This window comes from Pongo pygmaeus, chromosome 18 (genome assembly GCF_028885625.2).
Source record: "Pongo pygmaeus isolate AG05252 chromosome 18, NHGRI_mPonPyg2-v2.0_pri, whole genome shotgun sequence".
NCBI lineage: Eukaryota > Metazoa > Chordata > Mammalia > Primates > Hominidae > Pongo > Pongo pygmaeus.
The window spans coordinates 20,186,550-20,330,728 of NC_072391.2; the positions used below are offsets into that span (position 1 = coordinate 20,186,550).

General features: G+C 41.0%; 2 long non-coding RNA genes across 2 annotated transcripts; both read right to left on the reverse strand.

Annotated features, from left to right (window-relative positions):
* Positions 1 to 17,564: 17,564 nt before the first annotated feature.
* Positions 17,565 to 62,564, reverse strand: LOC129015279 (uncharacterized). The gene is made up of 3 exons (XR_008494524.2): positions 58,126 to 62,564; positions 57,568 to 57,685; positions 17,565 to 17,776 (listed from the first exon to the last, which is right to left on the reverse strand). It is a non-coding gene; the product is annotated as an uncharacterized LOC129015279 (long non-coding RNA).
* Positions 62,565 to 134,179: 71,615 nt separating this feature from the next.
* On the reverse strand, positions 134,180 to 139,908 carry LOC134738608 (uncharacterized). Its single transcript, XR_010124470.1, has 3 exons — positions 139,769 to 139,908; positions 138,534 to 138,626; positions 134,180 to 134,475 (listed from the first exon to the last, which is right to left on the reverse strand). It is a non-coding gene; the product is annotated as an uncharacterized LOC134738608 (long non-coding RNA).
* Positions 139,909 to 144,179: the final 4,271 nt, after the last annotated feature.

Genomic DNA, 144,179 nt, shown 5'->3' on the forward strand with positions numbered 1-144,179 from the left:
TTCTAGTAGGAAAAACTTGAGATTTTAAAATATGAGACAGAGACGTCTGGATGGATGCTGCTGAGAATACAGATTCTGCAACACTTCCCTGCCTGCTCCACCTCCAGACTCTCTGGGTTTGCACAGGTAGCTGGTTCTTCCCTCGTAGGAGCTCCACTGTGCTGAAGGATGCTTTAGAAGCCTCTGCCTGGCAAGGCAACAGTTAATCCCTTCAAAAGCCTCCCTTACCTTCTCTCCTGGATACCAGGCCAGTAACTAGCGCTAAATCCCAGGAAAACCTGGCTGGAGACATGCTGGCCTGGTAAAAGAGAAAAGAGTCTATATATCTAAAGAATATAAAGAGTTATATAGCATGTGTAGGGCCATGTTGCTTCCCCAAGATTGCCCCCAGTCAATGTCCAAGCATGGCAGGGATCCCGAGACAGACTGGTTTCCTAGAAGACATTTAATTCCTGTGATTAATAAGAATATAGAGATTGAGATGCAGATACAGATAGAGACGGAAATGGAGAGAAATAATGTAAATTCAACCTTCTGTATAATTTACACTTATATGCGCACATACAAAAAAGTACAGGAATCCAAAAGAAATTACTGAAAATCCACAAAAGACATTTTTAAGAATGTTAGATTTTATTCATAATAGCTAAAAACTGAAAACAACTCAACATTCATCAATGGATAAGTAATAGTATAAAAGATAATGAAATACTATACGGCAATGAAAAAGACTATAGCTATATGCAAAAAGCTAGGTGAATCTTACAAATATAATGTTGAGTGAGAGAAGCCAGACCTACAGAGGATATTCTGTAGGAGTCCATCTATACTAAGTTTAAAAATCATCAAATCTATTGTGAGAAGAACCAGAATAATAGTACCTTGTACTATGAGGGAGGCAGGGAGGTGAGTATTGACTAGAAAAGAGCAGGAAGGAAGGAAATTTACTGGAAATGTTCATTATCTTCATCTAGGTGGTGGTTACATGGCGATATAGATAGAAATTCATTTTAAGTTGGATACTTAAAATTTGTGTACTTTATCACATTATTACACTTCAGAAGTTTAAAATGAAATAAAAAGAAGAAAATACACCAAAATGTTAACTGGCTATCTCTTGTTGATGGAATTATGGAGAACTTAAATTTCTTCATTGCAATTTTCTGCATTTTCCTAGTTTTCTGCAAAGAGGATATTTATCAGAAAGCAGAAACAATAAAAGTTACTCTTTAGAAGGGACATACATCATGAAATGATGTGCAAACTTCACTTGCTGTCAGCCGCCGGGTACTTTGCATGCAAAGCCAGTATCATAAAACATCTGGGCCACAGAAATATTACTCTATGTCCTGGTTTTGACCACTTCATCACAATCCTAAAGCAATAACAGCATTGACAATATCATTGAGTAACTCTCCCTACGGTAATATTCTCTAGAAATTAAAACTTGAGTCTGTAATTTGGAATCCAAAAGCCATGGTACTTTAAGTATTTAGCCCTACTCTATATTGTTTCTTGAAAATTCCCAACAATGTCTCAAATGAAACCACAATTATAGACCTGTAAATGTAAAGCCATTATTATGTCTGGGCAAATGCCTTGATTCCACTTGCATTTTAATAGTTGTTTTCTGATATTGAAGTTACTAATGCTTTTGTCACTCCTTAATGACTATTCTTAGCAAACAAATTTTGTGCCTTACAATTAGTGATTTTCTTCATAATTATGGCTTTTTACAATTTTCACATGAGATGACAAAAAATTCATGTTTTGCCCAAGAACTAGCTTATTAGTTAATGAAAATGTCTCTAATAGCAGCCTTTTAGATACCCTGCCAGAATCAAAAGCAGCATTCAGAGAAGAGAGAGGTTGCTTTCATATTAACATTCAAAATTAATTTCTGGGTAGGGGTTGGAAATGAGACGTAGGAGGCATAATTTCTTCCAAAAAGATGAAAATATCTATTCTTTCTGAAGTCCATGGAACTTGTTAAATCAATCAATCAATCAATCTCTCTCTCTCTCTCTCTTACTCTCTCTCTCTGTTTTTCCTTGTTGTGTGTCTTTTCCTTTGCCTCTGCTCTGTACCCATCCCCTGGGATTTAAACCGAAGAATAAGAAAGGACTAATCTCTGGAGTTAGTATCTCGTGATTTCAATATTTCTGTTAAATCAACCCTCAGGGTACCTAATTCTTCACCTAGAGTTCGACTATTTAAGTTCACTTCTACTCTCCACCACTCCTCCCCCAAACTGTCCTCCCAAGTGTATTTGGTAAGCTACTTTCGCTGGCAAGGACACGCTGACCTAAGACAACTCTCCTACCTGTTCTTTGATTTTTGAACCATAAATACGGCATGCTGGGAACAGAATCTAATATCATCCCACAAACAAGCGTCCCTATTTTCTCTGGCAGATGCAGTCTGGTTCACTTGGCTGGGTTTGTTAATAATATGAAAGGAAAGTGAACTTTATCAAAAAGTAGTAACTCATTTTTCTCATCCAGTAAAACCCATAAAAGATTTAGGCACAGCCCAAACAATTTACATATTAAATATTCATGCCCCAGTCCCAGCCCCAAAATGACATTTAAATTGTGTCTGGGGAATTTGTTGTGAGCTAACTGCCATGGCCCACTTTGGAGGGCTTCAAAGACTAGGAGAGAGAGAGACAGAGGAATATTCAGACCTGTTTTCCATTTCAGAGATTTACGAGGTAGCAAATGAAATTCGCTCCTGCTCTCAGATGATCCCCTGGGAAAAGATACATTCTCTGAATCTAGTAAATAAGGAGCTCAATATCAGCAAAGACTATGGTGGATGAAATTAATGTTCAAATCATCCTGGAGTTTCTCAGACAGGTTCTTTTGAGGCCAAGTTTCTCAATCTCAGTACTATCGGCGTTTGGGGCTGCATAATTCTTTATTGCAGGGGACTATTCTGTGCACTGTAGGATGTTTAGCAGCACCCCTGACCTCTACAAACTAGATGCCAGGAGTACCTTCTCCCTAGCTGCGACAACCATAAATGTCTCCAGAAATTGCCACGTGCCCCCTTGGTGGGGAGGGATAGGGGTGAGGAATTTCTTTGGTTGAGAACGAATATTTCAAAGGCAAATAAGTCTTATCTCTGTTTCATCCTAAACTTTAATGAGCTTATCTATTTTTTTTTTTTTTTGCTTTTGGACTTATTGACAAATAACATGCACACAGAAAAGTGCATGAATTATAAGTACACAGCTCAAGGAATTGTAATCTGGATATTCTTATACTACCAGAACCCAACTCAAGAAACAGAACATCGCCAGCTCTCCAGACACCCACTGTGAACCTCCTTCCCTCCTTCCACCTATGGGCACAGGTGAGAGGTTGGAGTGGGTGAGTGCAGATGCCAGAATGTGGGGAGATGAGATTATGGAGTCAGTGTGAATTCTCTTCTGGTTCCTTTATTTCTCTGAAAGAGCAAAGAAACATGGTCATCAGCTGAGAGTAAGAATGGGAATGAGATGGGGTTTGAGAAGAAAAGAGACATGTAAAATAGGTGTTGAAGAAAGTGAGAGATGCTATAGAAAACTTTATGGAGATTCCTTCTCCCTCAAAAAATTTGAGCTACCATACAATCCAGCAATCCCACTACTGAGTATTTATCCAAAAGAATTGAAATCAGGATCTCAAAGAGATATGAACACTCCAATGTATACTGCAGCCCTACTCGCAATAGCCAAGATGTGGAGACAACCTAAATGTCCCCTGATGTATGAATGGATAAAGAAAATGTGGTATATACATACACTTAAAAAATAAAAACAAACGGCCAGGCACGGTGGCTCACGCTTGTAACCGCAGCATTTTGGGAGGCCGAGGTGGGTGGATCACAATGTCAGGAGATCGAGACCATCCTGGCTAGCACAGTGAAACCCCATCTCTACTAAAAATATAAAAAATTAGCTGGGCATAGTGGTGGGCGCCTGTAGTCCCAGCTAGTCGGGAGGCTGAGGCAGGAGAATGGCATGAACCCGGGAGGTGGAGGTTGCAGTGAGCTGAGATCGCGCCACTGCACTCCAGCCTGGGTAGCAGAGCGAGACTCCATCTCAATAAATAAATAAATAAATAAATAAATACATACATACATACATACATACATACATACATACATACAAGGAAATTCTGCAATATCCAATGTGGATGAATCATAAGGATATTTTGCTTAGTGAAATAAGCCAGTCACAAAAAGACAAATATTGCATGACTGTAGGTGCAGATATATCATATTGTTTATGGCAGGAAATTAGAGTAGTCAAATGTATAGAGACATTAAGTAGAATGGTAGTTGCCAGGGGCTGGAGGAAGGGGGAAAGAGGAAGCTGCTAACCAATAAATTCTCAATCATGCAGGACAAATATGTTCTAGAGATCTGCTGAACATTGTGCCAATCATTAACAATGCTGTATTGTACATCTAGACATTTCCTAAGAGGGTAGATCTCGTGTTAAACATTCTCACCACAATAAAATAAATTTTTAAAGAAATGAAAAAGGAAGATGCAGAATGAATGGGCTAGGAAAGTGCAGTGTGATCTCCTGGCAGTGTTAAGGGCTCATTTGAGGCTCCTAGCAAGGTCAGAGTAGTTTTGTATGTTTCTCCAGCCATGTTCAGTTTCTCAAGGGCAGGTACAGAGTAGGCAGAGAGTTGAATTTAACCGGGATTGTGACCATGCCAAGCAAACAATGCAGGAGAGGGACACAGGAATCACGAGTGTGGACAAGGGGATGGTGATAGTAATTGGCAATGGCTTAGAGTCGGGAAAGGTGGTGAGAGAAGACATCAAGGGGGTGGATACAGGAGATCAATGGTTTAGAGCGCCACATAAGTAATCACAGGTGGAAAGAAGAGCATAAAGCTTAAACTCTTGGCTCCACCACTTCCAAGCTGCAGGGCTTTGGGCAAGCTATTAAACCTCCCTAATCCCTCACTTTTTAAAGCACCATCATAAAAGAACCTGCCTCCTAGAGTGATTTGGTAAGGACCAAATGAGATCACATTGTTCAGATGCTTAGAACAGTAGTTCTCCAAGCATGGTGCCTGGACCACCAGCATCAGCATCACCCCAAAATTTGTTAGAAAGACACATCCTCAGGCTCTTCCCCAGACATATTCTAAATCAGAAACTGTGGGGGTCTTATTATTTTAATTATCATTTTCATTATAACCATAATTATTGTGAAATAGCTCTCTAGTACAACTGTTGATTACAATAATAAATGACATTTATTATACTTAATAAGTTTTCAGGCAATAAACTAAGCATTTTGCATGCATTATTTCAGCTAATTCTATCAATAATCTCTGAGGCAGATTTTATTATTATTCCCAATATACAGATGATGAAACTGAGGTTCCTATAAATTGAGCACTTTGCTGAAGGTCACACAAGCAGTAAGCGGCAAGATTAAGATTCAAACTCAAGGTTTGCAGCAGCCCTGAAAAGTAATATTTCTCTTTCAAACTTGAGTGTTAGTCTTTTCAATCATGGGAAAAAAGTAAATTGTTAACAATAAAAAGAATGTCACTGAAAATTTTTTGAAAAAAATTTAAATGGCACTGAGCTTGATAACCAAGTACACTGGCATTTAGACAGCCCTATTATCTATTATAATAATATTAAGGCCTCCAATAAATCACCCAAGAACATAATTACAAGGTAACTTTCACAGTGTCTTACCTGGATACCAAAATCATACAATTTACAATTTTTTAAATAAAGTAACCAATCAAATTTAATATATATGAAAAGCCACTCAACTTCTGCAACAAATTAAAGCAATAAAGTTCAAAGCAACACATATCATTTTTCACTTAACAAAGATAAAATGCCAAAATAGCAGGAGTGGAGTTGTAGAAAACATTTCATTGGTTGGCTATTAGGCAAAATGTATCAAAATCCCTTGTCATGGTAATTTCAGTTCAAGACCAAAATTATAGAATTCTAGAACTTAAAGGGACTTCATTATCAATGTACAGATTAATTCTATCATTTTCTAAATGACAAAAACAGTGAGGCACAAGAAGCTACCCAAGATCACACAACCAAACATTGATAAATACTTTTCATTTTTTTCTCTAGATTTTCCCTATAATATATGGTTCAGGAACTCTAGTCCTGAATTTAAAATATCCTGTCTTCAGGAAGAGTCCAATATTCTTAATTCCTAAAGTTTTATGTAACATGTTTACCAACTTTTCATTATCCCAGGACTATTGAAGGAAATACTGATTCACCAATTGGGTTGACCAGGAGTATGATGTTGCCTTTAAAATCCATGACTTGTGCTCATTACTTTTAGGTAAAAAGTCATTTTCACATATAACAAGCTAAACGCACATGGTAAAATGTACATGGTACTTTTTTACAATGTACTAAACGCACATGGTAAAAGGTACATGGTACATGGTAAAATGTACATGGTAAAAGTACATGGTACTCTTTAGAGTATATATTTCTCTAAAATATAAGCTTCTGAGATCTGGTGATCCTATCTTGGTCTCTTCCTTCAGCACCTCGGACAGTGCTCACCACCTAGTAAGGGCTCAATGAATTCAATCATTAACTGAAAAGAAAAGAAATAAGCTAGCCACCCATTAGATCTATTGTTTCAAGAACAGTTAGAAATTTGAAATATTGTTTTAAAATTCATGAGAGTTACTCCATACATCAAAAGTATTCACGAAAGTCTGGGCATGGTGGCTCTCACCTGTAATCTCAGCACTTTGGGAGGCCAAGGTGGGCAGATCACCTAAGGCCAGGAGTTCGAGACCAGCCTGGCCAACACAGTAAAACCCAGTCTGTACTAAAAATACCAAAAAAAAAAGCTGGCCATGGTGGTGCGTGCCTGTAGTCCCAGATGCTCAGGAGGCTGAGGCACAAGAATCACTTGAGCCCAGGAGGCAGAAGTTGTAGTGAGCGGAGACAGCGCCACCACACTCCAGCCTGGGTGACAGAGAGAAACTCTGTCTCAAAAAAATTAAAAGAATAAAATAAAAAATTTAAAAGTATTCATGAAAAATAGGATGTAAGACAACACAGTTCACCTAAAGTGAATGTCAAGTGGCTCTAATCCCTGGGCTCTGGAAATTCACAACCTGGCTCACAGCATCTATTCCCTGAGCCACTCCCTCTTTCCACATATACCAGCCAGCTTTGCCTCTCTGTGGAGATGTCTTTGGGCTCAGTCCAGCTGCCCACCAAATCCCATGGCTCAAATTGAGAAGCCTATATATTTTGTCCTTTAGTAAGGAAGTCAACTTTTACCAAGGAAAGTTCATTCTACTCATGTGGGAAGTACCACTGGAAATCCACTTTGTTGTCTCCTAGGTATTAGGAGGAAGAAAATGGAAATAGATGTCTTTTTGATATTTTAGGAGATGGCCATACCCCAGCAGTCAGATTTTCCTTCTTAAGACAGGAAAGAACCAAGTCTCTGTTTCTAAAAGATCATAAGAACATAAATGAGCATAGCTCAATACACTGTTAGTAAAGGCACAACCATTTTCCCTTTGTTTCCAATCTGCTAGACCTCTCTCTTTATGATGCCCCTAGCACCAAAAATCTATTTCAGTCACATGCAAGCCATATAAGCATCATCTAAGAGAAGTTAAGGGCAGTCTAATGGAAATTCCCTTGAGCTGAGTCCCAGATATGCCTCTTACTAGCTGTGTGACCTTTAGCATATCACTTCACTTCTGTAAGCCTTCACTTCCTCTGTGGCAAAACAAAGATAATATGAGTACCCACCTTATAGGACTACGGTAAGACCTACGTGAGATAACATGTGCAAATGCTCAATAAATTGCCATTCTTATTGGCACACTCTAGTCAGTCAACTATGAACATTGTCCTCACTGCTCTTGTTCAACCCCATGCTGATGTATTTGATCACATTTTCCTCTTTTTCCTTGAGGACCTTCTTCTCCATAGCAACACACTGTTGGTAAAGGCACAACCATCACCCCTTTATTTCTAATCCGCTGATCCTCTCTCCTTATGATGCTTCCAGCACCAAAAAACTATTTCAGTCACATGCAGTCTATCCAAGCACCATCTAAGAGAAGTTAAGGGCAGTCTAGTAGAAGTTCCCTTGAGTTGAGTCCATGGCACATCGCTAACTCCATGGTTTCAAGCTTTACAGAATCCTTCTCTAACCACCTCAATGAATAATAAGAATGTCAGCTCATATTTACTAAGGGCTTACTATGTACATGGCACTTGCTAAACATGTGCTGTCTTAAATCCTCACACACCCCTGCAATGTACCTTCCATTGTGAACTCCATTTTATAGATGTAAACACCGATCCTCAGACGGTGAAGTGGTTTTCCCAAGATCACACCAGTAATAAGTGATGGAGCTATGATTCATACCCAGGCAGTCTGCCTCCAGAGCCTTATATCCAATCCAATCCTCTACAACCTTCTCTCTTCTTTCAGATATCTATATATAACACACCTGAGCCTCACTGTTTTCTAAGTTTCCATACAGGCCAATATTCAATCTTGAACTGAACTACTTAGTCCTTGAATGCAGAGTCATCTTTCCTGTCCTGGGGTCTAGCCTAGTACTAGTCTGATCCCACATACCTAGTAAGTCCTTCTTAAACAACTCAAACTACTTCATCTCGTCTTGCCAGCAGCCACAAGTTAAGCAAACTACAATCATTGAAGACGACCTCATTTCTCACCACTCTCCCGTGCTCTCTCTCTCTCTCTAGTCCCACCACACTTGGCCTTGTTGCTTTTCCTAAAACATACTGGAAATTCTCTACTTGCTGAGTTTGCTTCCCGTAATGTTCTTCCCACAGATATCTACATGGTTCACACTCTTGCCTCTTCAAGTCTTTGCTCAAAATTCTTCTGTTGCAGAAAGCCTTCTCTGATCTCCCTATTTTAAATAGAAACCTCCTCCATTTCTTCTCTGCTTTTGCTACCTCTTTCCTTTGCTTAATTTTCTTCATTAAACTTATCACCTTCCAATATACTATATACATTCCTCTTTTTGTTGTTTCTTAATGTCTATTTCTCCCCACTAGACTATAAACTAGTAAAAAGGCCATGTTTGGGACTTTTATTCCTGTACTTTTTCTGCAGACCATATTAAACACCTTATTCCTGGTTCCTCATGGCAGGGATTTTTGTCTGTTTTGTTCAGATATCTCCCCAGCACCCAGAATATGACCTGCAATATAGTAGATATTCAATACATATGTGTCAAGGATCTCTGTCTGTTGATCGGCTTTGCCTCTTTCCACAGCAGAAATTCTGCAAAGAAAGACATGATTTTTCTTTTGCTTTCTGGGTCCTTCAAGTAGCCCAAAGAAATAGCCCTTTCCTTCCACCAACCCAGAAGGTGCCATTTCATCTTGCCCAAAGCCTGGTCAAAATTCAGGCTTTCCACTGCTTACATAGGCCAAGAATAATATCTAACAGGGAGGCGGAGGCCAAGTGGTCTTCATCGAGGAAGATAGAGATCAGTGGGAAAAAAAAGAGCCAGGTTCAACCTGAATTACATAATTTGCTGTTGCAAGGTAGGAGCCCATTTCTCCAAAAGAAAAAGTCTGGAAAATGGCAGGACTATAGTCTGAGAAATATTATCCCAACAGGAGCAAGTCTCCATCAGCGATTACCTCTCCCAGCTTTACCAGCTGTTGAACAGGGACAAAAGACCAAAGCCTGCAGACCACACCTGACTGTACCTTGCACTTGGGCTTTCTAAGTTTAAAGCAGTGTGCTATATTTTTTTCAGACAACCATAAAAGTGCCTTTCATTTGCAGCATGGTGCCTATTTCACCTCTAAGTTGTCTAAAGCTTTAGAAACCTCTCCCTGCCATCAATGTCCCCAAGGTTCATGAAGGGTGAATGTAGTCTAACTCAAAAGGACATCTTTATCCTCATGAGAAAAGAGACTCTGATACCCAGTGACCTGCTGTAATTGATGTCTCCAGAGACTCTCCTTCACTCTCCACCCTGGCAGAATCAGGGCTTGGCATTCAACAGGGTATAGAAAAAAAAGGAAAACTGGAATGGGAGGCCCAGCCCTGGTTCTTTTACTACCTCGTCATTAGACCTTTGGCAAATCAACTCCTGAGCACTTATTATTGTGTAAGGAGAAAGAAATAGTGTCAGATAAAGACAGAACCAGAAGTCAAACCCTGCACTACAAGTCTGTGATCTTAACCTCTACATTACATTGCTTCCTCAATTCATCTTTATAGCCCATTTCTCCCTTTCCCCTCTAAAATGTTAGTTTTTCTTCTCTCAGAAACTTTTCTTTCCAAGTTACATGAATGATTTTGACAAAACAGCACATTTTCTTCTTTCATATCATCTGAAATACTCACAGTTTGCTACTGTGCATTATGCTTCTGATTAAAAAACAAAAGGCAAGTGTAAACATTATGTCTTCCAGAACTCAATTTATACAAATTACCTAGTAGACGAAGGCAATGCCCAAGAAGCCATTGTGTCTGGAGAAGAGTAAGATGATGTAAACATAAGAAAATACCCCAAGCACAGCGCAAAAAGCTCTAAAAACTGGGATGTAGCAACAAGGGGGTGGGTGGTGCACACTGTGAAACATTCTCCTCTTGTACAATGTCACTATTTTCTGGTTTAATTAGAATCAGATAGTGTGCAATATAATCACCTGATAACACAATTCCGTCAAACATGGAAGAGTAATATTCAAGTGACTGAAGCATGAACATAATTCACCTCAAGAAAGGGAGAGAAATTGTATTAGCAAATGCCGCCAGATCCACTAATTAATTTGCTATATTATGCATGACAGGAAACAGCGTAGAACAGAAAAAAGCTTGATTTTTCTGAGTTAGGGAGGTAGTGATGGACGTGCTTCCCCATGATTTATTTCTGCAATAGGTTCATTATTTGATCAAGGATTGGCTAAAAGGGATTCCACAGGGTAGAATGAAAGCACAGCAATGAGCTGGTGGAGTCAGTGTACTTATCTAGTTAGCAGATGTCAGAATCACTCTGCTTCACCACTTGCTATCTTCATTTAGAGAGCTTCTTTCTCCACTGAAGCGATCATCTGTACCCTGCTTTTCTACAAACCCAAGAAATGGGCAAATTAGCAGACATGTCCCTTGGCCAATTCATCAGTACAAATTGAGTCTTCAACTCGATTATCTTTCCTTGTCTCCCATTAATTACTGGATTTCTAATAAAGACAAATAATACCAGTTTTTTTAATTTTAATTAGTTAACTTTTCATTGACAAATAAAACTGTATATATTTATGATGTACAAGATAATGTTTTGAAATATATACACAGTGGAATGGCTAAATTGAGCTAATTATTATATGCATTACCTCACATACTCATTATTTTCTGTAGTGAAAACACTTAAAATCTAATCTCTTAGCAATTTTCAAGAATATAATATATTGTTATTAACTACAGTCACCATATTGTATAATGTATCTCTTTAACTCATTCATCTTGAGATTTTGTTTCCTTTGGCCAACATCTCCCCAACAGTCATCCCCTTGTAACTACCATTCTACTTTCTGCTTCTATAAATTCTACTTTTTAAGATTCCATATATAAGTAAGATCATGTTTTATTTGACTTTCTGTGCCTGGCTTCTATCACTTAACATAATGTCCTCCAGATTCATCTATGTTGTTCCAAATGGCAGCATTTTCTTCTTTAAGGTTGAGTAGTATTCCATTGTGTATACATAACCACATTTCCTTTATCTATTTATCTATTAATGGATACTTAGGTTGATTCCGTATCTTGGCTGTTGTGAATAATGCTGCAATGAACATGAGAGTGCAGATATCTCTTCAACATACTGATTTCATTTCCTCTGGGTATGAATCTCCCAGTAGGGAGATTGCTAGATCATATGGTAGTTCTATTTTTAATTTTTTTATGGAAACTCCACTCTGGTTTCTATAATGGCTGTACTAATTTATATTCCCACCAACAGCATACAAGGGTTCCAATGTCTCCACATCCTCACTAGCATGTGTTATCTGTCATCTTTTCAAAAATAGCCACTTTAAATAGATAATATCTAACAGGTAACAGGTTTGTGTTATCCTACCTTGAAGGCACAAACCCCTCACGAGGTTGAAAATGTAATTACATCCTTCAACTTACATATTGATAACAATTTGGATTAAGATCATTAATGTATGCCTTCAAATTATGTATCTATAGCCTGTCCACATAGTGATTAAGATGTTAAATTTCAAATTCAGATGGGCCTGGGCTCAAATCTCAGCTCTGCCACTGCATAATCTTGGTCAGATCACTTAGTCTCTCTGAGCTTCAATTTTCTCATCTGTACACTGGTGGTATAACGATTGTATCTACCATGTTAATGAGACAGTACTCATCAAGGGATTTGTTGAATAACTGGCCATTTTATCAGTCTGCCACATTGCTGTTTCTGCTGCTTGAGATATAGGTGGCAGTGCAATAGGCTGGGCATAGCTGACCTCTACTAGAGACCCCACTGGCACTGGCACTCTTCAGAATGGAATAACCTCTTCCCCTGTTTGCCACAGCTCAGCAGAGACCATTTGGGGAATCACAGAAGATTCAGATGTAACAAAAAGAAAGCACATCAATATTAATTCCCAACTAGTAAGATGTTGTATTTTAACCCAACGTTAATAATGATAATAAATGTAAATGGTCTAAATATACACATTAAAAGACAGAGATTGACAGACTGAATTTTAAAAAGCAAGACCCAACTATAGGCTGCCTACACGGAACCTACTTTAAATATAAAGATATAAATACATTAAAAGTAAAAGAATGAAACTACAAATACCATGGAAATGCTATCCAAAACCATATATTTATTTAAAATAATAGTTTCAAAACACAACAAAACAAAATCTGGAGTGGTTATATTAGTATCAAAGTAGACGTCAGAACAAGAAATATTACCAAAGGGACTTTATATAATGATAAAGGAATCAATTCACCAAAAAGACACAACCATTGAAAATACATATGTACATAATACAAGAGCTTCAAGACACATGAGGCAAAAAAGTTATGGAACTAAAAAATAGACATTTGCACTTGGAGACTTCACAGTTTGTCTCTTAGTAATTGACAGAAGAAATAGACAGAAAATCAGCAAGGATATACAACACTATGAACCAACTTTATCTAATTGACATTTACAGAATATTCCACTCAACAACAACAGAATACACATTCTATTCAAGTTCACATGAACCATTCAGCAAGATATCCTGGGCCATAAAACAACTTTAACAAATTTAAAATACTGAAATAATACAAAGTATATTCTGCGACCATGCGAAATTAAATTACAAACCAATAATATAAACATATCTAGAAAATATCAAAATACTTGGAAATTAAGCAACATAGTTCTAAACAACCCATGGATTAAATAGGGAGGTACAATGAAAATTAGGAAATATTCTGAATTTAATAAAAAAGAAATTTTGACATATCAAGTTTTGTGGAACACATATAAACAATGTTTACAGGGAATTCTGTATCATTAAATACTTAGGTCTGAAAATAAGAAAGGTCTCAAATCATAGCCTAAGCCTCCACCTTAAAAAACTAGGAAAAAAAAAAAGTAAAAGAAATAAAATCCAAGTCAGGCAAAAGAAAGTAAATAATAAAGATAAGAGTAGATCAATAAAGTTGAAAAGAGAAAAACACTTGAGAAAAAAAATGGTGCATTAAAAGATCAATTTTCCAGCTTCATCCATGTCCCTGCAAAGGACACGAACTCATTCTTTTTTACAGCTACATAGTACTCCATGGATATATGTGCCACATTTTCTTTATCTAGTTTATCATTGATGGGCATTTGGGTTGGTTCCAAGTCTTTGCTATTGTGAATTGTGCTGCAATAAACATATGTGCGCATATGTCTTTATAGAATGATTTATAATCCTTTGGGTATATACCCAGTAATGAAAACCATCATTGTCAGTAAACTAACACAGGAACAGAAAACCAAACACCGCATGTTCTCACTTGAAAGTGGGAGTTGAACAAGGAGAACACACGGACACAGGGAGGGGAACATCACACACCAGGGCCTGTCAGGGGTTGGGGGGCTAGGGGAGGGATAGCTTTAAGAGAAATACCTAATGTAGATGACGGGTTGATGGGTGCAGCAAACCACCATGGCATGTGTATACCTATGAAACAAACCTGCACGTTCTGCACTTGTATCCCAGAACTTAAAGTATAATTTAAAAAATCAATAATTTTAATAAGCCATTAGCCAGACTGATTAATGAGAGGAAACAAATTATCAATATCAAGAATTTAAGAGATGACACCACTATAGATAATGCAGACATTAAGACAGAACAAGAGCATATTATGAACAAGTTTATGCCAATAAATTCAACCACTTAGACAAATCATTTGAAAAACATAAGCTTCCAAAGCATACTCAAGAAGAAATAGAAAATCAATACACAAAAATCAATTGTATTCTCTACACCAGTAATGAACAATTGGAAAATGAAATTAAGAAGACAATTCTGTTCACAATAGCATCAAAAGGAATAAAATAGGAATAAATTTAACAAAAGAAGTGCAAGACTTGTACACTGAAAACTACAAAAATTACTGACAAAAATGTAAAAGGACCTAAATAAATTGATAGATATTCCATGTTCACGGATTGAAAAACTCAATATTATTTTTAGCAATTCTTCTCAAGTTGATCTATAGATTCAAGACCACTCCTATAAAAATCTCAGCAGGCTTTTTCCAGAAAGCTAATACTAAAATGTATGTAAAAAAGCAAAGAATCCAGAAATAGACAAAACAACTTCGAAAAAAAGAAAGCTGGAGGACTTACATTTCTAATTTTGAATTTACATTTGCAATAGCATCAAAAGACATGAAACGTTTAGAAAAAAATATGTGCAAGATCTGTGTGGTGAAAACTACAAAGACTGATAAAAGAAATTAAAGATGACCTAAATAGAAACCTATTATGTGTTCACGGACTGAAATATTCAATATTGTTAAGTTGCCAATTCTCCCTAATTCAATGCAATTCCATCAAACCCTCAGTAAGTTTTTTTTTGTAGAAACCAACAATCTGATTCTAAATTTTAAATAGAAAGGCAACAGAAATAGAATTCAAAAATAATTTTGAAAAAGATGAACAACGTTGAAGAACTCATACTACCTGATTTCAGGACTGGCTATAAAGCTACCGTAATTAGGACTACATAGTATAGATGAAGAGAAAAACCCATAGATCAAGGGAACAGAATAGAGTTCAGAAATAGACCCACACAAATATGGTCAGCTTATTTTTCACAAAGGTGCAAAAGCAATTCAATTATACTGAAATAATTATCGAACATCTTTCATAGTTTGTTTTATGCTGCTGTAACAGAATACCTGAGACTGAGTAGTTTATTTAAAAACAAGGCTTATTTCTCAGAGTTCTAGAAGCTGGGAAGTCTAAGATCAAGGGGCCTGCATCTGGCAGTGTCTTCCTGCTGCATCATCCTGTGGCCAAAGGCAGAAGGACAAAAGAGCAGGCAAAAAAAGGGAAGGAAAGGGGGCTAAACTCACCCTTTTATCAGGAACCCACTCCCACAATAACACACCCACTCTCACAATAACAGCATTAGTCCATTCATGAGAGCAGAGCCCACATGATCTGATCACCTTTTTTTTTTTTTCTTTAGAGACAGGGTCTCACTCTGTCACCCAGTTTGGAGTGTGGTGATGCAATTGCAGCTCCCTGCAGCCTACGATTCCTGGGCTCAAGAGATCGTCCTACTTCAGCTTCCTGAATAGCTAAGACTACAGGAGTACACCACCCTGTCTGGCAATTTTTGTTTTGTAGAGATGGGATCTTGAACTTCTGGCCTCAAGCTATTCACCACCTGGGCTTCTCAAAGCACTGGGATTACAGGTGTGAGCCACTACACCTAGCCTCTTAATGATCTTTTAAGTTCCCATCTCTCAACACTGTTGCATTAGGGATTTAGTTTTCAACACATGAACTCTGGGGGACACATTCAAATCACAGCAGCATCCATAAGCAAAATAATGAGCTTCAACCTATACATCACATAAGTTGCAATAATTACATCAAAAGGGATCATAGACCCAAATATAGACCTAAAGTTATAACATTTCTAGAAAAAAATGGAGAAAATCTTTCTAATCTTGGATTAAGCAAAGGTATTTTAGATATGACACATAATTCATGAATTTTTAAAAATTGATCAATTTGACTAGATCAAAATGTAAAATTTCTGCTCTTCAAAAGACATTGTTAAGAGAATGAAAAGGCAAGCCACAGACTGGGAAAAAATGTATTCAAAATACATACCTGATACCTGGACTTATATACAGCATATACAAAGGACACTTAAATTTCAATAGTAAGAAACAAGCAACTCAAAAAATGGACACACAATTTGAACACACACATTACCGAAGAAAATATATGAATTGCAAATTAGCACCCAAAAAGAAGCTCAGCACCATTAGTTATTAATAAAACCAGAATGAAACACCACTACTCACCTATCAGAATGGCCTCCTTAAAAACTGACAATATCGTATGCTGTTAAGAAGGTGAAGTAACCGTAACTCTCATGCGTGTGAATGGGAATGCAAAATGTCACAGCCACTTTAACATTCTGGCAATTTCTTTATACAGCCTAGCATACACTTACCATATGATTCAGCATCCTCACTCCCAGACATTTATCAAATGACATTAAAATGTATGTTTACACAAAATTTTGTATGCAAGTCTTTTGGCAGGTTTTTCACAATCACTCCAAACTTGGAAACAACCTAAATATCCTTTAGCTGGTGAATGGATAAACAAACAGCAGCATACCTAATACCACAGACTACTACTCAGTAATAAAAAGGAAGAAGCTATCCATATACACAACGATTTGTATGACTCTCAAATGCTAAGTGAAAGGAGGCCACATGCTGTATGATTCCTTTTAAATGACATTCTGCAAAAGGCAAACTATAGAGGCCAAAAAAAAAACAGATCAATGGTTGCCATAGGAAGGGAGAAGAGAAAGGAGTGGACTTCAAAGACACACAAGACAATTTAAGGGATAATTGAAATATTCTCTATCTTAATTGTGGTAGTGAGACACGATTATTTGTCAAATTTTACAAAAAAAAAAAAAAGTTGAAGGCCCAACACTTCCCAATTCCAAAATTTACTACCTCTACTATAGCACTAAAAAGTATAAAATATTACATGTCTTTAAAAGGTCTCATTTTACTGTATGTGAATTATATCTCAAAAAATGGGTGAAGTTTACTGTACGAAACTATACTTTGGTTTTTTTTAATGGAATGTCCATTTCTCATCTTATAAAGTAGTATATAGAACCATGTCTGGCTCCTGTTAGATGCTTAATAAATATTTGTGGAAGGGATAGTCATTCTTATTAGAACTGGTTTTTCATCATTGTAGCGGTTGTTATTTTTGTCTTCTAGGCACCTCACTTTTCCTTCCTCTGGGAGCAGATCCCACCTCCATAGCCACAGTGGACAGATCACTAATGAGCACATGACTCAATTCTGGACAATCTTTCCTCAGGTCTTTTTCTCCAACAGAACCTGGTGAGAAAAGTCCCTTTTTCCTTTCCGGACATAAAATGTGTGCCAGGTCAGTCTGATATAATGCCTCTTCTTTCTATGCAGAAAAGCTGGTCCCCAAGCCTGAAGCTAACATGAGAGAAGGAAGCAAAATGAGAAACAGCAAGAAACAATGGATGGTTTTGAGTCCATGGACGCAGTTGTCCTGAGACCAGATCTACCCTTACCCCTTCATAGATTTGTTTACATGAATCAGTAAATACCACCCCCTGCTTTTTTAAATAAAACTAGTTTCTAGTTTACTAGTTTCTGGTTTATCATCTAACAGGTGATAGTAACAATAGCAGTAATAATAATAGCCAACATTTATCAAACGTGTATTCTCTGCCAGGCACATTAATTACTTCATTTAATAATCCTCACCACAATCCTGTGAATTAGGCATTTCTTTTACCAAAATTGTATAGGTGAGAAAATTGAGGAAACATAAAGAGGTCAAGTAATTTGTCCAAGGTCACACAGTACGTTTATCTACACAGCACAGATACAGTCTCAATTCATGTTTTGTTGCTGTAACAGAATACCTGAGGCTGGGGAATTTATAAAGTAAAAAGGTTGTTTTGGCTCACAGCTCTGCAGGCTGGGAAGTTAAAGCATCATGGTGCCGGCATCTGCTTCTGGTGAGGGCTTTTGCACCACAACACAGTATGGCAGAAGGTGAAAAAGGAAACAGACACGTGCGAAGAGGGAAAACACGAGGGGTGTCCTTGCTTTATAACAATCCACACTCAAGGGAACTAATCCAGTCTCACCAAAGCCAGCCCCCACTCACTATTGCAGTACCAGCACCAAGCCATGCATGAAGGATCCACCCCATGACCCAAACACGTTCCACTAGGCCCCACCTCCCAATACCTCTACACTGGGAATCAAATTTCAACATGAGTTTCAGGGGGAAAAAAAATACACCCAGGCTGGGTGCGGTGGTTTACCGCTGTAATCCCAGCACTTTAGGAGGCCGAGGAAGGTGGATCACATGAGGTCAGGAGTTCGAGACCAGCCTGGCCAACATGGTGAAACTCTGTCTCTACTAAAATTACAAAAATTGTCCAGGTGTGGTGTTGCATGCCTGTAATCCCAGCTACTCAGGAGGCTGAGGCTGGAGAATCACTTGAACCCGGCAGGCGGAGGTTGCAGTGAGCCAAGATCGCGCCATTGCACTCCAGCCTAGGTGACAAATGGAGACCCTGTCTCAAAAAACAAACAAACAACGACAACAAACACATCCAAACCATAGCATACACCATTTATTTCCTATACTTTAAGCTGTTTATGGGGAAAATGCTGAACTCTAAAATTGGTTTAAAGAAGTGAATCTCAACTATGGCTGCACATCAGAATAACCCAGGACACTTTAAATAAAATCCCATTGGTCAGCCTGCACCCAGGACCAAGAAAATCAAAATATCTGGGTTAGGACCCAAGCGTCAGTACTTTTCTAACGCTCCCAAGTTGATTCCCATGTATGATCAGTGTTGACAACGCCTGATTCAAAGATGTAGATGTCATAACCACTGATGTCACCTCCTGCATCCTCCTATCCTCATCATAACAGAGAGTATAATAATGCACTTGGCCCTCCACAGACAATTTCCAGAATTAAATTGGTGTTTAAGTTAAAAACACTTTCAAGGCAGAAAAATAAGGCTTTTGTGCAGGCGTTTCTTAGGAGAAAAAAAAAGGAAGGTTTCCCATGTTGATTTTTATAGTGTTGTTTATTTGGGCCACAAAGGGAGTTAGTCAGAACAGGACAGCCCTAAACCTTATTAAGCCCCAGTGGTATATGCCTCTTGCCAATATAGCCAGCTATCAAAACAAGAGAGACACAGGAAGCATATTATGCTGAGCCTCAGTGGTACCGTAATTACCGCACACTTGGGTTTTAACACCTAAACCCTGGCTCTTACTTAACAGCAATAATAATAACAAATGTCACCCAGACAGTGGGGCATTCTGCTATGTTTTAATCCCATTTTCGGAGAGTGTCTATAAGGATAAAGGGTTTTTATTTGGGGCAGACTTGCAGAAAGATAAAATTTGGGGTCTGTCACTGCGTTTATCCATCAGTCTGTCATTGGGTTGTAAGGAACTAATTCATCACTCTAATATTGTTCCTTTGTCCCGCAAAGAGAGTTGCTTCTGAGGCTCTCAATGTGGCCCTTTAACGAAATAAAGCTATCCTTTTCCCAGCAAAGAGTTTTATTGTATTCTCTTGATGAGGCTGAGCTGTTTTGTATTCTAGCCCATATGACAGAAAGGATGGCAGAGCTGAAAACATTAGTTTGCACCTGCTGAAAGGTTTGGATTCATTCCACCAAGTAGATATGACTTTGTACTTATCCTTCTAGCTTTAGGACTCCAGGACCAATTCTAGCCCTTTTGAAGAAGCAGCCCCACCCCCAGGCCATGCTCTGTAAAGATCTTTTCATATGTTAAATTTTTGTGCATGGGTAGATGGATGTTAGCAATCCCACGTGGTGGTTAAGAAGATGAGATTTGAGCCCAGGTAGGCTTGGGTTCTGTGTTAGTCTGCTTGGAATGCCATAATAAAATTCCACAACTTGAGTGGCTTAAACAACAGAAATTAATTTTTTCACAGTTCTAGAGGCAAGAAGTGCAAGATCAAGGTGCTAGAAAATTAAGTTTGTAATGTGATCTCCCTTCCGGTCTTGCAGATGTCTGCCTTCTTGCTAAGTGTATGACCTTTTCTTTGTGTGTGCGAGGAAAGAGAGAGAACTCAGGTGTGTCTTCCTCTTCTTGTAAGGTCACCAGTCCTACTGGATTAGTACCCAACCATAATGGCCTCATTTAACCTTGATTAAGTCTATGAAGGTAATCTCTTCAAATACAGTTACATTGGGGGTTAGGGTTTTAACATATGAATTTTGGGGGAACATGATTCAGTCCAAAACAGGTTTCATCCCAGCTCCACCACTGACTGACTGTGTAACTCTGGCAAAGTCATTCAAAAAGAGTTAATAGTATCTCTTTCCTAGGGTGATTTAGATGACTGAATGAGATGATGCTTGCAAAGATATTAGTACAGTGCTTCCCATCTGGTAAGCACTAAAAAACAGCAATTTTTAGTTAGTTTAGAAACAGAAGTTCAAGCAACACTCAACTCAGTAAAGTGGTGAAGTGAATTAGGTTGTATTTCAAAGGCTGTTTGTTTCCTCTCCAGGTAACCTAGCTGTCCCAATCCCACTACCAAACCACTTGCAAGCCCAGGTGTATTAGTCCATTTTCATGCGGCTGATAAAGACATACCCAAGACTGGTAAGAAAAAGAGGTTTAACTGGACTTACAGTGGCACCTGGCTGGGAAGGCCTCAGAATCATGGCAGGAGGGGAAAGGCACTTCTTGTATAGTGGTGGCAAGAGAAAATGGGGAAGATGCAAAAGCAGAAACCCCTGATAAAACCATCAGATCGTGTGAGGCTTATTCCCTATCATGAGACTAGCAAGGGAAAGATGGGTCCCCATGATTCAATTACCTCTCCCTGGGCCCCTCCCACAACACATAGGAATTCTGGGAGATACAATTCAAGTTGAGATTTGGGTGGCGGCACAGCCAAACCATATCACCAGGTTTTCTTCTCCAGGCTGAAACTAATGTTGGCATCTACTCCATCCGTTCTTTTGCCACCAGAGCTCATATTTCCATGGAGACTTCATGGACTTGGAAGTCAGCAACACCTGAGTTCAAATCCCAGCTCTGCTGCTTATTAGCTGTGTGACATTACACGAGGCACTTATCCTGTCTTAGTCAATTCAAGATGCCATAACAAAATACCATAAGCTGTATGGCTTAAACATTAGACACTGATTTCTCAGTTATGGAGGCTGAAAATCTGAGATCAAGGTGCCAAAGTGAGCCTGGTGAGGGCTCTCTGTCTTACAAACAGCCACCTTATCACTGTGTCCTCACATGGTGTAGAGAGAAAGCTCTGGTCTCTTCCTCTTCCTATAAGGACACTAATCTCATTGTTTGGGCCTTACCCTCATGATATCATCTTAACCTAATTACTGCTGAAAAGCCCCACCTCCAAAAACCATGACACTGGGGGGCTAGGGCTTCAACGTATGAGTTTTTCAGGGACACTAACATTGATTCCTTAACACTCTGAGTCTGTCTTCATCAAGATTCTTTCAGTTACGAGTGACAGAATACCCAGATCAAAGATTGGATTAAGCATGAAACAGGACGTGTGGATCAACAAACTGAAAAGTCCAGGAATATTCTAGTGTTGGGCATGTCTGGATTCAGATGTTCACGTTGTAACAACTGAAACCACCCTTTCTTTTTCCACCTCTGTTTCCTTGGTGTTGGTTTTATTCTCACCTAGGCAAAGACAGCCCCTGTCTCCTCTAGGCTCATTCTGCTTTCTTAGCCCCGCTAAGTCAGAAAAGGCACATTCCTACATCTCCTACAAAAGTCCCAAGTCTGGCTCTCAGTGGCCTCATATGTCTACTCCTGAACCAATCCCAGTGGCCAGTGGGGTAGATTATTTAGATTAGTCAGTTCTCAGACACAAGAGCCAGGGAGGATCAGTCCCACATCAGCTGTATTAGTCCATCCTCACATTGCTATATTTAAAAAAAAAAAAATACCTGAGACTGGGTAATTTATAAGAAAAGAGGTTTAATTGGCTCACAGTTCTGCAGGTAGTACAGGAAGCATAACACACCAGCATCGACTTCTGGAGAGGCCTCAGGAAACTTCCAATCATGGCAGAGGGCAGAAAGGGGTCTTGAAGGTCACATGGCAAAAGGAGGAGCAAGAGAGGAAGGGGGAGGTGCTACACACTTAAACAACTAAATCTCACAAGAATTCACTATTGTGAGGACAGCACCAAGGGGATGGTGCTACACCATCATAAGACACCTGCCCCCATGTTCCAATCACCTCCCACCAGGCCCCACCTCCAACATTGGGGATTACGTTTCAATATGAGATTTGGGTAGGAACACAAATCCCAACTATATTGTGAGCTATATGCTAATAACAAAAGAAGGGGGAGGGAGAATGTTGGATAAGGGAAAACAGCAGAGCCCCAATACCCACTAAAGGGCCTCAATTTCTTCATCTGCAAAATGGGGAAATAATACTGAACTTTTAAGACTGCTGTGAAAACAGAAATAAATAATATGTGTTAATATACTGAATGGCACTACCTGGGACTAAACTATTTATTACACACACGCACATACACAAATACCCCTATGTTACAATATTCCAATTCCATAAGGATCTGTCCTTGACGATGGTTCCCCCTACTGTGGCAATCATACAGTGCCTGTGGTAACCCACTGTAGAACTGATCAGTAGAAAGCATTGTTCAGGCACGCTGGCCCTCCTGAGGCAAGATGTTAATTAGTGAGACCTCAGCAAGGATGAGTAACTCTTCCAAAGGGACATCTTCAGGGTCTCCCTTGAGGAGAAAGCAATGCCCCCTAAATGCTTTGAATGAGGGAGACACTAGGTTCTCAGGAATTCCCCCACTGAAATGCAAATGGCTTAGGAAAGGCTTTATCTTAAACACCAGCTAATAGCTCAGTTATCACTTAGCACAGCAGCAGGGATTATCTGGAATGGGGCCTGATAGGGACTCTGGAAGGGGGAGGAAAAGGAAGACATATCAGGTGATAGCAGAGGAAGGAGAGACTGACTAACTAATCTGAGTTTTTCCTGGGGCACTGTTTCCACACATCTCCCTCCCAAATGTGGGCTAATGAGCTGCTTAAAAGAATAATAGCAGCTGCAATTTAAAGAACATTCTAGACCAGGCACAGTGACTCACTCCTGTAATCCCAACACTTTGGGAAGCTGAGGTGGGCAGATCACGAGGTCAGGAGTTCAAGACCAGCCTGGCCAACGTAGTGAAACCCCATCTCTACTAAAAATACAAAAAATTAGCCGGTCATGGTGGTGGGCACCTGTAATCCCAGCTACTCGGGAGGCTGAGGCAGGAGAATGGCTTGAACCTGGGAGGCAGAGGTTGCAGTGAGCCGAGATTGCGCCATTGCTCTCCAGCCTGGGTGACAGAGCAAGACTTGGTCTCAAAAAAAATAAATAAATAAAATAAAATAAATAAAGATCATTCTATATGTGCCAGGCTCAGTGCTGGGCACTTCACAAGCATTATTTTATTTAATACCAGCTCCCATTGTATCATAGCTGTTTGCTTTTTTTTTTCTTTTTGTGAGACAGTCTCACTCTGTCGCCCAGACTGGAGTGCAGTGATATGATCTCAGCTCTCTGCAACCTCTGCTTCCCAGGTTCAAGTGATTCTCCTGCTTCAGCCACAGGAGTAGCTGGGATTATAGGTGCACACCACCATGCCTGGCTAATTTTTGTATTTTTAGTAGAGATGGGGTTTCACCATGTTGGCCAGGCTGATCTCAAAATCCTCACCTCAAGTGATCCACCCACCTTGGCCTCCCAAAGTGCTGGGATTACAGGCGTGAGCTACCACACCTGGCCAGCTGTTTTCTCTTAAGCAAGTTATATCAGCTCAATGAAACCCCATTTCTTTTTTAGCCAAAACATGTAACAATCAGGGCCTGACATGTATTGAGTATTTACCATATGCCAAATGTGGAGATATATATATATATATATATTAGCTCATTTAAGCTTCATAATAGCCTTATGAAATACTATTACTATGTCTACTTTACAAATGAGAATACTGAGATTCAGAGAGGATAAGTAATTTGCCCAAGGTCACACAGCCAGGAGCTCACAGAGCCTAGATTTGAATCTAAACAAAGCCCAACCCCTTAGCCTCAGCACTGTCTCCTAACACTGAGCTTAGCAAACAGTAAGTGCTCAATAACATTAGCTATACTGCTATTTCCCTGTGATAATGAGAAGATGTTAATAATAAGATATTAATAGCACTACCATCACTGGAACATTCAACAAAGGTATTTTCATTTTGGGAAACAAAAATAATAAACTATCCTGTACTATCTACATCTGTATAACTTAGAGGTATTTAAAAGCAAGTAACAGAAACCTACCCTAACACATGCAAACAAGAACTAAATATTTATTGAAGGGATGTTTGGAAGGTCATAGAAATTAAGGGGACTTTGAAAGTAGAGACTCATGAACGGCCTCAAAAGTAAATGGCTTTGCATAAATCACCTCCACCGTTGTGTGTCTCAGCTCAAGAATCAGATTCCCAGGAGAGAGGGCACTTGGATTGACCAGATTGGGTTACAGACCCAGCTCTGCAGCCTGGGGTAGAGTTTCCTAGATGGCAGCCCCATAGAGTCATGCTGCACAGGTGAGGGGCAGTTCACCAAAGGAAGTGACACTGAGCAAACAGAAACAACCAGTGACAAATCTAGACACTCCCCCCAGCACCAGGACTCCTAAGAATGCCAAAGCCTGGTGGGAGAGAACCTCCTCATCTAAGCTTTAAGATCTTTCACTAGAAGATCTTCCAGCCAGGCACAAAGGACTCAAATCACAGCAGTAATGTTATACTCAGTCAAGAGCTTGAAGGGCCTCTGACCCTTCTTGAGATTCAAGGCCAGAGCTGGATAAGGACCTTTAAGGTATTTAAGCAGCTTCCCAAGGTGGGGCACCCAGAAGAAAATGCTAACTGGATTTATGGGGCACATTATTGATAAACCCAATGACCATGTGTCAGAATTCAGTATGAATTCTGATGGGGAAGCAAATGGCACTAAAGTCATTGTATTAATCAGACAGACCCTGAACCTGATTTAGGTGTTAAGTGCAGATTGCTCCCAGGAGCACCCGGGATGACAGCTCTAAACTACCTCTTCTGACTTTGCTGTTTGACTCCTTCCTCCTCTGTGTCTGAAAGAATTCACTAGTCAGTACAGCCTTTGCAATGGCATCATTGCCTGTTATACCTGTGCTAAAAGGCTGGATCTATGGATATACCAGGGACAAAACACACCCAGGACTATTGCCTTTCAAATGGGACATTGTCACCACTGGACATTGTTAAAACAGTTTGGAAGGAGGTATCATTTCCTCTGCCTTTACGTGAAAGCTGCTTTCAAGATGTAACAAGTCATTAAGTGTTTATTCTTCTAACTATTACTGGTGACACAGAAGAAACAGACTGTCTGTTAGGCATTCTGGTGACAAAAATATGTAAGATTGTAGCTTTTACCCTTAAGGCTCTCACAGCCTAGTGGGGATTGAGCATATGAGAAAATGTACTAAAGAAGGAGTGAAAAGACTTAGGTTCTTATCACAACTGGACTGCTTAGCTATCTATTCAAATTTCAGCATATCACAAACCCTCTTTCATCCTCAGTTACCTCACCTGAAAGATACAGATGAGAGTAAATCCGCATCTTCACTAGAGAGGAAAAGGAATTGCATTCTGTATTAAAAGGCCATTAGGAAGCTCAAAGAATCTATAGAACACAGTATTATGCAATGCACTACACTCCACAAAGCCCTTATAATTCCCACATTCGTGTTCACTATCATACATTTCTTAAGCCTCAATTATTTGCAGGCTCAGGACAGAGACTTTGGGTATGAATCCACTACAATGCTTTAGAGTGTAAATAAAAGACATTCTTACTCAAACTAACTAAACTGGCTGGGCACAGTGGTTCACGCTAGGAATCCCAATGCTTCAGGAGGCTGAAGCAGGAGGATTGCTTGAGCTCAGGAATTCCAGACCAGCCTGGGCAACAGAATGAGACTCCTGTCTCTACAAAATAAAAATTAAAAATTGCCCAGGCATGGTGACTCATGCCTGTAGTCCCAGTCACTCAGGAGGCTGAGGCAGGAGGATTGCTTGAGCCCAAGAGTTGAAAGTTGAAGTCAGCTATGGTGACACCACTGCACTCAAGCCTGGGTGACAGAGCAAGACTCTGTCTCAAAAAACAAAACAAAACAAAACAACTGACTAAATCAAAAAGAGCATTATTTATGATAATAGAACATTGAAAGGTGAAGGTGTCTTCATTGGTTGATGCAGCAGCTCAGTGCTGACATCAGAAACCCAGAATTTCTCTGCTCATGGCACCCTGTCTCTATTTCCACAATGTGGGCTTCATCTTAAGGCTGGCTTCTCTCACTGATATAAGGTGACTGCCAGCAGAAACTAGGGCATGGGCCTCTTTAACTCACATACAGTGAAAGAGGAAAACTAGATGTCCTTCTCCAGAAGCGGTCATCAAGTTCCTCCTAGAATCTCACTGGTCCACATTGGCATGGGCTTAACCCATCCGTGAGCCAATCACTGACAAGGGTGATGGGCTTACCATGACTAGCCCGGGTAAACCACAGGACAGGAATGGATGTGTAGAGTTCCTGGCACTTCCTGTCCTCAAGGAGTTTACATTCTAAAGATGAAAAACCAAAGGTGTCTTTGAAAAGGGGATGCTTGGAAGGATAAATTTTTCTTTTTAAATTTTTCTTAATCTGTGTACCTGCTCTCTGTATCCATCAGAAAGGACAAACTTTGGAAACGGACTTCAAATGAAAAAGAGAGTATTTTGTGGGGGAATGGTGTGGCTGTTTGACAAACTTATCAGATCTTCACTAGAGAAGAAAAGGACCTGCATTCTGAGTGCTTTTGTGTGCCAATCACACTATTCATTACTAGTTTGTGATCTCATTTTATCTTCTCACCATACCTAGAATACCAGTAGGATAAACATCATTCCCACTGTATGAGTTTGAGAAATGTGTTCAAGGTGACACAGTTAATGGGGGAATTAGACCAGAACCCACATGAGAATGATTCCACAACCATGTTATTTCCAGCATATCATGACGACTCCTAAAGACATTTGGAGAGTGTCCCTCTTTGCTTTTCTCCCACTTATAATAGCTACAAAAATGACAGTAAGTACCATTTATTGAGTGCTCACTATGTGCCAGGCATGGAACAGAGTGCTTAAAACATGATAACAACTATATCTATATATGTAGTTATACATAGATATAGTTGCTATATCTATATGTATATAAAACTATATAGTTATATGTAGTTATATAACTATATATGATTTTATACTTAGATATATAATTATGTAACTATAGTTAGATATAGTTATATATCTATATGTAGATATGTAGTTACAGATATATAGATATGTAGTTATATAGATACAACTGTATAGTTAGGTTTATATATATATACACCTATTTTTATATATACATATAGTCAGACATATAGTTAGTTATATAACTATATATAGTTATATAGTTATAGTTATGTAGCTAGTCGTATAACTATATATAGTTATAGTCATATAACTATATATAGTTATAGTCATATAACTATATATAGTTATGGTCGTATAATTATATATAGTTATATAGTTATAGTTATGTAACTAGTTATAGTCATATAACTATATATAGTTATAGTCATATAACTATAGTTATATAGTTATAGTCATATAACTATAGTTATATAGTTATAGTCATATAACTATAGTTATATAGTTATAGTTATGTAACTAGTTATAGTCATATAACTATATATAGTTATAGTCGTGTAACTATATATAGTTATAGTCATGTAACTATAGTTATAGTCGTGTAACTATAGTTATAGTCGTGTAACTATAGTTATAGTCGTGTAACTATATATAGTTATAGTCGTGTAACTATATATAGTTATAGTCGTGTAACTATATGTAGTTGCTATCATGTTTACATATATATAGTTAGATCATTTTTTAAACACTCTGTTATATATATAACATATCCAGGAATTAACCTAAAAATGAATGCACTAGAACTTCATGGAGAAAAGTAAAGCTCTTATAAAGACCATTTTTAAAAACCTCAATAAGTTAAGACAAACACCGTACTCATGAATAGGATAACTTAACATTGTAAGAATATTAATTTCTCCCAACATTAATCCATGAATTTAATGCAGTTCCGATCAAGATTCTAGTGGGGGAGGTTCCAAGATGGCCGAATAGGAAGAGCTCCAGTCTGCAGCTCCCAGCGTGAGTGATGCAGAAGACAGGTGATTTCTGCATTTCCAACTGGGGTACCGGGTTCATCTCACTGGGGCTTGTCAGATAGTGGGTGCAGCCCATGGAGCAGGGCGGGGCATTGCCTCACCCAGGAAGTGCAAGGGGTCAGGGAACTCCCTTTCCTAGCAAAGGGAAGCCGTGACAGATGGTACCTGGAAATTTGGGACACTCCCACCCTAATACTGTGCTTTTCCAACGGCCTTAGCAAATGGCACACCAGGAGGTTGTGCACATGTACCCTAGAACTTAAAGTATAATAAAAAATAAAAAATAAAGGTTCCAGCACAATTTGAGGACTTTGACAAATATTAAAATGTATGTAAAAATATAAAAAGCATGAATATCTAAGGTAATTTTGAAAAATTGGAGAAGGATTCATTATACTAAATACCATGACCTATTACTAAGCCATAATAATTTCAAAAATTGGTACATGGAGCCCAGCAAGCTAAGGTCCACTGGCTTGAAATTCTCCCTGCCAGCACAGCAGTCTGAGGTCAACCTGCAATGCTCGAGGTTGGTGGGGAAAGGGGCGTCCACCATTGCTGAGGATTGAGTAGGCAGTTTTACCCTCACAGTGTAAACAAAGCTGCTGGGAAATATGAACTGGGCAGAGCCCACCGCAGCTAAGCAAGGCCACTGTGGCCAGACTGTCTCTCTAGATTCCGCCTCTCTGGGAAGGGCATCTCTGAAAAAAAAGGCAGCAGCCCCAGTCAAGGACTTATAGATAAAACCCCCATCTCCCTGGGACAGAGCACCTGGGAGAAGGGGCAGCTATGGGCACAGCTTCAGCAGACTTAAACATCCTGGCCTGACGGCTCTGAAGAGAGCAGCGGATCTCCCAGCACAGCATTTGGGCTCTGATAAGGGTCAGAGTGCCCCCTCAAGTGGTTCCCTGACCCCCGCATATCCTGACTGGGAGACACCTCCCAGTAGGAGCCAACAACACCTCATGCGGGAGAGCTCTGGCTGCCACCTGGTAGGGGCCCCTCTGGGAGGAAGCTTCCAGAGGAAGGAATAGGCAACAATCTTTGCTGTTCTGCAGCCTCTGCTGCTGATACCCAGGCAAACAGGGTTTGGAGTGGACCTCCAGCAAACTCCAGTATACCTGCAGCAGAGGGTCCTGACTGTTAGAAGGAAAACTAACAAACAGAAAGGAATAGTATCAACATCAACAAAAAGGATGTCTACTCAGAGACCCCATCCGAAAGTCACCAACATCAAAGACCAAAGGTAAATAAATCCACAAAGATGGGGAGAAACCAGCACAAAAAGACTGAAAATTCCAAAAACCAGAACATCTCTTCTCTTCAAAGGATCAATAGCTGAGTTGATCAAGTGGAAGAAAGGATAACAGAGACTGAAGATCAACTTAATGAAATAAAGCGAGAAGACAAGATTAGAGAAAAAAGAATGAAAAGAAACGAAGAAAGCTTCCAAGAAATATGAGACTATGTGAAAAGACCAAATCTACGTTTGATTGGTGTACCTGAAAGTGATGGGGAGAATGGAACCAAGTTGGAAAACATTCTTCAGGATATTATCCAGGAGAACTTCCCCAACCCAGCAGGACAGGCCAACATTCAATTCAGGAAATACAGAGAACACCACAAAGATACTCCTCGAGAAGAGCAACTCCAAGACACATAATTGTCAGATTCTCAAAGGTTGAAAAGAAGGAAAAAATGTTAAGGGCAGCCAGAGAGAAAGGTCGAGTTACCCACAAAGGGAAGCCCATCAGACAAACAGCAGATCTCTTGGCAGAAACCCTACAAGCCAGAAGAGAGTGGGGGCCAATATTCAATGTTCTTAAAGAAAAGAATTTTCAACCCAGAATTTCATATCCAGTTAAACTAAGTTTCATAAGCAAAGGAGAAATAAAATCCTTTATAGACTAGCAAATGCTGAGAGATTTTGTCACCACCAGGCCTGCATTACAACAGCTCCTGAAAGAAGCACTAAACATGGAAAGGAACAACCGGTACCAGCCACTGCAAAAACATACCAAATTGTAAAGACCACTGCCTCTATGAAGAAACTCCATCACCTGATGGGCAAAATAACCAGCTAGCTTCATAAAGACGGAATCAAATTCACATATAACAATATTAACCTTAAATGTAAATGGGCAAAATACCCCAATTAAAAGACACAGACTGGCAAATTGGATAAACAGTCAAAACCCATTGGTGTGCTGTATTCAGGAGACCCATCTCACATGCAAAGACACACATAGGCTCAAAATAAAGGGATGGAGGAATATTTACCAATCAAATGGAAAGCAAAAATAAAAAGCAGGGGTTACAATCCTAGTCTCTGATGAAAAAAGACTTTAAACCAACAGAGATCAAAAGAGACAAAGAAGGCCATTACATAATGGTAAAGGGATCAATGCAACAAGAAAAGCTAACTATCCTAAATATATATGCATCCAATACAGGAGCACCCAGATTCATAAAGCAAGTTCTTACAGACCTACAAAGAGACTTAGACTTCCACAAAATAGTAGTAGGAGAATTTATCACCCCACTGTCAATATTAGACAGATCAATGAGACAGAAAATTAACAAGGATATCCAGGACTTGAGCTCAGCTCTGGACCAAGCAGACCTAATAGACATCTAGAGAACTCTCCACCACAAATCAACAGAGTATAAATTCTTCTCAGCACCACATCACACTTATTCTCAAATTGACCACAAAATTGGAAGTAAAACATTCCTCAGCAAATGCAAAAGAACAGAAAACAAACAGTCTCTCAGATCACAGTGTAATCAAATTAGATCTCAGGATTAAGAAACTCACTCAAAACCACACAACTACATGGAAACTGAACAACATGAAACCTGCTCCTGAATGACTACTGGGTAAATAACGAAATTAAGGCAGAAATAAAGATGTTCTTTGAAACCAATGAGAACAAACACACAATGTACCAGAATCTCTGGGACACATTTAAAGCAGTGTTTAAAGCAAAATTTATAGCACTAAATGCCCACAAGAGAAAAGCAGGAAAGATCTAAAATTGACACCCTAATGTCACAATTAAAAGAACTAGAGAAGCAAGGGCAAACACATTCGAAGGCTAGCAGAAGATAATAAATAACTAAGATCAGAGCAGAACTGAAGGAGAGAGAGACACAAAAACCCTTCAAAAAAAAAATCAGTGAATCCAGGAGCAGGATTTTTTAAAAGATCAACAAAATAGACCACTAGCCAGACTAATACAGAAAAGAGAGAAAAATCAAATAGACACAATAAAAAATGATAAAGGGGATAGCACCACCGCTCCAACAGAAATAAAAACTACCATCAGATAATACTATAAACACCTCTACGCAAATAAACTAAAAAATCTAGAACAAAATGGATAAATTCCTGGACACATATACCCTCCAAAGACTAACCCAGGAAGAAGTTGAATCTCTGAATAGACCAATCACAGGTTCCAAAATCGAGACAGTAATTACTAGCCTACCAACCAAAAAAAAGTCCAGGACCAGATGGATTCACAGCCGAATTCTACCAGAGGTACAAAGAGGAGCTGGTACCATTCCTTCTGAAACTATTGCAAACAATAGAAAAAGAGGGAATCCTCCCATCTCATTTATGAGGCCAGCATCATCCTGATACAAAAACCTGACAGAGACAACAAGGAAAGAAAATTTCCAGTCAATATCCCTGATGAACATCGATGCAAAGAACCTCAATAAAATACTGGCAAACCAAATCCAGCAGCACATCAAAAAGCTTATCCACCATGATCAAGTTGGCCCCATCCCTGGGATGAAAGGCTGGTTCAACACAGGCAAATCGATAAACATAATCCATCACATAAGCAGAACCAGTGACAAAAATGACATGATTATCTCAATAGATGCAGAAAAGGCCTTTGACAAAATTCAACAGCCCTTCACGCTAAAAACTCTCAATAAACTAGGTACTGATGGAACGTATCTCAAAATAATAAGAGCTATTTGTGAAAAACCCACAGCCAGTATCATACTGAATGGGCAAAAACTGGAAGCATTCCCTTTGAAAACCAGCACAAGACAAGGATGTCCTCTCTCACCACTCCTATTCAACATAGTGTTGAAAGTTCTGGCCAAGGCAATCAGGCAAGAGAAAGAAATAAAGGGTATTCAATTAGGAAAAGAGGAAGTCAAATTGTCTGTTTGCAAATGACATGATTGTATATTTAGAAAACCCCATCATCTCACCCCAAAATCTCCTTAAGCTGATAAGCAACTTCAACAAAGTCTTAGGATACAAAACTAATGTGCAAAAATCACAAGCATTCCTATACACCAAGAACAGACAGAGAGCCAAATCATGAGTGAACTCCCATTCACAATTGCTACAAAGAGAATAAAATACCTAGGAATCCAACTTACCAGGGATGTAAAGGACCTCTTCAAGGAGAACTACAAACCACTGCTCAACGAAATAAGACAGGACACAAACAAATGGGAAAACATTCCATGCTCATGGATAGAAAGAAACAATATCGTGAAAATGGCCATACTGCCCAAAGTAATGGATAGATTCAGTGCTATCTCCATCAAGCTACCATTGACTTTCTTCACAGAATTGGAAAAAACTACTTTAAATTTCATATGGAGCCAAAAAAGAGCCTGCAGAGCCAAGACAATCCTAAGCAAAAGTACAAAGCTGGAGGCATCATGCTACCTGACTTCAAATTATACTACAAGGCTACAGTAACCAAAACAGCATGGTACTGGTACCAAAACAGATATATACACCAATGGAACAGAACAGAGGCCTCAGAAGTAACACCACACATCTACAACCATCTGATCTTTGACAAATCTGACAAAAGCAATGGGGAAAGGATTCCCTATTTTATAAATGGTGTTGGGATAACTGGCTACTGTATGCAGAAAGCTGAAACTGGATCCCTTCCTTACACCTTATACAAAAATTAACTCAAGATGGATTAGAGACTTTAACATAAGACCTAAAACCATAAAAACCCTAGAAGAAAACCTAAGCAATACCATTCAGGCATAGGCATGGGCAAAGACTTCATGACTAAAACACCAAAAGCAATGGCAAAAAAAGCCAAAATTGACAAACGGGATCTAATTAAACTAAAGAGCTTCTGCACAGCAAAAGAAACTATCATCAGAGTGAACAGGCAACCTACAGAATGGGAGACAATTTTGCTATCTATCCATCTGATGAAGGGCTAATATCCAGAATCTAGGAAGAACTTAAACAAATTTACAAGAAAAACACAAACAACCCCATCAAAAAGTGGGCAAAGGATATGAACAGACACTTCTCAAAAGAAGGCATGTATGTGGCCAACAAACATATGAAAAAATGCTCATCATCACTGGCCATCAGAGAAATGCAAATCAAAACCACAATGAGATACCATCTCATGCCAATTAGAATGGCGATTAAAAAGGTCAGGAAACAACAGATGCTGGAGAGGATGTGGAGAAATAGCAACACTTTTATACTGTTGGTGGGAGTGTAAATTAGTTCAACCATTGTGGAAGACAGTGTGGCAACTCCTCAAGGATCTAGAACTAGAAATACCATTTGACCCAGCAATCCTATTACTGGGTATATACCCAAAGAATTATAAATCATCCTACTATAAAGACACACACACACGTTTATTGCAGCACTGTTCACAATAGCAAAGACTTGGAACCAACCCAAATGCCCATCAATGATAAACTAGATAAAGAAAATTTGGCACATGTACACCATGGAATACTATGTGGCCATAAAAAAGGCTGAGTTCATGTCCTTTGCAGGGACATGGATGAAGCTGGAAACCATCATTCTCTGCAAACTAACACAAGGACAGAAAGCCAAACACCGCATGTTCTCGCTCATAAGTGGGAGTTGAACAATGAGAACACATGGACACAGGGAGGGGAACAACACACACCAGGGCCTGTCAGTGGGGCTAGGGGAAGGATAGCATTAGGAGAAATACCTAATTTAGATGACAGGTTGATGGGTGCAGCAAACCACCATGACACGTGTATACCTATGTAACAAACCTGCACATTCTGCACATATACCCCAGAACTTAAAGTATAATAATAAAAAACTGTGCTACAGTCTTAGGAACAGCTAAATAGATCATTGAAGCAGTATAGAGATTCCAGAAACATCCCCACATACATAGGAGACATGGTGTCTTAACCCAGTTGGGAAACAATAAATAACTTGGTAGGTTTGGGGGAGGGTGGTTTACTGTATAACAAGGATTAAATTGGATTTTTTCCTTTATATCTGAATGTGAAAGGTAAATCATAAAAGTAATGAAACAAAATGTAGGAAATATCTTTGTGACTTTAGAATTGAGCAGGTTCTTGAGCAAGACTTAAAAGAACAAGCCATAATGGGAAAAGATGAAGTGTTTGACTACATAACAATTGAGGTTTCTACTCAGAAAAGGACATCATCTACACGTTTAACATGTTGGTAGACTGTGAGAAGATATTTTCAGTGTGTGAAATGAAACTGGCATTAATATTGAGAGAAACTCCTGAAAATAGCAAGAAAATTTCAGGAAACCCAATAGAAAAAAATGGGCAAAGCCTATGAAAATAAAATTAATAGAAGAGGAAACACTAATGGCTAATAAGTATATGAAGAGATACTCAACATCAGTAATAATCAGAGAAAAGCAAATTAAAACAACAATGATATGCCACTTTACAGCCATCAGATTGGTAAAAATTACAACGCCAGAGAACATCAAGTGCTAGTAAAAAGTGTAAACTAAGCAGCCATTCTAAGTAACAATTTCTCAGTACTCAGTGCAATTAACTATTCATCTACCCAACAATCCCATATCTGGACATATACGTGCACTAGAGAAATTTGCACAAGGCCATAACAACACATGCATTACGATGTCCACCATAGTTTTGCTTGTGACAACACAGACTTTGATGTTCCTATACAATAACCACTCAAGGAATGGATAAGCAAATTGTGTTTTATGCATACATTGACTTTAGGACACAGTCGGAAATTAATTAGATTTATATAGAGCAACATGAAGGGATTTCAAAAATATGGTGTTGAGCGGGGGGAAAGAAAGTTTTTGGCCCCAAATTATTTATGTAGATTAATCAGAAACACATTTTAAAACTATTTTACCAACTATGCAACTCTTACCAACACGCTCTACCACCTCTGTTCACAAAATTCTACGCATGTTCAACATGATGTCATATAACAAAAAGTGCAAGCACATTAATTTCCCTCACATCTGAGTTTTCTTAGAATCTAAGACAATCACTGATACAGACTTATTTTTAGCTGACTAGCAACACCTGACCAAGCAAAACAACAACTTGAGCTCAACAATTTCACAGCTTTTAATGAAAAGCAAAGCCTAAACAAAAACTGTTTCTTGCAGCCCATCTTTTTGCATGATACAGCAACTTGTACCATACACCATCTATTCCTGAATAAGTTGCATAGGTTTTCAATGCCAAGTATACAGTTATATAAGAGCCAAAATCTATATAAACTCATATTACATTTTGCTTCACTTTAACAAAACTCCTCAGGCAAATTTGACTTCCAAAATTATTTTATAGCAAAAAAATGCAGTCTTGGAATTTCCTAAGAACCAAGTGTTGGTAGCCCTAAACAATGCCTGGCACATTATGTATGCTTGGTAAATGTTAAGCAGATGGGTAGATGGATGGATAGATGAATAGGTGGGTGTGTGGATGGATGAATGGATAGATTGGTAGGTGGATGGATGAAAGAATGGGTATATGAATGGTGGATATATGGGTAAATTGATGAATGGATGGTGGATAGATGGATGGATGGTGGGTGGGTGAATGGGTAAATGGACTGATAGGTGAATGGATGGATGGGTGAAGTGTATGGATGGTGGATAGATTGCTAAGTAGATGGATGGGTGGATGGATGGATAATTGATAGATGGATAGATGGATGGTGGATAGATTGGTAAGTAGATGGATGGGTGGATGGATAGGTGGGTGGATGGATGGTGGATAGATGGGTAAGTGGATGGATGAATGGATGGACAATAGATAGATGAGTAGGTGGATGGATGGATGGATGGACAGATGAGTAGGTAGATGGACAGATGTATTAATGGATAGATGTATGGAAGAGTGGATGAATGGATGGATGACAAGTGGATGGATAGGTGGATGGATGGGAGGTTGGGTGAACACATGGGTGAATTCCATGTATTCTTGTCTTCATGGCTGGGAATTTTAACTAATAACACAACCTAGATGCTTCCATGAGTACATCAGGGTGACCATCATATTTCACCCCCTCACTCTCCCCATAAAAAAAATTTTTGAAAAATTTAGTACTACTTTAAGCCGGTATTTTCTCTTAACTTCCAAGAAACTTATTAATCCGCCAATGACTACTCCAAAAGTACAAGCAGCCAGGAGGATGACAGCAGTGTGACTTAGGTCAACAACTATCCTAGAGACTCTGAAGACTTTGGACACTGCTTCTTGTTCTTTGTTCCCTTGCATTTTTGCTTGGTCTTGGTGTTGGGAGGAAAGATGAAGAGAAAATTCATCATTAGCTTAACAATCTCAGTGCTTTCAGATAGAGTGAGCTGCACCAGATCCTGGTCTCAGCTCTCATGTTCTAAAGTGCTCCAGGAAATGTGTTTCCTTGAGGCACTCTTTAGAGATACTAGTCCATCTAGCTGGGTCCCAGGTGCTGCTTCTACTTACCCACCTTGCTGCCTCTCTCTATACATTGAGCTTGACTGCCTTCCACTACAGTGCTCCTTACAATGGGCAAAGTCTCCAGGATTCTGTATCAAATGTGTTCATGACATAGACAAGGACTCAAGAGAGCAGAAACTAAGAAGTGAAAAACTGCAACTTAGATTCCAAAACAATCAGTTTAATTTCCATAAAAGATTTCCCCACTGGATCATTTTCACTTGAGCTTTGTCTAGTGACATTAAACAATGTTCTGCCTGCTTACAAGTTATAAGGAGCTCAAATACAGATGCAGTAACATAGATGTAGTTTTCTTTCATAAAAATGTCTGTGCTATTTTCTTCATGATAGCCCAGCCTAGTAGGGCCTTCATTAAGAAAGGTGGTAAATTACTTCCATGTTTCCACATAAACTACCTATATTAGAATGCAGAAAAATAACAAAAACCCTCCTCTTTAGCTCAGAGAATATCTTTCTCAATTCTCTTGGAAATTTCAGGATTATATTTCATGAATTCTACCTTCCTAGCCTTGGGTAATTTGCTTAACTTTCTTAAGCCTAAATTTGCTCATGTGTAAAATGGAAAGAAAATGCTCACCTTCTGACATTGTTATAAAGATTATTTAATTCTGTAAACGTTTTTGAGAACCTGCTCTATGCAGGGTTCTAAAGTGAAGATCGGGGATCCAGACATAACACAGAGTGCATGAGATCAGGAAGCTTACAGGTGAGAGGGATGCACAGACCAACAAGACAATACTGTAAGTACACTACTCACCATAGCAGAGACACAGACTCAGCCTAGATGCCTAGCAACAGGACAATCCAGCAAGTGCACTGCTCTCAATAGCAGACACATGTAGATGCTCATCAATGAGACAATACAGTAAGTGCACTAGTCACAATATCTGAGACATAGAATCAACCTAGATGCCCATCAACAGTGGACTGGATAAAGAAAATGTGGCACATATATACCATGGAATACTACACAGCAATAAAAAAGAATAAAATCGTATCCTTTGCAGCAACATAGATGGAGCTGGAGGCCATTCTCCTAAGCCAATTAACACAGGAACAAAAAATGAAATACTACTTTTTCTTTTTTTTTTTTTTTGAGATGGAGTCTTGCTCTGATGCCCAGGCTGGAGTGCCGTGGTGCAATCTCGGCTCACTGCAACCTCCACCTCCTGGGTTTAAGCAATTCTCCTGCCTCAGCCTCTGGAGTAGCTGGGATTACAGGCACCTGCCACCACGCCCAGCTAATTTTTATATTTTGTAGAGACAGGGTTTTGTCATGTTGGCCAGGCTGGTCTCGAACTCCTGACCTCAGGTTATCTGCCTGCCTCGGCCTCCCAAAGTGCTGGGATTACAGGCATGAGCCACCGCACCTGGCCTTAATACCGCATGTTCTAACTAATAAGTGAGAGTCAGACATTGAGTACATATGAACATAAAGAAAGGAACAATAGACACTGGGGCCTGCTTGAGGGAGGAGGGTGGGAAGAGGGTGAAGCTTGAAAAACTACCTATTGGGTATTATGCCAATTATCTGTATGGCACAATTATCTGTGCACCAAACCTCTGCAACATGCAATTTACCCATGTAACAAACCTGCGCATGTACCCTTTGAATGTAAAATAAAAGTTGGAAAAAAAAATACAGTAAGTGCTAAAGTCGGAGGTAAGAAAACTGGGTTCAGAGTCATTGAGACCCGAGTTGAAATCTTGCTTTTGCCATTTCCTCATTGTATGATACAGAGAAAATAACCTAGAGTCTCAGCTACTATATGGAGATAATAATGTCTTTCTATTGTTTTTATAAAGATTAAATTAGATGTTGCTTGATAAGGCACTTAACATAGTGTCTTGCACATGGAATGCCTTACATGTTATGGAAAACACAAGATGATATGACACAAATGAACCAAGCACAGTATCTGATAAGCAGTAGGAGCACTGTGAATGTTAGACCATATATCCCTGTCCACATCATCTCTTCCCCCACAAATAAGGTCATTACCTAATTCAAGTAAGGCAAGGCAAGACCTAGAAATGGACCTGAGAGGCCGGGCATGGTGGCTCACACCTGTAATCCCAACACTTTGGGAGACCGAGGCAGGAGGATAACCTGAGGTTGGGAGTTTAAGACCAGCCTGACCAACATGGAGTAATCCCGTCTCCACCAAAAATATATAATTAGCCAGGCGTGGTGGCGCATGCCTGTAATCCCAGCTACTCGGGAGGCTGAGGAAGGAGAATTGCTTGAACCGGGGAGGCAGAGGTTGCGGTGAGCCACAATCACACCATTGCACTCCAGTCTGGGCAACAAGAGCGAAACTCTGTCTCAAAAAAAAAAAAAAAAAAAAAAAGAAAGAAAAGAAAAGAAAAAGAAATCGACCTGAGATCTTAGAGATACAAAGCTGGGAGAAAATTCCAGTAGCTAGCTGCCTACAAACCACAGGCTGGACTCTCTCTGGTGCAGAGAGAGGTATTTGTGCATTCATAAGGATCTACTGATCTACCGGTACAAGGTAGGGGGAGGACAAGGCACAGCAGAGGTAAATGCCATATCCTCAGAGCATGGATATAGGGCAACCATGATGAATGCTAGAAATGAGAATCCTTGACAAGACTGGGCTGAGACCCTCTGATGAACTGTGGACTGGAGCTGTCACTCCAGCCTGAACACAGTCTATTATACAGTGGTGACCAGCAATAACAGATGAGGAGAGGACTGATATTTTATTATGGACATGGGTATTGCTGGCGCTGACCACACTCTCCCATACATGAGACTTTACTGAAACTTGGTAAACGTAAGTATTTAGGACTTTCTTGGAGGTAAGTGCCAGAAACCCAAGTTAAATGGACTCAGGCAAAAAATGAAAATGTATTAGCCTGCCTAATTGAAGGATAAGACTTCAGGCATGGCTAGACACTGGTATCCAAGTGACATGATCAGGAACCTCCCTTCATTTCTCAGTGTTTTCTCTTGTTTTGACTTCAAGAATGCCCTTTTTTGGCCAGGCATGGTGGCTCACGCCTGTAATGCCAACACTTCGGGAGACTTAACTGGGAGGATCACTTGAGCCCAAAAGTTTGAGATTAGACTAGGTAACATAGTGAGACCCCATCTCTACAGAAAATTAAAAAAAAAAAAAATAGCTGGGCATGGTGTCACATGCCTGTGGTCCCAACTGCTTGGGAGGCTGATGAGGGAGGATCACTTGAGCATGGGAGGTTGAGGGAGCAGTGAGCTATGATCATACCCCTGTACTCCAGCCTAGGTGACAGAGCAAGACCCTGTCTCAAAAAAGGAAAAAAAAATTTAGTTAGCCGGGCATGGTAGCACATACCTGTAGCTCCAGCACTCAGGAGGCTGAGGCAGGAGGATCTCTGCAGCCTAGGAGTTCAAGGTTGCCGTGAGCCATGACTGCACCACAGCACTCCAGCCTGGGTGACAGAGAGAGACCCTGTCTCAGAAAAAATAAAAATAAACATTAAAAAAAAACCTTTCCCTGGAAAGCAAAGATAACCAGAAGCATGTTTAAGTCTTGTTCTTTCAGGAATTCCAATCAAAAAAAAATTATCTTTCCCAATAGTTTTAGCAAAAGTCCCAGAATTCTAATTGGTTCTGGTTGGCCCAATTTGATATTTTTGATTGGTCAGGTCTGGGTCTTTTGCCCACTCCTAGCACCAGGAATAAATCAGGCCCATCTGAGCCACGTGCTTTGGGAGGAGGGGAAGGGATCCTCCTAGGGAAATAGGGGTGTTATTATTCAGAGAGATCATTAACCTGTGGACAGATAAGAACTCCAGATATCAACGACACTTCCCTACTGCTCTTTTTCTAGGCATCCACAGCACATCTGAAGAAATATTCAGAAGTTAACTAATCTCAGATGATTTCAGCAGGAGTAAAGAAGAGAAACAGACTCAGAAATGCCATTACAACAGTTAATTATGTCAAATTTATCACCCTGATTGATCATGCAGCATTAACCTCAAGAAAGCCAAGCCAAGTTTTTTTGACAAATGTGAGCCAAGGTTTCCAAAAAACTGGCAGATATGACTGTGACTTACAAAATGGAAAAAGTAAACAAGAAACACAATTTGATATGATTTAATATAAGATTTGTTTCCACCACTTCTCCTGGGAACCTCAGCACATTTTCTTTCCACTGACAGTTATTATCTCTACCTTTATTGAGAAAAGACACCCGGAACACAGCTGCTGAGGATCAGTAAAGAAAATCATTCTTTTATTAATAAGGCTGTTATTAGCAGGAAAAAAAAATCCATGTTTGGGAGTTTGCACTGAAGTTACAGGCCATTTTGAAGAAATATGGCTGACTAGTGCCAACATTATTTCAGGAAATTTCATGATCAAATGTCTTATTAGGTTGTTTAAAATTTTTATAGAGATTGTAAATCAGAACTATTTTCTATTTGCCCTAAATATTTAGGTGCTACAGGGAAAGCAGATCAAATTAAAGGGTATTGTGCACATTTTTTACTGGGAACTCCCAGGGATATAAATCATTTCACCTGCAGCATGGAGTTCTTCAGTACACATGCTTGTGGAAACATTCCACACTCCTCCAGCACACTCATTAAAGTGATGATTTGGGTTGCAACAGCAGTGCCAAGTACTTCCCGTGTTCAACTGGGGACCATGTGGCAAGACCCAAAGCTTCCCCAGAGATCCTATGGGAATAAGTTTTGAGCCACCATATTCCATTATTTCAGCCTAAAATAACACCATGGGACAAGAATCAGAAGACAGAGGAGCAGACAAATGTGTGTAGACATGCTGGAAGGAATCTTTCTTTTTAGAAACAGGGTCAATATCTATTAAACTTTAAGATGTATATTTCTTGACCTGGCAGTTTCTGTATTTGAGTTTTAACCTACTGATATACCCATGCATGTGAATAAAGTATCTTCCTGCATGTAACAGGATATTTAATGTAACCTTGATTATAGTTGCAAATGCTGGGAAACGATCCAAATGTCTTTCAATATGGCACTGATTAAATAAATTATGGCACAGTCTCACAACGAAAAACAAATGTAGCCATTAGACAGAATGAAATGGGTCTAGCTAAACTGATATAGGACTGCCTCTAAGATATGTTGCTAAATAGAAAAAAAAGAAAGTGCAGAGGAGCAAGTATGACACAATTTTGTATTTTTTAACATATGCAAGTATGATTGTGCCCACACAGAATACCTTTGAAAATAAACTCAATATTTGCCTCAGTGCATAAAAAAAAGGACCAGCCTTATTTTCACCATTATATCTTTTGGTACCACTTTTTGAACTTTTTACCATATGTGCATATGTAATTTTTTAAATAAATTTTGTAAAAAAGAGAAATATGGCTCATTGCAATAAATCTAACAAGATAAAAGATTTGTTGAAGAAAATAATAAAACTATTCAGACATGAGCGTTCTTGAAAAATGGAGAAATACATTACTTCCTTGTATGGTAAGGAATGGTAAGTAAGCTGGGTGGTATGGTAAGCTGGATATTGTTCCCGACTCTTCATTCCCTCTCTTAACAGAATTATACATCCTTGCACCTTTGCAATCTTCCCACTGTGGGTGGAACATACATCCTGACCCACTGATGTCAGTCTTGCTAGTGCCAATAGTGTTAGTAAATGCGATGCAAGTCAAAGCTTTTATGTGCCTCTGTGGTCTGGTTTGGTCCCTTGCACTTCTGCCATCCACCCTGAGAAGTACAAACCTTTGGGAGCCATTGGTCCCAGAATAAAAAGATATATAATGCAGACCCAGACCAACCCATAGCCTGGAGTCAAGCCAAGCCAACAGAGCCCAGCAGAACCACAGCCTATGTGCAGACCTGTGAAGGAAAATATAATTTTTTGTTGTAAGCAAGATTTGGGGGGATGCTTGTTATGCAACCTTATTGTAGCAATATCTGACAGATACATATGGGAAAACTACTTTATTTCCTTTGGCTGTATTCCACCTCCACTAGGAAAATATTCCTGATTAACCTCATTCCACACCAGATTGTGATCTCTTCAGTGACAGGAACTGTGTGTTATTCATCCCTATGTTCCTAGACTTCTGCACAGGGCCTAACAGAATTTCTAGAAAACAAAAAATTCCAACTACTGTGCCTAAAGTAGCCATCTCTACCCAACAGTTAATCTCTGCCACATCACAGAGTTTATTTACTTCAGACCATGCATAACAATCAATAATCATCTTTCTATTTTGTTATGTTTCCCTCATACACAGTGTAAACTTCCTAAAAGAAATGAATCAATGAGTGGGGGGAAAATGAATATATGACTTTCTTACTCTGATTTGCATAAGTACTCATACATTTTTTTCTACCACCCTCTCCCAACTTCTCAGTCTGCCTTTCAAAAACTGGTCCCAAATGGTTCCCAATTTGATCACCCACTGCTCCCCTTAGGCATATGTAGTTATTCACCATTGCCCACTCATTACCCACACTTTTTCTTTCTCTGCTACATTAGTGTTATATTCCCTATGTCATGGATGCCCTTCTCTACCATCCCTGCTTGTTTAAATCCTGACCATCTATATTCTTTTGCAATAGGTTCAGTTATGAGTAACTGCAAAACTCAAAACAATGGCCTAAACAAAAGTTTATTAATTTCTGTTGTTTAGTAAATTTAGAAGTATCAGAATAGAACTGGAAAGGTAATCAGTGGTTTTAGAGGAACAAGACCCTCCCAGCTTATTGCTCTGCCAGGAGTGTCTTCCATTCCTAAACTTACTTCATGATCCAAGATGGCTGCTGGAGCTCCAGCTATTACATTCCCATTCCAGGCAACATAAAGGAAAAAAAGTGGAAGAAGAGCATACCTTCTCCCTGGAAGGAAATTCCCCAGAAATTACACACACCGTTTTTGTATATAGAAACTTAGTCACATGGATACACTCAGCTGCATAGGAAACTGTACTAGTTAGTTTTGCTACATCACAAACCACTATTCAGCAGCCTTAAACAATAAGCATTCATTTAGCACATGATTCTGCAGGCTGGCAATGTGCGCTTGGTCTATCTGGGCAAATGTTGTGCTCTTGATTGGGCCCATCTCAGGTACCAGCAGTTAGCTGCCTGGTTGGTCGGGTGCTGACTGGCCCTCACCTGGGCTGTCTCCTCTCCATGTGGCATCCCATCCTCCCAAAGGCTAGCTGGGGCTGGTTCACATGATGGTTGGGCAGGATCCCAAGAGATTGAGTGGAAGTGTGCAAGTCATCTTGAGATCTAGGCTCAGAACTGGCACACTGTCACCTCCATCACACTGTATTAGCCAAAGCAAGTCACAAGACTGGCCTGGATTCAAGGGTGGGGAAATAGACTCTAACAAGAGAAACTACAATGTCACATTGCAAAGGGGTGTGCCTATAGAGAGGAGAATAATTGTGGCCATTTTTGCAATCACTATTTCACAGAACTATAGTCTTAATTCTGAGGGACAGCTTGCATTTTCTTTGATACCAAATTTTAAAGCCCAGTTCAAAATGCACTTTCTCCTCCAGGAAGCCTTCCTTGACTATTGAGCTAGAATTCTGACCACCAAATATTTTTACCCATTTGTTCTGTGGCCTTTGCATGGCTACACATGGAGAGACACTGTCTCATCAGTGATGGTTCAGGATGACAGAAGGTGAGCCCTTTGCATCCTCAGAAGCCACCAAGAACTTAGACCCCATCTTCACCAAGATACTAACATTTCTGTTGAAACAAGTGCCCTTATGATTTAAAAGTAATAGACCCCTTGTTTCAATGGCAAGAGTATGAAATTGTTACTTTTGCTTTCAGCTAGCCCACAAGAGGCACGAAGAATCCATGTGACCCACAAGTAAGAGGTCAAATACTGAGATCTGGAAGGAATCCCTTAGCATCCAGAGCCTGAATAGATATATACATTCTTCATTAGAGAGGATGTCGGAACTAGTCCATGTGTACATTGGCATTTTTCTTTCTCCCTTTGTAATTTTTCCTCCTCTCCGTATGACTGGAATCTAAATCAGTAGCCTAGAGTCCTTCTGGTTAATGAGGTTCTCATTTGGGAGGTTGCAGCCTAGGAGGCTATTAAAAAAAGAAAGGCTTCTTCTATAAACATCTCCTGCCAGCTGCTGAGAACTGGAGAGGAGGGAGAGCACAGGGGTGACAGCACAAAACAGGACCATTAAGGGAAGAAATCTGCAAAAGAGGAAAAATTCTTGGTCCACGTCCCTGGCAGAAGGATCCATGAATAGAAGTCCAAAGTGCAAAAGAAAACCCTTGGGAAGAAAGGAGGAGGGGCAGGAGAGCCTTCCACTCATCCAAACAGGCCACTGGCATCCAAAGGGAGGCAGGAGGACAAAATCCCTGCCTGCAGATGCTTCCAAAATGTTTAAGACAAAATACCAGGACATTAAAAGTTGGAGGAGGGGTGGTCTCGGCATCTTCCCTCAACTCCTACAAGAATAAGAGCTTGTATTTGCTGAGTGATCACTGTGTGCTGGCCCACATTAATCATTTTTTTAATTTTTTAAAAGTTGTATATATTTAGGGGATATAAGTGCAGATTTCTTACCTGCATACCTTTCATTATGATGAGGTCTAGGTTTTTAGTGTATCCATCACCCAAACAGCCAACATTGTACCCAAGAGGTAATTTTTCAACCCTCACTCCCCTCCTACTTTCCCACCTTTTGTAGTCTCCAGTGTCTGTTATTTTACTCTGTATGTCTGTGTGTACCCATTGTTTAGCTCCCACTTATCAATGAGCACACGCAGTATTCGACCTCCTGTTTCTGAGTTATTTCACAAAGGATAATGGCCTTCAGTTCTATCCACGTTGCTGCAAAAGACATGGTTTCATTTTTATATGCATTAATTATCTCAAGGCCATAAGGTTGGAGCTGTTATTAACCCCATCTTCACAATGAGCCTGGTGATGCTCACAATTTTCCCAAGGCCACTCGGTTAATAAGTGGAAGAGGTAGAGTTCAAATCAGTTTCTCTGACTGCACAGGCCAGACTCCTGGACCTCTGCACCATCCTGGTCTTTGACACCATTATAGAGTAAAAGAGGAGATGTTTCAGAGCCTACCATAGACTCGTCTATCTTCAAGATTACCCATGGGATGAGGCTGTTAATGGACACAGTCTCTCATTGAAGAGCTCCTGAACTTTGTGAAGACAGCTGAGTGTTTACAAGTAAGAATGATGCAACAACAACAATAATAAATTGAGTCATTGTGTTAGGTACTGTGCTAACTGTCTAGATTATCTCACTTAATGCACTGATGTAAGAATTATTGTCCCCATTTCACAGATGAGAAAATAGAAGCTCAGAAAAGGTAAGTCACATGGCCAGGATCTCACAGTCAAGGAGTAGCAGAGCTAGAATTCAAACCCAGGTCTGAGACCAAAGAGCAGGCTCTTTGTTTATTGTTCTGAGGTGCCTCCTTAAGTGGGCAGCTTGGTCACTCATTGCTTCATTCACCCTTCAGATATAAACTACTACTCACTGTGTTTGGAAAATTTTTTAATTTCTAAAATTGAGGTGGGGGACTAGAAAGAAACCCATTGTATTTTTGTTTGACTGAGGGACACAAACCTTTTATTTGTCAAAAATGTAATAACTGCAAAGTACAATAAAATGAGATAGCTGTAATCAGTTTTTTATAAGCTAATTTCAGAAGTGACAGCCCATCAGGACAGCCATATTCCATTCACTAGAAGTGAGTCAGTAAGTCCAGCTCATGCTAAGGGGAGGGTATTACACAAAGGCATGAATACCAGGAGACAGGGATTGCTGGGGTCCCTCATAGAGGCTGCCTGCCACATCGTACCTTTCATAAGGTCACAAATACCTTTCAGTCATCCTATCACCTAATCTCTTAACATGCAACCTGCTTTCTCACTGAAAATCATGGTGTAAATTGAGTTATCCATCATTCTCAAGACTATGGAATCAAGGTAGAGCCCTGGTTTTCAAGCTTTTTGATGACAAAGATTTCTTCAAATAAAATCTTCCTCAAGGTGAATAGATATACTCATTGTTTTGTACTATAAAACAGAATACTTCTCAAGGTGAGAAAATAGAAAAACATGACTGATACACACAATAAATAGCATAGATGAATAACCAAAGCATTATTCTAAGCAAAAGCCAGGAGCGCATACTGTATGATTTCATTCATACAAAACTGCTAGAAAGAAAAGTCTAATGTATTGGGATAGAAAGTAGTTCAGTGGGCCAGGCCTGGTGGCTCATGCCTGTAATCCCAGAACTTTGGGAGGTTGAGCCAGGTGGATTGCTTGACCCCAGGAGTTCGAGAACAGCCTGGACAACATGGAGAAACCCCATCTCTTTGAAAAATACAACAAATTAGCCAGGCATGGTGGTACGTGCCTGTAGTCCCAGCTACTCAGGAGGCTGAGGTGGGAGGATTGCTTGAGCCCAGGAGGCAGAGGCTACAGTGAGCAAAGACCATGCCACTACATTCTAGTCTGGGTAACCAACAGACACCTCAGGGAGGGGAAGGGGAAGGGGAAGGAGGAGAGGAAGGAGAAGGGGAGGTTAAGTTCAGTGGTTGCCTGGAGTTGGGGTGGAGATTAAGGATTAACTGGGAAGAGGAGCACGGAGCCCCGCCCAACTCTTACTTAATCCCCACTGTTGGAGGTGGGGCCTCCTGGGAGGTATTTGGATCATGGGGGCAGATCTCTCATGAATGGTTTAGCACCATCCCTTTGGTGCTGTTCTTGTGATAGTGAGTGAGTTTACACGACACATGATCATTTACAAGTATGTGGCACCTCCCGCCCTACTGATATGCCTCCTCCCCCTTGCCTTCCACCATGATTACAAGCTTGAGGCCCCCCTAGAAGCTGATGCTGGAGCTATGCTTCGTGTACAGCCTGCAGAACCATAAGCCAAATAAACCTCTTTTCTTATAAATTACTCAGTCTCATCTATTTCATTATAGCAATGCAAGAACAGCCTAATACATCATCATCAAAGCTTCTTTGCCTAAGACTTGCAGAGATAGACATGTCCTATCAGGCCCTCCTCAGCCCAACCTCTAACACCCACAGAAAACCCTAAAAAGTGAGAACCCAGTAAACATCCTGAATATCCTCTGATGGCTGTGAAAAGTTACTACACTTCAGCTGTTATTAACACCTGATAACTCATTAAAACCAGACTATCAACAAGCAGCAGATTTCTTTCACACTCAAAGCATACCAGCTCCATTCTGAAATGATGGCTAAATTAACTCCAGAGAAGCAGCCAATAACCTCCTCCTCTCACCCTGTTCACTCTTTGGGCTAATAAGTGCCTTCTTCATCAGCTGCCTTGGATAAAAAACAAATGACTGGGTTATACATTTTCTTGTACTTGATACATAAACCTTTCTGTGGAATATGAGAACAACATAAATAATAAAGATGGCCATTGCTTATTGAATCACTTACTGTGTGTTGTGTCTTTTATACAGCATATAACACTATATGCTGTGGCGTCTATATATGCTAGAGTTATAACCCTCACCCTGAGCCGATTTAACTTTATCAATATGAAAATGGATACAAAGAATGTAATCTAGTCACCCAATGTCATGCAGCTAATGTGGTGTCTCAGGTCCCTCTATTCCAAGCCTCAGGTTTAGAGTGAGACTAACGACCTGAACGTCAGGAAAAATTAATAAAGAAATAAGGACTTCCCTGCTGAGATACCCCAGGATAACTTGTATAAGCCTCCAAAGCCTAGCACACTGCCTGGCACATAGCAGGTGCTCAATAAAATCTTGTGCTACAAGAAAACTGGAAGTCCTCATGCACTGTTTTGTGGGTTACAAAATGTGACCCCTGGACAGAGCATCTCGTTTTGAACTCCACAGGTAGTCAAATGGGGAGAGTGGGCATCAGAAAATACATAGGTGTATATAAGATAATCCACCTTTCAAAGGAGGCTGAATGGCAGCTCGAAGGCATAGAGAGAACCTAGGGCAAGCTTATCCAACCTGTGGCCCGAGACAGCTTTGAATGGGGCTCAACATAAATTCATCAACTTTCTTAGCTCAACAGCTGTTGTCGCTGTTAGCATATTCTATGTGTAGCCCAAGACAATTCTTCTTCTTCCAGTGTGGTCCAGGAAAGACAAAAGATTGGATACCTCTGACCTGGGGAAAAAGTACATTTTCTCCCCAGTGTCACAAAGGGATGTCATAACAAAATATTCTAAAATCAGAAAGGACGAAAAAAAATTGAAAAACTACCCAAAATGAAATAAAGTTAATTCATGAAATTATGAAATATTAGTCATGGTTTGATTTATTCTGCAGCTATATAATATCACTCCATCAACAACACAGAAACAAAAAAGTTCTCTCAAAAATGAATAATGGATATGTTCAATCAATCATGGCATAACCAGGGAATGGAATGCTTTGAAACTATTAAAAAGTGTAATTGGCCAGGTGCAGTGGTTCACGCCTATAATCCCAGCAACGTGGGAGGCCGAGGCAGGTGGATCACTTGAGCCTAGGAGTTAGAGACCAGCCTGGCCAACATGGCAAAACTCTGTCTCTACTAAAAATACAAAAAATTAGTGGGCATGGTGGTACATGCCTATGGTCTCAGCTACTCGGGAGGCTGAAATGGGAAGATCACTTGAACCTGAGAGGTGGAGGTTGCAGTGAGCAAGATTGCACCACTACACTCCAGCCTGGGCAACAGAGCAAGACCTTGTCTAAAAAAAAAAAAAAAAAAGAAAAAAATTAAGTAAACAATGTAATCAACACATATTTAAGGAGTTTTAATAACTAAATGAATAAAGTCAGTAATAAAACAGAAGGTGAAGTATAATACCACTTTGCATAAAGCATAAACTGATAAGAAAAATAATCTAGAAGGCTGCGGAATAGAGAAATGTACAGGTTTTTTCTAGATGGTCAACTTATGGGTGATTTTTTAAATTTTAATTGGCATATCTGTGTTTTGAAATTTTATATAGTAAATGTGAATTGATTGTTGAATTTAAACTAAATAAGGGCCGGGCACGGTGGCTCATGCCTGTAATCCTAGCATTTTGGGAGGCTGAGGTGGATAGATCACAAGGTCAAGAGATCAAGACCACCCTGGCCAACATGGTGAAAACCCATCTCTACTAAAAATACAAAAATTAGCCAGGCGTGGTGCTTGCACATGTAGTCCCAGCTACTCAAGAGGCTGAGGCAGGATAATCACTGGAACCCAGGAGGCAGAGGTTGCAGTGAGTGGAGATCGCACCACTGCACTCCAACCTGGCGAAAGAGTGAGACTCCGTCTTAAAAAGAAGAAAAAAAAAAAACTAAATAAAACCTGTTGTAATGGTGGTGTTTAAACAGAGACCTAAGGAGAAGTCAGTCAGAGCCTAAAGTGGTCCCAGGAAAGGAATAAGAAGCTGGAAATTCAACCAGGCTTGGCAATTAGCAAAAGATCTGAGAGAATTTAGGTGGAAATTAGAAACTGCCAAAAAATGGAGGGCTTTTTAAAACCTCACACTACTGTGGTTCACGATAATGCCTCCGAAAACTCTGTCATAACTATTTTTCAATATGTCAAAGTAAATGTCATCTCTAGTTATCTAAAAACATCTTGATGCCTGATACCTACTAGAAAAAACAGCCCGAGTTTGTCCAGTTTTCAGTTCCTGTGTCATTTCAGCAGCCTGGCGAGGAACTTTTCTTACTATATTGGCTCTCAGGTAGCTGTCTAACTAGACAATTTCATCTCCCCAAAGACTATCATGGAAAAAGAACAGGCCTAGAAGTTGAGAGAGGCAGCCCAGCTCTGCTATTCAGGCTGTGTGACCTTGGGCAAGTCTCTCCCCATGGTCTCAGTGGGTTGATCTATGGAGCCCAAGCAATAAGATTCTCTCCCCTCAGGAATTTCAAACTTGGAATCCAAGATTGGAAAGTGAGACACATTAACGGTAGAACTCAAGAAAGGTAGGGGCTGGGGGCTGTGGCTCACGTCTCTAATCCCATAACTTCAGGAGGCCGAGGTAGGAGGATTGCTTGAGGCCAAGAGTTCAAGACCAGCCTGGGCAACAGAGAGAGACCCTGTCTCTACACAAAGCAAATTAAAAATTAGCCAGGCATGGTGGCATGTGCCTGTAGTCTCAGCTACTTGGGAGGCTGAGGTGGCAGGATCTCTTGAGCCCAGGAGGTCAAGGATACAGTGAGCTATGATGGTGCCACTAGACTCTAGTCTGGGTGATGGAGTAAAACCCTGTCTCTAAAAAAAATTTTTAAGAGGTAGATCATGAATTCCATCTGCTGCTAAGCTTCCGAAGCTCTATTAGTATTTTCCTTCCTATACAAACTCCTCTCTCATTCAGTGAGAGCACCTGTTATCCTAACAATCAAGAATTTATTTTCCTTACATTAATCAGAGTCAGTTTCTATTGCATGGAACCAGGCAACACTTAGCTACTGTGGCTTAGACAGAAGGAAGTCTTTCCTACCAGCATGAAAGGAATTGGTCAGTTAGGCAAAGGAGTTTGACCCACAGGGAAAAGCTGCCACACAGAGTGACTGTCATCCTTGGGCTAAGAAGCAGGGGTCCAATGGGGAAAGTTGTCACATTCAATAAGGATTCTCGGTCAGCCCAACCACGCTCTCCGAGCATCCAGGCATGAATCCCCACAGGGTAAGGCAGCAGAGAGGAGCAACAGTGAGCATGATGAATTATCTATTCTCCCAGCTCCCCACAGCCCGCTGACTGCACTCAGCTGAGTGCAGGGCACCAACTTCTTGCATTTGAGTTTTTTAGCTGCTGTTGGAATCTAATACAGTGCTTCTCAACTGGGAACCATTTTTCTCCCTGAAGAGCATCTGACAATGTCTGTGGACATTTTTGGTGATCACAAATTGGGAATGGGGGCTGGGCAGGGTGGTTCATGCCTGTAATCCCAGCACTTTGGGAGGCCAAGGCAGGTGGATCACTTTAGGTCAGGAGTTTGAGATCAGCCTGGCCAACATGGCGAAATTGCATCTTTACAAAAAATACAAAAATTAGCCAGGCGTGGTGGCAGGCACCTGTAATCCCAGCTACTCGGGAGACTGAGGCAGGAGAATTGCTTGAACTTGGGAAGCAGAAGTTGCAATGGGCCAAGACCATGCCACTGCACTCCAGCCTGGGTGACAGAGGGAGACTCCATCTTAAAAAAAAAAAAAAAAATGGGGGGGCAGGGATAATGGGGTGTTACTGGCATCCAGTAGGTAGAGACCAGGTGTAACCATTTCTTATTGTAACTGTAAAAACTTGCCATGAATTTAGTGGTTTCATTTTTTTGAGACAGGGTCTTGCCCTGTCACCCAGGCTGTAGTGCAGTGGCACCATCATAGCTCACTGTAGCCATGACCTCCTAGGCTCAAGCCATCCTCCCATCTTAGCCTCCTGAGCTGCTACGACTACAGGTCATGCCAGCATACCCAGCTAATTATTTTTTGGAGAGATGGGGCCCAGGCTGGTCTGTAACTCCTAGGCTCAAGCAATACTCCTGCCTCAGCCTCCCAAAGCACTGGGATCACAGGCATGAGCCACCATACCCAGCCAATTAAGTGGTTTTCAACAACTCAAATTTATTCTTACAATTCTAGAGGTCAGAAGACAAAAATGAGTCCACAGGGCTGCATGTCTTCCGGAGGCTCTAGGGGAGAATCTGTTCCCCACCTTTCCCAGCTTCTAGAGGCTGCCTGCACTCCTTGGCTCATGGCTCCTTCCTCCATCTTCAAAGCAACAGGGTAACATCTTCTCTTCCCACTCTTATTCTATCATCGTGTCACATCATCTTCTCTTATAAGGACCCTTGCAATTACCTAAGTCTCACCTGAATAATTCCGAATCATCTCCTCATCTCAAGATCTTTCATTTCAACCACATCTGCGAGAGTTTTCTCTTGCTTTGTTTTGGTTTGGATTTTGCCATCTTAATGTAACATATTCACAGATTCTAGGAGTTGAGACATGAACATCTTTGAGGAGAGGGGGCATTGTTCTGTCTACCACACCAGGTAGACATCCTGCAGCCCCCACAACAAAGGATCATCCAGCTTAAAATGTCAGGAGTATGAAAGTTGAGAAGCCTGCATGCTCTGATATTACCAGATTTCCCACACACCCTAAAATTCAGTGCCACTCCTTAATGTGCATGACAACTGCGGACCCCCTATTCCTTGATGCCATCCATCCAAAACACTCCCTACAATGTTTTTTAAATATGTGTGAGTGTTGTTCTGTCCAAGTAAGTAAAAGAAATCCTGTTTCCCTAAAAAGTTTGATAACAGGAAAAAAGTCATTTATTAGGCTTGACATGATTCTTGTGACTTCTAAGTTTGGGGCTTCAGGTGTTTGAAAGTTACTCAGAAGCCAGGCACGGTGGCTCACGCCTGTAATCCCAGCACTTTGGGAGGCCAAGGTGGTCAGATCACTTAAGGTCAGGGGTTCAAGACCAGCCTGACCAACATGGTAAAACCCCGTCTCTACTCAAAAAATACAAAAAGCCAGCAGTGGTGGTGCACACCTGTAGTCCCAGCTACTAGGGAGGCTAAGGCAGGAGAATAGCTTGAACCTGGGAGGCAGAGCTTGCAGTGAGCTGAGATCGTGCCACTGCACTCCAGCCTGGGTGACAGAGTGAGACTCTGTCTCAAAAAAAAAAAAAAAAATTTTTTTTTTTACTCGGAAGGGAAAAAATGAACTCCTCAAACTTTGAGACAGAAAATGGGAAGTAAAAGCAGAGAAAAGCTAGCATCAACCCGGTGCCTCATACCTGCCCATTTCCTCTTTCTATTTCCTGGGAGTAAAAGTCTTTAGGAAGGGAAGGTGAATTAGTATTGACTATACATGCACCAAAAGACAAAAACTGGGCTGTATGCCTTACGTATGTGACTCTTCCAGGTTGGTGTCATCATTCCCATGTTGACATAAGTAGTAAAGTGAATGGAGACACCAAAGAGGTGTAATATAACTTCTTTAATGAAATAAGCCAGGAGGCAGCAAATGTTTTCTGTAAACCATCAGTTAGTAAATATTTGAGGCTCTTTTGACCATGTGGGCTCTGCTGCAATCACTTAACTCTGCCCTTGTAAGACAAAGCAACCATTGATAGTATGTAAATGGACAGGTGTATGAGGCTGTCCCAATAAAACTTTATTTACAAAAATAGGCAGAGACCAGATTTGGCCCTGGAGCTATAGTTTGCTGCCCCCTGAAATACATTTTTTTATTTCCCAAAATAGCCTTCATCAGCAAATATTTCCCAAGCACCTACTATATGTCAGTATACAACTGAACAGCCCAGAAACTACAAAGATGAATAAAGAAGCCAATAAAAGGCTGGGTGCAGCGGCTCACTCCTGTAATCCCAGCACTTTGGGAGGCCAAGGCAGTGGATCACCTGAGGTCAGGAGTTCAAGACCAGCCTGTCCAACGCAGTGAAACCCCATCTCTACTAAAAATACAAAAATTAGCCAGGCATGGTGGCGGATGCCTGTAATCCCAGCTACTCAGGAGGCTGAGGCAGGAGAATCACTTGAACCCAGGAGACAGAAGTTGCAGTGAGCCTAGATCACACCACCGGACTCCAGCCGGGGTAACAGAGCAAGACTCCATCTAAAAAAAAAAAAAACAGTTCAAATTCCACCACCAAGAAATAACCACTATAAACATTTGGTATTTATCATGAATGATTTTTTTAAACTCTATGAACATACTTTTTTAAGACAAAAATAAGATGATTGCATACATAATTTTTATGACCTAATTTCAAAATAAATCCAAGACTGCTTTCTCTGTCACCAACTGTAAATGTAGATTTAACATTTAATATTTCATGACTATGCAATGATTTGCATGTAGCAGGATTTGCTGAATGACCTCCCTGTTGATAGACAGTGAGACTATCTCCTTTCTATCACCAATAGCATTTGCCCTGTTTCCTCCTCCGCCCCCTTCTCCTCCCACTCCCAACCTCCCGCCCTCTTTCTGGGATACCTTACATTGCTCATGGGAATATAAATCAGCACAATCTTCCTAAAAACAGTTTAACAATGTGACCCAGAAATTCGATGTCTAAGACAAGAGGGCAAAGATAGAGATGTAAAGATGTTCTTGGTAGCATTGCTTAGAATGGTGAAAAAGGGAGGATAGTCTCACTGTCCATCCATAAGGAGTCATTTCACAAACCCTGCTACATGTAAATCATTGCCATAGTTGTTAAATGTTAAATATTAAATCTACATTTACAGTTAATAACAGAGAAAGAAGTCCTGGATATATTCTGAAATCAGGTCAGAAAAATTATGTGTACAATAATCTTATTTTTGTCTTAAAAATATATGTTTATGGAGTTTTTTTTTTAAACATTCATGATAAATACCAAAGGTTTATGGTGGTTACTTCTGGGTGGTGGAATTTGAATTTTTGCTGGCTTCTTAGTCTTTATAGCTTCTGTGCTGTTCAGTTCTACACTGACACATAGTAGGTGCTGGGGAAATATTTGCCAATAAGGTGAAATAAAACACTCCAGCATCAGGGGTTTAATGTGGCCACAAGGAAGGTATTTCTACCATGATGCCTGGCAAGCACAGGAAAGGATCATTAAAGTCGCATCTGGAATCCCCTTTTCTGAAGGTGTTTTTTTTAAAGAATAGAATTATCTTATGATCTGGAAATGACAAAGGTTTTTCTTAGTATGTCACAAATCCAGGAGACCAAGTATGTCACAAATCCAGGAGACACCCCCCCCACAAAAAAAAAAATTTGATTACATAAAAGTTTTTTAAAAAACAGAGCTGCAGAACCAAAACCACCCTAAGCAAAGTCAAAATACAAAAGAAAAACCAGGAAATAATGTTTGTGAAGCATGGCATGGAAAATGGCTAATTCCCCTAATGTATAAAATCAATAAGCAAAAGAGCAGATTCATAGAAAAATGGACAAAAGATAAGAACAGTTTGTAAGAAAAGAAACACAAGTGATTCTTGGGCAAATGAAAACATGCTCTGTTATTCAGAGTAAGATAAATGCAAATTAAAAATATGCTGAAATGTCAATTTTCACCTATCAGATTGGCAAAATTAAAAAGGACTCAATAACACATGGTGCTTGATGCAACTATAGGAACTCAAACATTCCTTGAGGGATGAGTGTAAATTTTTTACAACGTCTATGGAGAAAAGTGTATCCTTTGACCCAACTATTACACTTTTAGAAATTTATCCCACAGACACATTTGCACATGAGCAAATTGCACCAGTATCAGTATCAGATAATCGATTCCAGCTTTTTTTAAATAATAGCAGAAGAGTAGAAATAACCCAAACATCCATCAGTAGGAGGTTGCTTAAACAAATTATAGGGTACTACATGGTGTACTCTGCCACTCAGAAAAGAAAATAAGAAAGTTAACTATGTACTCATAAGGAAGGATCTCCAAGATACATATTTAAGAGAAAGGTGAAAAAACCAATAACAGAAAAATATTTTTCATATTAAAAAATAAAGGGAGATGATATGTGAATATCATATATATACTATATATAATGTGGATATGTATATACATATACTATACACACTATATATATACACATATACATATACACACTATATATAGTATATATACAAATATACACACTATATATAGTATATATACACATATACATGCTACATATAGTGTATATATATGTATATACACCATACACACTATATATAGTGTGTATATACACCATACACACACACATTTTGCTTATGTATGCATAGGATATTTCTAGAAGAATACCAAAGAAATTGGTTCATTTGTTGCTTCAGGGATAGAGGTAGGGGGAAGGTGGTAAATGGAAAAAGAGAGACATTTCACTGTTTATCCTTTTGTATTTTTTGAAATTTGGACCATGTAAAAGTATTACCTATTCAAAACATTAATGGGTCAGGCACGGTGGCTCACACTTGTAATCCCAGCACTTTGGGAGGCTGATGCAGACGGATCACTTAAGGTCAGGAGTTTGAGAAACCCTGTCTGTATTAAGAATACAAAATTATCGGGGCATGGTGGCACACACCTGTAATCCAAGCTGCTCAGGAGGCTGAGGTACGAGAATCGCTTGAACCCAGGAGGCAGAGGTTGCTGTGAACCGAGATTATACCACTGCATTCCAGCCTGGGCAACAGAGTGAGACTCTGTCTCGAAGAGGAAAAAAAAGAAAAAACCCATTAACAGAGGATCCTTCCTACTTCAGAGCTTCCTATACACTGTTTCCACTGCTGGAGGTGCTCTGATGTTCACTTACACACACACACACACACACTCCTCCTGGAAGTATTTTATCTTTCAGTTCTCTGTTCAAATGTTACTTCCTCCAGGAAGCCTTCCATGATCACCTCTACCTCCTCCACAGAAAGGGAGCTGTTATACCCATTCATGGTACCTTGTGGGATTTATCACAATGGGTATCAATTAATAATTAACATCTGTCTTCCTTGCTGGAGGTACCAGAGGGACTAGTCTGCCAATGAACCCCAGGCACCAAGTCCAGCATATGCCACATAAGACACGCATCTCAGAGACTTTCTTCCTTTGGAAGGGAGGGAAGAAAATAGGAAGAAATAACCACACTTACACTCCCAGCATGAGCCAGACAGGGGTCTACGTGCTTTATGCAGATTAGCACATTAAATTCTCACAACAGGGTTGTGATTCTTTCACAGATGAAAAAAACAGGCTCAGGGAAACCAAGCAACTAGCCCAAGATCCCCAGGCACAGGCATGATTCAAACCAGGCAGGCTGGTTCCAGAGCCTATGCTCTTGGCTCCTAGAAGGGAAAACAGAAGAAAGAGAAGAAGAGGAGAGAGGGAAGAAGAGAGGAGGTTGCTCACAACATCAGGAGGAAGCATTTTTCTGCTGTCTCCAGTTCAGTATCTCATAAGACCAGCAAACCTTCCAGTCTTTGGGAAGTTATAAGAACATCATTGTATTACTCCATTTTCATACTGCTGTAAAGAACTTCCTGAGACTGTGTAATTTATAAAGGAAAGAGGTTTAATTGACTTACAGTTCAGCATGGCTGGGGAGGCCTCAGGAAACTTACAATTGTGGCAGAAAGTGAAGGGGAAAACAAGGCATCCTCTTCACAAGGCAGCAGAAAGGAGAAATGCTGAGCAAAGAGGGAAGCGTTCCTTATAAAACCATCAGATCTCGTGAGAACTCACTGTCATGAAAACAGCGTGGGGGAAACTGCCCCCATGATTTAATTATCTCCACCTGGTCTCTTCCTTGACATGTGGGGATTATAGGGAATGTAATTCAAGATGAGATTTGGGTGGGGACACAAAGCCCAATCATATCAACCATTAATGGGGATTCTGTAATGTATATGAAACACTTGCAAACTGACAATATTGGACCTCAACAAAGAGACAGCAGACTTGAAGTATGACAGCTGTCTTATCTAGAGGAGCAGGTAACATGCATTGTAGATAAATACACTATCTGATGTGGGTTAATAGGCTTCATTGAATTAATGACGACAGAATAATTACAGCGACAAGCAACAGCAGCAGGGACTCTAATTGAGGATAATTCAAGCACACGGCAAGATCAGAAGTTTTGACTTTAGGACTATGGAAACTTCCCTGAGATTGGAGATTTATTATTTATATTATTTTAAATCAACAATATCCACCACTGGCAAGGTGCAGTGTCTCACACCTATAATCCCAGCACGTTGGGAGGCTGAGGCAGGCAGATCACTTGAAGTCAGGAGTTCAAGACGGGCCTAGTCTGTTTAGTAAAGATGGTTAAACCTTGTCTCTACTAAAAATACAAAAATTAGCTGGGTGTGGTGGCAGGTGCTTGTAATCCTAGCTACTCGGGAGGCTGAGTCAGGAGAATCACTTGAACCTGGAAGGCAGAGGTTGCAGTGGGCTGAGATCGTGCCACTGCACTCCAGCCTGGGTGACTTAGCAAGACTCCATCTCAAAAAACAAAAACAAAACAGTATCCATATCTACCATGGCATGTCTGAGCTCTCTGCAAGTCAATGGGAAGTTATCCACAGGACAGGATTTCCTTACCTTTATTTGTTCATAAGAGAAATGGAAGGGAATGGGAAATCAAAAAGCAGAGGCATTCCAATTTCTGCCATTTCTCCTCACATATAATTTGTTCCTCATCTTAAAGGCTCAGACAGGATGCTGAAAAGCATAAGAGAATGGGGATTACATTCAGGTAATCACAACCGCAATAATAATAGTTATCATTTATTGAACATTTACCTCCAAACAACATCTAAAGTAAGCACTATTTATACCTTAGCCCATTGAATTCCCAAACTAATTTTGTAGAGTGGGAACAAGGGTGTTTGTCCACATGGGTAAGACAACTGAGGCTCTGAGAAGTAAGGTGATTTGCCTAAGCTAGGAAAATGCAGAAGTTAAGAAATAAAAGCATTAGAATAATGCCCAGGAAGGGGTCATTTCTGAAGGAGGAGATGGATTCATGAACAAACAAGCAGGCAGGCCAATATGTAATTTGTTGATAAGCATGAATATATTTAATTAAATAAGGATCTACTGGATACCTGTCACAGGCCCAGTGCAAGGTCCTTGTGGCAGATGGTTTTTTTTCCAAAGGTGGCCACAGTGGTATCTCTCATACCACATGCTCTCATAATGTGACCTTTTATTTCTCGTGTTGAGTGATGAAGTCCGTGATCCCTCCCCTTTTAACCTTAGAAACTGCCTCAATCATTAAGATTACAGCAGAAAACACGCTACTTGATTTCCAGGGCTAGAGCATAAAAAACATATGCACTTCCTCCTTGTTTTCTTGAGCCACTCACTGTTGGACCCCAGCTACCGTGTTGTGAGGAAGTCCAATTAGCCCACCTGAAGAGACCACCTAGGGAGGCCACATGCAGACGTTTTGGCTGACTGGCTAGCTGAGGTCTCAGCTAACAGTGAGTATGAAATACAGGCATGTGACAGAAGATTCCTCTAGATGCCTTTAGTCCCCAGCCATCAAGTCACCCTCAACTTTTGAGTTTTCCCAGCTGAGTCCACAGACATCATGAAGCAGAGCAAGCCACTCTCTCTGGTCTGATTCTTGACCTACAGGATCTGTGAGTGTAATAAAATTGTGGCTTATCACACTAAAAATTGGTGTGATTTGCTACCCAGTAATAGCAACTGGAAGAGCCCTCATATATTTTTAATACAAAAAAAAAGTGTGTGAAACAGGACCTGCCCTTCTGTTTAATTTGGAAAATGAGACTTCTATAACAATGTTATTTTAAAAATGTATCTTATAGTAGCCAAATGGTGGAAATAATCAAAATGTCTGTAAACAGATAAATAAACAAAATGGGGTCTATCCATACAATGGAATGTTATTTAGCCATAAAAAGAAATGAAGTACTGATATATTCTACAACAGAGATGTAGAAATTAGAAATTAGAAAACACTGTGTTTTGTGAAAGAACCAAGACACAAAAGGCCACATATTGTATGACTCCATGTATATCAAATACCCAGAATGGGCAAATCCATAGAGACAGAAAGTAAATTAGTGGTTGCCAGAGGCTGGGGGACAGGAGTGAAAGAGTGGCTGCTGAATGGTAGAAGGTCTGGGGTTGGGGGGTGATGAAAACATCCTAGAATTAGACAGTGGTGATAGTTGAAAAATCTTGAGAATACACTAAACCCACTAAATTATACACTTTTAAATGGTGAGTTTTATAAGACATGAATTATATCCCAATGTAAAAAAAAAGCAATGTGCCATATTAGGACCTTCTGTGAGGGTGGAAACTCATCAGCTTTGGGGTCAAGTAGATCTGATCTGGGTTGTTGTCTAGGGACTACCAGTGCCTAATTGTATGGACTTGAGCAAGTTTCCCAGTACCCAAGAGCTCAGACTATCCATCTGTGAAATGGGAATAATAAGACTCACTTTGCAAGGCTGCTGTCAGGATTAATGATTGTCTTTATCAAAGATGGTAACAGAAACTCACTCGAGCAGCATAAGCCAAACTAAGCATTTTATGAAAGGAATCAGGGACATTTTACAGAAGCCCAGGTCACTGAGAACAGTTTGGCCGCATAAGAAACTTGAACCAGGAATTTAAAATGTATCAAAAGCCAAGCTTGATATTCTTTCTGGCGTATATGTAGTGAACAGAGAAATTTCTTTCAAATTATTCATTCATGGAAAATCAAAATTTGGCATTGCATTTTAAAGTTAATCCATTAGAGTCACTTAGTTATTTGCAAAATAACATTTTGGTAAAGGAGAATTTATTTGAATATCAAATAAGAAAAGGTTCAATACCCTACCTGGTAGAGCTGGAAAACAGTTAATGATCACAGGCTTAGAACACAAAATCAACCTCCTGTAACAAATTTAGTCTATGACCTTAAAAGGAAAAACGGACTTTTCTACAATAAACATTCAAACAAACATGGTTTCCAATAATAAATGTTTTTAAATCTCAAGGTCATAATAAATCAGTCCTGGGACTTTTAAAGCAAACTTTTTTATAGTATAGGAAAGTACTTTCCTATTTTATAATCAAAATTAGAAGTAAACTAGACTCTATGTTGACAAGAGACAAACTTACACATAGACTTTAACTTAATTCTTTAGGGAAGTTGCATTAATAGCCATTGACCTTCTTTATTAGTCTGAAGGAGTGATTCTCAGCTCTAGCTACACATTGAAATCACTGAGTACCTTTTCAAAAATACCAGTGTCACCAGCCGGGCCCGGTGGCTCACATCTGCAATCCCAGCACTTTGGGAGGCCAAGGCGGGTGGATCACTTGAGCCCAGGAATTCAAGACCAGCCTGGGCAACATAGTGAGACCCAGTCTCTCCAAAAAATTTAAAAAATTAGCCAGGCATGGTGGCACATGCTTGTAGTCCCAGCTACTTGGGAGGCTGAGGACAGGTGGTTGTAACCTATTTCTCATGTTGAGTGATGAAGTCCATGATCCCTTCACCTTGAACCTTAGCAACTGCCTCAAGAAAGAAAGAAAGAAAGAAAGAAAGAAAGAAAGAAAGAAAGAAAGAAAGAAAGAAAGAAAGAAAGAAAGAAAGAAAGAAAGAAAGAAAGAAAGAAAGAAAGAAAGGAAGGAAGGAAGGAAGGAAGGGAGGGAGAGAGAGAGAGGGAAAGAAAGAAAGAAGGAAAGAAAGAAAGAAAGAAAGAAAGAAAGAAATGAAGGAAGGGAGGGAGAGAGAGAGAGGGAAAGAAAGAAAGAAGGAAAGAAAGAAAGAAGGAAAGAGAAAGAAAGAAAGACAAAAAGAAGGAAAGGAAGAAAGAAAGAAAGAAAAGGGAGAGGAGATGCTCAACAGTCAAAACAATCCAGGTTTACGGCATGGTGGTGTAAAATTCTACTCTTGCTTTGCCCATTTGATTCACCCATGTGTGTGATGGGCCGTAGAGGACTAGCAACATTTTTTTTCTTTATTCTTATTCCTCTACTAACTCAGGGCAGACCAGATAGAACACTTAGAGCTCCATAGAACCTTCTCTTCCTCTCTCTTCTCTCTTCTTTTCTCCTTTCTTCACTCCTTCTCTCTCTCACCCCAGTTTATTCTCCTGTCTTTGAATATTGCCTTTCTGAGCTAAAAGAAGAACTACCATCAACCCAGCAATCCCATTACTGGGTGTATACCCAGAGGAATATAAAGCATTTTACCATAAAGACACATACACGTGAATGTTCATTGCAGCACTGTTCATGATAGCAAAAACATGGAACCAACCTAAATGCCTGTCAATGACAGACTGGATAAAGAAAATGTGGTACATATACACCATGGAATATTATGCAGCCATAAAAAAGAGCAAGATCGTGTCTTTTGTGGGAACATGGATGGAGCTGGAGGCTATGATCCTCAGCAAACTAATGCAGGAACAGAAAACCAAACACCACATGTTCTCACGTATCAGTGGGAGCTAAATGATAAGAACTTACAAACAGAAAGAAGGAAATAACAGACACTGGAGTCTACTTGATGGGGGAGGGTGGGAGGAGGAAGAGGAGCAGAAAAGATAACTATTGGGGACTGAGCTTAATACCTGGGTGATGTAATGATATGTACAACAAACCTCTGTGACACATCTTTATGTAACAAACTTTCACATGTATTCTCAAACCTAAAATAAAAGAAATTTTAAATAATAAAAAATTAAGAATTAAAAAAGATCACCTTTCTCTACTTTTCTGCTTTTCTTTCCAACAAACATTCAAACAAATATGGTTTCCTATAACATTTTTTTAACCTCAAGTTTCTAAGTCAACAGAGCAGAAAGTGTTCACTCAAGGATGCTTGAAATCACTTCCCAGTCTACATATCCAACCCTGAATGACAAACATTGGTGTCCAATCTCAAAATTCCAGGAGAAACAATACAATTGTCCTGGCTTGGTTCAGGGAACCAAGGTCCCAAGGTCTTATGGTCCACCGTTTTCTTCATCACAGGTACAAAGGCAAACTCTGATAAACTAAGCAGAGAAACATATAGTTCTATTGAATCATTGGTAGTCGATAGTATATACTAACTGCTGGCCAGATACCAGGCTAAAAGTTTTTTCATGCTTTTTTTTTTTTTTTTTTTTGAGACAGAGTCTTGCTCTGTCACTCAGGCTAGAGTGCAGTGGCATGATCTCGGTTCACTTCAACCTCCACCTCCCAGGTTCAAGCGATTCTCCTGCCTCAGCCTCCTGAGTAGCTGGGATTACAGGCATGCACCACCACACCTGGCTAATTTTTTTATTTTTAGTAGAGAAGGGGTTTCACCATGTTGGTCAGGCTGGTCTCAAACTCCTCACCTCAGATAATCCACCCACCTTGGCCTCCCAAAGTGCTGGGATTACAGGTGTGAGCCACCCCACCCAGCCTCATCCATTATTTCATTGGTGCATCATAATCACTCTATAAGTTAGTCACTATTATTACCCCCATTTTACAGATGAGGGAGTCGAGGCTGGGGGGTCAAGTGAACTTGCTCAAGGTCACACAACTAAAAAGATTTTCTAAATAAAGAGCACTTGTTCTTTTTTTTAAGAGATGGGGTCTTGCTATGTTGCCCAGGCTGGTCTTGAATTCTCAGATTCAAGCAATACTTCTGCCTCAGCTTCCCAAAGTGCTGGGTTTACTGGCGTGAGCCACCATGCCCAACCTCAAGAGCAGTTGTTCTTAACCACCATACTCTACTGCCACTTACCACACCATGGTGCTGTGATTATCCCCACAAAAGATAGGAGACTAATGTAATAAATGCTCTCAATTGTGTGAACACACTGGACTACCTTACTTTACATGAGGAAAGTAGTGGAAGGAGCAAATCCAAAGCTAGTGATAAAGAGGAAAGCAGCCCCTGACAGCTGGGAAGTGGCCTGGCACTGACAGGTCAATCTTGGTGTTTTCCTAAACATAAACAATTTCACAGAGCATCAATGTTAGACAAAGCCACTCTGTAGTCATGATGAATCAGGACAGAAAGAAGACTCCGTAATCACATGTGAACACAGACAAAACAGGAACATTGTTCAAGCCACAAAATACCAAACATGACCCTCTCCTGGTGAAAGCGAGTGACTAGTGTTCTTCACCAATCATAGTTTTAGCCTCGCTCTAGTCTGCTTTCCCTCCCTTCCTTATAGATAAAATTTATTGAGAGGGTCAATGGTAAAATTGTCTCTCTTTCAGGCTGCACCCACGCCAGTGCACATCCCAGCTTGCTTGGACTCTCCCCAAAATCACACAACCAAAGTCCAAATCCTATAATGAGTCCTTTCCAACACCTTCCATGGTTCCACATGTGTGTGTCCTCCCTTGCTGCAATGAACATGAAACACAATTTGTTCAATACGGGTGTGTTCCTGGAGGTCTTTGGCTGGAGGGCATCAACACTGTTCACTTGTCAGGGGCCTGTTCTGATAGACTCAAGACTGCTCTCTCTCCCTTGACCAAAGAGCTTGAAAACCAAAGTCCTTGGTCCTAGAGGGCAGTGCAATGCAAACAGAATTCCAGTAACCACAGACATCCACTAAACCTCCCCTCCACACATACACACATAAGGAAAGTAGAGATGGCCATTTCTGCATCTTGCTCTACAGCAGAGTGACCCCAACACCATAGAATGGGCGGAACCCAGTGAGATGCACCCAAGGTGCCACACCTCGTTCCTGCTTGAAGTTGCTCCAATTCTTTCCCAACCCCAAAGTTCTTCTCTGTCACTCTGAGCTATACAATTGTAGGCCCATAACAGTTGGACAGCTGAGAAAAAAACTCAAGGCTCAATTTCATGCTTCCTGTAAGACTGTGGTGAAGTTCAAGTTTTCCATAAATGTAACAAACCTTCACAGATTGAAAAGGAAATGGTTTCCCTTATCCTCTTGTCCTCAATCTAGTTGCATGGGACTGACTCAGCATCTCAGGGGGTTGAAAATTAAGGATCATTGTTCCTTAAAGCACCCCCAAGTGACTCTCCTGTGCAGCCAGGGTTGAGAATCACTACTCTAGTCATTCAACTGATCATTGCTGGGAAAGCACTGGGTTCCATGAACTGTGTTGTATGCTGGAGACGCTCTGGCAAATAACACAGATGCAATTCCTGTCCTTGATAGTCTACACTCTAGGGGGGAGAGAAAAGCAACAAATAAACAAAGAAATGTCTGATTATACATTGTGGTAAGTGCAATGAAGGAAATTTACAGTGTGTTAGGGTAGAGAACAACAGGCGGACCTCTTTAGGTAAGAAAGGAATTAAAGGCTTCACTAAAGGGGTGAAATGAAGCTGAGAGTGGAGGAATAAGAGGGAATGAGCACTGAGGAAGGGAAGTAAGACTCTTCTAGAGGCTGGGTGTGGTGGCTCATGCCTGTAATCCCAGCACTTTGGGAAGCCAAGGCAGGAGGATCTCCTGAGCCCAGGAATTTGAGATCAGCCCAAGCAACATAGCAAAACCCTGTCTCTACAAAAAAAGTTAGCTGGGAGGCCGAGGCAGGTGGATCACGAGGTCAGGAGATGGATACCATCCTGGCTAATATGGTGAAACCCATCTCTACTAAAAATACAAAAAATTAGCCAGGCATAGTGGCACATGCCTGCAGTCCCAGCTACTTGGGAGGCTGAGGCAAGAGAATAGCTTGAACCCAGGAGGCAGAGGTTGCAGTAAGCAGAGATCACGCCACTGCACTCCAGCCTGGGCAACAAAGCAAGACTCTGTCTCAAAAAATAAATAAATAAATAAATAAATAAATAAATAAATAAATAAATAATTAGCTGGGAGTGGTGGCACATGCCTGTAGTCCTAGCTAGTCAGGAGGCTAAGGTAGGATAATCACTTGAGCCCAGGGAGGTTGAGGCTGCAGTGAGCTATGATCACGTCACTGCACTCCAGCATGAGTGACAGAGTAAGACCCTGTCTCAAAACAAGAAGAAAAAAATGTTCTAGGCAGAAAAAAAAACACACATGCAAAGGCCCTAAGATGGAAGAGTATGTGCAAAGAAGTGAAAGGTGGCTGCCGTGGCTTAGGTGAGCCAGGAGCAAGTGGCAGGCATCTGCTTCCTCGAGCTGCCACACAAAGTGCCTCTGGCAGCGTGGCTTAAAATGACTGAAATGTATTTTCTTGCAGTTCAAAGGCTAGAAGTTGAAGATCAAGGTGTCAGCAGGGTTGGTTCCTTCTGAGGGCTGCGAGAGAAGGATCTGTTCCAGGCTGCTCTCCTTGGTTTGTAGAATGCTGACTTTTCCCTGCATCTTCATGTGGTCTGCCTTCTGCTTGTGTCTGTGTATGCCTTTCTTATAAGGATGCTAGTCATATTGGATTAAGGCCCAGTCAAATGAAATCATTTTAACATAAGTACCTCCACAGAGGCCCTATCTCTAAAGAAGGTAGCATTTGGAAGGAAACAATGAGGGTTAGGACTTAGAATTTGGAGGGGGTTAGGGTGAGGGATACATAATTCAGCCCACAGCATCATAGTAGGGGGATTTGGAACTTATTTAAAGTGGAATAGGATTGGAGGGTTTTAAATGAGATGGTATGTCTGATTTAAAGGCATGCTCTGGGCCAGGTGCAGTGGCTCATGCCTGTAATCCCAGCACTTTGGGAGGCCAAGGCGGGTGGATCACTTGAGGCCAGGAGTTTGAGACCAGCCTAACCAACATGGTGAAACGCTGTCTCCACTAAATATACAAAAATTAGCTGGGTGTGGTGGCACACACTTGTAATCCCAGCTACTCAGGAGGCTGGGGCATAAGAATAGTTTGAACCTGGGAGGCAGAGGTTGCAGTGAGCTGAGATCGCACCACTGCACTCCAGCCTGGGTGACAGACCAAATGCTCTGGCTATTGTGTTGGTAGCAGATTGGAGGAAAACAAGAGTGGGAGAGTGAGACCTCTGAGTGAGTTACTTATGTTCAGATAGCAGTCCTGTCCTTTACTTGTTATGTGACCCTGGGCATGTTACTTGACCTTTCTGAGACTCAGTCTCCCCATCTGTAAAACTGGAATAATTATAATACCTCACACACACATTTGTTGAGAGAATTAATGAGTCGTCCATGTTTAGTATATACTAAATGCAAATGCTAGATAAATGTTAAGTATTATTATATTTTAGCCATCTTGGGAAGAGACAGCAGTGCCTGTGATAGGCAGCCTCTAAGTGGCTTCCAACCCTCTCATTCTCATATTTATGCCCTTGTGGAACCCCCTCCCTGGAGTGTGGGCTGAACCTGGTGACTTGCTTCTAAGGAATAGAACTGGCAAAAGTGGTGAGATGTCACTTCCAAGATCGGGTTATCATATTAGGCAGCTCAGGCTGCCAAAACAAAATACCACAGGCTGGGAGATTAAACAACAGGCACTTATTTTCTCACAGTTCTGGTGGGTGTGAATCCAAGATCAAGGTAGGACAGCAGGGTTGGTTTCTGGTGAGGGCTCTCTTCCTGCCTTGCAGACGGCCACCTTCTCACTGTGTTCTCACATGGTCTTTCCTATCATGTTTCTTCCTCTTGTAAGGACACAGGTCCTATCAGATTAGGGCCCCACCCTTGTAACCTGGTTTATTTTAAGTATCTCTGAAAGGGCCCTATCTCCAAATACAGTCACTTTGGGAGTGAGAACTTCAACATGCGGATTTGGGAGATCGGGAGAGGGCTGCAATTCTGTCCATAATCATTAAAAAAAAAAAAAACCTGTGAGTTCTGTCTTCTTTCTCTATATAGATATAGATATATAGATAAAGACACAGAGATATCTTCTCACAAGTTTGCTTTGATGAAACAAGCTTCCCTGTTGTCAGGAAGAACCATCTAGCAGGAAACTGAGGGCAGCTTCTGGCCAGCAGCCAGCTATGAAAGGAGGCCCTCAGCCCAACAACTCTCAAGAAAATGAATTCTGCCAATGACCTCATGAGCCTGGAAGTAGAGCCTCCCCAAGTTGAATCTTGAGATAACTGCCACCTTGTGGGCACCGTGATTGCAGCCTGTGAGAGCCTCTGAGTAGAGGTCCCAGTTAAGCTGTACCTGGATGCCTGACCCCTAGAAACCGTGTGTTGTTTTAAGATACTAAGTTTTTGGGTGCTTTGTTATGCCATAATCAAAAACAAATACATTAGCTAGACATGGTGGCATGCAGCTGTAGTCCTAGCTATTTGGAAAGCTGAGGAAGGAGAATCACTTGAGTCCAGGAGTTTGAGGTAAGCCTGGACAGCAAAGTGAGACCCCATCTCTATTAAAAAGAAAGAGAGAGAGAAAGGTAGGCAAGCAGGCACAAAGGGAGGGGAGGGGAAGGTAAGGGAGGGGAGGGGAAGGGAAGGGAGGGGAGGGGAAGGGGAAGGGAGGGGAGGGGAAGGAGAAGGGAGGGGAGGGGAAGGGGAGGAAAGGGGAAGGGGAGGGGAGGGAAGGGAAGGGAAAGGGAGAAAAAATTTTAAAAAGTGAGTAATTTGCCCAAATTCACACAGTAAATGGCAGAGCCAAGAAAAATAAGAAAATGTAACAGGCCAGGCATGTTGGCTCTCACCTGTAGTTCCAGTACTTTGGGAGGCCAAGGCAGGAGGATCTCTTGAGCCCAAAAGTTTGAGACCAACCTGGGCAACACAGGGAGACCTCCACGTCTACAAAAAAATTTAAAAGTTAGCAAGGCATGGTGGCATGCACCTGTAGTCCCAGCTACTTGGGAGGCTGAAGTGGGAGGATCGCTTGAGCCTAGGAGGTCAGGGTTGCAATGAGCTATGAGTATGCCACTTGCACTCCAGCCTGGGCAACAGAGTGGGACACTGTCTCAAATGAAAAAAAAGGGGAAAAGAAATGATGACAATAATATTAAGGAAAGACAAAAACAAAGAATCCTACCAAGTCTCTTGGATTCCAGAACCAACGCTAAAAAAATCATGAAACCAAAGTAACCTACTGCTATCCTGAAACAATGATAAATAATCCACAGATCATAAAATCAGGGACTCTGGAGCATGTACATTAATATAATTGTATGTCCCTTAGACTGAAGTTCTATCAAAGCTTAATGACCAAACAAATTAGCTATCGGCATTATTTTGCCTCCACTAAAACCTGAACAGTAGCAGAAGTACAGATCCAAAATTCTAAAAGCTTTATCATGTGGGCTCTTTTTATAACAGCAGGTGGTTGTGATTTTCTTGTTTCTTGTTTCCTTTTCTCTATCCTTTGGGGGAGCCATCTGTAAGTGTTTGGTTTCAAGTTTCAAAAACAATCTCCATGGCCTTGAACAATGGGTTAAAAGGGTTGTCCACATGTGAACTGAACAAAGGAACAAGTTACAGAAAAACTTTCCAGGCTGGGCATGGTTGCTTATGCCTGTAATCTCAGCACTTTGGGAGGCTGAGGCAGGCGGATCACCTGAGGTCAGGAGTTCGAAACCAGCCTGGCCAACGTGGTGAAACCTCCGTCTCTACTAAAAATATAAAAAATTAGCTGGATGTGGTGGTGGGTGCCTGTAATCCCAGCTACTAGGAGGGCTGAGACAGGGGAATCACTTGAACCTGGGAGGCAGAGGTTGCAGTGAGCTGAGATCATACCATTGCACTCCAGCTTGGGCGACAAGAGTGAAACTCTGTCTCAAAAAAAAAAAAAAAAACAAACAACAGAAAAGAAAAAACAAAGAACATTCCAAAAGAAATTTCTTCCGGCCATTTTCTTAGGAAACGTCAGTGCTGCAAATTAATCCTTCCATCCAAAGTCCTGTCTTCTAACATTTTACATCTGTATATGTGTTTTACATAGTTGTTGAATTGCTCTCATATTCAGTATGTCTTGGTATTTCAATGCCTCCATTTCCTTCTCTATAAAATAAATTTTTTTTTAATTTTAAAATGAAGCAATAAAGTGCTTATTCCAGTATCTGGGCTGCTTGAATGATAGCACTGTTGTTAATCGTATTATCATTCATTCATTCAACAAACACCTAGGTAGCAGCATGAGAGCCAATTTTCTATCAATTATTGGTCCAAAGTGGAGATCCAGAGTTTCCATGTACAGCAGCAGCAACCTAGCTAGAAATAGAAGACAAGACTGTCATCTGGAAGTGGTGACGGGGAAGGGCAGCTGACAGATGCTTAAGAAGGCTTAAACCATCCTGCTGCTGCTGTTGCTTGGTCTTTTCAGAAAAGGAAAGCATTGGTTGGGTGCCCTGGCTCACGTTTGTAATCCCAACACTTCAAGAGGCCGAGGCAGGAGGATCCATTGAGGCCAGAGTTCGAGATCAGCCTGAGCAAAATAGTAAAACCTTGGGTCTAAAAAAAAAAATTTTTCTTAAGTCAGCCAGGTATGGTAGCGTGTACCTATAGTCCCAGCTACTCGGGAGGCTGAGGTCAGAGGATCACTTGAGCCTAGGAGTTCAAGGCTGCAGTAAGGTGGAATCACGCCAGTGCACTCCAGGCTGGGTGACAGTGCAAGACTGAAAAATAGAAGGAAAAAAGTAAAGACAAGCACTGTTACCACCATTCAATTGATAAGAAATTTGAGGCTGGCCTAGCTCCAGTGACTTCTCAAAATTACAAGACTAGGGGCCGGGCACAGTGGCTCGTGCTTGTAATCCCAGCACTTTGGGAGGCCAAGGTGGGTGGATCACAAGGACAGAAGATCGAGACCATCCTGGCTAACACAGTGAAACCCTGTCTCTACTAAAAAAAATACAAAAAATTAGCCAGGCGTGGTGGCATGCACCTGTAGTCCCAGCTACTCGGGAGGCTGAGGCAGGAGAATCACTTGAACCCTGGAGGTGGAGGTTGCAGTGAGTTGAGATCGCGCCACTGCACTCCAGCCTGGGTGACAGAGTAAGACTCCATCTCAGAAAAAGAAAAAAGAAAAAACAAATTACAAGACTAGGGTATGGAAAATCAGACCCCCTAGAAGGCACTGAGTTGCCTTGGGGCAGAGACTTTGCTCAAAGGGTTTAACACTCTATCTCCAAGGCATAGACACAGTGCCTGAGACACAGTTCCCAACACACAGCAGGTCTTAGGCAGGTTCCCCAGGAGCAAAGCCTGAATCAGGGACTTATGCCCTGCTTTATTGAGGGAGTGCTCTTGTTACCAGAAAGGGGTCCCAATCTAGACCACAAGAGAGCATTCTTGGATCTCATGCAAGAAAGAATTCAGGGCGAGTCCACAGAGTAAAGTAAAAGCAAGTTTATTTAAAAAGAAAAGGAATAAAAGAATGGCTGCTCCATGGGCAGAGCAGCCCTAGTTGGCTATTTTTATGGTTATTTCTTAATCATATGCTAAACCAGGGATGGATTATTCATGAGTTTTCTAGGAAAGGGGCCAGGAATTCCTGGAACTGAGGGTTCCTCTTCCTCTTAGAGCATATAGGGTAATTTCTGGATGTTGCCATGGCATTTGTAAACTGTCATGGCGCTGATGGGAGTGTCTTTTAGCATGCTAATGCATTATAATTAGCATATAATGAGCAGCAAGGATAACAAGAGGTCACTTTCATCACCATCTTGGTTTTGGTGGGTTTTGGCTGGCTTCTTTATTAAATCCTGTTTTACCAGCAGGGTCTTTTATTTATTTATTTTTGAGACAGAGTCTCACTCTGTCACCTAGGCTGGAGTGAAGTGGCATGATCTCGGCTCACTGCAACCTCCGCCTCCTTCGTTCAAGTGATTCTCGGGCCTCAGCCTCCCAAAGAGCTGGGATTACAGGTGCCTGTCACCATGCCCAGCTAATTTTTGTATTTTTAGTAGAGAGGGTTTCACCATGTTGGTCACGCTAGTCTTAAACTAGCTGGTCTTGAACTCCTGACCTCAGGTGATATGCCCACCTTGGCCTCCCAGAGTGCTGGGATTACAGGTGGAAGCCATGGCGCCCGGCCATCAGCAGGGTCTTTATGACTTGTATCTTGTCCTGCTGACCTCCAACCTCATCCTGTGACTAAGGATACCTAACTTCCTGGGAATGCGGCCCAGCAAATCTCAGCTTCATTTCACCCAGCTCATATTCAAGATGGAGTCACTCTTGTTTGAACACTTCTGACACCCTCAGGAGAAAGGGAGTGAGGGAAGTGAGATAGAAAAGGAAAGGATATAGATTCAGCAGAAGCCTGTTCTCCGACCAACTCCACAAGGAGCTCTGAGGCATGAGGCCATCACATAGTTTCCAGCCTGTATCAAGGGGCCAACTTTACATATGGCCTCTCCTTTGTCAGGGGGCTGCCCTTGGGGAGGGTACAAAGTGTAACCTCCCAGGCATTCCTCAGCACCATCAGCTGAGCACCCTGGCAGCTGCCTTAGACTCCTAAGTGGGATCCAGGTGGGAAACCAATAGTATCCAGGACAATGCTCAATAGATATTTGTTGGATGAATGACTCATAACTAGAACACAATTCTCCTACTCTCTATATATCTTTTCTCTATACCCAAGAGACGACTTTCAACCCACAAACATTTTACAATCATCATCTCTAATTCAGAAACCTTCTCCAGCACAACTAAACAGCCTGGCAAGAGTCACATCTGACCGTGTTTAATTACCACTTTGGAGGAGGAAGGACACGCTGTTGAGGTTTTAAGCTACACACTAATACTTTCACCCGTCATCCAAGGCCACCACAAATTAACGGTTGCATTGGGTTTTTGTCTGACAGCTGGACAAAGCCAATTCATGTCAAGGGAACTGAGACATAACATAAAAAGTCCACTAGAATTTTATCTCCTGGAGAGGGTATTTGCTTCTCACATTCTTGTACCGCCCCTGGGCAGATAACTCAGCCTAGGGACTAATATACCTTTCACACAAAATCAGTGTTAAAGCAGGAATGTGTAGTACAATCATTCCTGGCAAGAGAAATCAAGTCAGGTCTTTCCACCTTTTTTCTTTTATTTACACCCATTCTCCATTCAGCTCTCAAATGCCCTGCCATTCTGGTAGAGGTGCTAGCAGCCCTCATCTACCACCACTCTGTTCTTGCTCTTCATCTCACAAACAAAAGCAGCCCATATGAGAGAAAGAGAATTTCACAAGAGAAGGGTTACAATGTGATCCTTTCCAAAAAGGAGAGATCCATCCCGTTTCCACCCTGCTGCCAGAGTGAGCTCCTGCTAATATGCTGATGTTAAGATCCTGCTTAAAACCGTTCAATCTTTGGACAACATGTGCAGTCTTTCATAGGGCTCACGAGGTTTGATGTAGGAGGGTTTACACCTGCTCTCCCTCCAGCCACACTGACTTTCTTTCAGTTCCTCCAGTCTGCCACAGGATCTTTGCATATGCTGAATGCACTCACCCCCAGCTACTCCTTCAGCTCAGAGCTTAAATGTTATATCTTGAGCTCCCTGTCTCACTCAGATCTGCTCTGGTTGTCACAGCACGTTTTCTTCATGGCACATCACAGTTACTATAGTTTTATGTGGGTGTTCTCCAATGCACGTGCACCAGAAGAAAGCTCTTAGTTTGATGATTATCAAATAGCTAGCTCTACTTCTCAGTTAGTTCCTGGCATGGAGGGAATAAAGGATACACTCTCTCATTTTAGAGATGAGGAAATTGAGCTGGATAGGAAACAATATTTATCTGAGGTCACATGGTTTGTTGGTTAATTGGCTGATTTTTTGAAGACAAGATTAGCTATTTTCTCCTGAAATATTCAACCCTTTTGCAAACATCCTGTGTTACCACCTCAGCTCTAAGGACTGCTGTCTTCCTGATTTACTGCTGGCCAGGGAAGAGTGCCCTGGAACTCAGTGAAGAACCACATAGAAACCTCATAAGGAGGTGGGGCGTGGTGGCTCATGCCTGTAATCCCAGCACTTTAGGAGGCTGAGGCTGGTGGATCACATGAGGTCAGGAGCTCGAGACTAGCCTGGCCAACATGGCGAAACCCCGTCTCTACTAAAAATACAAAAAAATTAGCTGGTGTGATGGCATGCGCCTGTAGTCCCAGCTACTCGGGAGGCTGAGGCACGAGAATCTCTTGAACCTGGGTGGCAAAGGTTGCAGTGAGCCGAGATCAAGCCACTGCACTCCAGCCTGGGCAACAGAGCGAGACTCCGTCTCAATTAAAAAAAAAGAAGAAAGAAAGAAAAAGAAACCTCATAAGGGCTCTGTAGATCTTGCTGTTTCCATCACCAATCTCTTCTAGGAGTGCCTTCCTCACTCTCCTGAAATTATCAAATTTCCCATCCACACTCTCCCCCAGCATCACCTCAAAGCTTATCTTTAAATCATATAAAATAAAACAATTTATCAACATAATATTAATGGCTAGCCTTTATTTAGCACTGACTGTAATGTGCCAAGCCCCATGCTGAGCATGTTACACATCTTAATCCATGAGCTCATGTGCTCAACAAGGCAGGCCAGGCAGAGGCCATTCTCTGGGGGAAGGGGAGGGCACAGCATCTTGCCTGAGGTCACACAGCTGCTGAGTGGCAGCTCCTGGCTTTACACCCAGCTTGGTCTGACGTGAAAGTCCATGGACTACCGCATCGTGTTACTCTGAGGTGATTAGTTCCAGATTGGGACAGAGTCTTTTATCCTCTCAGCCACAGGACTTGGTCCCTGGCTCCATGACAGTCTTCCAGAATGTACATGGGCCTTCATGAGCCAAGACATCTGCATAGAGCAAGCATCAAACTAGTATACAGGAAAAGGGGGTAATGCAAAGTCTGATAGACTCCATGTCCTTGTTGAATATCTCTCCACATTGACACAAAATCACATAAAGAGAATGTGTTCTGGGCCAGGCACGTCGGCTCGTGCCTGTAATCTGGCACTTTGGAAGGCTGAGGCAGGCGGATCACTTGAGGTCAGGAGTTTGAGACCAGCCTGGCCAACATGGTGAAACCTGGTCTCTACTAAAAATACAAAAATTAGTTGGGCATAGTGGTGGGTGCTTGTAATCCCAGCTACTCGGAAGGCTGAGCCAGGAGAATCGCTTGAACCCGGGAGGCAGAGGTTGCAGTGAGCCAAGATCACACCACTGCACTTCAGCCTGGGCAACAGAGTGAGACTCCGTCTCAAAAAAAAAAAAAAAAAATGAGTTCCACTGCTTGTGATTGTAGATGACTTTGCTCTTTGCTTCTTGTGTTTTTCAGTTTCCAATAATGCACATATTAACTTTTTTTAAATGAAGGTTACTTAAAAAGAAAAGAAAATGAGCCCCAAACAAAGGGTACACATGGACATATAGAGCGGAATAATAGACACTGGAGACTCCAAAAGGTAGGAGAGTGCGAGGGGAATGAGAAGTGAAAAATTACCTATTGGGTACAATGTTCACTATTCGGGTGATGTTTACCCTAAAATCCCGGAATAGGCATGTAAGAAATCTTCACTTGTACCCCGTAAATCTATAATTTTTTTTTTTTTTTTTGAGACAGAGTCTCACTCTGTTGCCCAGGCTGGAGTGCAGTGGTACAACCTCGGCTCACCACAACCTCTGCCTCCTGGGTTCCAGCGATTCTCCTGCCTCAGCCTCCTGAGTAGCTGGGATTACAGGGGCCTACCACCATGCCGGGCTAATTTTTGTATTTTTGGTAGCAACGGGGTTTCACCTGAACTCAGGTGATCTGCCCACCTTGGCCTTATGAAAATTTTTTAAATATATTTTTAAAAAAGAAAATGAGCTCCCTCTGTAACCAGCACTCCAATCATCAAAAACAGTTGGCTTTTTGACTGCCTGGCATTCATTCCAGCTTCTCCTTTTCATGGCAGTGCCCATTTTCTTTTTTGAAGCTTAAAAAATATGTAATGGGTACAGTGGCTCATGCCTGTAATCCCAGCACTTTGGGAGGCAGAGGCAGGTAGATCACATGCGGTCAGGAGTTCGAGACCAGCCTGGCCAACATGGTGAAACCCCATCTCTACTAAAAATACAAAAATTAGCCAGGCACAGTGGCACAGGCCTGTAATCCCAGCTACTCTGGAGGCTGAGGCAGGAGAATCGCTTGAACCTGGGAGGCAGAAGTTGCAGTGAGCTGAGATCATGCCATTGCACTCCAGCCTGGCCAACAAGAACGAAACTTCGTCTCAAAAAAAAAAAAATTAACTGGGCATGTCAGCTCAGGAGGCTGACGTGGGAGGATTGCTTGAGCCCAGGAGTAGAAGGATTGCTTGAGACCAGGAGTTCGAGGTTGCAGTGAGCCATGACTGCACCCCTGAATTCCAGCCTGGATAACAGAGTGAAATCCTGTCTCAAGAAAAAATTCAAAACAAAAGACAAAAACAAAAATCAAAATGCAGATTTGGATTCTGTAGGTCCCTAAGGGGGACCTGAGCCTCTGTTTTTCTTATGAGCTCCCAGGCTGGTGCTGGTGCTGCTGGCCCAGGCATCACACTTTGAGTACCAAGTGTCTAGCAAGGCGTACAGTGGTTCCAGGGCTCTCTAGGCACAAAAGCCGCTCACACATCACCCTCACAAGGCCGGGCCCCCATGCAGGACAGATGCTGCTTTGGGTCAGTTTGCTCAGAACATCTGGGCCTTCCTACAATCACAAGTCACCCCCTGTCTCCCCACTCAGATGGCAGAAGGTGTTCCCAGGGGCACAGAAGGAAACATACTGTCACTCAGGGCCACCCCAGATGCTCCCTCAGCCTCAGATGGAGTCAGTCTGAGACCCCCTGAGCCAAGTTGCTCCCACTCGCCCCTCCTTGTCCAGAGCCCAACCCCTGTGCACTGAGCCTCCTTTCAAAATAAACTCGCAGAGCCCCCCACCCCCACTTTCCATTGCACCTGAGGCAATTATTATTTGTCAAAAACAAGAACCGCCAGCTGTGCGTAGCATTCAGCTTGCTGTTCTTAAAATGCCTTATAATCATTTCCCTCGGAGAAGAAGTCTCCAGCCCCACAATGGTTCTGCACAGCCAATCACAATGTAGTCCCGGACCCGTGTTTTGATAAGACAATCTGACACTGTCAGTCAGAGGGATTCAAGACTCTTGCTGCAGGGAGGAGGGAGAGAGGAAGAGAAAATGAGAGAGAGAGAGAGAGAGAAAGCGTATGCCTCTTCTCCCTCTGGAAGTGCAGCTGACTGCAGAGTCTCCCAGGAGCCTGTCCCTGCAGAGGCCTTGACAAATGTCAACAGACAGGATGAGATTTCTGCTTCTCCAATGCCTGTAGGCCCCATCCCACCCCAGCTATACTCACACTCATTTCTTGTTTGTTTGTCTCTCAAGCTCCATTCAGAGAGTATGGAGATGTCTTCTTGGTTTAAAGTTGAAGCCTGGCCGGGTGCAGTGGCTCACGCCTGTAATCCCAAAACTTTGGGAGGCCGAGGTGGGCAGAACACAAGGTCAGGAGATCGAGACCATCCTGGCTAACACGGTGAAACCCCATCTCTATTAAAAATACAAAAAAATTAGCCCAGCATGGTGGCGGGCACCTGTAGTCCCAGCTACTCCAGAGGCTGAGGCAGGAGAATCCCTTGAGCTCAGGAGGTGGAAGTTGCAGTGAGCCGAGATCACACCACTGCACTCCAGCCTAGGTGACAGAGTGAGACTCAGTCTCAAAAAAACAAAACAAAACAAAACAAAACAAAAAAAGTTGAAGCCAAGAGGGAAAAGTTGGAGGGCACTTGGAGGAAAAGGGAGGCCCTCTATGGCAGCCAACCTGCAAGATGGTCCCAATTGTTCTTGCCTTCAGGTATTCATCCCCTTGTGTGGCATCCCCCACCACACACAGACCAGGGCTAGTCTGCATCCTGAATAGAATAGGGTTGTGCTTGCTCTCTCGCTCTCTCTCTCTCTCTCTCAGAAACCAGCTGCCATGTTGCAGAGACATTCAGGCCTTCAATGGCGAGGTTTGCATGGGGAGGAACAGCCCCCATGTGAATGAACTTGGGAGCAGAGTCTTCTCTGGTTGAGTCCCAGTGTGACAGCAGCTCTAGCCAACAGCCTGACTGTAGCCTCATGAGAGATCCTGAGTCAGAACCACCCAGCTAAGCTGCTCCTGGGTTCCTGACCCATAGAAGCTGTGAGATAATAGGTATTTACTGTTTTCAGCTACTACATTTGGGGTAATTTTTTACACAACAATAGATGATGAGTACACTATCCCAAATCAATCCACAAATTTGGTGTCCCCACAAGTGTGGGGTGTGTCTTTCAATTTTTTGAGACAGGGTCTCACTCTGTCACACAGACTGGAGTGTAGTGGCACAGTTACAGCTCACTGAAACCTCAACCTCCTGGGCTCAAGCAATCTTCCCACCTCACCCTCCCCAGTAGCTGGGACCACAGATTTGCACCACCAAAGCTGGCTAATTTTTTAATTTTTGTAGAGACTAGATCTCATTGTGTTGCCCAGGTTGGTCTCAACCTCCTGGGCTCAAGTAATACTCCCGCCTAGGCCTCTGAACATGCTGGAATTACAGGCATGAGCCAATGTGCCCAGCAAGTATGGGATCTTTCTATGGCAAGATGTGGTGCCCACCACTATGAGAGACAAAGATGATATTATTATTAATAACAGGCCAGTAATGGTGCCTCACACCTGTAGTCCCACCTACTCAGGAGGCTAAAGTGGGAGGATTGCTTGAACCCAGGAGGTTGAGGCTACAGTAAGCCATGATCACATCACTGCACTCCAGCCTGGGCAACACAGCAAGACCCTGTTCCTAATAATAATAATAATAATATCTAATATTTGAATAAGCCTTACGTGGAGCCAGGCATCATTCTAAGCACGTTGCATGCATGAACTCATTTAATCCCATAGCCATCTATTATTATTATTCCTGTCATGCTCATCAGCCAGAAGCCACCAGAAACACACCTGTAGTTGAACAGAAATGGGTTTAGTAACCAGTTGCAACAAGGGAGACCACACACCATGGGGAGTGGGAGCTGTCTCCCAGTAAGAGTGTGTTGGGGGGCTTCTGGTTAGCTGGCAGAAAGCAGTGTTAATTCTACAGCTGGGCATCATCATAATTTTTATGTAGGAGGCAGGAGGGATAGAGTGGGGCTAAAGCTGTCATTGGAAAAGCAGCAGTAACTGCATGTGTCAGTCAGAGGAAGAGGATGCGTTTGCCCATTGTTTTGTGGTTTGCCCACTGCTCATACTTTCATGCTCAGATAGGATTCATTACAGACTGTCTTGTTTTTGTCTTGTTTCATCATGGTCAGCATGACATCTTCCAGTGTGACCGTCCTGTGAAATTGCTTAAGTAGGGAATACCACAGCCTAGCAGGAGTACCAGGCCAGCTACTAGCTGACAACAATCAAGACTGGGCTCCCAGCCAGGCACAGTGGCCCACGCCTGTAATCCCAGCACTTTGGGAGCTCAAGATGGGCAGATCACTTGAGGTCAGGAGTTGAAGACCAGCCTGGCCAACATGGTGAAACCCCTTCTCTACTAAAAATGCAAAAATTAGCCGGGCATGGTGGCATAAGACTGTAATCCCAGCTACTCAGGAGGCTGAGGCACGAGAATCGCTTGAACCCAGGAGGTGGAGGTGGTAGTGAGCCAAGATCGCACCACTGCACGATCCAGCCTGAGCAACAGAGCCAGACTCTGTCTCAAAAATAAAATAAAATAAAGACTGGGCTTTCCTTTTCTTATCCCCATTTTATAGGTGGAAAATCTGAGGCCAAAATAAGTTCGGTAGTTATGTTGCCAAGCCTGGGTGGAACTGTAGAGCTTCTCAGACTGTCAGTGCTGCAGGGCCAGCTTTGCTTTGTCTTCTTTTGTTTGCCAATCCATCGTGGGCCAATACTTTCATAAAATACAATAAAAGTGAATTACTAGAATAATGATCATGCATTTAGATGTTTTAGCAATGTTAAATTGCTATCCTTCTAAACAGGTACCCTCAAGTTCTGTATTATCTGGTCTCAGACAAGGAACAGTTCTCAGGCCATTACTGACCACAGACCACACTTTGGGCAGCTTTAGAAGTTGTCTGATCAAGAGTTTTCCAGGCTGGGCATGATAGCTCACACCTCTAATCCCATCACTTTTGGGAGGCTGAGGCGGGCAGATCACTTGAGGTCAGCAGTTCGAGACCAGCCTGGCCAAATGGTGAAACCCCATCTCTACTAAAAATGCAAAAATTAGCTGGGCATGGTGGCAGGTGTCTGTAATCCCAGCTACTTGGGAGGCTGGAGAATCACTTGAACCTGGGAGGCGGAGGTTGCAGTGAGCCAAGATCATGCCACTGCACTCCAGCCTGAGTGACAGAGACTCTGTCCAAAAAAAAAAAAGAGGTTTCCAAACTTCATGCATTGGTACATCTTCATTTTTGCCATTTCTATTGAACACCTCTACTATTATTTACTTAATATTATCTTTAAATATCCTCATCTCATATCACCTCACACCCATTATGATGGCCACAATTAAAAAAAACAGAAAATAACAAGTGTTGGCGAGGACGTGAAGAATTAGAACTTTTGTGCACAGTTGGTGGGAATGAAAATGGTGCAGTTGCCACAGGAAAACAGTATGGAAACTCCTCAAAAAGTTAAAAATAGAAATATCATATGATCTGGAAATTCCATTTCAGGGTATATACCCCAAAAATTTGAAAGCAGGATTTCAAAGAAATATTTGCACACCCATGTGCATTGCAGTGTTATTCACAATACTCAAGAGGTGAAAGCAACCCAAATGCCCATTGGCAAATGAAGGGATAACGAAAATCTGATATCTACGTACAACGAAATGTTATTCAGCCTTCAAAAAAAAGGGATATATGGCCAGGCACAGTGGCTCACGCCTGTAATCCCAGCACTTTGGGAGGCTGAGGCGGGCCAATTGCTGGAGCTCAGGAGTTTGAGACCAGCCTGGGCAACATGGTGAGACCATGTGTTGCATCATTTAGAAACATTTATAGCTACAAAAGCTTCAGAGATCTTGTATCTCAACGTACAAACAAACTGCCAAATGTCAAAAAAAAAAAAAAAAAAAAGCCAGGCACATGGTGGTGTGTGCCTATAGTACCAGCTACTCAGGAGGCTGAGGTGGAAGTATCACTTGAGCCAAGGGAGCAGAAGTTGCAGTGAACCGAGATGATGCCACTGCACACCAGCCTGGGTGACGGCATTAGACCCTGTCTTAAAAAAAAAAAAAAAAGAGAGAGAGAGAGAGAAATCCTGTGGCGTGCTGCACCATAGACAAACCTCAAAGACTTTATGCGATAAGCCAGTCACAAAAGGACAAATACCGAACAATTCCACTCCAATGAGGTATCTAAAGTAGTCAAACTCCTAGAAACAGAAAGTAGAATTGTGGTTGCCAAGGGCTGGAGGTATTTAGTGTTTAATGGGTCTAGAGTTTCCGTTTTGCAAGATGAAATACTTCTGCAGATCTATTGCACAATGTGAATATACGTAACACAACTGAACTGTACATTATAAAATGGTGAAGATGGTAAGTACAATGTCATGTCCTTTTCAGCACAATTATAAAAAGAAGAAAAGTCCTCATCCTAGGCAATGATAACCCATATTATGTATTAAGATGGCTAGTTCTATATGTTTCCTTTATTTTTTTTAAGAGATAGGGTCTCGCTATGTTGCCCAGGCTGGTCTGGAACTCCTGGGCTCAAGCAATCCTCCCACCTCGGCCTCCCAAAGTGCTGGGATTACAGGTGTGAGGCATCACACCCAGCTGAGTTCTAAATATTTTCTTATCTGCATTAACATAAATGTTTAATTGTTAAATAAGAAAATGTTTTTTTCCATGAACGACTGAAAATCGTTTTGTGTAAACATTGATCTTTGAACCTCCTGTTTCTTCAATGCCTAGCATGTGAAGCCTGACAAGAGAAAGGACTTAGAACCACTCCCAGCCTTCAAGGAGCTTGCAATTACATTGAAGGGTGAAGACACTGTCCCCCCAGAAGGAAGGCTGGAAAAGCTTAAAAGAAATCTGTTCCTTGAAGGCCAGCTCTGTGTGTTCAGTGCTCTCTCCCAAGTCCCTAGCACATGCCTTGCCCACAGTGGGGTCTCAACAGATATTTGCTAGAGTCTGTCAAATTAAGAGAAACACTAAACAGGCCCGGTGCAGTGGCTCACACCTGGAATCCTAGCACTTTGAGAGGCCAAGGCGGGTGGACTGCTCGGGCTCAGGAGTTTGAGACTAGCCTGGGCAACATGGTGAAACCCCATCTCACAAAAAATTACAAAAATTAGTTGGGCATGGTGACTTATGCCTGTAGTACCTGCTACTTGGTGGGCTGAGGCAGGAGGATTGCTTGAGCCCAGGAAGCAGAGGTTGCAGCGAGCTCTGATCATGCCACTGCACTTCAGCCTGCATGACAGAGTGAGACTTTGTCTCCCAAAAAGAGACAGGGAGAGAGAGAAATACTAAATAAGCCACACAAACCAATGGGGTACTAGGCCAGGGCTCCCTACTTGAGGTTTGTGGATAGAATTCAGAGGGTCGATAAACCTGCCTCATTTTCTCTGATTGCTAACTAAAATTTAACATTTCCTTCTATTACAAATGGAGGCAACAAACCACAGTAGTGTTTGCAATATCTGTGATTTTTGTCACCAATATAAATCACGATATTTTCATATCTCATTACAATCATAGCAGACATCTCATTATATTGTACGTGTGCATCACTAATTGGAATTACATAGTTATTAGACTCACCACTAAATCTTGTTATTTGATGCATTAGTAAAGATTCACATATTACTATGACACAAATTTGGTGAGTTTTTTTATATTTTGATAACCATATTTTAGTATAATTGGTTTCCTTTGTAATTCTATGCACTTTATTTTTTGCATAGATAAATAATTTAAACAATATTACAAAGAACAATCAATCAAATCTAGTATAGAATATTTCATAGCCTAAATAACATTTCCCAAAACTGAATGGACCAATAAAAAGTGCTAATGGTTAAATGTTGTTTTGGAGTTAGAAAGAGTTATATATATAAAAAAGGAAATATGTGAATTTTGGGTCTCAATTTAAACAAACAAACTGCCAAAGGGAATCTTTAAGGCAATAGGGAAAATTTGAATGTAATTAGTATGATGATACTTAAGCTATAGTTGTCTAATATGAAGATTACTAAGTAGAAGAAGTTATATAATATGCTTACCAGCAGATTTGTAATTGTAAACATATTTACCTACAGGTTGAGATGAAGGTCTGACACCAAGAAAATCTCAGGTTAAATAAAATAAGGGCATGCAATAATACTTTAAAAAATAAGTAAGTTATATTGAGAACAAGTTATGTTATTCAGTTTGAGTTGAATAGAAGATCAATGTCAGTAGACATATTTAGGTTTGTTGCCCAGAAAGCTAATGTAATCATAATGTAGTCATCCATTAATAAACATATCTCCTCCAAAAAAAAAAAAAAAAAGGATATTGTTCTCAGAAGGAGGTCATAGACACTGCCAGATGCCAAAAGGGTACATGGTACCAAAAAAAGGTTACGATCCAGTGTGGGGTTAATTCAGTGGGTAACGGACTGGGTCTAACAAGAAACAGACTGAACCAAGGACAAGCTCACTGTTACCACTTTTTAGGAGGGAAATACTAACTTACCATCGGAAAGAATGGTGAATTCACTGGCTAACATTTGTGTGCAGAAATCCCCTGACAACCGCAGGATTCAATGTTCCTAAAAACGTATGCTCATTGGCAAGATCAAGGTCTCAGAGGAAATTTAGTGTTGAGCACTAAGTGATCTCACATCTGCTGGGTTCAAAGCTTGGACTCTGGAGCCAGACTCTCTCTGTTTGTATCCAAGCTCCGCCAGTTAGGACCTGTGTGAATTTGGGTGAGTTATTTCCCCTCGATGCATCTCAGTTTCCTTGTCTGTAAAACAGGAACCAAAGAGCCTAGTTGTGGCCAGCAGAATAATGTCCCTTCAGAGATGTCTGTGTCCTAATTCCTGGAACCTATGAATATGTTAGTTTCTACAGCAAAAGGGAATCAAGGCTGCAGATGGAATCAATGTTAACCTTAAAACCAGGAGGTTATGCAGGTAGAATCAACGTAATCAAAAGGGTCCTTAAGTGTGGAAGAGGGAGGAAGAAGAGAATCAGAGAGAGATTTAAAGATGTTATGCTAGTAGCTCTGAATATGGAGAAAGAGGCCACAAGCCAAGGAAGGCAGGTGGTCTCTAGAATTTGAAAGAGGCTAAGGTTCTCTCCAGAGCCTCCAGAAATAATGCAGCCCTGTCAACACCTTGATATTAACCAAGTGAGACCTCTTTGGGACTTCTGACCTCCAACACTGTGAGATAATAATTTGAATTGTTCCAAGCCACTAAGTTTGTGGCAATTTGTTACAGCAACAATAGGAAATGAATACACAGTTTTAAAGATTTTTGTGAGGATCAATAAATGCATTCATTTATGTAAAGCCCTTAGAACAGTTCCCGGCACATAATTGGTGTAATATACCATTAATTTTATAGAAACGGTGAATAATAATTAGAGAATTAATCACTTCCAAAATAAACTGGATCCACTCAAGTCAAAGCCTTGCTCTGTTTTGCAACCCTTAATGAATTCATGGATCTAGGCATTATCATACAGCAGATAGATAACATCACAAAGGAGGCTGGGCACAGTAGCTCATGCCTGTAGTCCCAGCAAATTAGGAGGCCAAGGCGGGAGGATCACTTGAGCCCAGGAGTTCCAGACCAGCCTAGGCAACACAGCGAGACCCCATCACTACAAATTAGTTTTAGTGCATGCCTGTGGTGCCAGCTACTCAGGAGGCTGAGGTAGGATGATTGCTTGAGCCTGCAAGGTCAAAGCTGCAGTGAGCCATGATCATGCCACCGCACTCCAGACTGGGCAACTGAGCAAGACCCCATCTCAAAAATTAAATAAATAAATAATAAAAATAATTTTAAAAAATAAAAACAAAATGGGAGATATCCAGACGTCAGTTACCTCCTCATGGACAAACGTAACAATCTACGAAGTGGTCTTGCTAAAAAAAAAAAAAAAAAAAGAAAAAATCAGACCTAAATCTGATAAAAATGTATAGATCCAACTTATCAACTTACAGAAATGTGGACGATGGGCCAGGCACGGTGGCTCACACTGTAATCCCAGCACTTTGGGAGGCTGAGGTGGGTGGATCGCGAGGTCAGAAGTTCAAAACCAGCCTGGATAAGAGACCAGCCTAGCCAATAAGGTGAAACCCTGTCTCTACTAAAAATACAAAAATTAGCGGGGCGTGGTGGTGGGTGCCTGTAATCCCAGCTACTTGGGAGGCTGAGGCAGCAGAATTGCTTGAACCCAGGAGGCAGCAGTTGCAGTGAGCCGAAGATCACACCATTGCACTCCAGCACGGGTGACAGAGCGAGACTCCAACTCAAACAAAAAAGAAAGAAAGAGAGAGGAAGGAAGGAAGGAAGGAGGGAGGGAGGGAGGGAAAGAAGGAAGGAAGGAAAGAAAGAAAGAAGAAGAACAGAAGGAAGGATGGAAAAGAAAGAAAGAAAGAAAGAAAGAAAAGTGGAAGATGAAGGAATGCACTAAAGGACACCACAGAGATGCAACTGGTAATGTCTAGACTGCGGGGGACTCCACAGCAGTGCTTCTCAAACTTAATTGTGCATACAAAACACCCAGGGACCTTGTGAAAATGTAGTTTCTAACCCAGAAGTTCTGGGATGGGGCCTGAGATGCTGCATTTCTACCGAGTTCCCAGGTGATGCTGATGATCCTGGTTCGCTGACCACATTTTGAATTACACAAGATGAATAACCTATTTTTCCAGCAATAAAAGAACTGAAGGGGAAACCTATAGATTAAAAGACACATGAGCCAATCACTATGTGTAGGACTTTAGTTGGATTCTGATTCAAAGAAATTATTTTAAAAATGTATTAGGCAGAGTTGGGAGTGGTGGCTCATGCCTGTAATCCCAGCACTTTGGGATGCCAAGGCAGGCGGCAGATCACTTGAGGCCAAGAGTTCGAGACCATCCTGACCATATGGCAAAACCTTGTCTTTACTAAAAATACAAAAACTAGACTAGCGAGGTGTGGTGACATGCACCTGTAATCCCAGCTACTGGGGAGGCTGAGGCACGAGAATGACTTGAACCCAGGGGACAGAGGTTGCAGCGAGCCGAGATTGTGCCACTGCACTTCAGCCTGGGTGACAGAGCTTACTGCAGCACTATTTACAATAGCAAAGACTTGGAACCAACCCAAATGCCCATCAATGATAGACTAGCTAAAGAAAATGTTGGCACATATACACTATGAAATACTATGCAGACATAAAAAAGAATGAGTTTGTGTGCTTTGCAGGGACATGGATGAAGCTGAAAACTGTCATTCTCAGCAAACTAACACAGGAACAGAAAACCAAACACACACCACATATTCTCACTCATAAGTGGGAGGTGAACAATGAAAACACATGGACACAGGGAGGGGAACATCACATACCGGGGCCTGTTGGGGGGGTGGGGGGAAAGGGGAGGGAGAGCATTAGGACAAATATCTAATGCATGCTGGGCTTAAAACCTAGATGACGGGTTGATAGGTGCAGCAAACCACCATGGCACATGTATACCTACGTAACAAACCTGCACATTCTGCACATGTACCCGAGAACTTAAAGTAAAATAAAAATAAAAAAGAAAGAAAAAATTGTATTAGGCAGTAAGTAATCTGAACAGTGACTAGATAGTTGATGTTCTAAGGAATTATTGTTAATGTTTTGGGTGCACTGATTGTGCCTATGTTTTTAAGAGTTTATCTTTTCAAGATACACATTGTAATATTTACAGATGAAATGTAAGTGACTGGAATTGGCTTCAAAATAATGCATGTGGGGAAAACAGGTAGAGGTATAAGCAAAACTGGGCATAGTTGGCCATTGTTGAAGCCAGGTAGTGAGTCCTGAGAATTCATTGTGCTATTCTTCTACTTTCATATACCTTTGGAATTTCCCATCATAAAATTATTTTTAAGAGATATTTTTTAAAATCTTCTCTGCTAGCTAATCCTTCTCTTGAACCACATTCTTCAAATGTTCTCCTGCGGCCCATAAGTTATAAAAAGCTCATAAGTTATAAAGAGTCTGTGACTTTTAACAGTCACAGACTTGAAATTTCATGTTTTTCATGCTGGCATTCCCTCTGGTTTCATTTTTGCAAGTCTCAGCAAAATACTTTGTGTACCCACCTAATTATCACAGTCCTTAAGGCACGTACCCCTTGACCCAATCTTCTGTCTGTTACCGGGATGTTTCCAGCACCTGAAATGCTTTTCTGCAGAACTGCTCATGGCTGATACTCCCTCCCCTTCTGTTAAATTGGCCCTGCTCAGAGGGGCCTCCACTGACCACTCAATATAAGCAGACATCCCAGTGTCTCTCTCTGGCAATGCCTCAGGGCACTGTCAGCATCTGAGATGATCTTGTTCATTTATTCATCTGCTTTATTTTCTCCTTCTTCACACAACACTCCCTCATTCTCCCCTTTATAACGTATTCACCAGGAAGACAGGACCTTGCCTGTTCATTGCTGCAGACTCAGAATGTAACACGCTAGCAGGCACAGCACAGAATGAGTGAGTAAATGAATGCTATAGCAGTGTGCATAGCTCCATAGACCTAGAAAATCAACTGCATTCTTGCTAAGAGGCATATACACATCCATATATCTGGATCACATGTTTGCAGTCTTTCTGATCAAATCATGGACCAATGGAGCTGCACATCCCAGGCCAATAGAGCTCTATAGCCCATTTCTTTCAAGAGAAGAGTAGCTGCCTATGAACTTTCATTGGACACCTGAGCTCTTGACTCACAATAATTGGTCACAAGAAGATCTCTGTGCAAATCAGAAATGGTGAGACTCAAAATGTCTGTGGTCACAGATCCAAATGCACTACTCCATTATTTAGAAGGCCCTCAATACCCACCTAACTAACCCTATGCCAGGGTCTAATCAAAGAACTGGGTACTCCATTGAAAGTTGGGAGTTGGACTAGTCTATTGGAAAACAAGGGTTTTCAGATAGAGGCTTCACTCTGTATTTCAGCTTCATCAGCTATGGGCTGGAAAATGGTTATAGTGTCCTGGAGACTAATGAACCTGGGTTTGAATCTCTGCTTCTCCGTTATTAGCTGTGTGACCTTAGCTAAGTGATATCACTTCTATGATCCTCAGTGGCATTTATATAATGGGAAGAGCAATAAAGATATCTACCTTGTAGATTTGTTGTGAAAATTAAATGAGATGATAGAAACAAATATTTCATCTAGTGCCTGGCATAGAGCAAATGTAATAAAATTTATCTATTACTATGACTGCTGCTGCTACTGCTACCACTGTCTTCTGATCTTGGAAGAGTCACTTAATTCCTCCAATTTTCAGTAGACTCTTCTCTAAGAAGAAATAACAATGTCGTAGATCCACAGAAAGTCTGGTGCTTCTCTCCCTTATTTTCTTTAGTTCTCTGCTCAGATACCACTTTTGCAAGGAGACCTTCCCTGACCAGTGTCCCCCTCCCACATAAAATAGTCCACACTCTCTCCATCTCATTACTCAGCTTGGTTTTTCCTCCTAGGACATATCCGCCTGATTTGTACTTACCTGTTTAATTAATGTCTGTCTTGTCTTCCTTGTCAGAAAGTCAGCTCCAAGAGAGAAGAGGCTTTGTCCATTGTGTTCAATGCTTATTCCTGGGGCCCAGAACAATGTCCGGCATATAAAGACACTCAAAGAATATTTCTTGTAGAACAAATGAATTAATGAATGAATGAAATTAGGTAACTTGGGACCATAACTATCCAGTCCCTGAATTGCTGTTCAATAGATATTAGCTTCCTTCCTTCCCTCCTTCCTTCCTTCCTTCCATCCTTCCAAGGCCAGAAAAAAGAACAATAAGTGAGAGAGAAATGCCTATCAGCCTCTTTTTTCCCTGCTTCTCCTCCAAGCATCATGCAAACAATCAAAACAAAAATGCAGCAGCAGGTGCCAAGAAGTCAGGTGCATCCTTCATCCCCAGTCAGTCTTTCCTGGCTCTGAAATGTTTGCAGGAGCAACGTGCCCCTGAGGCTCACTGCTTTAAACGAGTCCAGGCAGGATTTAGACAGCTGCTCTGTAACCCTAATAAACGATGCCTGGCTAACTTTATGTAGGGGCACTGAGGGGTTAGGGTTGTACGGCTTTTGGGGTCTCTGAAGTAGAAAGTCAATGGGCTTGATGTATGGCCCCATTTATGGCACCTGAAACAGAACATCCATTAACAGGTCGGCTACCATCAAACCTCTCCTAATATAACAATACAAGCCATCTCTGAGCCTTGAAAACCTCTTTACAAAGCCAATGGTCAAAGAGTAGAACCGTCTTTTTCAACAGCAATCAGTGAAGATGATCATGTCACTCTCCTGCAGACAACCCTCCCCTGGCTTCTGATCGCACTGGGAATGAAGTCCAAACTCCTCTCCCAGGATCTCACCAGGTCAGCACAGCCTGGCCTCACGTGTCTCTTCACCATCTCAGACCATTCTCCTGTCTTGCTCCACTCCAACTGCATTCATCTCTGTGTTCCCAGGCACGTGCCACTACACCTGGCTAATTTTTTTTTTCTTGGTGGAGACAGATTCTCATCATGCTGCTCAGGCTGATCTCAAATTCCTGGTCTCAAGCGATCCTCCTGCCTCAGCCTCCCAAAGTGCAAGGATTAAAGGCGTGAGCCACTGTGCCCAGCTGTGTTTCATTATTATTATTATTATTATTATTATTATTATTATTATTATTATTTGAGATGGAGTTTCACTCTTGTTGCCCACACTGTGGTACAATCTCGGCTCACCACAACCTCCACCTCCCGAGTTCAAGTGATTCTCCTGCCTCAGCCTCCTGAGTACCTGGGATTACAGGCATGCACCACCACGCCCGGCTATTTTTTTATTTTTAGTATAGACAGGGTTTCTCCATGTTCGTCAGGCTGGTCTCGAACTTCCAACCTCAGGTGATCTGCCCACCTCGGCCTCCCAAAGTGCTGAGATTATAGGCATGAGACGCCATGCCCAGCCTGCGTTTCATTTTTCTAAGACAAAAATATTCTGGAGATGGATAGTGGTGATGGTTGCCCAACAATATGAATGCACTTAATACCACTGAACTGTACACTTAAAAGCAGTTACAATGGTAAATATTATATTATTTGTGTTTTACCACAATAAAAATGTGTTTTAAAAAAGGAAGAAATTCTGAAACATGTTACAACATGGATGAAACTTAAAGATATTGTGCTGAGTGAAATAAGCCAGTCACAAAAAGACAAATATCATATGATTCCACTTATTTGAGGTATCTAGAGCAGCTGAATTCATAGAGAAAGAGAATAGAACAGTGGTTGCCCAGGGATGGGGAAATGGAGGGATGGGGAATTGGTGTTTAATAAGGACAGAGTTTCAGTTTGAGATGATGAGAAGGTTCTGAAGATGGATGGTGGTGATGGTTGCACAACAATGTGAATGTACTTAATGCCACTTAATTGTACACTTAAAATTGTACACTTAAAAATGGTTAAAATGGGCCTGGCGCGGTGGCTCACGCCTGTAATGCCAGCACTTTGGGAGGCCGAGGTGGACAGATCATGAGGTCAGGAGATTGTGACCATCCTGGCCAACATGCTGAAACCCCGTGTCTACTAAAAATACAAAAATTAGCCAGGCGTGGTGGTGCATGCCTGTAATCCAAGCTAGTCAGGAGGCTGAGGCAGGAGAATCGCTTGAAACCAGGAGGCAGAGTTTGCAGTGAGTCAAGATGGCACCACTGCACTCCAGCCTGGCAACAGAGTGAGACTCCGTCTCAAAAAAAAAAAAAAAGGTTAAAATAGTAAGTTTTATATTACCCTATATTTTTATCATGATAAAAAAAAAAAATCACACTATCCCAGGCTGGACACAGTGGCTCACGCCTGTAATCCCAGCACTTTGGGAGGTTTCGGAGGTCAAGGCAGGTGGGTCATTTAAGGCCAGGAGTTCAAGACCAGCCTGACCAACATAACAAAACCCCATCTCTACTAAAAATATTTTAAAAAGTTAGTCAGATGTGATGGTGCACACCTGTAGTCCTAGCTACTCAGGAGGATGAAGCACGAGAATTGCTTGAACCCTGGAGGCAGAGGTTACAGTGAGCTGAGATTGTACCACTGCACTCCAACCTGAACAACACAGCGAGAGACTCTGTCTCAAAAAAATTTTTTTAATCATGCTACCCAGCCCGGGCAACATAATGAGATCTGTCTCTACAGAAAAATAAAACAATTAGCTAAACGTATGCTACTCTCAGCTACTCAGGAGTTTGAAATGGGAGGATGGCTAGAGCATGGGAGGCAGAGGTGGCAGTGAGCCAAGTACCTCAGCACTCCAGCCTGGGTGACAGAGTGAGATCCTGCCTCAAAAATAAAAATCGCACTACAAAAACAATTTTAAGAGGAGGGGTGTAGAGTATTTTATCCTAAGGCATGAGATAAACTAGCTCATTGATCCATTTTCTTTCTTTGTCCTGGGCGATCTCTGAGCCTCACCTAGTAAGAGTTAATATTTATACCAGGCACCATTACAAACACTTCGCCAGTATTTCCTTCATTTAATCCCCTCTACCATCCTGCAAGATGGGTAGCCTAATCATCTCCATTTAAAGGATGAGAAAACAGAGGCCCAGAGAGGTTTCGTGACTTAACCTACAAAGTCTGACTCCAGAGTCTACGCAATTTTCCAGACCACTTTTCCCACAAGACTTGACCTCATCCTTTGATATTCAAAACAGGCTCCTCAGATCTACATAAAATATTCTAAATTATCAGGAATGTAAAAGTCAGGTTAAGGAGAATAAACTTTTTTTTCTGTACTCACCCCATCTTTGTTGAAAAAGTGCTGTTACTGGCTTCAAGTCCTGCAGGCTACATTGCTTAATACAGGTGTACTAAGTTAAAGTTCAGCAAACTTCTGTAAAACTCCATAAAAATTAATATTTGAGGCTTTGGGGCAGATGGTATATGTTGCAACTACTTGACTCTGCCGTTGTAGCACAGAAGCAGTCATAGACAAGAAGTAAATGAATGGCCTTGACTGTGTGCCAATAAAACTTTATTTACAACAACAGGCATTGGGTTTGGTGGCTCCTAAAAAGGTTAAACATAGAATTGCCATATGACCCAGCAACTCAACTCTTAGGCATGGGCTGAAAATAATTACAAATAGGAGTTCAAACAAAAACTTGTACACAAATGTTCACAGCAGCCCTATTTATAGTAGCTAAAAGGTGGAGACAATCCAAAGATCTATCAACTGAAAAATGGATGCACAAAATGTGGCATATGCATCCAATGGAATAGTATTCAGCCATGAATAGGAAGTATGGACGCATACTGCCAGGTGGATAAACCTGGAGAACAATATGCTAAATGAAAGAAGCAGACACAAAAGGCAATGTAGGCCGGGCATGGTGGCTCACTCCTGTGATCCCAGCACTTTGGGAGGTTGAGTCGGGTGGATCACCTGAGGTCAGGAGTTCAAGACCAGCCTGACCAACATGGCAAAACCCCGTCTCCACTAAAAATACAAAAATTAGCTAGGTGTGGTGGCGCATGCCTGTAATCCCAGCTACTAGGGAGGCTAAGGCAGGAGAATCACTTAACCCAGGAGGCAGAGGTTGCAGTGAGCCAAGATCGCACCACTGCACTCCAGCCTGGGTGACGGAGCGAGACTCTGTCTCAAAAAATAAATAAATAAATAAATAAATAAACAAAAGACCACGCAATGCATGACACCATTGATGTAAAATGTCCAGAATAGGCAAATCCACAGACACAAAAGGTAGCTTGGTGGTTGCCAAGGACTGAGGAGAAGAAAATTGAGAACAACTGCTCGACAGTTACGGGCTTTCTTTTTGGAGTGATGAAAATGTTCTGGAACTAAGTAGATGTGATGGGTACAGAATATTGGAAATGTGGCCAGGCATGGTGGTGCACACCTACAATCCCAGCATTTTGGGAGGCCGAAGCAGGTGGATTGCTTGAGCCCAGGAGTTCAAGACCAGCCTGGGCCACATGGTAAAACAGTGACTCTACAAAATACTCTACTAAAAGGTGGAAACAATCCACCTTTGTTCAAAATAAAATAAAATAAAATATAAATAAATAATACAAAAATTAGTTGGGAGTGGCGCCACATGCCTATAGTCCCAGCTACTCAGGAGGCTAAGGTGGGAGGATCACTTGAGCCCAGGATATCGAGGCTGTAGTGAGCCGAGATCACATTACTGCATTCCAATCTGGGTGACAGAGTGAAATTGTATCCAAAAAAAAAAAAAAGTGAATGTCCTAAATGCCACTGAATTGTATGTTTTTAAATGGTTAACTTTATGTTGTGTGAATTTTCTCTCAATTTTAAAAAATGTTTTTAAAAAACAGGTGGCTGATTGTTTTTGGCACACAGGCCAAAGTTTGTTGCCCCCTATTGTAAGCCAAACAGCCAAGAAGGGGAGAAACAGAAGCATACTATGACCTATATGTAAAATATTCAAAGCCATTCATTTACCAGTGCTTGGGGAAGAAGCCCATATCGTATGCAGTCTTATACCTCCCTGAAATTAACATTAGGCACCACCCTTGGACCTGAGAAGACAGGAATGCTCCTAGGACTTGGTGCCCACACTGAAGCCTGAATCAGGGAGGAGAGGGCACTTCATTTACAGCACATGCTATAGCTTGAGGTGAGGTGGCACAGTCTCTCTGCAAAACCAAAACTAGTTTAATACGATCAGACTGCAGAAGGAGATGGAGTGAGGAGACATAAAGCCAGATGAGGAAATAAGGGTCATGGCATTAAGACATGATAAGAAATCTGGATTTTATCCTGAGCGCAATGGGAAGCCTATCAAGGTTTTTCAGCAAAGGAGTTGGAAAGCCAGACTTGCTTTTTAGAAACATGATTCTCAGTGTATCCAGATAATGGATTGGGAGAGAGAGATGCTAGAAACCAGGAGAGGTTTTGCGAAAAATCTTGAGTGGCTTACGGTGCACAAATAAAGCTTCAAGACAACTCAGGAAAGTTGGCCTAAGGCAAGAGGCTTGCTTGAACCCAGGAGTCTGAGGCAGCAGTGAGCCATGATTGTACCAATGCACTCCAGCCTGGATGTCAGAGCAAGACGCTGCCTCTAAAAAAAAACTTTAAAAATTAAAAATTAAAAAAGTTGGCCTATGGAAGGTTTTCCACCTCTGACAGACTCCTCTTTCAAACAGGAGAATAAAGAAACTTATTTATTTTTCCAAAAAAAAAAAAATCCAATAAGGACCTCATAAGGGGTCCAGCTGCCCAGCTTAGGAGTTGAGCAGAGCAAAAATGACAGGGAAATAAAACATAAAATGAGAATCTATTTTGCACTTTTAACTGAGGCCAATAGAAAGAAAAGAGCTTGCAGTTTTCCATGAATAACAACTGACGCAGGCAATAATGCTAATTATCATTATTACGTATGTTAATAATGATATTCAATTGAACTGCTTAAACAGAGGATGCCTTGGAGGGCAAAGATAGTCTAAGGAATTCCATTATCAAAATTTCATTTGCAGCCCATAGCCTCCTTAATATCACTAATTAATATTCTTTCGCTAAACAAATGCGGGTGGAGGAGGTTGGCAAAGTACAGAAGTACCACTTATCACAGGAAACGGTAGAGAATAAACAGGATAAAAGGACTGAGTTCACATTTGTGATTATTATCATAATAAAATGCTTCTGAGGAACGACTTGGCAAAACTTACCTGCGCCATATGCCTGGCAGATTAGCAGCTTCAAAGCAATTGCAAAATTAAAACAAGTCTTAGGTTCAGTTGCTGAATTTAAACATTAGGAAAACACTTATTTTCCTCCAGTAACCAGCACATGGCAGGTTTTTGTATTCTGGGTTTTGGGGATTTGGTTTTGGTTTTGTTTTTTCATTAGCTTGGTTTTGATTGTATGTTTGCTTTACATGCTGGCATTTAACTCTGTAACCAGGTTTCCTCTGCCTCATTCACAATCTGTTTTCAAATATACACCTGAGGGCAGTGGATTCCTGGTGCCGCTGAGGCAGTGACTCACAGGAGTTAAAAGCGTGAGCTCTAGAGTCTGTGGAATGTGTTCAACTTCTGATTCTGCTCTTTAACCAGCTATGGCCTTAATCGCTCCATGCTTCCATTTCCTCATCTATAAAATGGGTATGACAGGACCGTCTAACCTTGCAGAATTTTAAAGGATAATTGTGCTGAGACAGTTTAGCCTGGCACTTGACATACCTTTCAGTAAGTGGTAGTTATTATGGAATTATTATGCTGCATCCCTTCCCCTGCCCACAGGAGACATTGACAAATAACCCACACTAAATCAGATCCTACACCTAGACCACTGGCTTTCAATAAATGTGTTTTCTGTATATGAATGAATACATGATCCTGGCAACTATTCTGGTCACTTCAAATCCTCGCCGAGCTTTTGGAACCATCTTACTTTCACTAGTGTAAATGATAAGTGGGTGGTCCTGTGTGTCAATCATATAAGTTCCATGTCACAGAGAGAGAGAGAGAGAGAGAGAGAGTGGGAGAGAGAGAGAGATTAAATCTCTAGAAAGGGACAAAGATGGAACAGAGCCTCAGACCATTAACCTGGAGAGCAGGGGTCAGAGGGAAGGGAAAATGTCAATCATTTCTTAAGTGTGCTCTGGGAAGAAAGTTTAAAATATAGATAGTAAAGGACTCTTTGGGGCCTTAGGGCAACAGTAAATGTTGCCCATCATTACTAATAATAACCATTATAATAACCACCACCCATCATGTGTTTACTATGTGCCAAGTATTTCTTTGGCTTAGTGCTTTAAATACACTATCTCATTTAATCCTCATGACAGTACTATCAGGTCTAGATTTATGATATTCTGTATCTTATTTTAAGGAAATTGGAAGCCTAGAGATGATGAGTAATTTTCCCAGATTATCCGCCTGGGTGTCTGGTTCTAAAAACCCAAGTATTTAACCACTGTGCTATATCACCTCTCAAGTAAATAGAGACCTTTAGACAAACATCGTGAGCATATCACCTATATTAGTTTCCTAGGACTTCTATAAAAACAAAGACCACAAATTAGGTAACTTAAACAACAGAAATGTATTGTTTCACAGTTCTAGAGGCTAGGAGTCCGAGATCAAAGTGCTGGCAGGGTAGGTTCCTTTATTTTATTTTATTTATTTATTTATTTTTTTTTTTGAGATGGAGACTCACTCTGCCACCCAGGCTGGAGTGCAATGGTGTGATCTCAGCTCACTGCAACCTCCACCTCCCAGGTTCAAGCGATTCTCCTGCCTCAGCCTCCCAAGTAGCTGGGATTACAGGTGCACGCCACCATGCCCGGCTAATTTTGTATTTTTAGTAGAGACAGGGTTTCACCATGTTGGCCAGGCTGGTCTTGAGCTGACCTCAGGTGATCCGCCCGCCTTGGCCTCCCAAAGTGCTGAGATTACAGGCGCAAGCCACAGCACCCAGCCGGATAGGTTCCTTCTATGGGCTGTGATAAAGAATCTGTCCCATGCCTCTCTCATAGCTTTGGTGGTTTGTTGGCAATTTGGGGCATCTCTTGGATTCTAGACCTCTGCCTTAATCTCCATGTGGAGTTCTTTTGTGTGAGTCTGTCTCCAAATTCCCTCTTTTAATGAAGACACCAATCATATTGAATTAGGGCTCCAGCCTACTCCAGTACAACCTCATCTTCACTAATTATATCCCCAAGAAACCTATTTTCAAATAAGGTCACATTCTGAGGTACTGGGGGATAGAATTTCAACATACAAATTTGGGGCAGATATAATTCAACCCATAACCTCACTGATAACCATTTGTCTCTGCTGATTATTCCTCCATCTTCCAACCCAGGGGCACAGGGGAGGGGGCAGGGAGGAGCCCAGGGTCTCCACACATGCACTTGCTGCAAGACGTAACTCTTCATTTCAAACCCCACAGTGCCATTTGTCCTACATGAGAAAGGAGAATTGAAAAGGGATACAGTGCAAAAGATGTCAAATCCAAGATAAATGTTTCCTCAGAGGCAATGACTTTCAGAGATTTGGAGTCGTAAGTTTTTGAAAAATTGACACATGAGGAACAAAGGTTGAGCTTTGTGAAATCATTGATAACCCCGAAGACAACACCCAGCTTTCTCCCATGATTATAAATGGGGGTATTTGAAATGGAGCTTCTATTGTGTGGCTTTCAAAGCCCACGATGGCCCAGGGGTAGTGAATCATTTCTAAGGTAAAGCACTTCCTCTGAACTCAGGGGAAGCAGAAGTAGGCAGATAAGAAATGGTAATGCAGGTGGCAGATTTATGAACAACCTGAAATGTGAACATTGCTTTTTTATATTCCATAAGATGGACCAGTCCTGTGGCCCCTGTGGGAGTATAAGATTAAACACCAAAAATAAAATGTCTTAGCATTTCCCAAATTCATATAGGCAATGTCACATAGGCCCTTCCCCAGTAAACAATAGACATGATGTAAAATGCAGATTCCTTTGTCTGGCAATGAACATAAGCAAATGAACATTTGTTCATTCTTTCAACAATTGCTTCCTGAGTGACTGTCATATGCTGGGCTCTGTCCCAGGTGCTGAAAATAAATATCTCGAGTAGGGTTTACAGATTAGGTGGATGCCAAACTCTGAATAATTAAATCATAGCTCTACAAGGGAATTCAGGGCAGTCATTTATGCAGACAGAAGAATGGAAAGGGAGATAGAGGAAAGTGCATCTTGTGTATTTCTATCAGGTGTCATCTATTGAATTCCTCACAGCATCCTTTCAAGATGGTGTCTTTCCTGCAAACCAGTATTATTAATCTCATTGTTACCATTTTGTAGCAACGCGCAGTGACTGAATTTCTCCTCTTTTGGTCTAGCATATATACCACTAGGAACTATCATTTTGCTTTTGAGCTCCTCCTGTCTAGCTGAAGACAAAGTTATTCAAGGAAGAAGCTAGCTCCCTGCCTTGGAGAAACAGTCTTGAAGAAACCATAGATGTATGAAAAGACTATTTCCATTAACAAAGGGAATAAGATCAGGAAATATTTTTGATCTTATTATATGACCTAAGCATATATCCCAGAGAAATTTTTTTAAAACTACTCAAACAAATACTTGTACATGAATGATCCTGGTAGCTCTATTCCCAATAGCCAAAAGATGGAAAGAACTCAAATGTCCATAAATGGAAGACTGGATAAATACATTGTGGTATATAATACATACATATAATTAACTATTACTTAGCCATAAGAAACTAATATATGCTACAATGGGGATGAACCTCAAAAGTATTATAAGTGTAAGAAGACATAAAAGGTGTATAATTCCATGTATATGAAATATCCAGAATACGTATATCCACAAATGCAGAAAGCAGGTTGGTAGTTGCCAGGGACTGGGGAAAGAGAAAAATGAAGAGTAACTGTTTAATGGGTACAGGTTTTTATTTGGGGGTGGTGAAAGTATTTTGGAAAAAGGCAGAGGTGGTCATACAACATTGTGAATGTACTAAATGCCACTAATTTGTTCACCTTAAAATGCTCAATTTTGTCACGTGAATTTAACCTCTATAACACAGGGTACTTCAAAAAATAGACCTTCAATAAATATTTGTAGAATGAATGATCAATAAACAAAGGAATGTATGCGGTCTTGGCAAACGGCTCATACTAAAAGGTGGTCTATGAAAAGAGACTTTGTAAGTGGAGATGGTGTTGACCAGCAGAGTCTAAAATGATTCTTAGTGGCCTTGGCTCAATTTTATTATTCTGTTCATGGAGAACAGGAATCAAACCCTAGGGTTCTATCTGGGAGGAAAAAAATCTTCCTGTCTTGGAATTTTCAGAACCTAGTGTCTTCCTACATAGCAAAAGACATTTCTGACTGCCAGGAGGGAGTAAAGCCAGTGGGAGTTAGTCCCATCTGCCTGCAGAGGCAGGAACATTATCTGTCTAAATTCTTCTTCATCAGAAAGTCTTATGGCTGGGGGCCCTTCCCAGCTCTCACTGTGACCTAGCCTTAGGACCACATTAAAGAGCATTACCATGCCACAGAGAGGGGGTTGGAGGGAGGAGACTGGCTGCCAGACTGAAACTAAATTAAAAATAAAGCTCCCCTTATTAAATTCATAATTATTGTGAAGCTGTGAAATCTTATTTTAAACCTCCGGCTCCTTTCTTTGTCCAGAGTACAGGCTGCCTGCTTCTGAATCCCTATTTTGCTTTATGGACAATTTCTTTTTAGTATTCTGAGCATTTAACCTTGAAAAATAGTGTTGTTTTGCTGCTGTATTTTCTGATTGTTAGTCTCCGGGCATCTCCATGGCATCTTTATAAATCTGCAGGAGCTGGTAAATATTTCTTGCCGACCAGCAGCTGAAATCTGAAAATACCAGCTCACTTTTTAGCTGTCAGGCAATTAATGTAATTCAAAGGAAATGAAAGGTGTGGGCAACTGGGACTGCTTTTAATAACAGGAGGGTTCCTGGCTCAGGCTTAGAAATGCAAGAAAGAAGAATCAATAAAAGACTAACAGAAAGGGTAGAAGAGGGCACAGAGTTCTCTAGAAACATTTTGTCAGCATCCTGGCAATGCTGCAAATCTGTGCCAAGAGAAACTGATAAATGCAGCTACTGATGATCGACTTGGAGATGAGTCAAACTTCGAGGCCTGGGTCAGGGCATCCATTGGCCTAAAGGGTGCCTTTGTGTAAAATGGGAAACAATACCCCATCTGGGTAGGTGAATTAGGAGAAAGTGCTCCCTGAGTATAGATGCAGCCCCACGCCAAGGCACACAGCTTGGTGTGCAGAATGCTACTGGATTTCAGCCTTCTTCCTCCAAATTTATTCTTATGGCCAGCAGCCTTCGTGCAGCGCACAAACTGAACAGCTGTTTGTAACATCCCTATCCAGATCAATTCCCACTTCCCTGTTTCTTGGATAATATTGGTTTTCCATTCTTCCCTGCTAAGTCAGGAATCAACTACATTGGCTTTGGACCCCAAAGGTGATTTAAGTGTAATTGGATTCATAGGAGGAGTTAGACTATGGAGAAGGAGGAGGAGGAGCTCTCACATATGGCAATGCTATTTTGTTTCTCAAAGACAACAGGCTAGAAGAGGAAAAAGTATTTCCTTCTAGTGATGTATAGACTGGTCATTAAAGAAATACAATTTTCCAAGCATGGGAATGATAATTCTATCAATATCTGCCACCTTTCATATACTTCTTTTTTTTTAATATACATGGAGTCTCGCTCTGTTTCCCAGGCTGGAGTGCAGTGGCACAATCTTGGCTCACTGCAACCTCTGCCTCCTGAGTTCAACTGATTCTCCTGCCTCAGCCTCCCAAGTAGCTGGGATTACAGGCGTGTGCCACCATACCTGGCTAATTTTTGTATTTTTAGTAGAGACGGGGTTTCGCCATGTTAGCCAGGTTGGTCTCAAACTTCTGACCTCGGGTGATCAACCTGCCTCAGCCTCCCAAAGTCCTGGGACTGAAGGCATGAGCCACCATGCCCAGCTCATATACTTCTTACATGGCATTCAAGGTTACACAATACATAGAGCACCAATCATATTCTACTTTATATAAATAATGTCTCTTCTGACTACATGGATTACAATATCATTGCTGCCCCCGGAGTTGTGCAATATGGCAACCTTGAGTCCCATGGGCAGTGCATCGGGGAGGCCTACAGAGTATATTAGGGTACATGGATGAACCTACCTCCCAAGAAAAAGCAAGATTTCAAAACCCAGTTGATCAAAATACACACAAAATCATCAAATGTATTTTGATATATCAACAAATATTTAGCAAACAAAAAGTCCATCTATAATAATATTTTTAAATCAAATATCCAGGAGTAAATCTAGCAAAATACGTGCAAGACTGCTTCATGGAAAACTCTAAGATATTATTGATAAAAATGTTTAAACACCTAAGTAAATGAAGGGATAAACCAAGGTCCTGGATTGGGGGACTCTGACTCCATGCTGTAGTAGCACTGTAGCAATATTAATTGTCTGCAAACTGATCTACAGATTTAGCACAATTCCAATCAAATTCCCAGCCTGTGCTGTTTGTTTGTTTTGGAAATTAGGAAGCTGATTTTTAAATTTATATGTACAGGCAGAGTCAAGACTAGCCAAGACACTCTTAGAGAATGACAAAGTAGAAGGAAATGCTCTACCAGGTATTAAGACTTCTTACAATGATAGACATTAAGAAAGTGGTACTGGTGGCTGGGCATGGTGGCTCATGCCTGTAATCCCAGCACTTTGGGAAGCCAAGGCAGGCAGATCACCTGAGGCCAGGAGTTCGAGACCAACCTGGCCAACATGGTGAGACCCTGTCTCTACTAAAAATGCAAAAACTAGCTGGCCGTGGTGGCATGTGCCTGTAATCCCAGCTACTCGGGAGGCTGAAGCAGGGGAATCACTTGAACCCAAAAGGCAGAGGTTGCAGTGAGCGGAGATCGTGCCACTGCACTCTAACCTGGGCAACAGGGCGAGATTCTGACTCAAAAAAAAAAAGAAAGAAAGGAAAGAAAAAGAAAGTGGTGTTGGCTTGAAAACAGACAAACAATGGAAGATAATTGAGTCCAGAAATAGACCTTTGCTTCTATGAACAAGTGATTTATGATAAAATGGCAGAACAGTGAAGAAATAAGTCTTTTCAATAAAATGGTGCTGGGTCAACTGGATAAAACATGGTAAGAAAACAAAACTTGAGCCCTTCTTCACATCATACCTAAAAACAAATCCCAAATGGTGTGTAGGTTTAGATGTAGAAGGTAAAATAAGCTTCCAGATGATAACATCGGAGTGTATCTATCTTCATTATTTTAAGGAGGAAAAGATTTCTTGGACAAGCCACAGAGAGTACTAATCATAAAGCAAACAACTGATAAACTTTTAATTTTAAAATTAAACTTTTAAAATTAAGAACATTTGTGTATTAAAAAAAAAAAAAAAACACTATTAGAAAAGTGAAAAGGGCCGGGCATGGTGACTCAACGCCTGTAATCCCAGCTACTTGGGAGGCTGAAGCAGGAGGATTGCCTGAGCCCAGGAGTTCAAGGTTGCAGTAAGCTGTAATCACACCACTGCGTTCTGGCCTAGACAACAAAGCAAGACCCCCTTCTCTTATTTAAAAAAAAAAAAAAAGTGAAAAGGTAAGCCTTATAGTGGGAAGAGATAATTGCAACATGTAAATGAAAAGGGACTCATACCAGAGTAGAAAATAATTTCTAAATCAAAACAAAAAACTATAGAAAAATGAAAAAAAGACTTGAACAGACAACAGATACTTCACAAAACAAGGATATCTAAATTGCCAATAGGCAGATAAAAAGGTGTTCAACCTCATTAGTCTTTGGCAAATGCAAAATAAAATCATTATCAGATGCCACTACATACCCACTAGAATGGCTAAAATTTTAAAAAGACTAACACTATCAAGCACTGAGAGCAATGTAGAGGAACTAGAACTCCCATTATGCTTCTAGTGGGAGTTTAAATTAACACAAGCACTTTAGAAAACTGTTTAGCAGCATCTACTACATTTGAACATATGCTAATTCTATGACTCAGAAATTTATACTCCAGATGTATATCCAACTATATTTACATATAGCCAAAAATTAAATATAAAATTTTTCATAGCAACACTTTAAATAACAGTCAAAAAACTGGAAATAACATAAATATACAACAATAAAATGAATAAATAAATGGTAGTATAGCCATATGATGGAATACTACACAGCAATGAAAACTGACTATGGCTACATGCAAATACCTGGATGAATCTCATAACCATGTAAAAAATAAGCAAAGGCAAGTTGATTCATATTTCTTGATTCCATTTATATTGTTTTTAAAGTGGTAAAAACTAATATCTGTGTTAAAACTCAGCATAGAAGTTACTTTTTGAGAAAAGAGGACACTGGCATTTTTGAGATGCTGGTTATGTAAGCATGTTCATATTGTGATAATATATTGAGCCATATCCTTACAGCTTGGGCACTTTTCTTTAAATAGATTATATTTTACTTAAGTGTTTTTTAAAAATATTTTTAAACCCATTTCAAAGGCCATATCTGGGAAGCCTTCCCAGAACATGCAGATAGATTTAATTACTCCCTCATTGATATCTTGGACTTATTTAGATTGTTATACTTCAAACAGTCTGTTATAATTTGTTTCCTTCCATGCAGTTCTTCCCTGTTACACATGAAATTCTTGAGTTAAGAGCAATATGGATATTTATTGGGATGTTTGGTTGCCATTGTTTGTTTGCATTGTTTTTTGCCCACAGCATCGTATGATTTCCCATTCTAACAGAGCCCTAGTTTTTCTTTGAGAATTCATTCTTCTACATATAAGGTCTGTGTGATTTGAGTGAGGCTCCATTCTTAGTCACACAGGTAGAGGAGGTGACCCAGGTCCAAGACAATCATTGTGTATAACATGATATATTCGTCTATTCTCACACTGCTACAAATGAATACCTGAGACTAGCTAATTTATAAAGAAAAGAAGTTTAATTGGCTCACAGTTCTGCAGGCTGTACAGGAAGCATAGCAGCTTCTGCTTCTTGGGAAGCCTCAGGAAACATTCAATCATGGCGGAAGGGGAAGGGGAAGCTGACATGTCTTATGTGGCTAGATATAGAGAAAAGATGGGAAGGTGCCACACAATTTTAAATGACCAGATCTCATAATAACTCACACACTCACTCTCATGAGAGAAGCACCAAGGAGATGGTGCTAAATCATTTATGAAAGACCATCCCCATGATTCAATCCCCTTCCACTTGGCCCCACCTCCAACATTGGGATTACAATTGAACATGAGATTTGGGTGGAGCACAGATCCAAACCATATCACATGACCTAAACTGATCTAATCAGACTGAAATTCGTTCTGGATTAGAATCAATTTCAGGATTTTTATGGAAAATACCAAGCCACAGATGTTCATCTTTTACCGAGCATGAAACTGAAAAATGAGGTTTCAGGAGCTACAGTCAGACACCTTGAAACCATGAGAAAGAGTCTTCCTCAAAATGAAGCCAACACTGAGGAAAAGTCAGGATAGAAAGCCCCTGAAGAAACCCATGCTTGTTTGGTCAACTGTGTTTTACAAATGTGTGACGTGACCAGATGCAGTAGTTCACACCTGTAATCCCAGCACTTTGGGAGGCCAAGGCAGGCAGATCACTTGAGGCCAGGAGTTCGAGACCAGCATGGCCAACATGGCAAAACCCCATCTCTACTAAAAATACAAAAATTAGCCGGATGTGGTGGTATGCACCTGTAGTCCCAGCTATTTGAGAGGCTGAGGTGGGAGGATTGCTTGAACCTGGGAGGTGGAGGTTGCAGTGAACTGAAACAATGCCATTGTACTCCAGCCTGGGTGACAGAGCAAGACTCTGTCTCAAAACAAAAACAAATGTGTGAGGCAACTTAGTAGAGAAAGGATTGTCTTTTCAAAAATGGTGCTGAATTGTGTAACTATTTGCAAAAAACAATAAAGAACTAAACCTCAACAAACACCTTATGTAAAAATTAAACTCTAAGTGGATTAAAGAGCTAAATGTAAAACCTAAATCTATAAAATTTCTAGAAGAAAACATAGAAAAAAATCTTTATGACAATGATTTAGGCAAAGATTTATTAGTTAGAACATGAAAAGCATCATCCATAAAAGAGAGAATGGATAAGTTGGACTTCATCAACATTTTACACAACTTCTGCTCCTCAGAAGACACTGTTAACATATTAAAAGGCAAGCCACGTTTTAAAAATGCAAGCCACTGGGATAAAAGTATTGGCAAAATACATATCTGATAAAGGATTTACATCTGGAATATATTTTTAAAACTCTCAAAGCCCAATAATAAAACAATAATACAATTTTTATCTAATGTTATGTTACTTTATGTCTCTGGAGCTCTATGTTACATGTTTTAGATTTTTTTAACAAGTTCAACTTTTATTTTAGATTCAGGGGGTATATGTGCAAGTTTGTTACATGGGTATCTTGTTTAATGCTGAGGTTTAGGGTACAACGGATCCCATCACCAAGGTAGTAAGCATAGTACCCAACAGTTTTTCAACACTCACCTTCCTCCCTCCCCTACCCAGTAGTCCCCAGTGTTTATCGTTGCCATCTTTATGTCCATGACTACCCAATGTTTAGTTCTTACATATGAGTGAGAACATGTGGTATTTGGTCTTCTGTTCCTGCATTAATTTGCTTAGAGTAATGGCCTTCAGCCACATCCATGTTGTTGCAAAGGACATGATTTCATTCTTTTTTATGGCTCTGTAGGTTTTTTAAAAATAGGCCTCAGTTTCTAGTTATTGTTGTTTCTACTTGCTCAAACAACTTATGAGGGTTCTATCTAAGAATAACATTTTTCCCCTGTTAGATTTTTCCTGCTTTCTCTTGCGGGCATTTAGTGGTATAAATTTCCCTCTACACACTGCTTTAAATGTGTCCCAGAGATTCTGGCACATTGTGTCTTTGTTCTCATTGGTTTCAAAGAACATCTTTATTTCTGCCTTCATTTAGTTATTTACCCAGTAGTCATTCAGAGCAGGTTGTTCAGTTTCCATGTAGTTGTGCGGTTCTGAGTGAGTTTCTTAATCCTAAGTTCTAATTTGATTGCACTGTGTCTGAGAGACAGTTTGTTGTGATTTCTGTTCTTTTACATTTGCTGAGGAGTGCTTTACTTCCAATTATGTGGTCAATTTTAGAATAAGTGGGATGTGATACTGAGAAGAATGTATATTCTGTTGATTTGGAGTGGAGAGTTCTGTAGATGTCTATTAGGTCTGCTTGGTGCAGAGCTGAGTTAAAGTCCTGGATATCCTTGTTAACCTTCTGTCTCGTTGATGTGTCTAATATTGACAGTGGGGTGTTAAAGTCTCCCATGACACCCTAATATAACAACTAAAAGAACTAGAGAAGCAAGAGCGAACAAATTCAAAAGCTAGCAGAAGGCAAGAAATAACTAAGATCAGAGCAGAACTGAAAGAGATAGAGACACAAAAAAACCCTTCAAAAAAAATCAATGATTCCAGGAGCTGGTTTTTTGAAAAGATCAACAAAATTGATAGACCACTAGCAAGACTAATAAAGAAGAAAAGAGAGAAGAATCAAATAGACACAATAAAAAATGATAAAGGGGATATCACCACTGATCCCACAGAAATACAAACTACCATTAGAGAATACTATAAACACCCCTAAGCAAATAAACTAGAAAATCTAGAAGAAATGGATAAATTCCTGGACACATACACCCTTCCAAGGCTAAACCAGGAAGAAGCTGAATATCTGAATAGACCAATAACAGGTTCTGAAATTGAGGCAATAATTAATAGCTTACCAACCAAAAAAAGTCCAGGACCAGACAGATTCACAGCCAATTTCTACCAGAGGTACAAAGAGGAACTGGTACCATTCCTTCTGAAACTATTCCACTCAATAGAAAAAGAGGGAATCCTCCCTAACTCATTTTATGAAGCCAGCATCATCCTGATACCAAAGCCTGGCAGAGGCACAACAAAAAAAAAAAAGAGAATTTTAGACCAATATCCCTGGTGAATATTGATGCGAAAATCCTCAATAAAATACTGGCAAACCAAATTCAGCAGCACATCAAAAAGCTTATCCACCATGATCAACTCAGCTTCATCCCTGGGATGCAAGACTGGTTCAACATACACGAATCAATAAACGTAATCCATCACATAAACAGAACCAACGACAAAAAACACATGATTATCTCAATAGATGCAGAAAAGGCCTTTGACAAAATTCAACAGCCCTTCATGCTAAAACCTCTCAATAAACTAGGTGTTGATGGGACATATCTCAAAATAATAAGAGCTATTTATGACAAACCCACAGCCAATATCATAATGAATGGGAAAAAACTGGAAGCATTCCCTTTGAAACCCAGCACAAGACAAGGATGTCCTCTCTCACCACTCCTATTCAACACAGTATTGGAAGTTCTGGCCAGGGCAATCAGGCAAGAGAAAGAAATAAAGGGTATTCAATTAGGAAAAGAGGAAGTCAAATTGACCCTGTTTGCAGATGACATGATTGTATATTTAAAAAACGCCATCGTCTCAGCCCAAAATCTCCTTAAGCTGATAAGCAACTTCAGCAAAATCTCAGGACACAAAATCAGTGTGCAAAAATCACAAGCATTCCTATACACCAAGAACAGAAAGAGAGCCAAATCATGAATGAACTCCCATTCACAATTGCTACAAAGAGAATAAAATACCTAGGAATCCAACTTACAAGGGATGTGAAGGACCTCTTCAAGGAGAACTACAAACCACTGCTCAATGAAATAAGAGGACACAAACAAATGAAAGAATATTCCATGCTCATGGATAGGAAGAATCAATATTGTGAAAATGGCCATACTGCCCAAGGTAATTTATAGATTCAATGCCATCCCCACCAAGCTACAAATGACTTTCTTCATAGAAGTGGAAAAAACTACTTTAAAGTTCATATGGAACCAAAAAAGAGCCTTTAGAGCCAAGACAATCCTAAGCAAAAAGAACAAAGCTGAAGGCATCACACTACCTGACTTTATACTACAAGTTTATAGTAACCAAAACAGCATGGTACTGGTACCAAAACAGAGATATAGACCAATGGAACAGAACAGAGGCCTCGGAAATAACACCACACATCTATAACCATCTGATCTTTGACAAACCTGACAAAAACAAGAAATGGGGAAAGGATTCCCTATTTAATAAATGGTGCTGGGAAAACTGGCTAGCCATGTGTAGAAAGCTGAAACTGGATCCCTTCCTTACGCCTTATACAAAACTTAATTTGAGATGGATTAAAGACTTAAATGTTAGACTAAAACCATAAAAACCCTAGAAGAAAATCTAGGCAATACCATTCAGGACATAGGCATGGGCAAGGACTTTATGACTAAAACACAAAAGCAATGGCAACAAAAGCCAAAATAGACAAATGGGATCTAATTAAAGAGTTTCTGCACAGCAAAAGAAACTAGGATCAGAGTGAACAGGCAACCTACAGAATGGGAGAAAATTTTTGCAATCTACCCATCTGACAAAGGGCTAATATCCAGAATCTACAAAGAACTCACACAAATTTACAAGAAAAAACAAACAACCCCACCAAAAATTAGGCAAAAGATATGAACAGACACTTCTCAAAGGAAAACATTTATGCAGCCAATAGACACGTGAAAAAATGCTCATCATCACTGGCCATCAGAGAAATGCAAATCAAAACCACAATGAAATACCATCTCATGCCAGTTAAAATGGTGATCATTAAAAAGTCAGGAAACAACAGATGCTGGAGAGGATATGGAAAAATAGGAACGCTTTTACACTGTCGGTAGGAGTGCAAACTAGTTCAACCATTGTGGAAGACAGTGTGGCAATTCCTCAAGGATCTAGAACTAGAAATACCATTTGACCCAGCAATCCCATTACTGAGTATATACCCAAAGGATTATAAATCATACTGCTATAAAGACACATGCATATGTATGTTTATTGCGGCACTATTCACAATAGCAAAGACTTGGAACCAACCCAAGTGTCCACCAGTCTTGACTGAATTAAGAAAATGTGACACATATACACCATGGAATACTTTGCAGCCATAAAAAAGGATGAGTTCATGTCCTTTGCAGGATGAAGCTGGAAACCATCATTCTCAGCAAACTATCACAAAGACAGAAAACCAAACACTGCATGTTCTCACTCATAGGTGGGAATCGGAGAATGAGAACACTTGGACGCAGGGCGAGGAACATCACACACCGGGGCCTGTCGGGGAGTGAGGGACTGGGGGAGGGATAGCATTAGGAGAAACACCTAATGTAAATGATGAGTTGATGGGTGCAGCAAACCAACATGGCACATATATACCTATGTATCAAACCTGCACATTGTGCACATGTACCCTAGAACTTAAAGTATAATAATAATTTTTAAAAAGAATAACATTTATCCTCAAAATAGGTAAGTACACAATTATTAAAATGGGAAAAGATTTGCATGGACACTTCCCCAAGGAGGACATACAGATAGCACATAAACACATAAGGATGACTGACATCATTAGTTATCAGGAAAATGTAACTTAAAAGTACCTTGAGATAGCACCGCACACCTATTAGAATAGCTAAAATAAACCTTAAAAGGTGAGTGAGACCAAGTACTGGTGAGAATAGGAAGTAACTTGTATTTTATTTTATTTTATTTTATTTTATTTTATTTTATTGTATGTTATTTTATTTTTTATTTTATTTTTAGTAGAGATGGGGTTTCACTGTGTTGACCAGGCTAGTCGCAAACTCCTGGCCACAGGTGATCCACCCACCTCTACCTCCCAAAGTGCTGGGATTACAGGGGTGAGCCACTGTGCCCAGCCCTGGTACAACCCATTTTGGAAAACAACCTGGTAGTTTCTTATAAAATTAAATACAGATTTACTGTATCACTAAGCAACTTCCCTACTAGGTGTTTACCAGAACAATGAAAACTTACATTCACACACACACAAATAAAAAACATATGCACAACTGTTTCTAGTAGTTTTATTCACAGTTGCCAAAAATGGTAACAAATCAAATGGCCTGCAATTGGTTAATAGGTTTTAAAAATCATTGTACATCTGTACAATGGGCTACTCAGTGATAAAAAGAAATAAGAGATGCGATTACACAGATGAATCCTACACAAAGGCAGGATAGTGAGTAACAGAGGCCAGACACATAATCTTATGAGTACATCTAGACTACTTAATTCCATTTAAAAGATATTCTGAAAAAGGCAAAACTGTAGGTACTGAAAAGAGATGAGTGGTTGTCAGGGGCTGAGGGTAGCAGGAGAAGTTGACTACAAAGGGACAAGAAAAAAATTAGGGAGGCGGGATTCTGGAAATGTTCTATATCCTGATTATGTTGGTGAGTACACGACTGCACATGTTTGTCAAAACTCACTAAACTGTGTACGAAAAGGGTACCATACCCAAGGTACATCTCAATAACCTTAACCAAAAAGGTAAACAAATAAAATATTTTACTTAAGCCCTGAACCCAGCTACACCTGAAGTGAAATTTACTCTTGGAGTTTTCAGCTGTATAAGCTAATATGTTCTCTCTTTCCTTAACCACTTGAGTTGGATTTTCTGTTGCTTGTCACTAAAAGAGTCCCAATTGTTACACGGGCTCTGTTTACCCAATGTTATAGCCCAGCATCTAGATTTAACGAGGATGAATGGTCTCCCTACAGTTTAAACTTCTCAGAAACCAGAGTTTGCAGTTAGGAATAGCAACGGTATGATATATGCACACGTTATCCCTCCTCTTCGGCCCATGATAGTCAATGATCACAACATCCTTCAGAGTAAATTCAGCTTCAGAGATCTTCTTATCAAGACAGTGTACTTTCTCTCATTACTACTTCACTGAAATCATTACTTCTCTCTTCCTGTAGCAGGTAGACTCTAAGATGTCGCCCAATCATCCTCTCCTCTTCACCTTCGTATCTTTGCATGGTTCCTTTTTTTTGGTACGGACAGAACCTGTGACCTACTTCTAATCAATAGAATATGACAACGGTGATGGGTTGTCACTTCTATAATTAAGTTGTGTAAGATTGTAACTTCCGGCCAGGCACAGTGCCTCAAGCCTGTAATCCCAGCACTTTGGGAGGCCGAGGCGGGTGGATCACGAGGTCAGGAGATCGAGACCATCCTGGCTAACACGATGAAACCCTGTCTCTACTAAAAATACAAAAATAAAATTAGCTGGGCATGGTGATGGGCCCCTGTAGTCCCAGCTACTCGGGAGGCTGAGGCAGGAGAATGGCGTGAACCCAGGAGGTGGAGCTTGCGGTGAGCCGAGATCGCACCACTGCACTCCAGCCTGGGTGACAGAGGAAGACTCTGTCTCCCAAAAAAAAAAAAAAAAAAAAAAAGATTGTAACTTCCATCTTGCTGGCAGACTCTATTTTCTTCTTGGCTTGCATGATTTGATGAAGCAAGCTGACATACTAGAGAGGCCTCCATGACAAGGAACTGAGGGTAGCCTCCAGCCAACAGCCAGCTAAGAACTGAGGGCCTCGGTACAACAACCCTTGAGGAACTGAACCCTACCAACAGCCATGGGAACTTGGAAGGGGGTTCATCCCCAGTAGAACCTTCAAATGAAACCTCAGCCAGGTTGACAACCTTAACTGCAGCCTTATCCAAAGACTCTTGACACAGAACACCTAACTAAATTGTGCCTACATTTTTGATCATGGAAATTGTGAGACAACAAATGTGTTCAGTGTTAAGCTGATAAGTTTGGGTGTGAATATCATGTAGCAATAGATAACTAATACACATCCCCATCATAAACAATTCCAAAAGATGTAGGTAACTATGCACCTCACAGAGAGAATGTTTCATGGCATTTTCTTGACTGTACACTTATCTGACAATGATTAAATCTCACTCTGCTAACCTCCCTGCAGCCTCTAAGTTTTGCCCTAATTAACTGTGGACTGATTTTCTCAAATGAAAGCAAGTCATCTTCAAGCACATTTTCTTTTCTTTCTGCTTATTTTTTGATACCCTAATAAAGCAAGCTTATCTTGGAAGCTAAGTGGATAATTCTCATCTTATAGATTAAAGTTAATTGAGTTGCAGGGAGACATAAAACTTGTCCTTTTATTTGGATGTTCTGGCAAGTTGTACCAGGAATGCCATGGTAACCAAAACCACATTACAGAATTTTTTCTCTTAATCACACTGTTTAGGTAGAAAAATTTCCATCTCTATTTTCCCTCTTTTAAAAAATTATAAATAAAAAGAAACTGAGTTAGCTGGGATGGAAAAGTAAAGCTGGTTTTTGCCTAGTCATCCTCATTACTTCACATACCACAGCTCTTTCCTCTAGCTACTTCTTCACATTAAGCATTTGACAAATGGCTTCTGTTTCATGTGGAAGAGCATTTATTGCTCTGGTATTTCCCTTTAACACTTCACCTGGGGATATCATAGAGCAGAGATTTCCAATCACAACCCATGGGCCAAATCTGGCCCAGCATATTTTTTATAAATAAAATTGTATTAAAACACAGTCACACCCATTCATTTGCATGCTGTCTATGGCTGCTTTCACACTGCAATGGCAGAGTTGAGTGGTTAACAGACAGATGGCCAACAAAACCCAAAATAATTTACTATCAGGCCCTTTGCAGAAAGCATTTGCTGACCCTTATCATTAAAAAAAATTTGAGAAGCTTCAGAGAGGGAACATCCTTTGGCTACAGGGCATTGCAAGGAACATGAACAGGGATCAGGAGAAGTATGTTCTAGGTCTAGCCCTGTATAACCCTGTATTAGTCAGTTCTCTGTGCTTCGGTTTACCCATCAAAATTTCAGTAAGTGGACTAGATCAGGTTTCTTCTGGTTTTGAGTAATATATAAACTCAAACAACCTGGGATATTTTATTCATGTGAAGAGCCCAACTATTTTCATCTGAAATCTTATTATTTTGTTTTTCTTTTCTTGGTTTACCGTGCTAGAGAGCTTAAACATGATATTACTAACTTAAAGTCTAAATTCACCATGTCTTCAAAGAAAATGAGAACTAATTCCTATTTGATTGGGCTTTGAGACTAAATGAAACATTAACATTTAGTACAAATGAACCAGAAGAAAGAAGGGAGTTTGTGTAGAGTAACTTTAATGATCACAATCATCATCATCACATATATTGCACCTAAGATGTTCCAGGTACTGTTCTAAGTGCTTTAAATATTTTAGTTCCTTTATACTCTCACAAAAACCTTATGAAATAGGTACTATTATTAATAACATTTTACAGATAGGGAAGCTGAGGTACAGAGATGTTAAGTAACTTATCCAAGGTCAAGAAGCTGGTAAGTAGCAGAGCCGGGATTCAAACCCCATGCAGTCTGGCTCCAGAGTCCTTTCTATTAACTGACATCCCATATAAAAGAAAGAACATTCCTGGCCTTGACAACACGTCTTCAGCAAAAGCAAAAGAAAGAGAACAGTTTCTCCATCTGCCCCACCCCATCCAGTCTAAAACAGTATTCCTCAGGGCTATGGGGAGAAGAGCAGATGAGAAAGAAATGCAAGAGTTAGGAATTATGGCTGAACCATAAGCAACTTCCCTTAGATTGAAGTTTCTTGAGCTCAGCCTCCCATCTGCAAGGGACAGTTTTCACGTACCCGAGAGATGTGTGGCCTGCAGATGGTCTCAGTCAAGAGACTCCATCAGCTGTCTATCTAGCAATTGTCCATCTATGCCCAAAATTTTGCTCAGTCTGTCTGAACCAAACATAGTCCCTGGACATTTAAAGGGTAGAAGTGGGGGAGGAAGCCTCTGAACTGTATTTCTGGAAAGCTGAATGGAGACAGTTTGAGGGCACACTCTTCCAAGTTGGGCCACTGGTCTATGCAAGCCAGAACCTCAGCAAAAATGAGAATTTACTAACGAATACTGAGGAATACAAGAAACTCAAGTCCTGAGTTGAATTACAAGTTTTGGGGACTTTAGTGGCAGGAATGCATTCTTACAATATTCAGTGGGCATCTACTGTGTACTGAGCACTGTGTGAACACTGGAAATCCAGAGATGACTAATACTTTTATAATTCCCAAAATAGCAATGCTCCCTCACCCCTAAGCCTTTGCATAGCCTTGTCTCTCTTCCTGGAGTTCCTTCCCCTGACTCCTTCATCTGGCCAAATCCTCATAGTCATGACATTGCTGGGCCTTGCCTCCTCCAGGGGGGTTTCCTGACCCCCACTTTGACACTGGAATTGTGGACACTTTCTAGCCTTATGTTCTTTTGTGAGTTATCTTTTCTCCTTAGCTCAGGCTTTTCAGTGGTAAAATGGGAATCCTCACAGATGTATCTAAGGTCATTTAGAAGACTAAATGAAAGCATTATGTAAGGTTTTAGCTCAGTGCCTCATTCTTTAATTGCTCCAACATTGTCTTGAGATCTCCCTTCCAGACCAGGGGCTGTGTCTAATTCATTTCTGTATCCACAGATCCTATCACAGGGTCTGACGCTTAATACATGATTGATGAAGGAAGAGAGGGAGAGATGCTACTCTTGACTCAAAGTTTTCCCAGTATAAAGGGAAAGACAGATACATACACAAAAAATGAGAGCCCAATATGAAAAATGCTATAAAAGAAACATTAAAAAGAGACTCACAGAATCAAAGAAGAAAGGGCCATCGAGGCTGGTGATATTGAGAAGTACTTCGCAAAGGTAATAGCTGGTTGAGGAGTAAGAGCTTGCCAAGCATAGCAGCAGGTAGATTAGAGCATTCTAGGCAAGGAGAATTGTACACTTGATTCCCAAGCACAAGGATTAAATTCTTACAGGAATGGTAGGTTGGAATAAAAATAAGTGAAAGAGATAGAATAAGGAATATATATCCTTAACATAAAAAATGAGTTACAAGGACAAAGATAATGTATGTAAATGTATGACTATTTTACCTTCAGTAAATAACAGAGAAAAAAGTGGAGAACAAAAAGAGGCCATCAGTGATTTTTATATGTCTTAAATTAGCAGCAATCAGTACTATACAACCCATTTTCTATTTACTGCCTCAAGACGGCAGGAAATTTTTCAGGCTCTCCCTCTGCTTCATCTGCAATAAGAAGCTCACAAATTTGTTTTGCTTTGTTGCAAATAACATGTATGCTAAGAGGCATTTTTCCTCTCTATAACTGTACAGCCATCTAAATGGGTCTTTTCTGATTTTATGACTTGAATATGTTAACATGCACCCCTCAGGGTCCCCCTTGTATCCCAGAAACAGCACGCTTGTAAAACCTTATTCATGTGATATCCTTAATAGCTGCTGACATTTATTAAGTGTTTAAGATGTACCAGGCATGGTGCTAAGTGTCTTAGAACTCTTCCAGCCTGTAATCCCCGAGCCTCCCTGTGAAAATCCAAGCATCTTAAGAATGTCCCCTACTCTGGCATTTACCTTCAGATGACCGATGAGGAAAGTGAGGATCAGAAACATCAATTTATCCTAGGCCAGCCCACTAGCAAGTGATAGAGGCAGCATTTGAACTCAGGGCTGCCTGATTCCAGAGAAAGAGCCTTCAACCATAAAGCTATGCTGCCAATTCCACTTGGCCCAGGTGAGTATCTCTGTCTCCAGTGTCCTCAATACTCAGATTCTAGAGCCTTAGCTGTCCAGGTGATAACTTCAGGCTGGTTAATACCTGGGGCACTCAGCACCTGTGACACAAAGAGTTCAGGAACCTCCTATAGACAGGGGTTTCAGTGCCAAAGCTCTCTCAGGCATCAGTTTGTTTTCCGCCTCCAAGGCTCATTGCAAAAATTTCTGCTCCTGCTTCACTATCCTCCTTACTCCTCTTTTCCACTCAAAACCTCCAATTTCCTCTTCTCCAATTACACCCAACAGAGGGGGCTTACATTTACCTAGAACCAAGATTCCTCTTCTTCCAAGAAAATGTTCAGTGCCTTTGTTATTTTACCACATGGACATTCATGTCTTCTGTGGCCTAAGAGAAGCAGAGTTGCAATAATCTCTGGGTGGTGTCATGTAGTTGACCCTCTTAATAACAGCATTTTTAAGCAGTTACTGTGTCTGAACTGTGCTTAGTGCTTTGTTAGCATTAGCACCTGGAACTCTCCCAACTACTATAGGCTGTAGGTATTCTTACAGCCCCATCTTACAGGTGAGGAAACTAAGGCAGAGTCATACAGCAAGAAAAAGGCAAGGAGTGAAAGGTAGCAGAGTAATTGGAGAATACGAATAAAACAATGCTATTCTCCCCGCAAGTCGGTGCTAAGCAGATAGCCTCTACTTGAGCAGGTCTTCAAAACTTGAGCCAGCCTTGGGGAAAGAGGCACTCTCGTTTATTGCTAGTGGAATCACAAAAGGCTACTATCACCATGGAGGATAATTTGGCGACTTCTATTACATATGCATGAAAAGTTGACCCAGCAATTCCATTTCTAGAAATTTATCCTAAATATATGTAAAAGTATATGCACGTGCCTCATGCAAGTACAAGTTTATTCCTTACAATGTGTTTGGCCTAAGAAATAGTTGGAAAAAATCCAATGTCCCTCTATAGCAGATTGGTTAAATAAAGTATGGTACAACCTGCAACAGCTAGTATGGGGCTGGAAATAAAGAATGAGGGAGCTCTCTATGTGCTGATTTGGAATAATCTCCAGGATATATTGGAAAATAAGAAACAAAACCAAAAGACCCAAGGTTCAAAACTGTGTGAAATGAGTCAAAATTAGTATTTGCCGATATATACAAAGAAAGCCTGAACAGGTACATAAAAATGATCATGATGTCAGCGATTACTTCTGGGGGCGGGGCACTGTAGGCCAAAAAAGAGAGAGAAAGAAGGAAGGGTTTTCGCTGTATTTTTTTTTTTTTTTTACTTTTTAATTTTTGAGCCATGTGAATGTATTATCTATATTCCAAAAATATAGACCAGGTGCAGTGGCTCATGCCTTGTAATCCCAGCACTTTAGGAGGCCAAGGCAGGAGGGTTGCTTCAGGCCAGGAGTTTGAGACCAGCCTGGGAAATAGAGCAAGACCCCATCTCTACAAAAAAAATTAAAAACTAGCCAGTCATGGTGGTATGTGTCTGTCGTCCTAGCCACTCAGGAGGCTGAGGTGGGAGGATTGCTTGAGCTCAAGAGTTCGAGGCTGCAGTAAGTGATAATTGCACCACTAAACTCCTGCCTGGATCATGAGCAAGACCCTGGCTCTTTTAAATAATGAATGAATGAATGAATGAATGAATGAATGAAAATGTGTTCACAAAAGGAAGTCATCCAGAGTTTCACCAATTAAAAAAAGGTATCCAGAGATCAGATATTTCTACATCAGATTTTATACCTCTCCCAATCACAACACCCATTCTTAAGTGGAAAATTAGAGCTAGATCCTCTAAAAAATTTTAGCAAAGGGAACATGGTTATATTCCTATTTTGTACATCAGATGCTTTTAAGTAGCTTTACAACCCCCTCCAAATGCTGATACTACTGAAATGTAAATGATTATGTTAATAGCAGCTGCATCTTAATAATTGATGATCTGTTTGCTTAACATTCAGTTATTACTTGATGTAAGAAGTCTCTAGTGCAAAATATTCTCTGCTAATAGCCCAAATAAAATTGATCACATGAGGTGAATGGTTTGTTTTTCACTTTTCCTATTCAAACACCACCATGTGTGCTGAGTTCTTTATCTGTAGATAAGAATATTTCAGAATATGTACCTGTGACAATGCTTTTGGCCCACAGATGAAAACTGTCTGTTAGGAAAATAATGCTTGCATCCTCAAATAAAATGGAAAAGCCTATCACCACTTAACTCATCAAAGTCTCAACCCTCAGGATTATTCACAGAATGGTCAAATCAGAAGTGAGAAAACACCATTTAGATAAGAAATATGGAGAGAAGTTTCCACAGGCATCCAAAGGGATGGTTTATGCATTCCGAGATGCTATCCAGGTGTTTCGGTCCTGAAGTTCTTCCCTGAACCTCTGTCTACCCATATACATCTGCGAGGCCATCCTTAGACCTGAGCAACAGGGGCTCCTGTCCTGGGCCACTCAGTCACCTGGGACCTGGACCTAGCCCTTACAAAACGCATTGATTACTCTAAACATCCACCCTAATTCCTAACACCATTCAGGCCCCAGAGAAGCACTGCCTCCCAGATCTTGACCTCTGTCCTCAAAACAAAAGGCAACCGTGCCCAAACACCTTGAAGTTTCGTGTGCAGTACTACAGCCTAAAGGAGAGATGGGCACTGCTCTGGTGTGCAGGAGTCACAAAAGCACTTAGGAAAGAAAGGGACAAATTAACTTGTCAAATATTTCCTCTCAAATAGAGTGGGTAATAGATTCTTGCAGAGCAGAGCATCATCTCCCCATAGTGCTGACTGCCTGTTTCTTGCTTCTCTTTGTGTTCTAATTTGTGGTTCTAGAATCAGTATGACATTTTTGACAGTTGCATATTATGGCCACAGAAAATGTTGCAGTAGAAACAATTCATGGCCAGGTGCGGTGGCTCACACCTGTAATCCCAGCAATTTGGGAGGCCGAGGCTGGAGGATCACTTGAGCCCAGGAGTTCAAGAACAGTTTGGGCAATATGGTGAAATTCCATCTCTACAAAAATGCAAAAATCAGCCAGGCGTGGTGATGCACACCTGTAGTCTCAGCTACTCAGGAGGCTAAGGCAGGAGGATTGATTGAGCTCAGGGGGTCAAGGCTGCAATGAGCCATGACTGTGCCACTGCACTTCAGCCTTGGCAACAGAATGATGCCTTGTTTCAAAAAAAATGTACTCTTAATTATGTATATTCATAAATCTGGCCATAATACTGACTGACTCTTGAAACTGACAACTGAACAGACATAGAAAACTGGAATTATGAATAGTTTTTAAATAAAAATATGTAATAAGATCTAAATCAAATTTCAAAAATTAAATTTCAACTTTCTTTTTTTAATGTTTAATATTTAATTGTTAATACTAACATAATTTTCATTGTACCTTTTAATTGTAATAAATAATTTCAAATGCCTAAAGAAAAATAATGTTTTGAAAACATATATGAAAAATAACTTTAACTTTTCCATTTTATCTTTACTGTGATATACTTTCTTGGTGAAAATATATCCAAATAGTTTTAATCCAATAATATTTTATTTTGTAATCACTAAATCATTGCTGTCGATAGAAGCAAATTGGTAGAACTCTTGATTATAAAAACATTATTGGCTGGGCACAGTGGCTCATGCCTGTAGTCTCAGCAACTTGGGAGGCCAAGGCGGGTGGATCACTTGAGGTCAGGAGTTTGAGACCAGCCTGGCCAACATGATGAAATGCCGTATCTACTCAAAATACAAAAACTAGCCAGGCATGGTGGCTTGCACCTGTAATTCCAGCTACTCGGGAGGCTGAGGCAGGAGAATCACTTGAACCCAAGAGGCAGAGGTTGCAGTGAGCCGAGATCATGCCAGCCTGGGCGACAGAGTGAGACTCAGTCTCAAAAACAACATTATTAGTGACTTTGATAAAATTAAATCCAGAGAAAGAAATTTTATGAAATATCTAATTTGTGAATTATATGTGTCTTTTTTTTTTTTTTACTCATCCAAACATTGCCAGCCAGTCCACCAATAGAATATTCAAAAATAATAGGGGTTTAATTGAGTGGTGTTTGATATTGTGTCAACTCCCAGTAACATAAAACCTTAGCTCTATTGTATGTTTTAATCTTATCATTATGGAGTTTTGCCAAGGTAAGAGGATATGACATATATTGGTTTATGCTTAAATGTGCAAACATACAGTACACAAGCCTCCATTTGTTTTTTTTTTGTTGTTGTTTGTTTCTTTGTTTGTTTGTTTGAGATAGGGTCTTGCTCTGTTATATAGGCTGGAGTGCAGTGGTGCGATTCGGCTCAGTGTAGCCTCAACCTCCCAGGCTCAAGAGATCTTCCCACCTCAACCTCCCAAGTAGCTGGGATCACAGGCATGTGCCACCACACCCAGCTAATTTTGTTTATTTTTTGTAGAGCCAAGGTCTCACTTTGTTGCCCAGGCTGGTCTTAAACTCCTGGGCTCAAGCAATCCCCCCACCTCAATCTCCCAAAATGCTGGGATTACAGGCATGAGCCACCGTGCCTGGACAGATTGTATGCTTTAAATGACTAAATTGCCGGGTATGTGAATTACATCACAATGCTGTAGGAAAAAAGAGAGAGAGAGAAAGAAACAAACATCCGCAGGAGAAGTAAGGATAATCAAATGATTTTGTCTTCGTCGTAGGTGGGGGGCCGCCCAACTTTGTCCTTGGCCTGATTCCCCGCTGGCTCTCTGCCTCCTGATGTCAGAACCCCCCATCCTAGGAAGAGGGGAAAAAACTCCACTCGAACCTCACCACAATTTAACAGAGAACTAACCTGAAATATGTGTGTGAGCATTAAACCTAGCCCAGCACATCATCTCCCGCAGATTAAAAAGAGCCAGCAAAAATGAAATATTGTTCTCTAAGCTAATATGTAATCTTCATAGACACCATCTTATTAAAGTTTGAGAAGCCATGCCTTGAGGGTAAGCCCACCTATCGATTTATGGGCCTGGCTGGAGTTCCTGCTATTAGGTCTCTCATATTTGTTTTGCTCCCTGTCTTGATGCCAGCACTGTCTACCTCCACCTCCCCACTCCCAAAGCTGGCCTTCTGTAACTCTCTAAAATCTCCCTCCTTGCACTGGGGGTGGGGACCACCTTCCCTGCCAACGTTAGGCCTGTGTGTATTAATGGGGCTGTGTGCTTGGATTTGACGGAAGTGGCAGCTTAGACACATAAGCTCCTCATATACAGATGAATAATCACAGATAAAAACTACTTTCAAATATGATTAGGCTCTAACAGAGACAGACAGAGGCCAGAGGGAACGCAGCTCTCAAAGAGCAAGGAGCTACCGGCATCCGAAGCCCGGAATAGGAGATTAAGGCCTCTACAAGAACCCCTGGGATTTTCCTAGGGAAAATATTACAGTGATTCGCAGCATCCTCTGCTCCTCCTCTCTTTCCTCGGGACACCGTCTCCCTGTCCTGAAGCTTTGTGCTATTTCTTTCCATGGGCTGTCATTTGCCTCTGGGAACAGGACAGCTCTTCCCGCTGTGACTTCTCAACTCTTTAATCCAGGCCGTCTGTCACTGAAACGCACGTGGAAATCCAGCAGGGTTTTTATTTGCCATGCTTTCTTCTCACAGATGATAACATGTTTCTTTACTGACAGGCATGCTTGTTGCCTGTGTCCCCACTGTATCCCAACCCCATGATGACAGCTAAAACACGAGAACTATGTACCAGCCACTTCAAGCCCTTTCAAAATATTAGCTTAGTAAACCTTCATCATAATGATACGAGCTACAAACTGTCATTATCCCATTTTACAGATGGGGAAATTAAGCCACAGAGAGGGTAAGGAATTTGCCCAGTGCCACACAGCTAGGGAGTAGCAAAGTTGGGATTTAAACCCAGACATGCTGGCACTAGGAGGCCCAGTCCTTAACCATGAAGCCACAGAGTCTCTCAACAATGACTACGTCTCGTATGTCAACTACATGTTAGGCCCTGTTCTAAGAGATTTGTTGCGTTAACACATTGAATCCTCTCAAAAAGTTGATGAGGTAGATCTATTTATTATCCCCATTTTACAGATGAGGATACTGAGGCTCCCCCAGAAGAGCAGGAATTTTGCATTGTCTGCCTCTATTCTGTTTCTGGACTGATGCATAGCAGTTCCTTAAATACTAGAGTGAATGTCCCCCCATCAACCACTACCCTTTTCCCAGGAACTTCTCAGAACATTTATTTATAGCTAACCTATTTTGGGAAAACATTTGAGGCATGTAGGGTTCTAATTCTGGCTCTGTCACTTATGAGCTGTGTGACTTTGGGCAAGTCACTCAACCTCTCTGGGCCTCACTTTGCTCGGTTTAGACCAGGGATAATAATAAAGCCCACATCAAGGAGCTGGAGTGAGGATTCAATGAGACAGAGCAGGTAAGATGTTAAGCATCTGTGTGGCACAGAACAGGTATAAATGCTGGCTGCCTTTACTGTTACTACTGTCAGAGCTATTGTTCACCATTGCTACAGGCCAAAATGAGTTTTAAAGGGGTGAAAAAATACAATAAGGGGAAATAAGGGAACTAAGTTCTTGAAATTCTTTCTGAACTGGTGCTAGGGTTCCCATCCTCGTGGTTTCCCTACCTAACCAGCTGCCCCTTCTGTGTCTCCTAATGCCTTTCCCAATCCTAGGTCTTCTCTGTCTAAGGGATCTTATTCTCTCTTGTGATTTAATCAGCTATAGACCAATAACTCTCAACTCTCTCCAGGCTCGTACCTCCTACACCTGCCTACTCCATGTCACCGAGATGTCTAACAGGCATCTCACACAGGGCATGTATCCATCATAGTACAGTTGCTTAGGCTTCTTTCATAAACCAAGGCCTCTGAGGGTCTTCCCCCAACATGGCCGTCACCCACATATTATTCAGCCTCGAGACCTTGGAGTCATCTTCAACTCCTCTCTTTCCCTCCCATCCACATACAATTCAAACCCTGGGAGTTCCACCTTCCAAAGTATATGCCAGCTGCAACCACTCCTCACCTGTTCTGCTGACACCACACATTTCTTGCATCAGATGATTTTGGAAGTCCCCTTGCTGGTCTCCCTCCATCCACTGTGACCGGCCCATTGCCAACCTACTCCTGACACGGTAGCAGGCAGAATCATGTGAAAATAGAAAGCATCTTACCTCCTCTCCATTCCAAACACTGCCATGGTTTCCCACCACACTTAGGATAAAATCCTAGCTCCTCATCAGGACCTACAAAACCCAACATGCCCTGGGTCTGTCATCTCTGACCACTCTCCTCCTCTCTCCAGCAACCGAGATCTTCTTGCTGTCTCTGAAGCAAGCCACAGGGACTGCACTGTCCCCTCCCTCTGGCTGCAACACCCTTCCCCACGCTTTCTTCCTGGTGGCTTCATCTCATCATTCTTCTCTTTGCTCAATTGTACTTTATTGGGGAAGATGATTCTTACATGAATCAATTATTATTAGTATTAGTATTATTTGAAACAAAGTCTTAGTCTGTCACCCAGGCTGGAGTACAGCGGCACAATCTCGGCTCACTGCAACCTCCACCACCTGGGCTTGAGCAATCCTTCCGCCTCAGCCTCCTGAGTAGCTGGAACCACAGGTGTGCACCATCATGCCTACCTAATTTTTTTTATTTTTAGTAAAGACGGGGGTTTCACCATGTTGCCCAGGCTGGTCATGAATCAATTATTACAATGGGGTTTGAAACATGATTTTTATTTTATTATTTTTTTTTTAGAGGCAGGGTCTCTCTCTGTTGCCCAAGCCAGAATGCAGTAGCATGATCACAGCTCACTGCAGCCTCAGCCTCCCCAGGCTCAAGCGATCCTCCCTCCTCAGCCTCCCAAATAGCTGGGACTATAGGTGTGTGCTACTATGCCTGGATAATATTTTTTAGTAGTAGTAGAGATGAGGGTCTCACTATGTTTCCTAGGCTGGTCTTGAACTTCTAGGATCAAGTGATCCATCCACTTCAGTCTCCCAAAAGCACTGGGATTACAGGCATGAGCCACCACTACTGGCCATGATTTTTAATTCTACTGATCCTTTTACAAGGATTAGTTAGCTCCCTAACTAAGAGCTTTTCTCCTTCACTTCTCCCTTTCTCTTTAGACACACTATTGACTCATGGGTTTTTATTTCTCCAGTGTGCGATATTCAGTTACATCCTTTTTACCAATGCTCAAATTGCCCCTAATTTAACCTGACCATTCTATTTAAAAGAGCAGCCCCTAGGCTTCAACTCAGTCATTCAGCATTCCAGCACCCAGTTTAATTATTTTTCATGGAACACATCATCATTTCTGAAATGATATTATTCATTTACTTCTTTATTGTCTGTCTCTAGTCAAATAGGGTATAAGCTTCATGTGGCCAAAGATATTGTCAGTCTCACTCACTGCAACATTCCCAGAATCCAGAATCATGCCTGTTACAGAGCAGGAATTCAATAAATATGAAGCAAAATTAAGATGAAACCAGGAATAATGCCCCTAGATCAGGGACTGGCCAACTCCATCCCACAGCCCCAGTCTGGCCCGCCTCCTATTGTAATTTTTTTTTTTTTTTTTTTTTTTTTTTTTTTTTTTTGAGATGAAGTCTTGCTCTGTCACCCAGGCTGGGATGCAGTGGCATGATCTAAGCTCACTACAACCTCCAACTCCTGGATTCAAGTGATTCTCCTGCCTCAGCCTCCTGAGCAGTTGGGATTACAGGTGCATGCTACCACGCCTGGCTAATTTTTGTATTGTTAGTAGAGACAGGGTTTCACCATGTTGGCCAGGCTGGTCTCGAACTCCTGACCTCAACTGATCTGCCCTCCTCACCCTCCCGAAGTGCTGGGATTACAGGCATGAGCCACTGCACCTGGCCTGTTGTAAAGAAATTTTTATTGGAACAAAGCTCTGTCCATTCACTTAGGTATTTTTCCTGGCTGCTTTCACTACCACAACCAACTTGAATAGTTCTGTGAGAGAATGTAAGGCCCAGTAAGCTAAAAATATTTACTATCTGGTCATTTCCAGAAAAAGCTTGCCAATTCCTGGTCTAGATCATTCCCAGTGCTAAACAGGGCTGACCTTTCAGGATCCTATTAGCATAGGGTCCCATTGGAGCCATTCAACAAGTCATTATTCATACATTTATTCAACAGATATTTATTGAGCACCTACTATGTGCTGGGCACTGTGCTAGGTGTTTTGGATATTTATAGGGATGAACAAAATTAGGCAGGCTGCCTGCCCTTATGGAGCTCAGCTTCTAGGGAGGGTAGGGGAGACTAATATAATAACCACATTAAAAATGAAAAATTTCAGGTGTGATAAGCCCTTACAAAAAGAACCTTATGTGGTGCTTTGAGAACATTTGATAGCAGTATTTTGCCCAAACTGGGATGGGGAGGACAGTCTAGGAAGACACCCTTCAGGATAGGACCCCCTAGTGAATACCAGAAGTGTGAGAAGGGGTTAGCTGGGTGAGGCAGAGAGTGATGTGCTCCAGGCAAGGATAGGACAGAGGGAGCACGGTGCACTCCATGCAGTGAAAGATGGCCAGCATGGCTGAACTGCAACAGGAAAGAGAAGAAAGTCCAAGATGACTCCAGGGAGGTGGCCAGGGCCACAGCCTGCAGGACCTTGAGAGCACCTAAGAGCAGGTGCATAATATCCTGCTCTCAGGGCAGATGATGCTTGAGTGGAGGCTCAAATGATGAGAAACAGCCATGCAAAGGAAGACCACAGAGAGGCGTGTTCCAGACAGAGGGAGAAGCCTGCATATTATGCACTAATTCCAGAGGGGAAATGTACCTTTGCAGTGGGGAGGTCTGGTGTTATGTCCCTCGCCAAGGGCTCAAACTTGGTATCACCAAGTGGGGAGCAAAGAAATACACGTTTCCTGGCATGATGCAATGTGAAAGATATGGCATCACCTTGCAGGATTCTTGCCAGAAATGTTTCACCCCAATCAAATCAAGCCTCTGAAACTAATCTTCAGGACAGAAGAAATACAGGGGAGAGAGGAACAAGTTCAACAACACCAAGAGGAAACTTTGGACAAATCCAAATGTGGGACATTCTACAAGACAGCTGGCTTAGATTTTTCAAAAGTCAGTGCCACATGCTTCAACTTTAAAAAGAAGGATTTTAAGCCAATTTCATTTAAAAGGGGAAGTAAGTTTGGTGTTATCCTGTGGGCCAAATCTGGCCCACTACCTGTTTTTGTAAATAATGTTTTATTGGAATACAGCCATGTTCACTTGTTTACTTACTGTCCATGGCTGCTTTTGTATGAAAAGAGCAGAGTTAAGTGACTGCAACAGAGATGATATGGCCTGCAAAGCCAAAAATATTTGCTACCCGGCCCTTTCTAGAAAATGATTACCAAACTTTGTTATAGATTTAGACTAAAAACACCTAGTGACCAAATGCAGTGTGTAAGCCTTGATTATATCTGGGTTCGAGAAGAAAGCTATAAAAATATTTTTGGGCCAATGAGGAAAGCATGAATATGGACTATATATTAAATAATATTAGGCTCTATTGTTCATTTTCTTAGGTGTGAAATGGTATTATGATTATGTAGTAGAAGTTCCTGTTCTTAGACAATGCACACTATTATTTAAGAGTGAAGTACCATGTAATCTACTTTCAGGTGGTTATATACATACACATGCATGCACACATGGCAGGTGGCATCCTCAGTTACCCCTCAACTCATGTCAATATTTCCAAAATATGACAGGCACACTGCTGGCACTTCCTGGGCTATTTTTAGGTGGCAGAAGACAGGTTTTATTTTATTTTTATTTTTATTTTTTTCATTTACTGAAACCAAAGAAAACTTTAATATTAGGCTGGGCACGATGGCTCACACATGTAATCCCAGTACTTTGAGAGGCCAAAGCAGGCAGATCATTTGAGGTCAGGTGTTCGAGACTAGCCTGGACAACATGTTGAAACCCCGTCTCTACTAAAAATACAAAAAAAATAGCCAGGCATGGTGGCACACACCTGTAATCCCAGCACTTTAGGAGGCCGAGGCAGGCGGATCATGAGGTCAGGAGTTCAAGACCAGTCTGGCCAACATAGTGAAACCCCATCTCTACTAAAAACACAAAAAATTAGCCAGGTGTGGTGGTGTGGGACTGTAATCCCAGCTACTCAGGAGGCTGAGGCAGGAGAATCGCATGAACCCAGAAGGCAGAGGTTGTAGCGAGCCAAGATCACACCATTGCATTCCAGCCCAGGCAACAGTATAAGTGTAAGACTCCCTCTCAAAAAAAAAAAAAAAAAAAAAAAAACCTTTAATATTAATTGCTAAAAGAGTAGATTTTAAATGTCTTCAACCCTCCAAAAATAAGTATGTGAGGTAATGAATTTGGTTTTTTTAACTTTTAAATAACTGTTAAATTGTAATAGGTTTGTTACATAGGTAAACTTGTATCATGGGGGCTTGACTATTTCATCACCCAGTACATAGTACTCATTAGTTATTTCTCCTGATCCTCTCCCTCCTCCCACCCTCCACCCTCTGAAAGGGTGTGTTGTTCCCTTCTATGTGTCCATGTGTTCTCATCATTTAGCTCCCACGTATAAGTGAGAACATGCGACAGCTTTCATTTTAATAGTTATGTATTTATTCTTCTGATTACTTTCCATTTCTGATAAGTGATACTGGCTTCCCACTTATTGTAGGAATACAAGGTCTTCATTTCAAATAAATATATTTAAGTTTAAAGCAATATGAGCCAACTAAAAAGGAAATATGAAGCAGACACTATGATAAGGCAAGGCAACAACCAAGAAAGGCTGAATTTGGATAACCACTTTGCCTTCAAAGCATTGATCATAGTCCATGATTACTTTGTTTTTTGTTTTTGTTTTTGTTTTTTAGAGACAGGATCTCACTCTGTCACCCAGGCTGGAGTGCAGTGGCATAATCATAGTTCACTGCAGCCTCAACCTCATGGGCTCAAGCTATTTTCCCACCTCAGCCTCCCAAATAGCTGGAACTTCAGGGATATGCCACCACCATGCCTGGCTAATTTTTTCTGTTTGGTAGAGACGGGGTCTCTCTATGTTTCCCAGGCTGGTCTCAAACTCCTGGCCTTGAGCCATCCTCCCGTCTCCACCTCCCAAAGTGCTAGGATTACAAGCACGAGCCATCACACCCAGCCAAAGATTACCTTGTTTTAATAAACAAAAACAACACCTGTTTACTGTCCATTCTTCTCTCATTGGACTGCAAGCTAAACAGGCTCCTTGATGCTCTCATGTGATGTCACATACCAGCATAGTGCCCAGCACACAACAGGCAATCAATACATGTCTGAAAGCAGAGTGATGAAAGTACCATCCCCAACCAGAATCCCTACCATCTGACCAAGAAACAACTATTTGCAGGTAGGGTAAGCGTTACTCATTTCCGTCCAATCACGGCATACATAATGACAGTTGATTCCTGAAACACAAGATAATCCTAATAACTATGCACATTTTAACATTTCTAAATAAAAGCTCAAGCTGGCTGGGTAGGGCAGCTCATGCCTGTAATCCTAGCATTTTGGGAGGCTGATCGCTTGAGCTCAGGAGTTCAAGACCAGCCTGGGCAACATGGCGAAGCTTCATCTTTATTAAAAATACAAAAAACTTAGCAGGATATGGTGGCACACGCCTGTAGTACCAGCTACTCAGGAGGCTGAGGTGGGAGGATGGCTTGAGCCTGGGAGGCTGAGGTTGTGATGAGTTGAGATTGCACCACTGCACTCTAGCCTGGGTGACGGAGCTAGACTCTATCTCCAAAAAAAAAAAAAAAAAAAAAAAAGAATCAATCTGACAAATTACTAAATAAGACATATGAGGACTCTGTGAGACTTTCTACATAGAGACATTTGCAGATCCAAAAAAAGCATTTTGTCTAAGGCTACCTGACTGCATTTCTGAATGAGAGGTTACCATTCCTGCATTTTTCTTTCAGGACATATAATCTCTGCATATATAAAGGACCCATCCCTGCCCAGTGCTCCTGGGGCAGCCAAGATTCCAGGGGGGAGCTAAGACACATCGACTGCTGACTTCGAGGTCAAACTCTCCCAGGTAAATGCCGACCGCTAGGAAAGAAGGTACTGCCGGTGGATTTCATTTTTTTCTGGTATCATCATGAGCCTAGAGATCCAGATTGCTTCCAACACTCCATTCTTTTACATTTAGTTTTCTCTTCTATTTTCTTTACCAATGCAAACTTTTGAAGAAGATATTGCTTTGGGGAGGTTTATAACAGCTGCAAAGATCTCCATTAACCATCCTTTATCAGTGAGATAAAGACCAGCTGTTTCACTAATTGCCCTTAACTGCTTGGGCTTGGTTATTATTAATGAATGCCCTAGCCTTGAGTTCAAACAGCTTAATTAGCTAAAGTTAAGTGTTCCCAATAAATTTACTAACCTATGATAAGCTTTCCTTTAATAGGAATTGTGCAGTTCTTAATTAAATAGAATAATTTACAACTCCACGTCTATTATAAGTAATGGTTGCCCAGTTACCATGTTACCTAATTAGGTGATAGTGAAGTTCCTCCAAAGGGGAATGGAGGGTACAGTTGAACATGCCCTTGGACAAACCAATCTGTTAGCAACTCATCAGTAGCGGAGCTATGGGCAGCCTCTGGCACTGGCATCTGGGTTGGAATGTCCTCTCTGCCACACAGAAGGGTCCAGCTGCCTCATCTGTAAAATGGAAACTAACTCCCTGAGGGGCCTCTCGGGAGTAGATTGGATAGCATTTGCAATCATTTAAATGAAGAATAAAAAGACAAGTTAATACCCCCATTTAATACCTCTAGGGGCTAGGCCTAGTATATCATGCCTGTAATCCCAGCACTTTGGAAGGCTGAGGCAGGAGGATCACTCGAAGCCAGGAGTTTGAGCCTGCAAAACATAGTGAAACCACATGTCTAGAAAAAAGAGAATTATCTAGCAGTGGTGGCACACACCTGCAGTCCTAGCTACTCGGGAGGCTGAGGCAGGAGGATTGCTTGATACCACGAGATCAAGGTTGCAGTGAGCTGTGGTTGCACCACTGCACTCCAGCCTGGGGACAGAGAGAGGCCCTGCCTCTTATACACACACACACACACACACACACTCTCTCTCTCTCTCTCACTCACACACAACTCTAGGGTCACATTTCTTTTATTTTATCTTATTTTTTTAGAGACAGGGTCTTGCTCTGTCACTCAGGCTGAAGTGCAGTGGCATGATCTCAGCTCACTGCAGCCTCAACCTCCCAGACTCAAGCCATCCTCCACCTCAACCCCTCAAGTAGCTGGGACTACAGGCGTGCGCCACCACGCCCAGCTAATTTTTTGTATTTTCTTTTTTTTTTTTTTAATTTTTTTTTTTATTATTATTATGATTATTATTATTATTATTGCACTTTAGGTTTTATGGTACATGTGCACAATGTGCAGGTAAGTTACATATGTATACATGTGCCATGCTGGTGCGCTGCACCCACCAACTCATCATCTAGCATTAGGTATATCTCCCAATGCTGTCCCTCCCCCCTCCCCCCAACCCACAACAGTCCCCGAAGTGTGATGTTCCCCTTCCTGTGTCCATGTGTTCTCATTGTTCAATTCCCACCTATGAGTGAGAATATGCGGTGTTTGGTTTTTTGTTCTTGCAATAGTTTACTGAGAATGATGATTTCCAATTTCATCCATGTCCCTACAAAGGACATGAACTCATCATTTTTTATGGCTGCATAGTATTCCATGGTGTATATGTGCCACATTTTCTTAATCCAGTCTATCATTGTTGGACATTTGGCTTGGTTCCAAGTCTTTGCTATTGTGAATAATGCCGCAATAAACATACGTGTGCATGTGTCTTTATAGCAGCATGATTTATAGTCCTTTGGGTATATACCCAGTAATGGGATGGCTGAGTCAAATGGAATTTCTAGTTCTAGATCCCTGAGGAATCGCCACACTGACTTCCACAAGGGTTGAACTAGTTTACAGTCCCACCAACAGTGTAAAAGTGTTCCTATTTCTCCACATCCTCTCCAGCACCTGTTGTTTCCTGACTTTTTAATGATTGCCATTCTAACTGGTGTGAGATGGTATCTCATTGTGGTTTTGATTTGCATTTCTCTGATGGCCAGTGATGGTGAGCATTTTTTCATGTGTTTTTTGGCTGCATAAATGTCTTCTTTTGAGAAGTGTCTGTTCATGTCCTTCGCCCACTTTTTGATGGGGTTGTTTGTTTTTTTCTTGTAAATTTGTTGGAGTTCATTGTAGATTCTGGATATTAGCCCTTTGTCAGATGAGTAGGTTGCGAAAATTTTCTCCCATTTTGTAGGTTGCCTGTTCACTCTGATGGTAGTTTCCTTTGCTGTGCAGAAGCTCTTTAGTTTAATTAGATCCCATTTGTCAATTTTGGCTTTTGTTGCCATTGCTTTTGGTGTTTTAGACATGAAGTCCTTGCCCATGCCTATGTCCTGAATGGTATTGCCTAGGTTTTCTTCTAGGGTTTTTATGGTTTTAGGTCTAACATTTAAGTCTTTAATCCATCTTGAATTGATTTTTGTATAAGGTGTAAGGAAGGGATCCAGTTTCAGCTTTCTACATACGGCTAGCCAGTTTTCCCAGCACCATTTATTAAATAGGGAATCCTTTCCCCATTTCTTGTTTTTCTCAGGTTTGTCAAAGATCAGATGGTTGTAGATATGTGGCATTATTTCTGACGGCTCTGTTCTGTTCCATTGATCTATATCTCTGTTTTGGTACCAGTACCATGCTGTTTTGGTTACTGTAGCCTTGTAGTATAGTTTGAAGTCAGGTAGCATGATGCCTCCAGCTTTGTTCTTTTGGCTTAGGATTGACTTGGCGATGCGGGCTCTTTTTTGGTTCCATATGAACTTTAAAGTAGTTTTCTCCAATTCTGTGAAGAAAGTCATTGGTAGCTTGATGGGGATGGCATTGAATCTGTAAATTACCTTGGGAAGGATGGCCATTTTCATGATATTGATTCTTCCTACCCATGAGCATGGAATGTTCTTCCATTTGTTTGTATCCTCTTTTATTTCCTTGAGCAGTGGTTTGTAGTTCTCCTTGAAGAGGTCTTTCACATCCCTTGTAAGTTGGATTCCTAGGTATTTTATTCTCTTTGAAGCAATTGTGAATGGGAGTTCACTCATGATTTGGCTCTCTGTTTGTCTGTTATTGATGTATAAGAATGCTTGTGATTTTTGCACATTGATTTTGTATCCTGAGACTTTGCTGAAGTTGCTTATCAGCTTAAGGAGATTTTGGGCTGAGACAATGGGGTTTTCTAGATATACTATCATGTCATCTGCAAACAGGGACAATTTGACTTCCTCTTTTCCTAATTGAATACCCTTGATTTCCTTCTCCTGCCTAATTGCCCTGGCCAGAACTTCCAACACTATGTTGAATAGAAGTGGCGAGAGAGGGCATCCCTGTCTTGTGCCAGTTATTTTTTGTATTTTCTTAGAGACGGGGTTTTGCCATGTTGCCCAGGCTGGTCTCGAACTCCTGAGCTCAGGCAATTCACCCACCTCAGCCTCCTGAAGTGCTGGGATACAGGTGTGATCCACCACGCCCAGCGGGTCACATTTATATAGGCAAAATTATTCCAAGAGGAGATTAGTCTGGATAACACACACAAAAACAAACTGCTCCAGCATAATCTGGAGAAGGCATCCAGTAAACCCAGATCGGGGAACTTTCTACAGGATACCTGGCCAGCGCACCTCAACCGTCAAAGCCACAAAATGTAGGCTGGGCATGGTGGCTCATGCCTGTAATCCCAGCTCTTTGGGAGGCCAAAGCAGGCAGATCACCTGAGGTCAGGAGTTCGAGACTAGCCTGGCCAACATGGCGAAACCCTGTCTCTACTAAAAAATATATAAAAATTAGCCAGGCATAGTGATGTATGCCTGTAATCCCAGCTACTCAGGAGGCTGAGGCAGAATTGCTTAAACCCGGGAGGCAGAGGTTGCAGTGAGCCAAGATCACACCACTGCACTCTAGCCTGGGTGACAGAGCAAGACACCATCTCAAAAAAAAAAAAAAAAGCCATAAAAAATAATGAAAAACTATCACAGACCAGAGATGACTGAGGATTCATGTCAACAAAATGCAGTGTGGCACCCTGGATTGGATCCTAAAACAGAAACAGAACATGAATGGAAAAGCGAAAGCCATATAAACTCTGGAGGTTAGTTACAGGCAAGGCACCAGTGCCCATCTCTGAGTTTAGACAAAAGTACCATGATGATGTAAGGTGATAGCAGAGGGGGAACCTGTGGTGGGGGTCGGGTGAGGATTTAGCAATCAGGTTAAGCAGGTCATACTTTGAATTTTGCCATGGTTGAGGACTACATTTAATCCAGGCAGAGTGATTTCAATAGTTCATCTGAAAGGATATCAGCTATTAATTAGGTTGGTTATTATTATCTGTCTAATGGATAAAACCTTATTAGACCTAGAAGAATAAAAAATTATTTGCTCAGAGTCACATCACTGGCCACGTGCAGTGGCTCACATCTGTAATCCCAGCACTTTGGGAGGCTCAGATAGGAGGATCACCTGAGCCCATGAATTCAAGACCAGCCTGGTCGACATGGACCCAGTCACTACAAAAAATACCAAAAAAAAAAAAAATAGCCAGGTGTGTTGGTGCATGCCTGTGGTCCCACTTGCTCAAGAGGCTGAGGTGGGAGGATCAATTGAGCCCAGGAGGTTGAGATTGCAGTGAGCTGTGATCACACCACTGCACTCCAGCCTGGGAGACAGAGTGAGACCCTGTCTCAAAAAAAAAAAATTAATAAATAAATAAAATCACATCACTACTATAAGTATCATTTGCATATCATAATAAATTCCACCATCACATATTTGGGCAGAACCTTGAACATTTTCAAAAAAGCTTTTGCATCATCCAGTGAAATTACCACACAAGCTGTATTAGTCCATTTTCATACTGCTATAAAGAATGGCCCGAGACTGTGTAATTTATAAAGGAAAGAGGTTTAATTGACTCACAGTTCAGCATGGCTGGGGAGGCCTCAGGAAACTTACAGTCATGACGGAAAGCAAAAAGGAAGCAAGGCACCTTCTTCACAAGGTGGCAGAAAGGAGAAATCCTGAGTGAAGGGGGGAAAAGAGCCTCTTATAAAGCCATCAGATCTCGTGAGAACTCACTCACTATCATGAGAACAGCAAGGAGGAAACCACCCCCATGATTCAATTACCTCCACCTGGTCTCTCCCTTGATATGTGGGGATTATGGGGATTGCAATTCAAGATGAGATTTGATTTAGCTGGGGACACAAAGCCTAACCATATTACAAGACCTGGAACAACAATAAGATGGAATGTTGATCTCCATTTATCTGATGAAGCCCAGGTAATTTGGGTTTCTTTCTTCTTCTCTTTTGGCTTAATCCATTCTCCCTCCACATCAGAGCACCCTTCCTCTTTCTGTTAATCCTCATTGACAATTTAGAATACATCCTTCCAAATTTGTCTCTATATTCATAAATCACACACAAATATATGTATTCACACACAGTATACAATACATAGGCATTTGTCATTTTATGCACGCTTCCGTAGCTCCCATTTCCTCATTCTGCAATATGTCATGGAAATCCCTCCAAGGCATCTGGTATTGCTCTAATTCATCGTTTTTTAATAGCTGCAGAAAATTCCATGGTGTGGATGTCCTGTAATTTATTCAATCATTAATGGGCATTCACTCGTTTCTCCCTCTTTGGCTACTACAAACAGTGCTGCAATAAACATCCTTTCTACAAACATCCTTATGTACCATGGCCTTTATGTCTATGAGATAGAGTCCCAGGATGGGGATTATGGGGTCAAAGAGTATATGTATTTCTCTTTAACTATTTTTAAAAGAGCAAAGCAAGAGAACAGGGTAGTAGATACCTCTAGAGAAGGGCAGAGAAGGCAGAGAAAGTGGACTAGAGAGAAGCTTGCAGGTGGCTTCAACAGTATTGGTGATGACTGCATTCTTAGGTTGGAAGTGGGTTCATTTTATCATTATTCTATATAATTTATGTGTATGTTATTACCTATATTATTTGCTACATATCCAGTCCTATATAATTTCCAAAAATCTGTATATTTTATTTTAATAAATGTGGCCAAAACACAGCTGAAATAATTCTCATTCCCATCAACAATATAGGTGAGATTGGTCTTTTCCATTTTTTTCCCAGCCTGAGAGGGATATCTCACTGTTACTTTAATTTACATATCTCTGACACTGGTGAGTTTGAACATCTTTAATAAATGTATCATTCATTTCAATGAAATAAGTGACATTTTAAATCATCTACAAAACCTTTCCCATTAAGTAAAAAGGGGAAGGCTGATCTTCACTCCTTTTCATCTTACCCCTCTAAAAGATAAAGCTCAGAGTTTTTAAATGCCACAATAAGAAAAACTCAACATGAATTGGTTCTCTTTTATCTGAAGTTCAAGATGCCATGACGTCAAGATGCATGATTACATGTGCTTTCCTCAGGGAAATCCCCAACTGGAACCTCAAATCCCCTAAAACTCTGGGCACAAATGTTTCTTTCCTATGGGAATCAATGAGACTAGGAGGTCATGGCCATTGGCAAGGTGAGTGTGTCTTTTTCAGAATGAGAGGCTACCTGGATGCATTGTGGGAGAACATGCAACCTTGCCCCTATCTAGCCTGGCTGGTCTCCTACCCTCCCTTTTTTTCTTCCCTCCCTTACAGGTCCTTACTCTGACCTGTAAGCTGACATTTTGACAAAGCTGGAATCAGGCTCAACTCCTGTTTCTGCTCCTTCCTTTTCTCACTTTACAGCACACCACAGACATATCTTTGGAAAAATAGCCAGAGATCTAATTTGTTTTTAATAGCCACATAACATCACATAGTATAGCTATATCAAATTTTATCCAGTCATTTGCTGTTGATGGACATTCAGGTCGCTTCCAATATGCTCTGGTTTACATTTTTGCAAACAGCGTGGTAATATATTTTCTTGTATGTGCACCTTTTATCATTCTAGATCAGATCCTTCCCCCTTCAACTATACATATTTAACATTTTCACCATACCTTCTTCGATACCAAATGTATCGACTTTTTTTTAGTTGGTTGGTGGGTTGAGTTCCTTTGGACCAAATTTAAGGGGTTGAGAATGAAAAAGGGAACTTCATTGTAGTGCTAGGTTCCTTATCTATCTTCTACAAAACAATTACTTGTAATTTTATAGCTAGAACATAATTTGTATAGTTTCCCCTCCTTCTGATCAACTGATTTAGTTGTTCTTTTTCTTCCATTCTGAAATTAGCTATTACAGAGCCATAATATAATTTTTTAAATTTCAAATTCTCTTTGAACAATTGATTTCTTGCTGCTATTTGTAGGCAAGAAGTTGAATCTGATATGAACCCAGCCAGAAATTAATTTACAGTATTAGAGAAGGATTATGACATATATAAATGAGTACAATTTTAAAAAGGTAAATATCACAGTGTAAATACAAACTCATGGGATTCAGAGATAAGGGAGATCTCATTTTAGACAGAGAGATAAAAAGGCAACTGGAAAGACTTGGCTTTGGAGTTAGGCCTTGGGACACTGGTCCGATTTTGACATATGGAAATAGATGGAAGGAAAAGAATTAGAAAAGAATGGAGGAGCAATGTATCCTTATGTGATACTATGATTTATAATAAGAAATATATATGTCTTTATCTCCAGTTCCTGGCAGATAGTGCCTAAATCCCTTGCAATTTCCTGGACAATAGAGATGTTAGGAGCATCTTTTGTTCTAATATTTGGTCTTTAACCCTGGTTCCTGCCACAGAGCTCCTAATCCCTTGGAATTTCCTGACTGATGGCAGCACCCCTTGTTCTAATATGGGAACTCTCAATGGGGCTTCTGGGTGGGGGTTGGTCACCAGAAAGACCAAGCCAAGAATAGAAGCTTGGAACTTTCATCCCCACTCCCATCCTCTGAGAAGGGAAGAGAGGCTGGAAATTGACTTAATAATCAATCATGCCTATGTGATAAAGCCTCCATAAAAATCAAGGGGTTTGAGGAGCTTCTAGGTTTCTGAACACATGGAGGATGTCTTACCCATAGAGGATGTATTAGTTCATTTTTACACTGCTAATAAAGACATACCGAAAACTGGGTAATTTATAAAGGAAAGAGGTTTAGTTGATTCACAATTCCACATGGCTGGGGAGGCATCACAGTCATGGCAGAAGGCAAAGGAAGAGCAAAGGCACATCTTACATGGCGGCAGGCAAGAGAGCAGGTGCGGGGGAACTCTCTTTTATAAAACCATCAGATCTCATGAGACTTATTCTCTATCACAAAAACAGCATGGGAAAAACCTGCCCCCATGATTCAATTACCTCCCACTAGGTCCCTCCCATGACACATGGGGATTACGGGAGCTACAATTCATGATGAGATTTGGGTGGGGACACAACCACACTATATCAGAAGACATGGAATCTCCACAGCCCCTCTCCCCATACCTTGCCCTGTGCCTCATCTTTTTCATCTGGCTGTTCATCTGTATCCTTTGTAATATCCCTTACAATAAATGGGTAAACATTAAGTATGGTGATTTCCTGAGTTCTGTGAGCCACTCTAGCAAATCATTAGGGAGAGGGTGGTGGGAACCCCTAATTTATAGCCAGTTGGTCAGTTCCAGGGGCCCAGACTTGCTATTGGCATCTGAGGTGGGAGCAGACTTGTGGGACTGAGTCCTTATCTTGTGGGATCTGACTCCAGGTATATAGTGTCATAATTGAACTGAATTAGAGGATACCCAGTTGGTACCCATGGGAGTACTGACATGTAAGGAAAACCCCACCCATATGGTCACAGAAGTACATTGAGTTGAGTAAGTGTAGTAGGAAAAAACAGTCAATTTCCTTTTTTTTTTTCCTATTACACACTTTCTTTTTTAAATTTCTGGCCAGGAATAAAATCAAATAACCCAGAATTACAAATATTCACTGATTATGGGTGACTGCTGTTGAAATGCATGCAGGGTAGGACATACTCCATGAATACATTACAAATGCATTCATGTCTTCATTTTCTGAGATATCAGTCATTTCATAATGACAGGGAGATAAAATAAGGCATGACTCTGCTGGGTGTGGTGGCTCATACCTGTAATCCCAGCACTTTGGGAGGCTGAGGCAGGAGCATCACTTGAGTCCGAGAGTTCAAGACCAGCCTTAGCAACATGGTGAAACCCTGTCTCTACAAAAACACAAAAATTAGTCGGGTGTGGTGGCGCACGCCTGTAGTCTCAACTACTCTGGAGGCTGTGGTGGGAGAATCACTTGAGCTCGGGAGGTGGAGGTTGCAGTGAGCCAAGGTTGCACCACTGCACTCCAGCCTGGGTGACAAAGTGAGACTCTATGTCAAACAATAATAATAATAATATTAATAATAATAATAAGGCATGACTCATTTTCTTGGTCTAGCTAGATTACAGCACTACACAAAAGTAAAATTAGTGGCAATATTAAAAGAATCAAGAAAAAAGCTAAAACTTGTTTCAATGAACTTCATTCATTCAATAAATACTAGACATTTTATGTACAAGAGGCAACATGATGAGAGAGACAGCAAAACCACCATGCAGAATGAGGTTTATAGCCCAATGGGGAATGTGGGAAAGCTTACAGGGCAATAAAATTAAAAAGTTAGTCACCACATCCCAGTCTTCATTTCTCACCATTATTATCCAGGAACCGTGGCTCCTTGGAGAAATGGCTGTTTGTGGTCTGGGACAGAGAAAATACAAGACAAGCCTGCAGCATCTTGTAGTGACGAAAATTAAAGACATGCTTTAAAAAAACGAGGAGACAGGCCGGGCACAGTGGCTCACGCCTGTCATCCAGCACTTTAGGAGGCCGAGGCAGGTGGATCACTTGAGATCAGGAGTTCAAGACCAGCCTAGTCTCTTTAGTAGAGATGGTGAAACCCTGTCTCTACTAAAAATACAAAAATTAGGTGGGTGTGGTGGCAGACACCTGTAATCTCAGCTACTCGGGAGACTGAGGCAGGAGAATCGCTTGAACCTGGGAGGCAGAGTTTGCAGTGAGCCGAGATCGCACCACTGCACTCCAGCCTGGGTGACAGAGCAAGACTCTGTCTCAAACAAACAAACAAAAAAAAAAAAGGAAGGGACAGCTTATCACAGGAATGCAAGGCCCAAAACTCACTATGATTAAAGCTGGAACAATTTGAGCAACAAAATAAATAACACAGTATAAGATTAAAACCCAAAATGTAAAATAAATGATTGATTGAATAAATAAATGTACTGGGGTAAAAGAGGCAAGTCTTCCTAACAGAAGAACTCCAAATAATATCTGTAGACACCCCACACTTACCAATTCCACTACTTTTGAGTGTAAGCAGGTCTTAGTAACTGGCTTCCAATAAATATGGAGTATAGCTTGAGTCTAGAAAAGGGAAATAGGAACAGGTGCGGTGGCTCATGCCTGTAATCCCAGCACTTTGGGAGGCTGAGGCAGAGGACAGCTTGAAGCCAGGAGTTTCAGACCAGCTTGGGCAACATAGCAAGACCTTGTCTCTACAAAAAGTAAAAATAAAAAAATTAGCTGGGCATCCTAGTGCGCACCTATAGTCCTAACTACTGAAGAGGCTGAGCAGAGAGGATTTCTTGAGCCCAGAAGGTCAAGGCTGCAGCCCAGAAAGGCTTCCAGCCAAGGCCTTCCTGGCTCTTTTTTGTTTGGGATGATAGGCCAGGGAAGGTAAAAATAACTGGATAATGTTTCTAGAATCATACCACCGCACTCCAGCCTGGGTGACAGAGTGAGACCATGTCAAAGAAAAGAAAAGGAAAAGAAAGAGAGAAGGAGAGAGAGAGAGAGAAAGAGAGGGAAAGAAAGAGAGAGAGGGAGAGAGGGAAAGAGAGAGAGGGAAAGAAGAAAGAAAAGAAAGAAAGAAAGAAAGAGAAAGAAGAAAGAAAGAAAGAGAAAGAAGAAAGAAAGAAGAAAGAAAGAGAGAGAGGGAGAGAGGGAGAGAGAGAAGGAAAGAAGAAAGAGAAAGAAAGAAAGAAAGAAAGTGGGAGGGAGGGAGGGAAGAGGGAAGGAAGGAAGGAAGGAAGTGAACAGTGGAGAGGCCTGGCAGCCACTGCTTTAACTCCACAATCAAAGTCAGCATCAGTGATAGGCCATGTTGATAGCATGCACTTCTGTGCAATTCCTCCTAAAAATCCATTATTCCAGTCTAAATCATGAGGAAAAACTTTATACAACCCATACTGAGCAACATTCAACAAAATACCTGACCAGTCCTCCTCAGAATGGTCAAGTGCATGAAAAACAATGAAAGACTGAAAGGCTGTCACAGACCAGAGGAGGCTAAGGAGACCTACGACTAAATGCAATGGAATCTCCTGCACAGGGTCCCAGAACAGAAAAGGAGCATTCGTGGAAAAACTAGAAAAATAAGGTCTGGAGTTTTGTATAAAAAAAAAAAAACATAAAAAATAAAGTTGAGTAGGTGCTATTTTTAAAAAGTACAAGGTGCAATGTCTCCACTAAAAATACAAATAATAAAAGTAAATTGACTTTTATTATTTTATATTTATTGTGTTTTTAATCAAAAAATGAGCTTTGTACTATATACACATTAAGGCTGGGCGCAGTGGCTCACACCTGTAATCCCAGCACTTTGGGAGGCCAAGGCAGGCAGATCGCTTGAGATCAAGAGCTCAAGATCAGCCTGGACAACATGACAAAACCCTGTCTCTACTAAAAACACAAAAATTAGCTGGGCGTGGTGGCATGGTGGCATGGTGGCATGGTGGTGGTGGTGCACTGCAGCCTGGGTAACAGAGCAAGACTGTCTCACAACAAAAAAGGACCAGTTAAACAATACAGGAAGATACAGAGAAAAACTTAACCCTTCCCCCACCCACCACTATTCTCCAGCCAGTCCTCTTCCAGACAAGCAGTTTGTGTTGTTTTCTACAATCTGTTTGTGTTTATATGAGAAATACAGAATATATATAGGGGCTTTTCCTCTTTTTTTCCTGTTTTAACTACAAAAGTATAATCTTACTACTCATCGTTCTGCAACTGGCTTCTTTCATGCAAAAATAGATTTTAACACTGTATCATAAATATCTTCCCAGGACAATGTATATAAATTGAACCTGCTCTTTAAATCAGCTTTGCTGGGATACAATTTATACAGAATAAAATGCACCCATTTGAAGCATACACTTATTATTTATGCACAGATGTGTAGACCTGGATAACCACCAGCACATAACTTATTATTTTTAAAATCAAGGTCATCAATCATCTTGCCAAATCCAGTGAAATTTCCTGGCTCTTCTTTCTTTGGGGTAGGAAGCCAGGGAAGGTAGAAATAACTGGATAATGTTGGAGAATGACCACTGCAAGACTTTGCTCCTCACATCCCAGGTGCATATTCCTAGAAAATTCTGATTCCCCAGGAAAATTCTCCATGCTTGGCATAGTGCTGGAGCCATGCGACTTTGGAAAGGTCTGAGGGAGGCATTTAGGCAGAGACTCAGCTGGGGAGATCATTGGGGGGCCCTGCACCAACAGAGAGGCACCCAGAGCTGAGGAGGAATGGCAGCGGGGCCTGCTGAGTTAAGCAGAGGCCAGAGACATCACCTTCTGGAGGCTCCCTCTACCACTGCTCCATGGACAAGCCAGCTAGATGCCCAGAAACAAGACAAAAGTGCTACACTGCCCGGGATTTACTTTTAAAGATGCCAAGGAGGGGGCTGGGCATGGTGGTTCATGCCTGTAATCCCAGCACTCTGGGAGGTCAAGGCAGGCAGATCACTTGAGGTCAGGAGTTCAAGACCAGCCTGGCCAACATAGTGAAACCCTATCTCTACTAAAAATACTGAAATTAGCCAGGCATGATGGTGCACACCTGTAGTCCCAGCTACTCAGGAGCCTGAGGCATGAGAATTGCTTGAACCCGGGAGGCAGATGTTGCAGTGAGCCAAGATTGTGCCACTGCACTCCAACCTGGGCAACAGAGCGAGACCTTGTCCAATTAATCAATCAATAAAATAAAATAAAAATAAAGATGCCAAGGAGAAAGTGTGAACCACAGACTTCCTCCTAAGCTCTCCCTTGAACCTAGGCACCATCTTTAGAAGCAAGACAGAAAGGGAAGGAATAGCCCCACAAGAGAGTTGAATGTTTAAACCAGCTGAATATTTACCTGAAAAAAAGATTGTTTTATGGGAGGGTAAAATGGGGCCACTCAAAACTTTAAGAGACCAAGACATCTCTAATTGGCAAGTTTAGCTATTTTCCTTGTTCCTTGACAGGACAGGGACTTCTCAGGAAATTTGATTTGGTTAGATCAGCACTTTGCAATAGAATTATAATGTAAGCCACATATATACTTTCAAATTTTCTAGTTGCCACATTTAAAAAACCAAAAGGTGGCCAGTGGCTCATGTCTGTAATTCCAGCACTTTGGGAGGCCAAGGTGGGTGGATCACTTGAGGTCAGGAGTTCCAGACAAGCCTGGCCAACATGGCGAAAACCTGTCTCTACTAAAAATACAAAAATTAGCTGGGCATGGTGGTGCGCACCTGTAATCCCAGCTACTCGGGAGGCTAAGGCAGGAGAATCACTTAAACCCGGGAGGCGGAGGTTGCATTGAGCTGAGATTGTGCCATTGCACTCCAGCCTGGGCGACAGAGTGAGACCCGTCTCGAAATAAATAAATAAATTAATTAATTAATTAATTAAATAGCAAAAACTATAGGACCCAGCAATCCTGCTCCTAGATATATACCCAAGAGAAATCAACACACATGTCCACTTAAACTTGTACATGCATGTTTACATCAGGATTATTCCTCGGAGCCAAAAAGAGAAAACAAACCAAATGTTCATCAACAAAATGTAGCATTTAATAGAGTATTATTCAGCAGTCAAAAAGAACAAAGTACCTATATATGCTACAACAGAGACGAACCTTGAAAACATTATGCTAAGTGAGAGAAGACAAATGCCAAAAACCAAATATTACAGTATATGATTCCATTTCTGTGAAGTGTTCAGAATAGGCAAATCCATGAAGACAAAGATTAGTGTTTGCTTAAGGCTGGAAGGGTTGGAGAATAATTAGAACTGAGAAGAGTATGGGGCTTTTTTGGGAGATGATAAAAATGTTCTGAAATCGATTGCAGAGATAATCACACAACTCTTTGAATATACTAAAAATGATCAAATTGTACATTTTCAATGTTACGTGAATATCTCAATGGAGCTGTAATTTTAAAAAGCAAAAAGATACATACAGCATTAATTTATAATATTTTAAGTCAATGTATTCAAAACGTTATTTCAACATAGTATCAAGAATTTAAAATTATTTTTGAGATAGTTACATTCTTTTCTTAAAATCTAGTGTGCATTTTACATTTGCAACACATCTCCATACAGATGCTAAATTTTCATTGGAAATACTTACTATATAGTTAGATTTCATAAAATTTACCATTGAAAGAGTAAATTCATACACACAAGTTGTTCCAAAAATATTTTAAGTCTTCCAACAGCTGAATTGAGTAGCGTTAGTGAGGTAATTTATAGATATAGCTGTAGATATAAATGGGTAAATATAGTTATTCAGCACAGATACATACTCAGAGTATGGTATGTTAAAATTTAACTCCTACTGTGAAAGTGGAGGTCATTACGTTAAGTGAAATAAGCCAGGCACAGAAAGACAAATATCACATGTTCTTACTCATATCTGGGAGCTGAA